The 144,179-nt window shown below is 32.2% G+C and overlaps 6 protein-coding genes and 1 long non-coding RNA gene across 32 annotated transcripts; 1 reads left to right on the top strand and 6 right to left on the bottom strand.

Annotated features, from left to right (window-relative positions):
* Positions 1-5,727: 5,727 nt before the first annotated feature.
* Positions 5,728-13,753, bottom strand: LOC139522725 (transcription intermediary factor 1-alpha-like). The gene is made up of 2 exons (XM_071316225.1): positions 13,643-13,753; positions 5,728-7,564 (listed from the first exon to the last, which is right to left on the bottom strand). Exon 2 carries the CDS (start codon positions 7,552-7,554, stop codon positions 5,881-5,883), a length of 1,674 nt encoding a protein of 557 aa, XP_071172326.1. The 5' UTR covers positions 7,555-7,564; positions 13,643-13,753; the 3' UTR covers positions 5,728-5,880.
* Positions 13,754-32,138: 18,385 nt separating this feature from the next.
* Positions 32,139-33,116, bottom strand: LOC139522632 (uncharacterized). The gene has a single exon (XM_071316097.1). It carries the CDS (start codon positions 33,114-33,116, stop codon positions 32,139-32,141), a length of 978 nt encoding a protein of 325 aa, XP_071172198.1.
* A 235-nt stretch (positions 33,117-33,351) lies between these two features.
* LOC139522630 (protein wech-like) lies at positions 33,352-33,861 on the bottom strand. Its single transcript, XM_071316096.1, has one exon. The coding sequence runs from the start codon at positions 33,859-33,861 to the stop codon at positions 33,352-33,354; it is 510 nt and encodes a 169-aa protein (XP_071172197.1).
* Positions 33,862-40,792: 6,931 nt separating this feature from the next.
* LOC139522724 (E3 ubiquitin-protein ligase TRIM45-like) lies at positions 40,793-49,211 on the bottom strand. Its single transcript, XM_071316224.1, has 2 exons — positions 49,124-49,211; positions 40,793-42,693 (listed from the first exon to the last, which is right to left on the bottom strand). Exon 2 carries the CDS (start codon positions 42,681-42,683, stop codon positions 41,004-41,006), a length of 1,680 nt encoding a protein of 559 aa, XP_071172325.1. The 5' UTR covers positions 42,684-42,693; positions 49,124-49,211; the 3' UTR covers positions 40,793-41,003.
* A 2,704-nt stretch (positions 49,212-51,915) lies between these two features.
* On the bottom strand, positions 51,916-133,221 carry LOC139522719 (kinesin-like protein KIF28). Of its 26 annotated transcripts, none has more exons than XM_071316196.1 (33): positions 133,063-133,221; positions 128,390-128,428; positions 127,905-127,981; positions 126,333-126,349; positions 125,541-125,563; positions 119,382-119,509; positions 100,197-100,275; positions 94,938-95,004; positions 93,943-94,129; positions 91,913-92,068; positions 90,847-90,944; positions 89,781-89,881; positions 89,132-89,282; positions 88,566-88,641; positions 88,080-88,180; positions 87,455-87,651; positions 86,742-86,887; positions 85,206-85,352; positions 84,751-84,910; positions 83,780-83,800; positions 80,972-81,059; positions 78,587-78,880; positions 71,238-71,513; positions 70,669-70,716; positions 70,033-70,047; positions 67,676-67,843; positions 67,103-67,231; positions 66,512-66,562; positions 63,154-63,234; positions 61,615-61,656; positions 59,741-59,914; positions 59,169-59,303; positions 51,916-54,288 (listed from the first exon to the last, which is right to left on the bottom strand). In XM_071316196.1, exons 1-33 carry the CDS (start codon positions 133,074-133,076, stop codon positions 54,196-54,198), a joined length of 3,579 nt encoding a protein of 1,192 aa, XP_071172297.1. In that variant the 5' UTR covers positions 133,077-133,221; the 3' UTR covers positions 51,916-54,195. The 26 variants fall into 26 exon arrangements, with proteins under 26 accessions (XP_071172297.1, XP_071172296.1, XP_071172306.1 ...); XM_071316195.1 differs by lacking the exon at positions 83,780-83,800 and adding an exon at positions 83,574-83,594; XM_071316205.1 differs by lacking the exons at positions 59,169-59,303; positions 83,780-83,800 and adding an exon at positions 83,574-83,594.
* LOC139522718 (uncharacterized) lies at positions 73,574-77,801 on the bottom strand. The gene is made up of 2 exons (XR_011664481.1): positions 76,685-77,801; positions 73,574-74,850 (listed from the first exon to the last, which is right to left on the bottom strand). It is a non-coding gene; the product is annotated as an uncharacterized lncRNA (long non-coding RNA).
* Positions 133,222-134,656: 1,435 nt separating the features above from the next.
* On the top strand, positions 134,657-135,292 carry LOC139522629 (uncharacterized protein alr4393-like). The gene has a single exon (XM_071316095.1). The coding sequence runs from the start codon at positions 134,657-134,659 to the stop codon at positions 135,290-135,292; it is 636 nt and encodes a 211-aa protein (XP_071172196.1).
* The last annotated feature ends 8,887 nt before the right edge of the window (positions 135,293-144,179 follow it).

The following is a 144,179-nucleotide window of genomic DNA, read 5'->3' as shown; positions in this document are numbered from 1 at the left end:
TAACAGAAAGAACATCATCACCATATCTGAATGTGAAATTAAATTACCTGGCGTCTTTGATATTCGTGTTTTTGACAAGTGTCGGAATATGAAAATAGGAAGAGGTCGTCAAGGAGAGTTGAACAGTTTTCTGACGAACCTCATTCACTGCGGACCTACTTTTTGTCAATCAATTCCTTTGTTTTGTTAACGAATCGGTGTAAACATAATGTCAATGTGTTGGGGTTTTTTTTTTCGTTTGAACTGTTTCATATTTGTTTCATTTACACTGGACATCATTTCGATAAAGTTTGGTATGATTTAGTTAAAATGATGAAAGCTTTTATAAGGGAACGAATGATACTTCCAGTAATGTCCCAGTCTGTTGATAAGAATATCAAAGGTACAAGGATTATAATGTAAAATGCCAGACGCGTGCTTCCTCTACATAAAACTCATCATTGACGCTCATATCAAAATATTTATAAAGCCAAACATTCCTATAGGTCCGTGTTGTATACACTGGTGTGGAAACCCAAGTCTGATAAACAATTCCAAAAAAAGTTGTGTGTAAAATTTGATATGTGTCAATTAATTTCGAACTTATGTTTGCAGTTGTTTTCATGTTGTGTTACATCACATGCTCGAGGTTGGGGTTGAATGCTTCTAAATATGCTTATTACGTTATTCTAAATATGCCTGTCCAAAGACAAAACCTTGTTCTTCATTGCTATCTGTCATAGTTGTCTTTCGTTTATTATTATCTCAAACATAATGTGAATGTGTTGGTTTTTTTTCGTTTGAACTGTTTCATATTTGTTTCATTTACACTGGACATCATTCCGATAAAGTTTGGTATGATTTAGTTAAAATGATGAAAGCTTTTATAAGGGAACGAATGATACTTTCAGTAATGCCCCAGTTTGTTGATAGGAATATCAAAGGTACAAGGATTATAATGTAAAATGCCAGACGCGCGCTTCGTCTACATAAAACTCATCAGTGACGCTCATATCAAAATATTTATAAAGCCAAACATTCCCATAGGTCGGTGTTGTATACACTGGTGTGAAAACCCAAGTCTGATAAAAAATTCCAAAAAAGTTGTGCCAAATACTTCTAAGGTAATCTATTCCTGGGATAAGAAAATCCTTAATTTTTGGAAAAATTCAATTCAACATTTGATAGTCTTAACTATAAAAAGATAACAGCAACCAACAAAAAAAACCAGACGACACCAATCATTAACATTATATTTTTCTGAAAAAAATGGACATAAAAACAAAGTAAAATAAAAACTAAATACCATAAACACAGCTACTTTTGCATAGGTACTATTTCTGTACTAAAAAAACTACAGTACTGGAATTTACATTTTAATATTTAGTACCATTTCCTTACTTTAAAACTATTGTAATATTTAGGTAATTGTATTTTACAGTACTTGATTTGTACAAAATATTTTGGTACAGAAATAATACAATATTCCATGTTTGAAAATCATAACTTTAAGAAATTTGAAATAGAAAAACTTTCAAAATGCAAAATGCCGAAAATATAACAGTAGTGACCAAAAATCTGTAGTACCTAAATTTCAAGTACAAATAAAGTACTGTAAAATACAGGTACCAAGAGTAACAAAATAGTACTGAATATTAAAAATAGATTTCCAGTACTACAAATTTTTAGTACAGAAATAGTACCTATGCAAAAGTAGCTGTGTAGTCTCTTCTCAGATGATTTAAGTTTACAATTATCATTTAAATATTTCTTATTGCCTACATTGATAGATTGACACAATTTCCGTATCAAAAAGCCAAATACTAGATTTTACTTTTTCAAAACACACATACATACATAGATCGCCTTCGAAAATTTTTGCACAACTTTGTAAGACTTATCGGGTGACCACACATTATGGTAAAGTTCGTATTTAATTTGGTCTTCAAACTGGTTAGATTCGAACGACATTGATATGATAAATGTAGATGACACGCGCGTTTGATTTATCAAATACAGTTATTCGTGTTGTTAATGACACTTTTAAGTAACAGATAATCTTAAGGTTGACCATAATGCCGATATTGTACCCGATAGTTGTTTTCCAAAGAAGTAAACTGATTATTTTAGTTTTTAAACTCAGTATCAATATTATAAGTATAGTAATAAGAACTCGTTTAGTTCCATCACATTTTAATGGGACTCTTCGAATTTATGTTGTTGTATTTCATAATATCTTTCAGACATCTACTTGAAGAATGTCATAATATTTTTGACACTGGTTAAGTTCAAGAATGTAAATTTTCTATCAATGTTTTATAACAAAAAAGATTATCGTATTGTAATTCATAAATTGCGTATTGTTATGCGTTTACTTTTATGCATTGGCTAGAGGTATAGGGGAGGGTTAAGATAGCATAAACATTTTCAACTCCGCCGCATTTTTGCGCCTGTCCCAAAGTCAGGAGCATCTGGCCTTTGTTAGTCTTGTATTATTTTTAACTTTTAGTTTCTTGTGAACAATTTGGAGTTTAGTATGACGTTCATTATCACTGAACTAGTATATATATTTGTTTAGGGGTCAGCTGAAGGACGGCTCCGGGTGCGAGAATTTTTCGCTGCATTGAAGACCTGTTGGTGACCTTCTGCTGTTGTCTGCTCTGTGGGCGGGTTGATGTCTCTTTGACGCATTACCCATTTCTATTCTCAATTTTATCATTAATGAAGTTTTTGTTGATTATCTATTTTCTCTTCGTCGTAGTGGTATTAACCATATGTGGATTCTTAAAAATTCTAAAGAACTTCTAGACAATTTTAAATCTCGGTCTTTTTCTGAAATTAGTTCTAACAAAACTTTTGATTTTTCAACCCTGTATACCACCATTCCCCATGTGAAATTGAAAAATCGCCTAAAAGAAATAATCCACAATGCCTTTCAACATAAAAATTATAGCATACACTATAAATGTATTACTTTGGAATTTCATAAGGCATATTTCGTTAATAGTGACAAACAAAAAGGTAAAACATGCTACATAGAAGAACAAGTGGTTAGTATGCTGGAGTTTCTTATCAACAACAAATTTGTTGAGTTTGGAGGTAGACTTTTCCAACAAATGGTCGGCATTCATATGGGAACAAACTGTGAACCTCTTCTTGCTGACCTCTTCTTATTTTCATATGAATCGGAGTTCCACCAGACACTTGTCGAAAACAAGAGGACCAAATTATTTAATTTCACTTTCAGATATCTTGATGATGTTCTTTCCATAAACAATCAGAAATTTCCTGATTGGGTTCCGTTAATATATCCACCTAGAAAAAAAAGGAACTACAGACACGGCTTCCTCCGCCTCATTTTTAGACTTATACCTCGAATTTGACCTCCACAGTCATCTCAGTACCAGAATCTAAGACAAACGAGACGATTTTAATTTTGAAATTATAAATTTCCCCCACCTTAGTAGCAATATACCAACTTCACCTGCATATGGGAAATATATTTTCCAACTTATTCGATATTCAAGAGCTTGCAGGTCCTTTTCAGACTTGTAAAACGTCATCAGTGTCTGAGTAGAAAGTTGATGAACCAGTGGTATGTCAAAGAACGTCTCGTCCTTTTTCTAAAAAAAGTTCATCGGAAGGTAATATGCCGTATCAACTTCACAAATAATACATGATGTTCTTGATGTTTAGATTCTGCGTACTGACGTTGTTTATCATCTTAACAACGTGTTTTATTGTTCTTTCATTTGTCTTTGTTCTATTATTAATATTGCTTTTACTGTTGGATTGTTTTATGTGATATCCATTTAACGTGGCTCGGTACTTATACATCCCATAAATGTGTATGATTGTCTTTCATTTTTTGCTGGTGTGTTTTGTATATGCAACTTTTTGTATTTCTTTGGTTCTTATAACGAAACTCTATACTTTAAAAGATCCCGTCAATATAATATTGTTCTATTTTATGTCATTATGATATATTTCTATTATGAATTACAAACTACGTTGAACCACAAACGTCAAAATCATTCAATCGGGTAGTGGAGTTAACTATTTGTGGATTCTTATAAATTCCATATTACTTTTGGACTATTTTAAATCTCGGTCTATTTCTGAAATTTATTCTTAATACTTTTGATTTAACCCTGTAGGCTAACATTGCCTATGTGAAATGTTTTAAATTTTTTGTATGTACATTGAACGACAAATATATGAGACGTATAAAATTTTCTAACACGCAAATCAATGAATGTGTTTGTAGATAGATGTTTTGTGTTGTGTTAAATTGTTCCTTTAAAAATTGTTACACGATGATGACAGCTGTACCCATATTTTGACTATTTTATTTATTGTGTCTGCTTAGTTCACGCATCATTGTAAATATAACGGAATTTTGTGAGACTGTCACTAAAGTGAGAGGGTAAGCGCTATAAAACCAGGTTTAATCCATCATTTTCTACATTTGAAAATGCCTGTACCAAGTCAGGAATATGACAGTTCTTGTCCATTCGATGTTTGATGTGTTTTGTTATTTGATTTTGCCATGTGTTTATGGACTTTCCGAATTGATTTTCCTCTAAGTTCAGTATTTTGTGATTTTACCTTGTTACTTTTGACAATGATCCTTTCTGATTTTCTATGAAATGATTTGTGTGTCAGTGCCGCATATTACCTTTACACTGAATCCACAACTAAACAAGATAAGATTTCAAAGATTTTCCTTGTGAGAAAGTCGTTTATAAAGAATATCAAACTCTACTTTTGTTTTTGTTTGATATTCCAAACTTACGATACAGTTTAGTCGGCCTTATATCTTGACTTACATCTAGAAATTGACAATGAGGGTCGGTTGAAATCAAAACTTTACGACAAAAGAGATGATTTCAGCTTTCCGATTGTGAACTTTCCATTTCTAAGTAGAAACATTCCAGCAGCACCTGCATACGGGGTATTTGTCTCCCATTTGATACGATATTCCCGTGCTTGCATTTTCTATCATGATTTTCTTGATAGAGGGTTGCTGCTCGCAAGGAAGCTATTAAACCAAGAGCTCCAAATGGTGAAGTTGAAATGATCCCTTCGTAAATTTTACGCACGCCATTACGAGGTGGTTGATTGTTATGGAATAACCGTTTCACGAATGATATCGGATATGTTCCTTACGTCGTAACTACAATCCCCTTCCCTTTCATGAATGTGACCTACCGAATTAGACTATTTACCGGATTTTTTATCTCATAAGCAACACGACGGGTGCCACATGTGGAGCAGGATCTGCTTACCCTTTCGGAGCACCTGAGATCACCCCTTGTTTTTGGTGGGGGTTCGTGTTGTTTATTCTTTAGTTTTCTATGTTGTGTCATTTGTACTATTATTGTCTGGTTGTCTTTTTCATTTTAAGCCATGGCGTTGTCAGTTTATTTTAGATTTATGAGTTTGACTGTCCTTTTGGTATTTTTCGTCCCTCTTTTCAGTATTTCACCATTAACAGCTAAATCAAGACCACAACATTTTTATCATACGAAATACTTTTCCCTAATAGTGACGAAAGATTCTGTGCTAGCCATTCCCTATCACACGAAGGCTTTCGTGTGTGCAGCTTCATTATATCAACAACAACAAAATAGGTTTGAGTGTTACACAGTGCTCTGGTAAAAAAAAATGGGATTAGTTTGAAACATATATTTGTATCTGGATTTTTTTTTTATTTCGACATTGATCATATCGTACATTAGGTTAAATCCTATCGACCGTAAACTACATGTAATGTTAAAATATTTCAACATCCATTCCATAAATCCAATATATATAATTCAATATATATTTTTACTTTAAAACGAGAAACAATTTGTAAAGGGCACATTTTAAGTACTTGTATGATTGTTCTGTCTCTGACTATATAACACTATATAGAAAGGCATTTCCTTTTACATTACAAACAAACAGTAATTTCTTGTCTCCATTGTAATGTACGGGAACTGGAACGTCCAGACCGTCAAATTTAGAAAGTAACGTCTTACTGCCTTTTCCATCATGTTGTATTACCATCAGATTGTTAGAATTTACAACAAACACGTTCTTGTCGCTATCAGCTGATATTCCCCTGGGGTTAACAAGAGACTGGTCAGTGAATGTCCAGATATCTTCACCCGTCATACTACAGCAGTGAACTAAGTTATCGATAAAGTTCGTACAATATATTCTTTCGTTTGTAGTAGTGATATGAAAAATTCCACATCGAGCAAATTTCCCACCTATTGTACGTAATCTTTCCCCTGACATATCCATCTCCACAATACCTTCTTTAACTACTAATATGTAAATGCGTCTATTCTGGTATGAAATTCCCCAACAATTCCTATGGAAAGTTACTTTCAAGTGAACTGTTTTGTTGTTAATGTTCAATATTTCCATATATGCTTTTTTATCATATGTAACTGCCATGCGATCACTGTCAATAATCGCCAAATCGTACGGTGTGTCAGAGACTGGTATGTCACGGATGTGTGTTCCATCGTCGCTATACTCCATTATTGCTTTGTTTCCATTGGGATTGGCAATCAATAAATGACTATTTGGTAAAACTCCACATCCACGGACATTCATGATATTGTAATTGTCTTTGATTTTGAACTTCTGTCGCAATTGCAGCCTTGTTCGAGTAAAAGAACGACCAATTGGTGTATGTACTATTTGAGCTTGGTCGACCTTTGCATCTTTAAATGGCAAACTGATAGTGTTTTCTTCAACTTTAACCTTGCCGAAATTATCTACTTTTTCTAGTAACGAAGTTATTCCTTGATGAATCTCTACCCCTATCTTGTAATCCTGTAATGTGCTCGTAACTGATTTGGCGCTTTGTACCTCGTTATGGATTAATTTGTTTACCTGACGAGTTCTAAGAAATACCTGTAAGTCGGATCCGACAACCTTCATTTGGGATGTTTGTCCTTGTAGTAACTTAATTTCTTTTTCTGTTTTATTCAAATACTTCTGGACTTCTCCATATTTTGATTTACAATTTACATACCGTTTAGACAAATCATCTAACATTTTATTTTCAAGTTCATCCAAATGTTTGTTAACATTCGCTCTCATTTCACTGACTGATTTTCTGACGCTTTGTTCTTCTTTTTCAAGATTTTCCATAGCAACGTTGCGATTGTTGATGCAATCTTTCAAGTTTTCTAAAAGAACTTTGATTGAATCTTCTAAGTCGTCAAGGGCTGTTGATCTCTTTGCATTTTGTGCTGCTTTGTCTAGAGAAATAACATCAGAACAATGTTTGTGTAGTGAGGGAAAGCAGGCCACGCAAATAGCTACGTCGTGGGCTTTGCAGTATAGATCAAACTTCTTGCCATGGGTATCACATTTCAAACTGACGGGGACATTTTCAAGTTTACGATAATCGTCGATTGATATCAATGTGTGATCTCTGGTTACCTTCATTGATCTATGAACCTTTTCGCAGTCGGCACAAAAACCTTCCTCGCAATTATTACACCATTTATGTGCATTTTTGTGTGTGTTGACATGACTACAGGGTCCACAGAGAATGTTTGACGACATACTTTACTACCTAAAACAATGTATTTGTTATTAAACTGGTTCATGTTTGAATTTTTCATTAGGACGAAAACTAAAATAAGGATTTTATTAGAACCAAACTATAGAAACAATAAAAGTTGAATAGAAACCGTTGTTAGAATAAAAGTCATAATTTATCAGCCGAAGGGGTCGGTGGCATTTATAGGGGGTCATTACCCAAAATATCACACAGTTGGGGAGTTGCCATTAAAAATTCAATTTACTGGAGGGGGGTCACACAATAAAAGCTTTTATGTCTGTCAAGTATACAAATTGTTGACGATATTGAAGTAAGCGTGCAATCTCTTAGATAGTGTACAGCGCCAAAAGAAACCACAATCTATCAAGGGTAGTGTATCTGATCACTCATGTATGTTATGGTTCATTATCCATAGGATGTGAATATTTACAACCAGACTTATTATCTTAAATTCTCAAGATTAACATCTCTATAAAGCATGAAAGGTTTCTGAACATACATTGGAACATGTGTATTTCAGCTTGCTAAAAATCATTTTGAAAATATTTCTTTGGAAAGATGTAGGACTGTAACAGAGGCCGTATGCATAAAACATCTTAACTTAAGTATTCCGTCAACTTAGATGTAACTAAGAATTTCCTTTGTTAAGAAAAATTATTAAGTGGTATGTATAAACATACATAAGTCTCCACTTAACTAAGGAATACTTAAATCAGAACCTTTCTCTAATTACCGTATGATATATACTAGCTCATCACATGTACTCATCCGTGTAAGTTTGTTATTTAAATTTATTGATCAATGTATGCTTTTATCTTAAAAAGCTGGTGTTAAATTGATATTGGTATGTCAAATAATTCAATTGAACGTAATATAGTATACTGATGAACTATTGGCGCACATAAAACAACGCTTTTAAGGTTGATATTCTGACGGATGAGCATTGGAAAAAAAAATATTTTTCGGTAATCCAAGACTTTCCTCTACTAAATCTTTAATCATCTATTAATGGATGTAATATTTTCTGGATACAACAATATGTTTTAAACTCCAACAAAACATGATCAAGGTTAAGTGGCGCAGCACAAGACTAAGGCCGTGTTCACATTGACCTAAACGTGGTGTTGTGTTAGTGTAACTCACAGGTAAACTAAACACAAGTACGTTCCCATTGATAAAACTCAATGTTTACATGTAGTTTAAATCATGTTTTGTCTACACGCAATCGATAGTCAATGTAGGCTGTGTGTAGGTTAAGTGTACACAAAACTAGGCATTTAGAATATGAATTTTACCATGTACATTAAAGGAAGAAACGATTTTTAAATAAAATTGATATTGATAACAATTATCAATATAGTTCTTTACAGAAATATTTGTCTAAACTTGATATATTTATTTGTTATAAAAAAAATTACGTAGCTTTATTAACACCTTATCAAGACTCAAAGCATCACCATTGCCGAACACATAATTCATTTGAAAAGGTCTTCCCGAATCGACTGGACTTACACAGATATATTTGTCACTGGTCTTTACTCAAACAACGATTAACTCATAAATCTATTAATAAAAACGTGGGAGGTAAATTGTATTGTTTGTCTAGTATCTCAGATCCGTTAAAATACACTTAAAAATACTTTAAAAAAAAAACAACATTACCCCCCTCCCTTTTCAAAATACTTGGAAACAATTTGAAATAAATAGGAAAGATATAAATGTAGTGATCCATTAACTTCAAAAAGGGGTGGTGGGTATGTTATTTTTCTGAGTCAGAATTTTTCCCGCGAACGGTTTTATTCAGTTTTTTTCGATGCTAGCAATCAAATAATTTTACTTCTATAATTAACACTATTATGTATGGTGAAACTCTGCATTCAGAATAAATTGTGTATGACCGGAACATTTTTTTTTTATCAAATTTGGGATCAGAATATTTTTCAGAGAAAAAAAAACTCCACCCTTTTTGAAGTCAAATGGTCGTTCCCTAACTGCTACAAAAGTTGTCCGACAAAAATTGCATTTTGTTCTATGTAATGAACATTTAAATGACATAGTTTATAAATTTGAACAAATCTTATGTACAGGCAATTAAACAAGGTGTATAGATGTGAACACATTTAATGTGAAACCAGTGTACATTACGGTAAACTAATTGTAAACATGTAGCATTGTAAGAAAATCATTTTACAAAACAAATCATTTTACAAAACACTTTTTTGAATAAAATGTTAACTATTAGCTTATTATGCACTGACATCTCCCTTTCCAAATCCCTTGCTTACATTTGCTTATGGTTTGAAAAAAAAAATTATTTTGATGTGAAATTAACATTTTTATCACTTTAATTTTACAACAAAAAAAGGAGGGAGGGGAGAATTTTTTTCCAGGAATCCATATACAAACTAGGGCATTCTTCAAAAGTCTTACAATCTTTACTAAAACAAATTACTACAGTAAATATATTATCAACATCTTAACGTACTTTGCAATATTTTCGAAACCGCAATATATCTCATTGAATATATAAGGAAATATAAAAAAAATAATTTGATACGATGTAGCTATCATCAACACCTTTTATGATCTTATATGAACTTCAAATCCATGGGTGTAGCTGTGAAGACTTCTGAGATCTTATGACTGCCGTAACGGTGATTACGTAAACAATCAACTTATTATTTTAACAAAATGGAGGTCCATGTCCCGTTTACCAAAACTTTGAATTTTTCAAAACACTAAGGATTTTCTTATCCCAGGCATAGATTACCTTAGTCGTATTTGGCACAACTTTTCGGAATTTTGGATCCTCAATGGTCTTCAACTTTGTTTTTGTTTGGCTTTATAATATTTTGATATGAGCGTCACTGGTGAGTCTAACGGATATTGCCATAAATCATATATGCTCGCTATGGTTGCTTTGTGTAATCGACAGTATTTGGTAATTTGTAAATCCGACAAAAAAAATTAGATATTTTCAAGTTACCCAAATTGATCAGTTTATGATAAGGGGATGCAAAGAATTCACTTAAATCCGTAAGAAATTGAAATGTCTTAAGGGCTGTCAATTATACTAAGATTGATATAAGATTGCTTCTTGTTACACAGTCACTCTTAGTCGCTAAGACAGTCTTAAGATGATCGTAAGTGCTAAGAGAGCTTCTTGTTACCGGCCCCTGGTGTGTACATTTTAATATCATTTGTAAATAATTACTAAAATTATTACAAAGATTTCGATGAAGAAAACGAATATTTAATGTTTTAATTAAAGGTCTTTAATTTTGTTAGGCAGCATTGCATTCATACACACAAAACAATACACTCAGGAATTTTTTGAATCATTTCCACATTGAAATGAAATTTAACCTATATATAAATATAGGCTCAAATAAAGCTACATATTTGATGCAGGAAGAACCAGAACGATAAAATCACTGATATTTGCTATGTGTTATTTTTAGTTGCACTTTCTAAAACTGTATGATTAGAAAATTAAAGTCCACGAAACATTTATAAAACTTAAAATTTTACTAAAGTCATTATTTTATTGAGACGTCTCCTTTTTATTATGTTTTGTATTTTCATTCTCAAATAATTATTGGTCAGACAGCAATAAAATGTTCATTCTTTTAAAATATCATAAACAGAAACTAGAGGCTCTAAAGAGCCTGTGTCGCTCACCTTGGTCTATGTGAATATTAAACAATGGACACAGATGGATTCATGACAAAATTGTGTTTTGGTGATGGTGATGTGTTTGTAGATCTTACTTTACTAAACATTCTTGCTGCTTACAATGATCTCTATCTATAACAGTACTTTCTGTGGAAAATGTTATTGAAAATCTTCCAATTTTAAGAAAATTGTTAAAAATTGACTATGAAGGGCAATAACTCCTTAGGGGTTCAATTGACTATTTTGGTCATACTGACTTATTTTTAGTTCTTACTTTGCTGTACATTATTGCTGTTTACAGTTTATCTCTATCTATAATAATATTCAAGATAATAACCAAAAACAGCAAAATTTCCTTAAAATTACCATTTTCAGGGGCAGCAACCAAACAACGGAATGTCCGATTCATCTGAAAATTTCAGGGCAGATAGATCTTGACCTGATGAACAATTTTACCCCCATGTCAGATTTGCTCCAAATGCTTTGGTTTTTGAGTTATAAGCCAAAAACTGCATTTTACCCCTATGTTCTATTTTTAGCCATGGCGGCCATCTTGGTTGGTTGGGCGGGTCACCGGACACATTTCTTGAACTAGATACCCCATTGATGATGATGGCCAAGTTTGGTTAAATTTGGCCCAGTAGTTTCAGAGGAGAAGATTTTTCTAAAAGATTACTAAGATTTACGAAAAATGGTTAAAAATTGACTATAAAGGGCAATAACTCCTAAAGTGGTCAACTGACCATTTTGGTCATGTTGACCTATTTGTAGATCTTACTTTGCTGAACATTATTGCTGTTTACAGTTTATCTCTATCTATAATAATATTCAAGATAATAACCAAAAACAGCAAAATTTCCTTAAAATTACCATTTCAGGGGCAGCAACCCAACAACGAAATGTCCGATTCATCTGAAAATTTCAGGGCAGATAGATCTTGACCTGATGAACAATATTACCCCTGTCAGATTTGCTCTAAATGCTTTGGTTTTTGAGTTATGAGCCAAAAACTGCATTTTACCCCTATGTTCTATTTTTAGCCATGGCGGCCATCTTGGTTAGTTGGCCGGGTCACCGGACACATTTTTTAAACAAGATACCCCAATGATGATTTTTGCCAAGTTTGGTTAAATTTGGCCCAGTAGTTTCAGAGGAGAAGATTTTTTGTAAAAGTTAACGCAGGACGACGACGGACGACGGACGACGACGACGGACGCCGGACGCCAAGTGATGAGAAAAGCTCACTTGGCCTTTCGGCCAGGTGAGCTAACAAATCGACATTGAAATGTTTTAATGAATTTTTCTCGGAGTTCAGTATTTTTTGTGATTTAACTTTTACATAAACTTTAAATTTGTAGAATTATAGGTTGCAGTCAAATGAAATGAAACAAAAAGTTTACTTTCTTTTTTTTTCACTTTTTACGTCATTCCCTTAATTTAAGCACATACTCATCTATATGTTTTATTAAATGCTGATTTTGTTATTATTTTTCTTCTTGCATGTGTCAGATGATCATGTTTCAGAAGAAAAAATCGATGTTACATTTTATTTATTCATGGTTTTCTCAAAACAGAATAAAACTAAAAAGTATTAACCAAAATCAGTTCCATCAGCTTCAAAACAATGAATATGGAAAGTAATGATTACCACCAAGACAATATAATATTTACCTAAAAGTTTATGTGCTTTATCCAATAAAATATTTCAAAATATTAAGAGGATATCACTTATCAATGACTGCTAACCAGATAACGAACTATCTGTATCAAATTAATAAGTCCAAGCTACATATATAAAATAATAGAACTATAACAGATAGTGTCAATATAAAAAAGAAGATGTGGTATGATTGCCAATGAGACAACTCTCCACAAGAGACAAACATGACACACAAATTAACACTAATTACTATAGGTCACCGTACGGCCACATACTTCTCATAGTTATTTGCCTGTCACTATGCAGTCCTCATCTTCTTCCCACTGTTAATCAATGGGGATTTCTTTTGGGTTGGGGGGTCATACTAATGAAACATCATTCTAAGGGGGGTCATTATGTGATTCACGCATTTTTTATTACCCCATTTTTAATAACCCGATAATGTGCATGATTTATGGCTGTGACAGAACTTTCGATTGATAATAAAAGATCAAACTGGTGCAATGTTTTTAATTAAGAGATTGCGGTTACAAATTAGCGAAAAGAAAATTCCTTTCAATTTACCATTTACTTATATTTGTTTTTATTTGTACATTTAGTGATCTTTCTTTTTCAAAACAAGGAAGTACAATGGTAAATAGAAACTGTTGTTAGGGTAAAATTAGTGTGTATGTGTTTGGAATAAGTACATTAGTAATGTAAAATAAAACGAGACATTAAATTCAAATTGACCAATTAAAAAAATCGAAAGATACCTGTAACTTGACAAATATTGTCATAGGTATAATATACCAAGTCACCAGGCTGAATAACTTCTCGTCATACGACATATACACTTCAATCAATACTGTCATGGGATTTCATGCTTTAGTTTTCTCAAGGTAGATAATTTGGCAAACTTCAATGTAAACAATAAAACAAGGAAGAAATTAGCTCCACAACGTTAGAAATGTAAATTTGCTTTGCAAATATTTTGTTCTTCCCTCGCCGGGATTCGAACTTATGCTACTGAGATATGTTGGCACCAAATCGCCTAGGATTTTACCCAATGCGCTAGACCACTCGACCACCTAGAGCCTTTAGATCCTATGTGGTCCACGTTTAATATAATTTTGCTTATAAAAGAGCAAAACTATAACTGAAACAGGTTGCCGAGGTTTACTTTTTGTACTTGCCGAAATTAAAATTTGTCAAGTTGAATAGTTTCTTCTTTTGGCCGCATTGAAGATACATGTAACGTGTTTGAGTTTTGTCGAATAACGTTAACCCACCAATGTTTGCTATTCACCATCACGAATTGGTTGATCTTGGTGGTGTGTTTGTGACTAACGACAATTTTAACCACAGCGTAGGTGGCCTTAAATCTATGTCGTCAGTCCGCTAAGTACCAAATGTACCTATTCCCAAATATGACTGTTTTGTCGAGTGTGAAATTGCGTTGCTGTACGGCAAGTCTCGGTATTTATACATCCAATATTCATGTATTTAGTAGCAGTTCTTTAGAAGGGGGAGGTTGGACATTTTTATACGTGTTATTGTTTGCGTTTCGTTTTTTTTTTTTTAAATATTAAACATATTTTATTAACATTCACCTGTTACATCAACCCTCAGTTGCCCAGGAAAGCAACTAAGGGGGCCTTAATTTTCACAGCCTCATTTGTCGTGGAAAAAGTTGTTTATAAAAATTGTTTGCGGTTTTAATTCTGTATTTTTGGTACATTTTACATATATAAATATAGGAAGATGTGGTATGAGTGCCAATGAGACAAATCTCCATCCAAGTAAGCAGTTAAGGTTATAGAAACTGACAATTTTATAACAAATGCCATATTCTTGACTAGGTACAGGACATTTTATGTATTTCATCCCCATGTCAGATTTGCTCCAAATGCTTTGGTTTTCGAGTTATAAGCCAAAAACTGCATTTTACCCATATGTTCTATTTTTAGCCATGGCGGCCATCTTGGTTGGTTGGGCGGGTCACCGGACACATTTCTTGAACTAAATACCCCAATGATGATGATGGCCAAGTTTGGTTAAATTTGGCCCAGTAGTTTCAGAGGAGAAGATTTTTCTAAAAGTTTACTAAGATTTACGAAAAATGGTTAAAAATTGACTATAAAGGGCAATAACTCCTAAAGTGGTCAACTGACCATTTTGGTCATGTTGACCTATTTGTAGATCTTACTTTGCTGAACATTATTGCTGTTTACAGTTTATCTCTATCTATAATAATATTCAAGATAATAACCAAAAACAGCAAAATTTCCTTAAAATTACCATTTCAGGGGCAGCAACCCAACAACGAAATGTCCGATTCATCTGAAAATTTCAGGGCAGATAGATCTTGACCTGATGAACAATATTACCCCTGTCAGATTTGCTCTTAATGCTTTGGTTTTTGAGTTATGAGCCAAAAACTGCATTTTACCCCTATGTTCTATTTTTAGCCATGGCGGCCATCTTGGTTAGTTGGCCGGGTCACCGGACACATTTTTTAAACTAGATACCCCAATGATGATTGTGACCAAGTTTGGTTAAATTTGGCCCAGTAGTTTCAGAGGAGAAGATTTTTTGTAAAAGTTAACGCAGGACGACGACGGACGACGGACGACGACGACGGACGCCGGACGCCAAGTGATGAGAAAAGCTCACTTGGCCTTTCGGCCAGGTGAGCTAACAAATCGACATTGAAATGTTTTAATGAATTTTTCTCGGAGTTCAGTATTTTTTGTGATTTAACTTTTACATAAACTTTAAATTTGTAGAATTATAGGTTGCAGTCAAATGAAATGAAACAAAAAGTTTACTTTCTTTTTTTTCTCACTTTTTACGTCATTCCCTTAATTTAAGCACATACTCATCTATATGTTTTATTAAATGCTGATTTTGTTATTATTTTTCTTCTTGCATGTGTCAGATGATCATGTTTCAGAAGAAAAAATCGATGTTACATTTTAATAATTCATGGTTTTCTCAAAACAGAATAAAACTAAAAAGTATTAACCAAAATCAGTTCCATCAGCTTCAAAACAATGAATATGGAAAGTAATGATTACCACCAAGACAATATAATATTTACCTAAAAGTTTATGTGCTTTATCCAATAAAATATTTCAAAATATTAAGAGGATATCACTTATCAATGACTGCTAACCAGATAACGAACTATCTGTATCAAATTAATAAGTCCAAGCTACATATATAAAATAATAGAACTATAACAGATAGTGTCAATATAAAAAAGAAGATGTGGTATGATTGCCAATGAGACAACTCTCCACAAGAGACAAAAATGACACACAAATTAACACTAATTACTATAGGTCACCGTACGGCCACATACTTCTCATAGTTATTTGCCTGTCACTATGCAGTCCTCATCTTCTTCCCACTGTTAATCAATGGGGATTTCTTTTGGGTTGGGGGGTCATACTAATGAAACATCATTCTAAGGGGGGTCATTATGTGATTCACGCATTTTTTATTACCCCATTTTTAATAACCCGATAATGTGCATGATTAATGGCTGTGACATAACTTTCGATTGAGAATAAAAGATCAAACTGGTGCAATGTTTTTAATTAAGAGATTGCGGTTACAAATTAGCGAAAAGAAAATTCCTTTCAATTTACCATTTACTTATATTTGTTTTTATTTGTACATTTAGTGATCTTTCTTTTTCAAAACAAGGAAGTACAATGGTAAATAGAAACTGTTGTTAGGGTAAAATTAGTGTGTATGTGTTTGGAATAAGTACATTAGTAATGTAAAATAAAACGAGACATTAAATTCAAATTGACCAATTAAAAAAATCGAAAGATACCTGTAACTTGACAAATATTGTCATAGGTATAATATACCAAGTCACCAGGCTGAATAACTTCTCGTCATACGACATGTACACTTCAATCAATACTGTCATGGGATTTCATGCTTTAGTTTTCTCAAGGTAGATAATTTGGCAAACTTCAATGTAAACAATAAAACAAGGAAGAAATTAGCTCCACAACGTTAGAAATGTAAATTTGCTTTGCAAATATTTTGTTCTTCCCTCGCCGGGATTCGAACTCATGCTACTGAGATATGTTGGCACCAAATCGCCTAGGATTTTACCCAATGCGCTAGACCACTCGACCACCTAGAGCCTTTAGATCCTATGTGGTCCACGTTTAATATAATTTTGCTTATAAAAGAGCAAAACTATAACTGAAACAGGTTGCCGAGGTTTACTTTTTGTACTTGCCGAAATTAAAATTTGTCAAGTTGAATAGTTTCTTCTTTTGGCCGCATTGAAGATACATGTAACGTGTTTGAGTTTTGTCGAATAACGTTAACCCACCAATGTTTGCTATTCACCATCACGAATTGGTTGATCTTGGTGGTGTGTTTGTGACTAACGACAATTTTAACCACAGCGTAGGTGGCCTTAAATCTATGTCGTCAGTCCGCTAAGTACCAAATGTACCTATTCCCAAATATGACTGTTTTGTCGAGTGTGAAATTGCGTTGCTGTACGGCAAGTCTCGGTATTTATACATCCAATATTCATGTATTTAGTAGCAGTTCTTTAGAAGGGGGAGGTTGGACATTTTTATACGTGTTATTGTTTGCGTTTCGTTTTTTTTTTTTTTTAAATATTAAACATATTTTATTAACATTCACCTGTTACATCAACCCTCAGTTGCCCAGGAAAGCAACTAAGGGGGCCTTAATTTTCACAGCCTCATTTGTCGTGGAAAAAGTTGTTTATAAAAATTGTTTGCGGTTTTAATTCTGTATTTTTGGTACATTTTACATATATAAATATAGGAAGATGTGGTATGAGTGCCAATGAGACAACTCTCCATCCAAGTAAGCAGTTAAGGTTATAGAAACTGACTATTTTATAACAAATGCCATATTCTTGACTAGGTACAGGACATTTTATGTATTTCATCCCCATGTCAGATTTGCTCCAAATGCTTTGGTTTTCGAGTTATAAGCCAAAAACTGCATTTTACCCATATGTTCTATTTTTAGCCATGGCGGCCATCTTGGTTGGTTGGGCGGGTCACCGGACACATTTCTTGAACTAAATACCCCAATGATGATGATGGCCAAGTTTGGTTAAATTTGGCCCAGTAGTTTCAGAGGAGAAGATTTTTCTAAAAGTTTACTAAGATTTACGAAAAATGGTTAAAAATTGACTATAAAGGGCAATAACTCCTAAAGTGGTCAACTGACCATTTTGGTCATGTTGACCTATTTGTAGATCTTACTTTGCTGAACATTATTGCTGTTTACAGTTTATCTCTATCTATAATAATATTCAAGATAATAACCAAAAACAGCAAAATTTCCTTAAAATTACCATTTCAGGGGCAGCAACCCAACAACGAAATGTCCGATTCATCTGAAAATTTCAGAGCAGATAGATCTTGACCTGATGAACAATATTACCCCTGTCAGATTTGCTCTAAATGCTTTGGTTTTTGAGTTATGAGCCAAAAACTGCATTTTACCCCTATGTTCTATTTTTAGCCATGGCGGCCATCTTGGTTAGTTGGCCGGGTCACCGGACACATTTTTTAAACTAGATACCCCAATGATGATTGTGACCAAGTTTGGTTAAATTTGGCCCAGTAGTTTCAGAGGAGAAGATTTTTTGTAAAAGTTAACGCAGGACGACGACGGACGACGGACGACGACGACGGACGCCGGACGCCAAGTGATGAGAAAAGCTCACTTGGCCTTTCGGCCAGGTGAGCTAACAAATCGACATTGAAATGTTTTAATGAATTTTTCTCGGAGTTCAGTATTTTTTGTGATTTAACTTTTACATAAACTTTAAATTTGTAGAATTATAGGTTGCAGTCAAATGAAATGAAACAAAAAGTTTACTTTCTTTTTTTTCACTTTTTACGTCATTCCCTTAATTTAAGCACATACTCATCTATATGTTTTATTAAATGCTGATTTTGTTATTATTTTTCTTCTTGCATGTGTCAGATGATCATGTTTCAGAAGAAAAAATCGATGTTACATTTTATTTATTCATGGTTTTCTCAAAACAGAATAAAACTAAAAAGTATTAACCAAAATCAGTTCCATCAGCTTCAAAACAATGAATATGGAAAGTAATGATTACCACCAAGACAATATAATATTTACCTAAAAGTTTATGTGCTTTATCCAATAAAATATTTCAAAATATTAAGAGGATATCACTTATCAATGACTGCTAACCAGATAACGAACTATCTGTATCAAATTAATAAGTCCAAGCTACATATATAAAATAATAGAACTATAACAGATAGTGTCAATATAAAAAAGAAGATGTGGTATGATTGCCAATGAGACAACTCTCCACAAGAGACAAAAATGACACACAAATTAACACTAATTACTATAGGTCACCGTACGGCCACATACTTCTCATAGTTATTTGCCTGTCACTATGCAGTCCTCATCTTCTTCCCACTGTTAATCAATGGGGATTTCTTTTGGGTTGGGGGGTCATACTAATGAAACATCATTCTACAGGGGGTCATTATGTGATTCACGCATTTTTTATTACCCCATTTTTAATAACCCGATAATGTGCATGATTAATGGCTGTGACATAACTTTCGATTGAGAATAAAAGATCAAACTGGTGCAATGTTTTTAATTAAGAGATTGCGGTTACAAATTAGCGAAAAGAAAATTCCTTTCAATTTACCATTTACTTATATTTGTTTTTATTTGTACATTTAGTGATCTTTCTTTTTCAAAACAAGGAAGTACAATGGTAAATAGAAACTGTTGTTAGGGTAAAATTAGTGTGTATGTGTTTGGAATAAGTACATTAGTAATGTAAAATAAAACGAGACATTAAATTCAAATTGACCAATTAAAAAAATCGAAAGATACCTGTAACTTGACAAATATTGTCATAGGTATAATATACCAAGTCACCAGGCTGAATAACTTCTCGTCATACGACATGTACACTTCAATCAATACTGTCATGGGATTTCATGCTTTAGTTTTCTCAAGGTAGATAATTTGGCAAACTTCAATGTAAACAATAAAACAAGGAAGAAATTAGCTCCACAACGTTAGAAATGTAAATTTGCTTTGCAAATATTTTGTTCTTCCCTCGCCGGGATTCGAACTCATGCTACTGAGATATGTTGGCACCAAATCGCCTAGGATTTTACCCAATGCGCTAGACCACTCGACCACCTAGAGCCTTTAGATCCTATGTGGTCCACGTTTAATATAATTTTGCTTATAAAAGAGCAAAACTATAACTGAAACAGGTTGCCGAGGTTTACTTTTTGTACTTGCCGAAATTAAAATTTGTCAAGTTGAATAGTTTCTTCTTTTGGCCGCATTGAAGATACATGTAACGTGTTTGAGTTTTGTCGAATAACGTAAACCCACCAATGTTTGCTATTCACCATCACGAATTAGTTGATCTTGGTGGTGTGTTTGTAACTAACGACAATTTTAACCACAGCGTAGGTGGCCTTAAATCTATGTCGTCAGTCCGCTAAGTACCAAATGTACCTATTCCCAAATATGACTGTTTTGTTGAGTGTGAAATTGCGTTGCTGTACGGCAAGTCTCGGTATTTATACATCCAATATTCATGTATTTAGTAGCAGTTCTTTAGAAGGGGGAGGTTGGACATTTTTATACGTCTTATTGTTTGCGTTTCGTTTTTTTTTTTTTTTTAAATATTAAACATATTTTATTAACAATCACCTGTTACATCAACCCTCAGTTGCCCAGGAAAGCAACTAAGGGGGCCTTAATTTTCACAGCCTCATTTGTCGTGGAAAAAGTTGTTTATAAAAATTGTTTGCGGTTTTAATTCTGTATTTTTGGTACATTTTACATATATAAATATAGGAAGATGTGGTATGAGTGCCAATGAGACAACTCTCCATCCAAGTAAGCAGTTAAGGTTATAGAAACTGACTGTTTTATAACAAATGCCATATTCTTGACTAGGTACAGGACATTTTATGTAAAATGGTCGGTCGAACCATGTAGCCGTTACTGCTTTCATTGTCATCACTGTGGTCTAATCATGCGTGATACCATGACTTGCATTGGATTCAGGGTTTACAGCATATTGTTTAATAAATACATGTAAACAATGAGGATCGGTTGAAAACAAAAAACTTTACGACAAAAGAGGTGCTTGTATTTCCTATCATGATTTTCTTGATAGTGGGTTGCTGCTCACTAATAAGCTATTAAGCCAAGAGTTCCTAATTGTGAGGTTGAAATCACCCTTCGTTAATTTTACGGACACCATCACGAGTTGGTTGACCATTTTGGAATAACCGTTTCACAGATGATATCGGATATGTTCCTTACGTTGTAACTACAATCCCTTTCCCTTCATGAATGTGACCTACCAAATTAGAATATTTACCGGGTTTGATATATTATGAGCAACACGACGGGTGCCACATGTGGAGCAGATTCTGCTTACCCTGCCGGAGAATCTGAGATTCCCCTAGATTTTACTGGGGTTCGTGTTGCTTATTCTTTAGTCAGTTTTTTTTCGACAATTTGTGATATTTTGTTTATAAAAGTTTGCTTTAAGTTTCAAAATGTGGATAGCATATGATTTTTCTTTCTTCAAAAATCTGTTAATATAAGAATTCAATGCTGTAGTTTTTGAGAATTATACAAAAAGTGATAGTCACGTGCTTTTATTTCTTTTTAACCTATACCATACATGTATGGTATTTAAACTTTTTATTATGAGCTTATTAGTCAGTGTTTCAGTACTATTTATAGCATTTTCGTCTATAAAAGAGGGACGAAAGACACCAAAGGGACAGTCAAACTCGTAAATCTAAAACAAACTGACAACGCCATGGCTAAAAATGAAAAAGACAAACAGAAAAACAATAGTACACATGACACAACATAGAAAACTAAAGAATAAACAACACGAACCCCACCAAAAACTAGGGGTGATCTCAGGTGCTCCGGAAGGGTAAGCAGATCCTGCTCCACATGCGGCACCCGTCGTGTTGCTTATGTGATTACAAATCCGGTAAATAGTCTAATTCGGTAGGTCAAATTCATGAAAGGGAAGGGGATTGTAGTTACGACGTAAGGAACATATCCGATATCATTTGTGAAACGGTTATTCCATAACGGTCAACCAACTCGTGATGGCGTCCGTAAAATTTACGAAGGGATGATTTCAACTTGACCATTTGGAACTCTTGGTTTAATAGCTTTGTTATTAAGTTACAGTTAAAGGAGCACTAGCTTTCAAAAAAATGAGGATCGCAAAATACTAGAGGAAAAGTCAAAATCATAAATCGAAAATAAAATGACAACGCCTTGGCTAAAAATAAAGAGTAACAGATAAATAATAGTACACACGAAACAAAATGAAAAAAACTAAAGACTGTGCAACACGAACTCCAACAAAAACTGGTCGTGATCTCAGGTGCTCCGGAAGAATGTCAATTCATGTGAATTCATGTTCACCGATTAGACTCAAATTCTCATATTTGATTGAAAACAGTGTAAAACATTTATTCAAATTATAAAAGTCTAAAATAAACAATACACATGGCATAGGCTCGATAATAAGTAACTTTGTTTCGTGTGTATTTGAGTCTAGACGCCATTTTAATTGAAACTATCGAGTTGGGCTCCAAAGACCAGATTGTCATATCAACAATATAAACACAAATGTAGTTATAAATAGATAATCAGCAACTCACTCAATAGGATTGTTATTATTATCAATTGAAAATATACGTTAATCATCGTATTTACCTGTATACTAACATTTTATGGATCGAATCCATCAATCAAATGATTAACCTTTGTTTCATTTTCAATGTTGACATTCTTTTCTTTTACATTCGTATCTAGCTTAGGCGTTAAATTGAATTCACATGAATACGGATTCAATGAGGTCGGATTGTTCTCTTGCAAGTTAATAATTCATCATCAATGTTTCTGAGCTTATTTTGAAAAAAGATAAACCATATACTGATAATGGCCGCTAAAGACGAATTATCATATCATTATTCCACTTTTAATAATGATTGAACAAAGCAAATAATAGTTTAGACTGTGTATCTATCTCGTATCTATACATAAGTATTTATACATTACTGGTTTCGAAATATTTGTAAAAAGTAAAATCACAAACATACTGAACTAAAAGGAAAATTCAAAACGGAAAGTCCCTTATCAAATGGGATAACAAAAACTCAAACACATCAACCGATGCAACTGTCATAAAAGTGAGAGGTTTAGCTAGCTATAAAACCAGGCTCAATTGCCATTTTTACTACACAAGGAAATGTCTGTACCAAGTCAGGAATATGACAATTATTGTCCATTCGTTTGATGTGTTTGAGATTTTGATTTTGCCATTTGATTAGAGACTTCCCGTTTTGAATTTTCCTCGGAATTTACTATTTTTTGTGATTTTACTTTTAACATGCAGATGAGCCGGCAATTTAACGTTGTGTGTACGGAATTTTGCGAAGCTTAGATATCCAATACAAACAAGGTAAGTCCATCGATTTATTGTTCAATATAGATCAATATAATGTTCATTGAACCCATGAAAGACTTATGATTCACCAAAATCTAATTCTTGTCAAATGATATGTTGTTGCTTGCATGCTAACGTGAGTGTCATTTTTACAAGACACTGGTTGTAGTACGATTAACACACACGACAATATTATTTTAAGCGTTGTCCGCAGGAACAACATTTTTAGCGTCAAAAAAATGATAGACATTTCACAGCTTCTTTTTGTCTGAAAACGATCATAAAGGTATATATGGAGAGAAAACTCTGAGACAAGTGCTAGTGCGTTTAGCCTATGCTGTGGCGTGGTCCTCAATGAAATCCATAGCTATTTAAAAGTGATGGTTCCAATTGATGTTTTGGGGTTTTTGTTGAATTGTGTTACATTTGTCATTTCAAGGTATGGGTTTCTCTCATTGTTACAGGCCGTTTGTGACAACAGATGCTCACTTCTATCAACTATTCAATACCCTGATGAATGAATTTAACTTATGCAGCAATAATGTGATCAGAATTTAGGTTTTCAGCAGTGGTGTATAGTTTAATTTCACTTTGTACTAAGAGTTTTCATATGCCACATAAGCATTTATAGTCAGATCAGCAGGTGTCAATCCTCACACAAACTGATTCAATAATACTGTGAACAATGTGGGGTGGTGTAATTTTATTGTTTATCATGCATAGATTATATTTCACAAAATGATTATGTTGTTGAGCTAGAAATGCTTTAAATTTTCTTTTACATTATTGAACTTCTATAAAGTTTCATATCTATAACATTATAATAGTTATCAAAAGTACCAGGATTATAAAACATATTTCATATAACTGCACTTTTTATCATCATTCTATAAGTTTAAACTCAATTTATGGACAATGGGGGCTTTTAATTCAGTTTGACAGCTTTAAACCAACTAGTTGTTTACCTTTTTTAAATGGATGAAAACAGTACTTCTTTATCTAACAATTCGTACTCAAAATGTTTTTTAAAGGATGTTTATGCATCCCCTACTAAATATGTTGTGCTAAAGATATATAAAAAACACAACATTTTGGCAGGTGCATGAAAAAAATTGCAAGTTATACACTGTCCACACTAGGGACTATATATATTATCACTGAAACAAAAGGACGACTTCTGCAAAGCTTCAAAAACGACACATGTATCTGTATGCTAATGCAAAACAAACAAATTTCCAAAGGTCCAAATCCGAGGGTGTCTGGTAGAAGGAACACAGAAAATGAATATATTGTTTTACTTCAGCAAACCCTCTTGACCCCCTGATTCATTCCTCTTTATGAATTAAGGAGAATCCAGGCTACTCGAGCGGAAGCGAAGCTTCGGTCTGGACAGAAAATAACATAGCCAAAAAGACAACTAAATCGTAGAACTACGTCCTGACTAAAAGTAGACAGTCTAAGTTTAAATGCACATACACGCTAACGTTAAAAGTAAAATCACAAAATACTTAACTCCGAGTAAATATCTGTTTGATTTAGCCAAACTTGAACACGCCTTACAGTTCTTTAATTATAGTCGACTGTCGCCAAAAAATGTTCTGACCATTGTAAAAACGAAATCACTGTTTCAATAAAATCCCATTTGAGCAGCAATTAAAATAAGACGTGGACGTACTTCACACTAAAGGGCACATTTTCAGTTTTCAGATGAATTTTTCTTCTCTAAAACACTATACAGAAACACGTATCTATCTTCTTGGTTACACAATAACAATACTTTCTTTTTCGGGTTGTAATTTAGGGAGACTGGATTGTTCAGACCATCTTATTCAGTAAGTAATTTCTTACTGACTTTCCCATGGTGTCGTATCGTCATCAGATTGTTAGAATCTCTCCCTACAACAAACACGTTTTGATCATTGTCAACTGATATTCCTCTTGAGTAGACTAAAGATTCATCAGTGTATGACAAAAAAGTTTCCCCCTGCATACTGCAACAGTATACTATGCCTTTGTCAGAAGATGCACAATAAACTCTGTCTTTAACAGTTGTTATATAAAGAACATCAGGTTCCTTGTGTTTTTCAAAAATCAAACGTTTGCACTTCGTTAATATATCAAATTCCTGAATTCCTTCAGTGAAGACTACGACATAAATTTTCTTATTGTAATATGAAATTCCTCAACAATTCCATTCAAATGTTTCTTTGGTTAAACTTTCTTAGTTTTTAAGATTCAATATTTCCATACAGTTTCCATACGAAACTGCCATATTATAAGTATCTATAACCGTCAGATCGTATTGTGTGCTAGATACGGGTATGTCACGGATATGCGTTCCACCTTCACTATACTTCATAATAACCGTTCCATTGTAATCCGCAATCATTAAATACTGTTTAGTAAAATTGCGCATCCACTGACATGCATTTTATCAGTTTTGGCTTTTATTTGGAATTTGTAACGGAACTGCAGCTTGATAAGCTCAAAGGTTGAATCATTTGAGCTTGACCGGCTTTTGCATCTTTAAATGGTAAACTGATTGTGTTTTCTTCAACTATAATCTTTCCAAATTTATCAACATCTTTTAATAATGCATTAATACCTGCATGCATCTCAACTCCTATCTTGGAATCCGACATTGCACTCGTCGTCAATTCTAATTTGCGTACCTCTTCGTTGATTAACTTTTTGATTTCACGAGATCTAAGAAAAACTTGTAAATCGGTTCCGAACCGCTTTAACTGTCATGTTTGTCTTTTTAGTGTTGTGATATCTTATTTTGTTTTTTTCAAATGTTTCCTTATCTTTTTATATTTTAATCTGCACTTTTTACATCGTTGTGACAACTCATCGACTAATTTTCCCTCAAGTTCATCTAAATGAGTGTTTAAGTGTGTTCGCATTGCTTTGATTGAATCTTTGACACTTTGTTTCTGAGTTTTGATTTTTTCCTTAGAAATATCGCAAGTTTTCATAAATTTCTTTATGTTACCTAAAGTGCCCTTTATTGAATTCGTCAAGTCATCAAAGGCTGTTGATTTCTTTGCATGATTTGACGCCTCTTCTAGTGAAATAACGACGCCATAACAAAGTTTGTGTTTTGATGGTATGCATTCCATGCAAATAGCTTCATCGTGTGTTTTGCAGTACTTATCAAACTTCTTGTTATGCTTATCATATTTCAAGTTAATAGGTATATTTTCAATTTTAAGATAGTTTTCTATTGAAACTAATTTGTGATCACTAGTACCACTCAAAGATCTGTGACTCTGTTTGCAGTCAGTGCACAACCCTTCCCCGCACTTAATGCACCATTTTTCCGCATTTTTATGTATGTTTCTACGCCTACAGGGTCCACACAGTATGGATGACATATTTCTCTATCTAAAACAAATATATTCAGTATTAATTTTTGTACTTGTTAAAATGGATGGTAAATTTCTAAATACAGATTAAATCAACGACATTGTGGCATATTCCATTCAATCCTTAAAGTTGTTTTTTTACCAAACGCACAATGTTCTCCAAATGACGAAATCTTTTAAATATAACTATTTAAAATTAAGAATTAAATGCTCTAAAACACTTGAAAAAAACTCAAATCTTTTGGATCCAAATTCATGCGATCAAATTCTTAAACTTTTACAGCTTATTCTGTTTTTTGGATCACCATATAAAATGTTTACCATTATTCGTGTTTTGATTACGTGCAAAATGGTTTTTTTTCAATTCGTGAGAAACACTTACCTCTGTCCTTGCATCTTTGATTTTTAGACTTCTCTCAAATTGTACGAGTCTTTAATTTAATACATCGCATTTTAATATTTCGTAATTAATTCGTTCCCACTATATTTCGTAATTAATTCGTTCCCACTATTTTTGAATATTTGTTAACCGACAATCTAAAGATTCAGAATATTGTTGATTTGTATTCATTTAAATGCCATCTACTATAGATAATTGATACGCATAGTTCAAATATCTTTAATTGTCAACAAAACACGCATTGGCTTAATCATGTTTCAGCCTATAGATAGTGCGAATCGAAAATTCAAATCTTTTGTGGAGTAGCGATATTTTCTTTTGGAATCGTATGGAATTTTCAGAAGAATGTTGGCATTTGTTGGAATGAAATAAAATCTATCAGAAGGTTAGTGATAATTGGTCTTAAATCATGCATGTATTTAACATAGCAAACGATTATGCAACTTTTCATGTATTTTAAATGTTTAATTCCAATTATGTTGCATGAATTCAAGTAAATATGCATTTGCATTAAATAAAATGTATCTGCACGATCAATAATTTTGAGGTGTCAAAATGCTGTAACAATGATAAACCAAAGACAGTTGAATGTTAGTTGACCTTGTTCGAATACATTCTCTGCCACAATCATAATAGGATGATACTGTTATTTATTCTTATGTGAATGCACCTTTTTCTAATAGAATAGAGTTATCCTTTATTACTATTAAAACAATCCTAAAGACTTTTTCTAATATAAACATGTTACAAAATTAAAGATGTTAAAATGCGAAAACGATGTATATGTATTCAGCTTGGTGTTTAGGATATAAACACCATTTATACAGTATACATTAAGTAAGGATATCGGATATGTATTTTTTGACGTGTTCATATAGAAACATAATGGATGTAATTGGATGCCACTAATTTCAACGAGAATTTGGGTTTTCAACATGACTTGATTTAATCATTAACATATAAAAAAATGTTTAACAAAAATAACGAACTCCCAAATAGTCAGTCCATAAAAACTTTAAAAAAAATTAAATGCTATCAATGAACGAAACGAGTGAAAAACATCTGCAATATAACTAATATGAATATGTTTGAACAACAATGAAGAATTTCGATTTTTATCTTAAAAGTTCATTTTGACTGCTACCTCATAAGGTCCATTTCACGATTTTTCTTTTAAACGACTGTGATAATAATCGATATACAGTCTATTGATTATTGGCAATATTCACTTAACGTATTTATATGTTTCAATATTTCAAACAAAACTAAACGCAGAAACATAGTGTGTTTGTTTATTCACAATTTCATATCAGAAAAAATCTAAACTCCACATAAAAACAGTTTTCTCGATTCGCACTTCACATAGACTGTGTATGTTACAACTCATTATTGCCCTTTCTTATATAGGTTCGACATAATAATGTTAAGATGTTCAATCGGAATCGATAGTATCAAGTACCATTTGAATTTAAAGTGGTATAAATCATATGAATATCAATGGTGATAAAACTTGAACTGTTTTGCTTCTAATACATCATTGGCTTTCAATTGTTTATTTTTTTCTTGAAAATCCAGAAAAGAACTTCGGACGAATGCAATTTATAACGTTCACAAGAAAAAAGAAACCAATCACTATCAAAAAGTAAAATCACAAAAATACTGAACTCCGATGAAAATTCAAAACGGAAAATACCTAATCAAACGGCTAAATTAAACGCTCAAAAATATATAACAAATAAATAACAACTATCATATTCCTAATTTGGTACAGTCATTTTCTAATGTATAAAATTGTGGATTGAACCTGGTTAAATAGCTAGCTAAACCTCTCACATCTATGACAGTCGCATCAAATTCCATTATATTGACAACAAAACACACATTAATAATAGGTAAACATGTCACAAATAGAGGTACAGCAGACAACATTGTGTTATAATCTTAATCACTAAAAAAAACAAATAAATATGTTACAAAAAACACAGATCAAACTTTTTAATTTTACGTAAATCGCATTGGATTCGTTAATTAGTTATACGATATTCATTCATTGCATAATGGTTTCATATTTTAGTTTTTATTGAAATACGCAAGCGGTCATATCATTGCCACAGTTTTCAACAACTGCGAATATTCTGTATTGCAATTCCTATTAAACGATTAGTAAGAGTGTAAGTGCATTTCTTGTAATTGTCCTTGCATTCTTTGACTTAACAGATCAATAATGTAATAAATGTAATATTGATTCACTCATAAAGTTTTTGCATCAAAAATAAACGCATTTATTCTTAAACAAGTTATTAGCATGGTACGGGTTATGTTCTTCTCTTATGTTTTATGATGGTATGATATAAACCCCAAACAGAATGGATTTTACTTGATTTGCATATGATGAAGACGCAATCTTTCAATCAGTTTAATTGAGTTCTGTGGCTGGCATATCAGTAACTGCGTGTAATGGTGTAGTCCTTAGTTAATTTATGTATCATTATTATTTTGCTTAGTTTCTTTTGTTACTTATTCTGAAATCGTATACGAGCTTCTTTTAAACTGAGTTTGACTGTGCTTATTGCTATGTGTTTTATTATTTTACATTGGCTAGAGGTATTCGAGGAGGGTTGATATCTCACAAATGATGTTGAGCTCCACCTCTGTAAGTCTTGTATGGTTTTTTATTAGTTCATTTATATGTTTTAGAGTTAAGTGTGACGATCATTTCACTGAACTAGTGCACAATTTTATCAAAGGTCCAGCTGAGTACAAAAGAGGGACGAAAGATACCAAAGGGACAGTCGAACTCATAAATCTAAAACAAACTGACAACGCCATGGCTAAAAATGAAAAAAGACAAACGGACAACGCCATGGCTAAAAATGAAAAAGACAAACAAACAACAGCACACATGACACAACATAGAAAACTAAAGAATAAACAGCACGAAACTCACCAAAAAACTAGGGGTGATCTCAGGTGCTCCGGAAGGGTAAGCAGATCCTGCTCCACATGTGGCACCCGTCGTGTTGCTTATGTGTTATAACAAATCCGGAAAATAGTCTAATTCGGAAGGTCACATTCATGAAAGGGAAGGGGATTATAGTTACGACGTAAGGAACATATCCTTCCGGTGGCGGATATACAACCTTCGGGTGGCGGATTTTCTCGCTGCGTTGAAGACCCATTGGTGGCCTTCGGCTGTTGTCTGCTCTTTGTTAGTTGTTGTCTCTTTGACATATTCCCCATTTCCATTCTCAGTTTTATGTGTATTGGAATCTCAAAAAAATGTTTTAGCCCGCTACATGATCAATTATTAAAGACAGGTGACAGGACGTCTGTGTTTGTTGCACATTATGTAGACGAAACGCGCGTCTGGCGTACTAAATTATAATCCTGGTACCTTTTAAAACTAATTATATCGTATTGGTTTAGTATTTCAGATACTTAAATTTTAATTGCAGATTTTCCATTATTTCAGTTAATATATTCATAGCTTCAGCTGAGTTTTGTTTCTGAACTTCAATTGTATAATAAGATTTTAGATAATTTAGCTTTAGCATCACTACTAGTGAAGGTCTTATAATACGCTTATCTTTCCATGACGTGTCAAAATAATACAAAAATAAGATTTATTTACAGACGCGTCATTTTCAAGTAAAAGCTAGTTTTTGGTTCTTAATATACATCTAATAGAAAACTTTACTATCTGTTATATAAGACATTTGTATTGTTGATGCTCTTTCGGCATTGAAACAATTAATTTCAAAGAAGTTGCCTTGTAAAGCATGTTAAAAAAAATACCATTAAACAAGAGATGAAAATGAAACTACACCCCACTGAAACAGAACAATGTTTTTTTAATTGCGTTGTAAAACATTTTTTTATATGTTGTGTGCTTCGTACGAAGCATGTTAAATCCTCATTCATCTAAATGTAAAAGTGCATTAACTTCTAGAAATATCCTAGGGTTTATTTCATGTGTCTCGGAAGAAAAGCAAGATGCATTTTTCTTGCTGTTTCAGGACTTTGTTTTCTTAACATTGCATACAGTATAAGACAAACAGACCAAAACACAAAAATATCCAATATTACCACTGAAACATGACAATGAGATCAAGGTCAGATGACACCTGTCAGTTGGACATGTACACCTTACGATTATTCCATACACCAAATATAGTAGATAAACTCATCATAGATACCAGAACTTAATTTAGTATATACGCCAGACGCGCGTTTCGTCTACAAAAGACTCATCAGTGGTGCTCGAATCCACAAAAGTTAAAAAGGCCAAATAAAGTTCGAAGTTGAAGAGCATTGAGGACCAAAATTCCTAAAAGTTAGACCTCTGTCACCTATTGCTTATAGTATCTGATATATTGACTTTTCCTCAAAAACTTAACCTTGTTCACTGATCCATGAAATGAGATCGAGGTCAAATGAAAACTGTATGACGGGCATGAAGACCTTGCAAGGTACGCACATACTAAATACAGTTATCCGATCAGTCATAATAAGAAAGAAATTAGTATTAAAAAAAATCTCAACTTTTTTTTTTAGTAGTCACATGAAAATGAGATCAAGGACAATAGACATATGATAGACGGAAACTTCATAACATAAGGCATCTATATACAAAGTAAGAAACATTCAGGTCTTCCACTTTCTGAAATATAAAGCTTTTCAAAATAAGTTAACGCCGCCACCGGATCACTATCCCTATGTCGAGTTTTCTGCAATAGAAGTACAAGGAACAACAAAAACATAAAGAGAGAAAGAATTTAGACTCTGTCTCGTACACATTCTTTCACCTCGCATTCTCATGGCAGTGAATATCGAAAATAAACAAGACTGGGACTAAACAAATAAAAGAACCAGAGAAATTTAATAACGCGAAAGCCGAAAAAAGAGAAGAATAACTCGTGTCAGATTTAACTGTTCTCAAATCACCAACAAAAAGGTGAGAACTACGATACATGATTGCATTGCCCGAGACAGAAATGAATAAAACCATTCTGTTTAAAGTCGGCCATGTTACCATTCCACTTAGATACACGATTCCCTGGTAACACTATATAGAAATACTTCTCCAGTATATTATTACAAATCAACAGTAACTTTATATCTGTGTTGTAGTTCACAGAAACTTGATCATCGATACAATCAGTAAGTAACGTCTTACTGACTTTCCCATCATGCTGAATCATAACCAGGCTATTAGTTTTTCTCCCCACAACAAATACATTCTGATCACCGTCAGCTGATATTCCCCTCGCATTAACAAGAGATTGTTCAGTAAATGTCCAGATATCTTCACCTGTCATACTACAGAAGTATACAGCATCTTCCACGAAATCTGTACAATATATTCTGTTTTTTGTTGTAGTTATGTGGAAAATCCAGCCGGCCTCAGCAAACTTCCCTCCAATTGTACGTAATCTGTTCCCTGACACATCCAGCTCCACTATTCCTTCATCGTCGACCTTGATATAAATTTTTCGATTTTGATATGAAATTCCCCAACATGGTGAATCAAAACCAACCTTTGCCTGAACGTTGTTGTCTATTATGTTCATTATTTCCATTAAATCGCCATACGAAACTGCAATTAGATTACTGTCTAGAACTGTCAAATCGTACGGCTTGTTAGAGACTGGTATGTTACGAATATTTACTTTGTCTTCAGAGAATATGGCAACTAGTATATGGCTGTTCGGTAAAATCTCGCAACTGTAGATTTTCATTTCATCCTTTGTCTCTTTTATTTTAAACTTCTTTAGCAATCGTATACCTGTACTATCAAACAATAGACGGGCTGGTATATGAGCTATTTGAGCTTGGCTAACTTTTGCCTCTTTGAAAAATAAACAGGAGTTTTTTTCCTCAACTTTAATTTTTCCAAAGTAATCGATACCCTCAAGCAAAGAAGTGATTACTGGGTGCATTTCTATTTCTATCGTGTAATCCTGTATTACACTCACCACAGATTTGACGGTGTGTACCTTAACATTGATTAATTCGGTGATCTGACGAGTTCCAAGAAATACCTGTACGTCGGAGCCAAGATGTGTCAGTTGTGAAGTTTGCTCTTGTAGCAACTTGATTTCATTCTCTGTTTTATGAAATGTTTTCAGGACTTTTCCATACTTTGCTTTACAGTTCGTGTACAGTTCTGACAGCTCAGTTCTCAATTTTGTCCAAATGTTTGTTTAAATTTGTTCTCATTTCTCCGATTGATTTTTGGATGCTCTGTTCTTGTACTTCAACATTCTGCATAGCTACATTTCGATTCTTAATGAAATGATTCTTGTTATCTAGAGCGACATTGACTGAATCTGTTATATCATCCAGGGCTATCGATCTCTTTGCTGCTTCGATAAGAGAAATAACGGCACCAGAACAATGTTTGTGTTTTGCCGGAAGGCAGGCTACGGAAATGGCTAAGTCATGTGTTTTGCAGTATTGATCAAATGTCTTGCCATGAATATCACAAATCATAATGACAGCACTATTTTCAGTTTTGTGTACTGTATTGGTTGATATCAATGTGTGGTCTGCAGTTACCAACATAGACCTGTGAGTCTGTTCGCAGTCAGCACAGAAACCTTCCCCACAATTAGTGCACAATATCTGTGCAGAATTATTTCTGTTGACACGATTACAGGGTCCACAAATTATACTGGATGACATGATGTAGTACCTTAAAAATTTGTGTTGGTATTAAAATCAGTCAAAATTAAACGTTTTATAAAGGCTGCATGATTGAATTTTCATAAGGGATTTTAAAATTCAATGTGAAATTACATCATTGAATACAAATGAAGTTTTTCAGTATTGTTGTGTAGTATGGCGGTTTATAAGGAACACAGTCACGTTTTTTTTAGACTTCAATGGACGACGACAATGACCCACCCAACAAGATGGTAAAATTATAGTGGAGTGACCAAGCCAACAATTTTTCAACTTTAATGGACCACCCTACCTGCAGGCTAAATTATGACTTTTTTGAAAGAGAAATGGTTATTATTTAATTTTTGCCTGGTCGTAGAATTGAAATATGGGGCATTTTTTTTTTAATGAGGTCAAAGGTAAGTGATTGAAATTTTCACTACTGTCAATTTATTCCACAAGAGGTTATAAAAAGTCTCCAAAAAATATTTGAATTGTTACTTAACAAGAAATTCATAATGAAATAAACTGTTGCACTTCATTTTCAACTTAATTTGAAAATAATGAAACCACCAAATGCACATTTTAAAGGGAATTCAGACAAGTAACAAAATAGCAGATATAACAATCGAATCTCAATTCATTTTGTTACATCGCATGTAATTCTAAAGATATATTTCTAAATTTAACGGCATTTATAAAAAGTCGAAGTCGATTTGGGTTTTGCTTTGATGTATATGTATTGCCAGTCACAAATATTTCACAAGGCAATTAAATCAAATGAGTTTAATGATGGACTAAAGTTTCAGCGAATATTCTAGCTCTATGAACTTTTTAGGTTTTATGTGCCTTTGCCTTGCAAAATCACACATGAACCCCTTAGAAAGAGCGGTTGTATGGGGTATTTTAGCAAACAAAGGGCATGACAACTTTCGAAAACCTGACATCGGTCATCGTTTTCATCGTCGTCTTGTTCCAATATTGCTCGGTAAGTTAAATAATTTCTACAACCATCATAGCCTTTACATGAACAAATATTGGTAGACACAGATTTCTGTTAGTTGCATACACAGTTGTTATTGCAAGCCGTGTCCGTATACGTAAAAACAAGGTCTTCAAGGAAATCTACTGACATAGGTCCCTTAAAGAAAACCGAGAGCAAATTGTTTTTACCCACTTACAAATGTACCAACCAGATTCCTTGGAAAGTATGATCACTGGTTTAGCAATATGAGAGTTTATCCAAACTTGCGTTTGAAACATTGCACTTGGGATGTTCTGTAAAAACGTGTTTTCACATGGGGGGATTTTCACAAGAATTGCATCCTTTATGGCGGCACACTCCACCCTAAGCTTGTTGTGATCATTCAAAGATACGTGAACTTTCCCTTCGGATCATACAATGAGGCGATAAATGCACTTCCAATGTTAACGGCGATTCCTAATCTCCTGTTTGAAAACTTATCGGATTTATCACAACTTTTAGGAATTTTTGTTCTCAATGCTCTTAAACTTTATCATGTTTTTACTTGTTTGGCTTTTCTAACTATTTTGATCTGAGCGTCACTGAGTATTATGTAGACGAAACACGCGTTTGGCGTATCAAATTATAAGCCTGGTACCTTTGATAAATTATTAAAGAACAAACAAAAAACAAATGAACTCTTGTCTGTGTACCGAATCATCTAAGATTTTTTTAATAACCAATCCCCTCCCCACCCCTCCATCTTTCGCTCCTCTTTTAAGAAACGATAAAGATTCTTTTAGTTATTTGTTTAAAACCAAATACATAAAAATATATCTCTGTGCAGAGAATGATGCATTGGTTGTCTAGAAGAATATTTCTATAATTTTACCTAAATGAAAATAAGTTTGAGCCCCCAGTACCGAAAATCCTGGATCCACTACTGGAAGTTGTATGATGAGGTTTCCATTATCGCATCTACTTATTTGTTACATATCTTATTTAAAATAAATCTTCCCATTTTGATAATCCCGTTGAATTCTATTATTCTGACTGTTTCTATGTAAACGTAGTAATTTTGATACTAAATACGAGATTTCGATTACTGGTATTAGTTAGTAGGTAGTAGGTAGTATTACAAAGCATAACGTTTATTTGGGGATGTTTTATTCTGTTTTACGTCCATTTCTTCAATAAAAGAGAGGCAAAAGATACCATAGGAACATTCGAACTCATAAGTCGAATATAAGCCGTCATAAGTCGAATATAAGCCGTCATAAGTCGAATATAAGCCGTCATAAGTCGAATATAAGCCGTCATAAGTCGAATATAAGCCGTCATAAGTCGGATACAAAGACGATATCGACATAGCAAAATACCAAAAAGACCAAAAAGACAAAAAAAAGTATTCAGAACAAAACATAGAAAACGTAGACTTTGACAATACACCTCTGCCACAATCATGACAGAATAGTAGCAACCTTCATGATATAGAACTATGTCATTACTAACGATTTAAAATAAAAGACCTATATGACCATATATTTTATAATGACAACACAAAAAAATGATATTAATTAAAATTATAATATAATCCAGTCAAGGGGAAGAAGTAAACAGTTGTTACTAGAAACAGTTGTTAGGTACACATTTGTATATCTGTAATAAATGGTCATAAATAAGACAATAATTTGGGTAAACAAAAACCTTGAATTTCGTTCGACAATTTGAAACTAAAAATAAATACCTGCTATGTCATATATATATAAATATCTATACACGATACCGCACATGATATATACACAAATAAGACATCAATTGTAAAGCGATAATTCATTAGAGATATTGTCAGGTGATTTAAAAATAGCTAAGTCGATACTTTTAAAAAAGAAAATGTTGAAATAGAAGTGATTTGTTTAACAATTTGTTGCTCCAGATACAAATAATTTTGAACATGAAACCTAAAATTCAGTTGGACAATATGAAACCACGATTAATGCTTGCTATTTGACGGATACTGTTATAGATAAATACGATACAGCACTTTGGAGAATAACCACTCACTTGGCATGCGTCAATTCAGTAGTCATTTCGTCATTTGTCATGTGATTAAAATTATTTTAAAGTATAACAAGGTGGCTACCTTAAAAAAAAATAATAAGGAGAAAATAATGATATGTTGCTCGTTGTCGATACTTCTTCTTAATCTTCGTTATCCAAATACTGCCTGCATTCAACACTGATGAATATTCTGGCAAGTTGCGCATGAATAAAAACTGGTAAAAAAAAAATAGGACAATATAATGGGGAAAAAAATCAAACAGATATTTGCTAACTCCGTGGACATCGATCCGTTGTTAACCTTTACAGGATCTGCTTACCCTTCCGAAACAGTGAATACCGAATAACTTGGGAAATGTCTATCCCATATACAGGTGAAGTTGCTGCTAAGTTGGGAGAAATTGATAATTTCAAAATTAAAATCGTCTAGTTTGTCATAGATTTTAGTATTGAGATGACCGAGTTTGTCAATTTCGAGGTATAAGTCTAAAAATGAGGCGAAGGAAGCCATATCTGTTGTTTCTATAATTTCTAGTTCTGGGAAAATATATTAATAGAACCCAATCAGATAAGTTTGGATCGTTAACGGAAAGAACATCATCAATATATTTGAATGTGAAATTAAATTACCTGGCTTCTTTGATCTTCTTGTTTTGACAAGTGTCTAACTGCCGCTCATATGAAAATAAGAAGAGGTCGTCAAGGAGAGATTCACAGTATGTTCCCATAGGAAGGCCGATAATTTGTTGAAATAGTCTACCTCCAAATTCAATAAAAGAGAGACGAAAGACACCAGAGGGACACTCAAACTCACAAATCAAAAATATCAGGGCCTTTTATATCTGAATATGCGGTATGGGCTTTGCTCATTGTTGAAGGCCTTACAGTGACCTATAGTTGTTAATATCTGTGTCATTTTGGTCTCTTGTGGACAGTTGTCTCATTGGCAATTATACCACATCTTCTTTTTTTATATTGACAATGCCATGGCTAAAAATGAAAAGACAAACAGACAAACAATGGTACACATGACATAACATAAAAAACGAAAGAGTAAGCAACACGAACCCACCAAAAACTACGGGTGATCACAGGTGCTACGGAAGGTAAGAAGATCCTGATTCACATGTGGCACCCGTCGTGTACCAAACAAATCCGGTAAATAATCTAATTCGGTAGGGTATTGTAGTTACAACGTAAGGAACATATCCGATATCATTTGTGAAACGGTTATCCCATAACGATCAATCAACTCGATAAATTTATTGTCAATACTAAACTCTAGCATACTGATCACTTGTTCCTCTGTGTACCATGTTTTACCTTTTTGTTCACTATTAATAATATATGCCGTATGGTATATATATCCCAAAGTAATAAATTTATAGCGAATGTTACCATTTTCATGTTGAAAAGCATAGTGGATTATTATTTTTCAATTTCACAGGGGGGAATGTTGGTATACAGGGTTGAAAAATCAAGAGTTTTGATAGAACTAAATTTAGAAAAAAGATCAACATTTAAAATTATCTAGAAAATCTTCAAAGTTATTTTAGAATCCACATTTAACATATGGTTTATACCATTACACGAGTAAAGAGGTTCACAGTTTCTCCGAAGACCCTCACTCACTGCAAATCTAATGGATAATTCCTTTTTTTTTTGTTAACGCATTGGTGTAAATATAATGGAATTTGATTTTTTTTTTGTACTTGCGTGAATAATAATATAGTATGAATCTAGAAATTCCTTGTGGCAAACGGGAGATAATGCAAATTAGAACCAAATTATAACACATTTACCTTATGGGAACCAAGTAGTTTAACCACCGTTCATCTACATTACATTTAAACAAGATGTTATAACTGCCAGTCCTCCTAGATCAGTACGTATTTTCGATTTATAAGTTTGAATGTCCTCTGGTACCGTTCGCCCCGTTTTTACGTCTTTTGTGTTTAAATTCCTTGATATTCTCATGTTGTGTTACATCACATGCACTGGCTGGGGTAGAATGCTTACAAATAGGTTTATAACGCTATTCTAAATATGCCTGTCCAAAGACATTTTCTTGTTCCTCATTGCTATCTGTCATAGTTGTTTTTCGTTTATTATTTTGTCATACATAATGTCAATGTGGGTTTTTTTTTCGTTTGATTTGTTTCATATTGATTTCATTTACACTGGACATCATTTCGATAAAGTTTGGTATGATTTGGTCAAAATGGTGTAAGCTTCTAAATTGAAACGAATGATACTTTAAGTAGTGCCACAGTCTGTTTCTTGACTATAAAGAGATAACAGCAATCGAAAAAAAGCAAAATACAACAGACGACACCAATCACCTACATTAAATTTTTCTGAAAAACGGACATACGAACTAATTCAAAACAAAAACTAGATACCCTATAGTATCTTCCCAGATGCTTTTAGTTTACAAGTACTAGCGATAATGATAGCAGACGCAAATAAAAGGTAATAGCTTTATGACTCAAATGGATTGGCTTAGCTAAATAAGTAACCCCACGCCAAGCTTTTCTTTTACTGTCATTTAAAAAGCAAACAAATAATAATGGAATTATCATTTAATTTTCTTATTGCCTACATAGATTGACAGAACGACACTATTTCCGTATCAAAAAGCTAATTACTAGATTTTACTTTTGCTCAACACCGTTCCTATCGCCTTCGATGATTTTTGCACAATTTTCTAAGACTTATCGGCTGATACACATTATGGTAAAGTTCGTATTCTAATTTGGTCTTCAAACTGGTTTGATTCGAGCGACATTGATATGCCTTATTGAAGATGACACGCACGTTTGGTTTATCAAATATCAGATTGGTATATTTAATGACACTTTTCAGTAACGGATAATCTTTAGGTTGACCATAATGCTGGTGTTGTTCCCATTAGTTGTTTTCCAAAGAAGTGAATTTATCATTGTAACTTTTAAAATCACTATCAAAATTGTAAGTATAGTGCATAGAACTCGTTGAGTTCCATCATATTTTAATGGGACTCTCCGAATTCAAGTTTTTGTATTTCATAATATCTTGCAGACATCTACTTGAAGAATGTCTTGATATTTTTTACACTGGTTAAATTCAAGAAGGTTAATTATCGATTAATGTTTTAAAACAAAATAGATTATAATTAAAGAAGTTTTTGTTGATTATCTATTTTCTCTTCGTCGTTTTACTTTTGACAAGGATCCTTTCTGATTTTTGATAGATTGATTTGTGTGTCGGTGCCACATATAACCTTAACATTTAATACTGAGACCACAACTAAATAAGAAAAAAATGTCAAAGATTTTCAATGTGAGAAAGTCGTTAATTAATAAAGGCAACAGTAGTATACAGCTGTTCAAAATTCATAAATCGATAGAGAGAAAAAAATCCGGGTTACAAACTAAAACTGAGGGAACCATAATTTATAAGAGAACTACGACACAACAGAGACACAACACCGAAATGTAAAACACTCAGAAACGAACTATAATGTAAAAATTGCCATTTTCCTGACTTGGTACAGGCATTTTCTGAAAAAATGGTTGGTTGAACCTGGTTTTGTGGCATGCCAAAAAGATGGCGTAAATATAGGACAGAGAAACAAACGAAAAATAGCCATCAAAAGGTAACAGGTTAAAAAATATTTGTATACGCCAGACGCTCGCTACGTCTCATATAAATATAATAAAGTATACCAAAACTACATTTGTACTTCTTTGATATTCCAAACTTCAGCATTTCACCTAAACAACTAAATCAAGACCTCTTATCATACAAAATACTTTTTCTAGTAGTGACGAACGATTCTGTGCTAGTCAATCCACTCACATGGTGGCAGTCGTATATGCAGCCTCGTTATGTCAAAAATGTTATTTTTAAGTTTGAATGTACAGTGCTCTGATAAAAAAAGATAAATTGAAAACATATAATTATATTTGGATTTTTTTTCTCGAAATTGATCATATCGTACATTAGGTTAAATCCTATTGAGCGTAATTAAACTAATGTTAAAATATTGCAACAGCCATTCAACAAATCCAATATAAATCTATATATATTTTCTTTAAAACGATATACAATTGTAAAGGGCGCAATTTCAGTCCTTGTATGATTATTATGTCTCTTACTATATAACACTATATAGGAAGGCATCTCCTTTTTCATTACAAACCAACATTAATTTCTTGTCTCTATTGTAATGTACGGAAACTGGCTTGTCAAGACCGTCGGATATAGAAAGTAGCATTTTACTGTCCTTCCCATCATGCTGTATCATCATGAGGTTGTTAGAAATTAACCCTACAACGAAGACGTTCTGATCGCCATCAGCTGATATTTCCCTTGGACTAACAAGAGATTGGTCAGTGAATGTCCAGATATCTTCCCCCGTCATACTACAGCAGTATACTACATCTTTCACGAAGTCGGTACAATATATTCTATCGTTTGTTGTAGTGATATGCAGAATACCACCTCGAGCAAATTTCCCACCTATTGTACGTAATCGTTTTCCTGATATATCCATCTCCACAATACCCTCATTAACTACTACTATATAAATGTTTCCATTCTGATACGAAATTCCATAACAACCCCATTCGAAAGATACTTTCACGAGAACCATTTTGTTGTTAATGTTCAATATTTCCATGTTTTTATTTCCACTATATGAAACTGCCATGCGATCACTGTCTATAATCGCCAAATCGAACGGTTTGTTAGAGACTGGTATGTTACGGATGTGTCTTCCGTCATCACTATACTCCATTATCACTTTATCTCCATTGTAAATGACAATCAATAAATGACTATTTGACAAAATCCCACATCCGCGGACTTTAATATTATTTTCATTGTCCTTGATTTTGAACTTTTGTCGCAGTTGCAGCCTTGTTCGATCAAACGATTGACCGGTTGGTTTATGTACTATTTGAGCTTGGTCGACCTTTGCATCTTTGAATGGTAATTTGATAATGTTTTCTTCAACTTTGACCTTTCCGAAATTATCGACATTTTCTAGTAACGAAGTTATTTCTTGGTGAATCTCAAACCCTATCTTGTGATCCTGCAATGTGCTCGTCATTAATTTGACGCTTTGTACCTCGTTATGGATTACTTTGTTCATCTGACGAGTGCCAAGAAATACCTGTAAGTCTGAACCGACACGCTTCATTTGGGATGTTTGTTCTTGTAGTAACTTGATTTCTTTTTCTGTTTTATTCAAATACTTCTGGACTTCTCCATATTTTGATTTACAGTTTTCATACCGTTGAGACAAATCATCTAACATTTTATTTTCAAGTTCATCCAAATGTTTGTTAACATTTGTTCTCATTTCACTGATTGATTTTCTGACGCTTTGTTCTTCTATTTTAAGATTTTTCATAGCAACGTTGCGATTGTTGATGAAAGCTTTCAAGTTTTCTAAAGCAACTTTGATTGAATCTTCTAAGTCTTCAAGGGCTGTCGATCTCTTGGCATTTTTTGAGGCTTCGTCGAGGGAAATGACATCCGAACAATGTTTGTGAAGTGAGGGAAAGCAGGCCACGCAAATAGCTACGTCGTGGTTTTTACAGTATAGATCAAACTTTTTGCCATGGGTATCACATTTCAAATTGACAGGGACATTTGCAATTATACGATAATCGTCGGTTGATATCAGTGTGTGATCTCTAGTGACCTTCATGGATCTATGAACCTGTTCACAGTCGGTACAAAAACCTTCCTCGCAATTAGTACACCATTTCTGTGCATTTTTATGTGTGTTGACATGGCTACAGGGTCCACAAAGAATGTTTGATGACATACTTTACTACCTAAAACAACGTATTTGTAATTATACATGTTTAAGTTTGAAATTCCATTAGGACAAAAAATTAATCCAAGGATGCATTCAGAACCAAACTATAGTCAGTTTGTTTTAGATTTAAGAGTTTGACTGTCCCTTTGGTATCTTTCGTCCCTCTTTTATAGAAACAATAAAAGTTGAATAGAAACCATTGTTAGAATAACATTAAGTAACAGTCATTAGTTATCAACTGAGGTGTCGGTGCAATTTACCGGGGGGGGGGGGGGGGGGGGTCATTACCAAAGTTAGCACACAGCCTTGGGGGGTTGCCATAACAAAAATATAATTTACTGGGTGGGGAGTCATATAATGAAATTTTTTATGTTTGTCAAGTATACAAATTGCTGACGATATTGAAGTAAGCGTGCAATCTCTAAGATATTTTCTGTCATTTTTTAAATCTTCGATAGTGTACAACACCAGAAGAATTCACAATATCTCAAGGGTAGTGAATCTGATCACTCATCTGTTATGATTAATTATCCATAGGATGTGAAAAATGAAAACCAGACTTATCTTAAATTCTTAAGATTAATATCTGTATTATGTAAGCGTTATTTCATTCCACCTGGTTTTCATTCCGGGTAACTGTTTTTCACTAGAGAATATTGGATGTAAATAGTGTGAAAGCGTTGATCCTAATGTCATTGTTTTGTTTATAATAGACCGGTTTATTGTTTACAGAAATAAATATGTAGAAATTAGAATATATTTTAAGGAACCAGTTTGATTATTAGATATTGACATAGAAGATATGATATAATATCGAAGTCTACCAAAACGCTAATGCACAGAAACATTTCGACAATCCAATATATATGAATATTACAGCTAGTGACAATTTAAAAGCATATGATTTTAAGGATTTGATTCGAAAATAATAATCAATTCGTAAATAAAGCATTATATTGAGTATTCAAGTGTTCAGAGTGAGTACTTACACACTTCACCAATGTATAAATCTTAAATACTAGTGTAATAAATCCAAGTTTAAAGTAACTAGTGCAATCATTACAGGAACAAAACCACTATCATAACTATTCCTGGATCAAAATATTTTCCACCGTGGACATTACATGGATGAATAAACAGCTGCGCCATGAGTGCAAGATACGCCCGTCGTCTTGTGTGAAAGTTTTATGCAACAATCATAAATAGTTTCTGAGAAAATTTTAAGCAATTACCATATATTGTTTTTGAGATACGGCGTGACATATGACCCCCCTCTTTTGTTTTAAAAAAAAAATCTAAATATCACTCACATAAAATTTTGAATCAAAACCAAAAAGTATACAGATCACTAGATTAATATAAAAAAAGTGTGTAAAGTTTTAAGCAACAATCAAAAATAGTTTTTGAGATACGGCGCGACATGTAAATAAAACCTCCCCCTTTTTTACAAAATACTCAATAACTCAAAAATAAAATTTTGAATCATCACCAAAAAGTATACAGATCTTAAGATTAATGTAACAAAGAAGTGTGTAAAGTTTTAAAAGCAATAATCATAAATCGTTTTTGAGATACGGCGCGAAATGTAAAAAACCCAACCCCCTTTTTTACAAAATACTCAATAACTCAAAAACGAAAATTTGAAACATCACCAAAAAGTAAACAGATCTTAAGATTAATATAACTAAGAAGTGTGTTAAGTTTTAAGCAATAATCAAAAATCGTTTTTGATATATGGTGCGACATGTGAAGAAAACACACGTACCTTGTTTTAGTTACAAAGTGCCGTAACTCAAAAATTAAGTTTTAATCTTATTTTCACCAAAAAGTATACAAATCATTTGACCATCATAAGAAAGTTTCATGAAATGTGGATAAGCCGTTCTCAAGTTACGGTGCGACATGTTTACGCCGGACAGACAGACGGACAGACGGATAGACGGACAGACGGAAAGACGGACAGACAGACGGACGGACACCGGACATTTGTATAACATAATACGTCCCGTCAAAATTTTGACGGGTGTATAAAAACATTATAAAAAAGAAGATGTGGTATGATTGCCAATGAGACAACTATCCACAAAAGACCAAAATGACACAGACATTAACAACTGTAGGTCACAATGAGCAAAGCCCATACCGCATAGTCTGCTATAAAAGACCCCGATAAAACAATGTAAAACAATTCAAACGAGAAAACTAACGGCCTTATTTATGTAAAAAAATGAACGAAAAACAAATATGTAACACATAAACAAACGACAACCACTGAATTTACAGGCTCATGGCGCAACTGTTTATTCATCCATGTAATGTCCACGGTAAAAAATATTTCGATCCAGGAATAGTTATGATAGTGGTTTTGTTCCTGTAATGATTGCACTGGTTACTTTAAATTTGGATTTATTACACTAGTATTTAAGATTTATACATTGATGCAGTGTTTTAGTACTCACTTTGACTACTTGAATACTTAATATAATGCTTTTTTTTACGAATTGATTAGTTTAATTTGTCTATATTTTTTTTTACAATAATCAGCTATGCAAGTTTTAGTTTTTTGGATTTTTTTGCTCTTCAAATTTGTACATGTTTGGCTTTATAAATACTTTGATATGAGCGTCACTGGTGAGTCTTTTGTAGACGAAACGCGCGTCTGGCGTACTAAACTATAATCCTGGTATCTTTGATAACTTTTAGTTAATTTAGATACCCCCAAAAACAAAAAGTCCCATTTTTTTTACATATATTTCCCCTTCAAAAAACTCTCTTTCTAATCTTAGCTATAGTGGTGGATGTTTTACACTGGACCCGGATTAAAAACCCTAGGGAATGTTTGTTAGTCGATAAAAAACACTAGGGATTTTCATTCTCTGGATAAAGTACACTGGCGGAATCAAACCACTGTTACATATAAAAAATTAAAAATTTCTGAACATGCAGTGGACCATGCATATTTCAACTGTCTAAAGAGTTAAAATCATTTTGATGATATTTCTTGGGAAAGATATTGGACTGTAACAGGTGTGCACATTCTAAAATCATTTGTAAATAGGTACAATTAATTTATTAAAATATTGAAATATATCGATTAAGAAAAAGAAATTTATGTTTCAATTAAGGGCGGGCAGCTTTGCATTCATACACACAAAACAATACACTCGGGGATTTTGTAAATATTTCCATATTCTAATGAAATTAAATGTTTTTGACTTATACTTATAAAAATATATATATATATATATTTATATAAATAAAGGCTCAAATAAATGCTACATATTCGATGCAGGAAGGACCAGAACCATAAAATCACTAACTTTTATTATGTATTATTTTCAGTTGCACTTCCTAGAACTGTATGATAAGAAAATTAAAATCCACGAAACATTTATAAAACTTTAAAATTTTAGTAAAGGCATTAATAAATTGAGACATTTCCCCTCTTTATACTGATTTCCCTTATGAAACTGAATTGTTTGCCGCAAACTTGCAGCAGACTTGCTGCAAGCTTCGGCAAACAAAAAGTTTGCAGGAACACAGAAAATAGTGTTTGCAGATGTTTGCCGCTAGCTGCAAACTTCCGACAAACTTTGCTGCAAGCTTGCGGCAAGTTTGCAGAAACATCAATGTTTGCCGTAAGATTGCCAGAAAGTTTAAAATAATACAGAATGTTCAAGATTGCAGAAAACTTTGACGATTCAATATGTTTGCCGCAAGATTGCAGAAAACTTTGACCATTCTATATGTTTGCCAGAACATTGCAGGAATTACACAATATTGAATGGGCATGCCTAGTTGGCACTTCCTGGATGCTAACAATTTGAAATTGTGGCTAGGTCATGTTGGTTGTGTTTGGAAATGCATTTCACATAAAAGATATCAAAATGGTTCAATAATATGGGATAATCAGTATGTAATTGTGTAAGTACAAATAATTCATATATGAACTGCATGTTTTAATAAGATAATTAATGTTATCATCATATATAATTAAGTAAGCAACTATATATACATGTATGTGTGATTGAAAAACTGAAGCTATTATAAGTACAGAGGTATATTATGTCATTTGAGAATGACTCCTGTCATCTTTTAAAAACTCAAATGCATGTATGTACTTCCTTAAATCTCACGAGTTTGTAAGAACTCTTTCAAGGACTGTTTGTATAAAGACAGGAATTGACTTTTTAAAAATGTTGCTGTGTAGTTTGAAAGAAATAAATTGAAGGTGTCTACACACATGACATTGGTATATGTGTAGTTCCTGCAAGTTTGCCGCAAGTTTGCCGCAAACAATTGCCGCAAGCTTGCAGCAAACCTAATTTGCATAATTATGTTTGCCGCAAGCTTGCCGCAAACTTCATTTGCATGGTAAAATGGTTGCGGCAAGTTTGCAGCAAACGTTTGCTGCAAGCTTGCGGCAATGTTTGCTGCAAACTTGCGGCAAATGTTTGCCGCAGGGCTTATTTTTCGGTAAGGGTTATTTTCATTCACAAATAATTATCAGTCAGACAACAATTAAATATACATTCATTCATTACATATAGTAAAAATCGACATTGAAATGTTTTACATGAAATTTAAAATTTGTAGAATTATGGGTTGCAGTCAAATGAAATGGAACAAACAGTTTACCTTTTTTACTTTTTACGTCATTCCATTGATTTTAGCACATACTCATCTTTATTTTTTCTTTTAAATGCTTATTTTGTTATTATTATTATTATTCTTGAATGTGTCAGATGCTCATATTGCAGAAAAAAATCAGAAAAAAATCGATGTTACATTTTATTTATTCATGGTTTTCTCAAAGCAGAATAAAGACTAAAAAGTATAAACCAAAATCATTTCCATAAGCTTCAAAACAAAGAACATTGGAGGTCATGATGAACATCGAGGCAATATAATAATTACCTTATAGTTCATGTGCTCTTATTATCCAATAATAATATTATTAGTTACATAGTGTGCTAGTGACCTAATATGGTATATATGGGGTCAGTAAATTCCATATGGGGTGAGAGCGAAGCTCGAATCCCCATATGGAATTTACTGACCCCATATATACCGTATTACGTCATTAGCACACATGTAACGAATTTATCTTGCCGACTATCTGAACGTGTAAAATTAAGACTAGTGATTCTCAAAATGAGCAAGTCTTCAATACTGTTAGCATTAAGAAAATACTTCCATTGATCCTACAAAAACAGATGCCAACAATAACGACTTGTAAGGTTAAAATGTGTTTTATGAATTTATTTCAATCAATTTCTTCCTCTGTTGGAAATTTTGAAATTTTTTCTCAGTACCGTTTTGTTTTTATAAAGGGACATAACACCATTACTAACCGTGTATGAAATAAGCCCCGTCCCCGTCTTATCTAATATGGAATATAAAGGGACGTAACGCCACTACTAACCGTGTATGAGATAAGCCCCGCCTCCCTACTAACCTAATATTAAATATTCACGGTTTGCACGCGGACGCTTTTAACCAATCATATTCCTGGAAATATATAGGAGGCAAGATAAATAAAAATATTTGAATATCACTTATAAATGACTGCTAACCAGACAAACTTAACTATCATTCTCAAATTAATTAGTCCAAGCTACATATATGAAATAATACAACTTTAATGTAGAATGTGTTATAAAACATCAAAGAAAATGACTGTAATCCAGCAAAATCTCTTGCTGCCACACTCTGTGACAGCTAGTGTCAATATTAAAAAAAAGAAGATGTGGTATGATTGTCAATGAGATAACTCTCCGCAAGAGACATAAATGCCACAGAAATTAAGAACTATAGGTCACCGTACGGCCTTCAACAATGAACATACTTCTTGGTTAGGTATTTGCCTGTCACTATGTAGCCCGCAGTCATCATCTTCTTCCCACTGTTAATCAATGGGGATTGGTTTTTTTTGGGGGGAAGGGTGGGGTCATACTAATGAAACATCGTTCTAAGGGGGTCATTATGTTGTTCACAAAAAAAAATTGTAAAAGGGGGGAGGGACATAACCTTTTGAAGTGAAAATTTTAAACCGACCCCCGCAGCTGATAAATAATGACCATTTTCTAATATAATAATGTGTGTATTGAATCGGCATCCTCCTAATTGATGGCTGTGACAGAACTTTCAATTGAGAACAAAAGATCAAACTGGTGCATTATATTTAATTAAGAGATTGCGGATAACAAAAAAGCAGAAAGAAACTGCCTTACAATTTACAATTTCAATATTCACTTTTTTTTATTTGTAGAAAATTTTATATGTAGAAATAATGATCGTTCTTTTTCAAAACAAGGAAGTACAATGGTAAATAGAAACCGTTGTTAGGGTAAAATTATTGTGTATGTGTTTTGAATAAGTACATTTATAATGTAAAATAAAACGAGACATTAAATTCAGATTGACCAATTAAAAAATACAGATACCTGTAACTTGACAAATATTGTCATAGGTATATATACCAAGTCACTCGGCTGAACGACAGGTCGATCAAAACTGTCATGTGATTTCAAGCTTCAATTTTCTCAAGGTAGATAATTTTGTAATTTTCAAGGTAAACCATAGATTAAACAAGGTAGACATTAGCTCCACAATGTTGGATCTGTAAATTTTCTTTGCAAATATTTTGTTCTTCCGTCGCCGGGATTCGAACTCATCTATAATACTAAAATAACGAGGTCCAATTTGTCAGCCGTCATCGGGTAAAAACGACAAATCAAAGAATTCAACTTTATATATAAATATATATATAGGACAATGGTGTAGACTAAAAATTACACCACTCCAGACCCTTTTGTTTTCCACATGATTAATATTGCCAATAATTAACAAGTTCCGGGTCGAGTCCGATACCCATACCAATAGTATATTCACCTGTTACCTATTACCTTATCTGTACGTTCCGCATCAGTCAGGCGCACCACCAAACGGTGTACTAGTATTTAGGATTTTGCTATATACACGGGTCATAATCACAGGGTTGACACTTCTAAATTCAATCATTGTCAAATTGTTCCCTATTGTAGTATTTTAATCAGTAAGACTTTCTAAGATAACAATACGAATACTAAAAATCTGGACTTAAAATAAGGCGTATAGGTACAGTTTTCAATTTGTTAACGGGCATGACGTAAAACAGTGAATACTAGTAAAAGAATTCAACTTTATTTACAATGCTGTTGATTAAAAAATACTCCATTCCAGGCCCTTTGTTTTCCAAATAATTAATATTACTAATAAGTGATAAGTTCCAGGTCAGCGAGTTCAAACAGAAAGATTTTGAAAGCAGAGAAAACTGTGTATCTTATAATCAACATGACTTTATCAGATGACAATACCAATACTAAAATAAGGCTTACGCATAGTTATATACTTTAATTCAGTCAATGACCCGCGTTATCACGGGTGTGTTCTAGTGGTACTGATATATCTCGGCACCAAATCGCTTTGCACTATATCCGAAGTGCTAGACCACTCGACCACCTAGAGCCTATAGAGCCTAGGTGGTCAACGTTCAATATAAATATTAGTCCCCGACTCACAAACTTTGCATCCCTCTGATTTGTATTCACTTTATGGATTTGTAAATTTTGAGTTTGAGCTTTTGAGTTAGCCATTTGATTAGAGATTTTCCGTTTTGAATTTTCCTCGGAGTTTTCTACTTTTTTAATACTTTTAAGGTCGAACATGCAGATGAGCCGGCAATGTACCTTTGTGTGTCCGGAATTTTATGAAGCTTAGGTATCAAATACAACAATGTGATTTTGATTTCAAACATACTAAAATATTAACCAGATTTACAATAACATTAACTGACACGATAAATATTGTCTTAGGATTTGGTAAAATAGTTGCGAAAGGGTTATCAAACATTACTTATCATAGATACCAGGATAAAAACTGTGGACGCCACCCGAGATCATACCCGGTTTTAGGTTGGTTTCTTGATTCTAATCTTTGAGTATGTTTGTTTTGTTCATGCATCGTTGACAATGTAATGGAATTTGATGCGACTGTCATACAAGTGAGAGGTTTAGCTAGCTATAAAACCAGGTTCAATCCACCATTTTCTACATTAGAAAATGCCTGTACCAAGTCAGGAATATGACAGTTGTTATCCATTCGTTTGATGTGTTTGGACTTTTGATTTTGCCTTTTGATTTTGGATTTTCCTTTTTGTATTTTTGTGTTTTTACTTTTTTTTTGTAGACTACTGATTGTATTTTAGTCGGGTTTTTAAGGTTTTTGCCATGGCATTGTCATTTCGTTTACCACTTATCATTCTGAATATCTTTTTTTATTTTCCACCTCTTGTTTAATGGCCATGTAATTTTACCTTGGTTGGATTTATCTGATGAGGCACATTGACGATATATATTTTAATAGTCATGTACATTGGACTGAGTGCATCTGTAAGGACACGTTGACGATGTTTATTTTTTATAGCAATGTCAGTTTGGTTGGGCGTATCTGATAGGGCACGTTGACAATGTATATTTATTTAGCCATGTACATATGGTTGTGTTTGGGTGATGGAGCACGTTGACGATATATATTTTTATAGTCATGTACATTTAGCTGGGATGGGTGTATTTGATGGAGCACGTTGACGATGTTTATTTTTATAGCCATGTACTTTAAGTTGTGTTGGGGTGGTTGGGTGTATCTGATGAAGCACGTTGACAATGTATATTTAATGTTCATTTACATTTAGCTGGGTTGGGTGTACCTGATGGGGCACGTTGACGATGTATATATTTTATAGCCATGTACATTTAGCTGGGTTGGGTGAATCTGATGAAGCACGTTGACGATGTATATTTTTATAGCAATGTATATTTGATTGTGATGAATAATTGAACGCATTGCTTTCTTTTTTTCTTCTTCTTTATGTTTCACATTTTCTTCAACACTTATATAATTTCTTTATTGAACTTTTTAGCAAAATTATGGGCAATTGATCCTGAAATATATATAAATAATATTGAGCATATGTAAATCCCATTCAACACTTCAAAGTCAAAATGGCAATAAGCGGAAGTTATTTCTCTCTGAAACGTTTAAGTTTAAATGTCTGTATGTGACAATTGATTTTCAAAATAGCCTGACCCACGCCGATACTATCCTACAAAGACATATCCAATTCAAACACATTCAACACAGTTACAGATATGTAGTCAACATATTTTCGTTTCTTATTTACATACAAGACTAACCCTAAGAATTGTAACATTTTATTGTATGAAAATAGTATACAAGAAAATAATAGAGTCTGAATAAACATCATTCATAATATATCACAGATCTTTATATCAACAAGTTATGTATGGTTTCATACATTAATACATGGCGTTTCAAATTCTGGGGACGGATCATGTATATAAATTTAACAAACAGTAACAATATACAACTTATGAATACAGTTTGGATGGAATATCTAAGCTTGTTTTTGTGCGAAAATTGTTTCTGTCGTCTTTTCAAGATACAAGAGAGATTTCTTTTATAAAAAGAGTTCCCTTTGTTCATTACTTTTCTCAAGATAACAAGATGGAAAACACATAATACAGTTATTAAAATCTGTAAAAAAAAATATGAAAAAGAGTTTAAATATCATCAAATATCAAATCATAGTTTGGAATTTTCTCTGACGTTTTAATTAAAGGTGTGGTTACAACTATTCCTTTTCATAGTTTTAACATTTTTTACAATTGTTTTGTTTTTTCGCAATGATTTGTATACCCTAACCTTTTAACAATAAAACAAGTTGGTGATTCAAAGTTACAACAAACATTTCAAATGTGAGCATGTATGTGTGTGTGTGTTAATGAGATTTAAGACAAATGTAAACAAATAGGAAACAATAACAATGACAAATTGCAAAAAAGGAGGTAAATATTAGTAAACAATATCTGATTTGAAATAAATGGGCCAAAAAGCACCATCTAGATAAAACAAGGAAAATTGCACACATTATACAATAAAATGGCACATATTTATGCTTTTGTAGTGGATAGGAATTTTATTTTAAACAATTTTTTTTTTATAGTGGATTGGGAAACAAGTTTTGCAACTTATATTAATCCCTTTCCACTTTGCGGGTGTGAGTGCTGCCTTAATTGTAGCGGCATTAGCCTACTCTTTTTCGAAATCTACAAGGGTGTCTTTAACGAATGGCTCTCTCTTAATATGGGTCAGCCATTTATCGTCCCCTTCCGACGGACTATCATTGTTTCCTCAAGACCATACTCGCAGATGGTGTCAAGGGAGAGCCGAAAATTGAGTTCCTGAAATTTTCATCCCAAACAGGAATCAAACCAGGAACCTTTGTGTTAGTAGTCCGATGCACTAACCACTACACCACGGCAAAATAGGAACTTTAACACTAGGCTATCGAAATTGTGCTTATTCAGTTTCCTTTGTAGTACTTCATCCAGGTTTTGTCCTAGCTTAATATCTGCTTCATTTTATAAACAAAAACTAATTAACTAAAAGACAAATAGATTCTTTTTCACTTCTTTTTTAAATGGCTAAAATAATATTTTCTTCTCAAAATATATTTTGAATATAATTATGTCATACACAAAATTTGGCATTCATACAGAGATCTTCATGTTAGATACTATTCAAAAGTGGCATATTTACATAGTAAACAGGATTTTGTGGAAATTATACTTCAATTATTCTTTTAAATTTAAAGAGTTATTTCCAATCGATTTTGAAACAAGACTACAAAAGCATGAACAAGCCTTAAGAGTATATTTTTGATTACAAAATAAGTATATTGCAAACTGAATATAATGCTTGGTTTGTTGTACACATAAACTTATATTCTATCACATTTGTAATATTAGGAAATTCTGAAAACTCGGTAATTTTCAAGACAAAAATATTAATTTTCATATACAAGTTTTATTTTTGAAATCAAGTCCAGTTTTATCAAACAGATTTTTTTTATGGTTATATTGATACATAAATTGACCATTCAAGATGTATTATGAATAAAGAAAAATTTAAATATAGTCTCAAATCAAAAGATCATCAGTTAAGATTATTATCGAATTTATAATATAGTTTAGTTTCAAGGAAAACTAGAACAATAAAATTACAAATAGACAATTGGTATTTTACATTACAGAATCACATATTTAATTAACATTGTTGTCTGTATTTGAAGACTGTATAATGTACAACCTCATCTCTTTCTATTAGAATCAGTATGTGGTGAAATTGTGTATTAATTTTCATATTTTGTAAGGATTAATATAACTGAAATTACAGTTTTTAAACCTCCCTCTACCATAAACAATAAATACATGCATGAAAGTCATAAATAAAAAATATATAAAACATATTAATTCATATGAATTGTAATCATGTATGCAGCTATTTATAACTCCGTATTATATTCATATAAGTCTTTTTCAGCAAATAATTTATCTGTAATCAGAAAATGAAAATTATTTTCTTGATCTATATTTGCCATAGTAAAGATAAACTGTTATTGTAAAGTACAAGCAGAACTTCCATCCTTTGGTTTGCCGTCAGCAGAATTGATCCTTCTTTTCTGTTTATCTTTATTTCCATTGGTACTCTATAAAGAATAATAGGAAAACTTTTTAAAAATAAATACCTACATTAGTTGGTACCATTTTATACTTTGAATAAAATTTCATTTAAAAGCATAATTTCAATTAAGAAATCTTTAAAACTGTTTAAAAAAGATTGATTAGTATTGATAATCTTTTAAATCTGGTGTATTGTTTAAGAGAATGAAATTACTCCAGTTTATTTGATCTAATGAAAAAGTCATTTAATATTACCATTGAAGTTCGTAATAACTAGATAAAAATGTTAAATTTAAGTTCATACTTTTACTAATAGAACAAAACAAATTGAATCCTTATATTAAAGCTCCTAATGCATTCTACTACTGTAAATAATTGAATTATAATTAATGGTTGTTTCTCACCTGGACATAAAATACATGCAAATACAGAAAAATACACTAAAGCATGCATCAGTAAACTAGGAATAATAAAATGTGCAGAAATTGTATAATAAAGACAATTGTAAATAGATCAGTATTGTCATACAAATAACTTCTTCATGTACATGTACCTGTCAATAACATTTGTTTCTCTTTTTAAAACAAAAGTTGCAATGCAAAGTATACAATCCACTACTATATAACTGGACCTACCTTGAAAATGCTGTAGTATTTCATTTTAAGATTATTTCATTAATCATATGCATTTTCATTATAATAAATTTCATTACGAATTCACAAACTTAACAAACTACTACAAAACATGAAGCATTAACATTCCAATTTTCCACTTGAATTGGTTGGTTTCTGTTCTTTTTCCTGATTATTGCATGTAAAACTGAGAACCTTGTAATTCCACCAGTATGTTAAAGTTACGCTTACCAGGCTAAAGAGTTGAAACGAATGTGAAAGTATTCAAGACAAGTAGTGTGTCTTCTGACATCTCAAAAATAAAATATACAGAAATTGCAAAGACATGGTTACAGAAAATCAATAGGATCGAACAATGAAGCAGCAGGTGAACAGTTGCATTTTCCCCTTAGACATGTTTATGCTTTTATAGTCTTCTATTGAAACAAATAACTAGAGGCTCTAAAGAGCCTGTGTCGCTCACCTTGGTATATGTGAATATTAAACAAAGGAAGCAGATGGATTCATGACAAAATTGTGTTTAGGTGATGGTGATGTGTTTGTACATCTTACTTTACTGAACATTCTTGCTCCTTACAATTATCTCTATCTATAATGATCTTGGCCCAGTAGTTTCAGTGGAAAATGTACAAATTTTATGAAAATTGTTAAAAATTGACTATAAAGGACAATAACTCCTTAGGGGGTCAACTGACCATTTTTGTCATGTTTGACTTATCTTTAGGTCTTACTTTGCTGTACATTATTGCTGTTTACAGTTTATCTCTATCTATAATAATATTCAAGATAATAACAAAAAACGTCAAAATTTTCTTAAAATTACCAATTATGGGGCAGCAACCCAACAACCGGTTGTCGGATCCATCTGAAAATTTCAGGGCAGATAGATCTTGACATGATAAACAATTTCACTCCGTCAGATTTGCTCTAAATGCTTTGATTTTTGAGTTATAAGCCAAAAACTGCATTTTACCCCTATGTCCTATATTTAGCCGTGGCAGCCATCTTGGTTGGATGGCCGGGTCACCAGACACATTTTTTAAACTACATACCCCAAAGATGACTGTGGCCAAGTTTGGATTAATTTAGCCCAGTAGTTTTAGAGGAGAAGATTTTTGTAAAAGATCACTAAGATTTACGAAATGGTTAAAAATTGACTATAAAGGGCAATAACTCCTTAAGGGGTCAACTGACCATTTCGGTCATGTTGACTTATTTGTAGATCTTACTTTGCTGAACATTATTGCTGTTTACAGTTTATCTCTATCTATAATAATATTCAAGATAATAACCAAAAACAGCAAAATTTCCATAAAATTACCAATTCAGGGGCAGCAACCCATCAACGGGTTGTCCGATTCATCTGAAAATTTCTGGGCAGATAGATCTTGACCTGATAAACAATTTTACCCCATGTCAGATTTGCTCTAAATGCTTTGATTTTTGAGTTATAAGCCAAAAACTGCATTTTACCCCTATGTCCTATATTTAGCCGTGGCAGCCATCTTGGTTGGATGGCCGGGTCACCGGACACATTTTTTAAACTACATACCCCAACGATGATTGTGGCCAGGTTTGGATTAATTTAGCCCAGTAGTTTCAGAGGAGAAGATTTTTGTAAAAGATTACTAAGATTTACAAAAAATGGTTAAAAATTGACTATAAAGGGCAATAACTCCTTAAGGGGTCAACTGACCATTTCGGTCATGTTGACTTATTTGTAAATCTTACTTTGCTGAACATTATTGCTGTTTACAGTTTATCTCTATCTATAATAATATTCAAGATAATAACCAAAAACAGCAAAATTTCCATAAAATTACCAATTCAGGGGCAGCAACCCATCAACTGGTTGTCCGATTCATCTGAAAATTTCTGGGCAGATAGATCTTGACCTGATAAACAATTTTACCCCTGTCAGATTTGCTCTAAATGCTTTGGTTTTTGAGTTATAAGCCAAAAACTGCATTTTACCCCTATGTTCTATTTTTAGCCATGGCGGCCATCTTGGTTGGTTGGCGGGGTCACCGGACACATTTTTTAAACTAGATACCCCAATGATGATTGTGGCCAAGTTTGATTAAATTTGGCTTAGTAGTTTCAGAGGAGAAGATTTTTGTAAAAGTTAACGACGACGGACGCAGGACGACGACGGACGATGACGGACGCAGGACGCCGGACGCCGGACGCAAAGTGATGGGAAAAGCTCACTTGGCCCTTCGGGCCAGGTGAGCTAAAAATTCTATTTTTCACTCAAATTTTTTCCAAATATTTTAACTTTCTGTGCACTGTTATCATTTCTTTGGAATAGTAACTTGGAGTTCGGTATTTTTGTTGTTTTTAGTCCAAGATCTTTGTGTCGAACTACTTTTCTTATACTGTATTTGAAAAAAAAAAAAAAAAAAATTAAAAAGTCTTTTGTAAGATTGGTGGAATCCTTTACATCATTGTACATATTTAGAAAATAATGTAAGCAGAAATGCATGGAAAAACGTCCATAGACAAAGGTATAAACCAATTCACTCCCCCCTCCTTAGATTCATTTGGACCAGCTACCACACATGCTAACACCATCTTATATTTACAAGCATTGTTTAGTTTAAGGTTGTTCAATTTCTTTATAAATACTTTATAGATGTTGTAAGCTATAGATACATTACTCATCTGCCCTTGTCACACTTGACATAATGCCTTGTTTCCTTTGTAATATATAAAGTATGACACTTGACATGATGACTTAAGCTTGCAGAAATATGTTTTGACATAACCAAAACAGGAAACTCACTGAATGAATGTAAATTGAAATATTGGACAGTTTAATTATTAATTTATAATTGTTCTAAGACATTTATGTATTGTTCAGAATGCTTAGAATTTATTTTTCAATTGCAAGGTGGGATCAGAAAAAAACCCTTAGCAGAGAAATGAGATAATGATTATATCATTAGATACAAACTTGACAAAACTGACATATTTCATTGATAATAACTTCAATCAATTCTATAAACAGTCTGTGATTTTCTATGATATCACCAAAAATATAATTTTACATGTAACTGTGTACCACATTGTTACATGAATACTGCTGGAGAGTATTTAATGTTGTTTAATTTTATAAGTTAAAGACACCAAGGCAGTAAAATTACAATAGAAACCCTTGTAATGAATATCAAAGCTGGGATGTTGCAGTTGACAATCACAACAATGCATGTCATTTGTGGTTATTTAGAATTTAATTTTATTGAAGGGATACAAAATAATGACAAATTATATTAGCACAGTTTGTTTAACCCAAAAATACATTTGCATCGACTATGGACGCTCAAGATATGTTATAAAAAGTTAATTAAAGTGACTGATAATAAAAAAAAACGTTGATATGGGCTTAAATTTGTATTCATATTATATAACCATGCCTCTAACACCTTACCTTAAGATTCCTATACATGTTTTACATTCTTTAAAATTTCAGACCCATAACTGCTTTCAGACCTTTCCTTTAAATGCATAAAACTATGTGTCTTCATAATCTGTTTTTGTCATCTGATTTATTTTAGTATGTATTCTTTAGAATACCTGTTATAATTGGTCCTATTAACTGGCTGGACATAATCTATAGGTTGACCATTCCCCTGTCACTCTTTGGTGAATTTTTTGTTGTTGTTCAAATTGTCTAGTCAATAAAACATGTTAAACAGATCAATTTAGAGGAGTTTATCTCACAAAATCCGACACAATTGTATCTATAAGTCATTAAAATTTGGACCAAAAAAAATAATCTAATGTAAAGGTCAGTGCAATTGAGGCAATTTTCTACAGTGTCAGCAAAATAATACTATAGTGTCAGCAAAATAATACTATAGTGTCAGTAAAATAATACTATAGTGTCAGCAACATAATACTATAGTGTCAGCTAAATAATACTAAACAAATTCATCCTCTAACTTAATATCAAACATTAAAGGGCTTGTGAAAAAGCAAAATGTACCATGTTGCCTGTCTACGCAAATGAAACAACAATCTGTATCGAAATAAAATGGATGGAAAACAAAACTGGAAATACAAATAACTTATTTAACAAAATGTTTTGCAAGAAATAAATACAATTTTCAAAATGATGGCATGTGCAGACAAAGGGTGTTACCATTCATAATGTCACAATAGCGGGACACTGAACTATATGTCTACTTAATTAAAAAGTGTGGAAAACAAAATCTCACATAAGGGAGTGCAGACAAAATGAATAGCTACCATTTTTGAAAGTAAGAACTCACAACACTCTCTGAGGATTTGTATCGTCTGTGATTATCATTTCTTCCTTTGTTAAGAGCAGATTTATTTAACCCCATGAAGGGTGCAAGGTCAACAGAGGCCAAGGAATCAGCATCACCGTACTGATCAAAATCCGGCTGCATTCAAAAATAAAATGTATCACTTATCATTGTACAACTCATCACGGAAAGGGGAAAATAAGTAAATGCAATTTGTTATCTATGCATTCTTAGTTTCTTTTCAAAATTCATGTACCATGAACATACAAGACAAATGAAACAAAACAAAAATGAAAAAAAGAAAAGAAAAAAGAAACAAACATGTATTACAGTGACTTATGTGTCTAATTTTTATGTGCCTTTGTAGGCAACCATTTATTTCTTTCCATTTTACAAAATTACAACAAAACTACATGTGACATTATGCATCACATTGTTTTATAAACTTTCATGCAACTTCACAACATGTGGCCAAACAAACATTCAAAAGAATCAGATGAGGAAGAAACGTAAGTTTAAAACAACCAATCAAAATCAAGATAACAAACAAAGCAGACACAACCTAGTTGCCTTACTTGATTCTGATGTCCATTAGAAAGGGGTAAATCTTTGTAGTGGTGATTAGCAACCATATGATAAGAAACAACACCATTATTTTTATCAGCCTCAGCTGCTAAAACTGGCTCATCCTCACCAAATATATACAAGCTGACTAGATCATCTTCATTGTGAGAGTTATGTTTCTTTCCCTGGAATAAAATGATTTGTAGGATGATGGTTTTAGTGGGTCACATGCTTTATTAGTTCACATGATGTGATATCAGATCATATGATGTTATATAAGGTCACATGCTATATGTCATTGTTATGTGTTGGGGTATACAGGTTCTAATAATATGGTTAAGAGTATATATGATTTTTTTTTATATTTGAAATGATGGAAAGTACATATATCAAACTACCAGTTTGAACATAAAACCATTTATAATCTCCAAAAATCTTTAAAGTCTAATGAAGAGCAATCTGTTTCTCAGATTTTTAAACCATATTTTACATATTAAAATGTCATCAAAACTTAGCAGCTCAATTATTTGATAGGAATAAAAGCATACTGTCTTCACTCAAAAAAACAACATTTAATATGTAAGACTATAAAATTGCCAAAAGTATATATAGAAACATGTTTTCAAAATTTCTTTCAAACAAGTTTTTAGTTTTAAACTTATTAATTTACTCATTCCAATGTAAACCTTATAAATTTATTCATTCAAATGCAAACCTTATTAATTGTTAGCAGATAAAAACATCAAACTACTTTCATCTACACACAAAACATTCTAAAGAAACAACAATTCTGTTATTTTTTTCTATTGAATTAAAAAGTTGACGAAGAAGTAAGAAATTTAAAAGACACTTTCAGTTTGAGAATGACTAAATAAATACTTGTCTATAAGATAGCATGTATAATAAACATTTTAAATGACTACAAAAAATTAATGTATATTTTTCAATTTCAGCTCTTTTTTTAAAATATTTTATTTGGACAATTTTAATTGTGAAAAGAGACTTTTCTGTTTCCACATAATTTTAATGTTAATATGCACTTTCAATCATAACAAAATTAATGACATGACATTAACCAGCCTTATCTAGTGTCTCTTGTCACTTTTTCTACCCAAATATTCCTCCATATTTATCTTTATTTCCTCCTTTCCTATCCCAAGAATTCACCAAGATATCCTATCAGTTCTTCCACTTCCCCCCCCCCCCCCCCCCCAAGAATTCACCAAGATATCCTATCAGTTCTTCCACTTTTCCCCACCCCCAAGAATTCACCAAGATATCCTATCAGTTCTTCCACTTTTCCCCACCCCCAAGAATTCACCAAGATATCCTATCAGTTCTTCCACTCCCCCCCCCCCCCCAAGAATCCACCAGACTAGTCATACTACTTCTGGTCACATATTTTTTCATGAGCATCTTTTTTGGTAAATTGAGAAAATCTTACATACAACAAATTAGTATGAATTTGTAGTATTTTATTTTCTAATCTCATAGTAAACTTTAAACATACGAAATTAATTACAGTGATCATGGAAACATTAAGCTAATATATACCAAGGGATGCATCATTCAAATTGATTGTTTTTTGTAAATGACAGAAAAAGGGCACAATAGATTTAATTATAGATTTTACAACACTGGGATAATAAATCAGAGAGAGAGTTGTCAGTTCTTAACAAAATATTCAAATAATAAAAAAAAATCAAAGGGGTATGAAAGTCTAACATGAACTAACGTGCAACAGTCATACAAAAGTTATCAAATATGAACAGATAAAACAAATAACTGATTAGACTGATTAAACAAACAACTGATAAGACTGATTAATGCAAGGCTTAGAAAAGATGAAATATGTTATAAAGGCATTAGTAATATTGGTTCTTACTCCATTTTGAACATCTCGCACAAATTTTTGACCCTGCAAAACCTGAAAATTGGAAAGTTAGATTGAGAGATTAATAGAAAGACAAAAAATGTGATATCTAATATAATAAAGCATATATATGATTAAAACCACTTCTGTTGAGAAAGTGCACTCACTATTATATCAAAAGTATTTTGTTTTATTGAAAAAGTAAAGAATATTTGCTATACTGATAAAAATACATCACACTGAGTAAAAAATGTTCCAGATAAATTGAGAAATGTTTAAATGACCCTTTCTTAGAATTAAGCATATCCAAAATCTGTAAAAGCATTAGCTACATTTACTTATACAAATGTTATAGCAAACACTCTTTTATATGTTATGTTCTCTGACTAAAATAGAGATATTAAAGGGAAATTGCAACTCATTAGTCAAAAATAATCTAGCAATGTCACGGTAAAAAATGAAAGGACCAACAGACAAATATAATAGTATACACAACATAACATAGAAAACTAAAAACTGTGCAACAAGAACCCAACTGGTCACTAAAAACCTGGGGTAATCTCAGGTGATCCTGAACAGTATTAGGCCTTCAAACTCATTATTGTTTTGATTTACAAGTATGCCCATGTTTGCATTTTTTACATACTAAATTATAGCCTGGTATCTATGATGAGTGTTTTTTAAAACAGAATATTTTAGTGCATACTCATTTCATTTAACATTAAAAAATAATTTCATATAAACAAAAAGAGATGTGTTGTATCATGTTCATGACAACTATCAATTAACACAAGTATTCACAAAAGGAATTAGCTAAATTAAATAATAGTGACCCTGTTACTTCACCCAATCATTCAACAATAACATGAAATCAAGTATAAAGGTACCTTAAACACACAATAAACTCAAAACTGTGTTTACTGAAACATCACAACAAAACAAACGAAACATTGTGTGGACCCAGTTTACCAAGTGTGATGACAGGAATTCATTTCACAACATCAAAATAACAACATTAGTGTTAAACATTATAATCTGTTCTTCTGTATATCTGGCAAAATGGGTTTTTCTTTTCTAATTTCTAATTTAAATGTTAACGTACAACTTTCTCAAACAGAGGCTAATATAAAACTGTGTAAAAGTCGTCTGTATATATCATTACCCAATCACAGCAACTCCAAACACACTGTTAATATAGTTATTATCACAAACCATTGGAAAATAAGCTGTTTACCTCAAATATTAAGATAGAAATTAAATCTGTGGTATTAACTAAACCAGGACATATAAATCAGTCTGTGAACCAGAATTAAAACATCCAATCTGTGTCCATACTGAATGAGGATTCGTAGGATTTTAATAACTTATATATATACCTTTATCAAAGGGAGATAATTATTGAAAATTATAAATCTAGTTTCTATCAATATCTAAAAGCATTCCTAGGAGCTCAGGGGTGAAGCAAGCAAAAGAAAACAATGGTTTGTGATATTGATTTAGCTGCCGTTAGTATGCACAGGAGAACAGTGGTATACACACACTAAGACATACTAAATGTGATAAATCAGTAGTCTGTCTCGATAATTTCTCTGCTTGTCTCAGCTGGGGACTAGTTTTTGATACATGCAACATCTAAAAATCAAATAATAATAGAAATGTATACTGCACAAATTACTGTGTATTCATCATCATTCTTAGGGTTCTAACTTTCATGGATTTTGTTTGGAAACTAAACAGCCACATTTAAATTTCATATAATAAAAATTCAAATTTTACATATTTTCATATATTTATTTTCAAATATCCATGTTAAATTGGTACCCTTGAAAAAATAAATGATTTCACGTTATCATATGAAGACTAGATAAATTTTTCCTGAAAAAAAAATTCAACAAAATATTTATTTAGAATTGAAAGTCTCATTTAACATTTAAGGAAACACACAATATAACTACACCATTAACAATATCTTACAACTATAACACCATTATTTACAAAATTATACTACATAAGTTTAAGGATATCATTGTTGAAATATTACTTGAACAGTCTAAAAAAATATTTTAAAATCTCATTTAAAACACAAAAAAGTTAGAAAAATGATTGCTGTAGGATTGGCTAGGAAGGGTTAAATAAAGTATCAAAAAAGTAAATTGGTTAACAGTATCAGATATGGTGCAAAAATTATAAACTTAAGGACTTTCCATTTTGAATTTCCGTTAGAAATTGGTATTTTTGTTATTTTAATTTGTCATGAACATACAAATTGGTTATTATATATTATAAATGGATCAAAACAGGACTTTTGAAATCATAGTGACAAATATCAAGATGACTGTTCTTTATAAATTGCAAAGAATCTAATTGGATATGACAATGATAATCCACGAGATATACACACAAATTTCACAATATTTTTAAAATATTTTTACAATTTTCATTTTCTGATTATCAATCTTATCTAGAATAGCGATTATCTTTCATTTCATTACAATGTAATTAGAATGTAACTGGTAAGGAAAAATCATTGAGGGAAACAAGAAAAGATGACAAGCTCATGAATCAAATGGATCAAATCATTGTTCACCAAGACATCTGTGTTCATGGAATGTATCAAATTAAAACATTAACACTGTGTGCTTCTTTATATCTACCCATAATCAAGGACACTATATGTATTTTCTAACTACTTCATGCATTTATTATAAGTATGTAGGAATAAATACTTTGTGAAAGTCCATTTTATTTTAGGATACCAGTATTTAGTTGTGCATGTCTATTATCTTATAATAAGTCAGCAACGTTAGATTACACACAAAACCTTATTAATGATCACAAAGATATTGAGGGTCTATCAGGGATAGTTCTGAATAAAAATACTTCAAAACAATGTTTTGTCAGAAATCAACAAAGATGGGAAAACTATAATTTGCAGTAAAAGGTTGATGGAATGCTTGGGGAAAGTATGCTCAATCATAAGGCAGAACTATAGTATATAGAACAAAATACAAGAAAAACCAGTATTCTTTATTATGTATTCTATGCACTATTCACTGACACATTATTTATGGGGGAAAGGTCATTATATGTATGGGGAAATCTGTGCTTTTCCTAGGTAGCATTGAAATACATGGAATAATCTAGTTGCTCTGTTTGCTAGTAGCATTTATTATACCTCATTGGGAAACTATACTTTTTTACATGAGCTTAACCAGATGCTCCGCAGGGTGCAGCTTTATACGACCGCAGAGGTTGAACCCTGAACGGTTGGGGCAAGTATGGACACAACATTCAAGCTGGATTCAGCTCTAAATTTCTAATGGAGTTTGCAACAATAACTACTCATCTAAATACATCATAAAATATTAAAATGTAACAAAAGGTGCTTGTTATCACTGAATGGTAAAGATTGTTTTAATTTTTCAGTTGGTAGTAAAAGTGAATATACATTGTATAGTGTATAAAACAATGATTTAAGTTAATTCAACTACTATTCTGGACAAAGAAAGATAACTCCAATCAATTGAAAATTTCTTGCTATTGCACAATATTGTGCAATTAGATATTTCTTGCTATTGCGCAATACTGTGCAATTGAAAATATTTGCTATTGCACAATACTGTGCAATTGAAGATTTCTTGCTATTGCGCAATACTGAGCAATTGAAAATTTCTTGCTATTGCACAATACTGTGCAATTGAAGATTTCTTGCTATTGCTGAATACTGTGCAATTGAAAAATTTCTTGCTATTGCACAATACTTAATATAGTAATTTTGGATCCTAATTTGAACCAACTTGAAAACTGGGCCCATAATCAAAAATCTAAGTACATGTTTAGATTCAGCATATCAAAAAAGCCCAAGAATTCAATTTTTGTTAAATCAAACTTAGTTTAATTTTGGACCCTTTGGACTTTAATGTAGACCAATTTGAAAACGGGACTAAAAATTAAGAATCTACATACACAGTTAGATTTGGCATATCAAAGAACCCCAATTATTCAATTTTTGATGAAATCAAACAAAGTTTAATTTTGGACCCTGATTTGGACCATTTGAAAACTGGGCCAATAATCAAAAATCTAAGTACATTTTTAGATTCAGCATATCAAAGAACCCCAAGGATTCAATTTTTGTTAAAATCAAACTAAGTTTAATTTTGGACCCTTTGGACCTTAATGTAGACCAATTTGAAAACGGGACCAAAAATTAAGAATCTACATACACAGTTAGATTTGGCATATCAAAGAACCCCAAATATTCAATTTTTGATGAAATCAAACAAAGTTCAATTTTGGACCCATTGGGCCCCTTATTTCTAAACTGTTGGGACCAAAACTCCCAAAATCAAACCCAACCTTCCTTTAGTGGTCATGAACCTTGTGTTTAAATTTCATAGATTTCTATTTACTTATACTAAAGTTATGGTGCGAAAACCAAGAATAATGCTTACTTTGGCCCCTTTTTGGCCCCTAATTCCTAAACTGTTCAGACCTCAACTCCCAAATTCAATCCCAACCTTCCTTTTGTGGTCATACACCTTGTGTTAAAATTTCATAGATTTCTATTCACTTTTACTAAAGTTAGTGCGAAAACTAAAAGTATTCGGACGACGACGACGACGCAGAAGACGACCCCAACGTGATACCAATATACGACCAAAAATTTTTAATTTTTGCGGTCGTATAAAAACTATCATAATCAAACTATGAAATGAAAAAATAATTATAAACAACATCACAATACTGTCGTCTTTTCCTCACTTTTTCAAAAATAAAAAATATTATAAAAATAAAATCAAATTGAACAAATAAATATATCAACAAATATTATATGGGTATTTGATAGATTCCCTGACAAACCCTCTTCATGTTAAACTGATGCCATTAAACCTCAAACCAATCTTACATTTGGATGATTAGATGTTTTGTCTTTAGATGATTGTTGTAAGCGTAGAACCTGTAAAACAACTTATGTCTACATGGAACATTTCAAACATTACATATTGTTTTCATGTCATCTATTTGTTATTTTATCATTTGGAAATATAGTATTTTCAAGCATGTAACTTCTATACAATATGTTGGAAATGGCATACAGTGATATTTTTATTTTTTTCTCTCCTATAAATGATTGATATCTAAGGTCCAAAAGAGAAAATTTCTAGATAATATACTACCGCTGAATAAAAAAAGATTTATTTCATATCAATTTGTATTTATTTCTGTTTACATAATAATTGTTTAAGAATATTTAACAAATGGGAGATAACTATTACAAAATAAGACCCAATATACAGGATAGATGGATGTTAAACATCCAGCGCTACATTGTCAGGATGAAACAGAAGTATGAACCATACCTCCTTTATCTAAGCCATGTTTTGATCACAAGAGTTCAAAAATTATAAACATTTATATTTTTATGAAGAAAAGCGAGGTAAATGTTCTCATAAAAAATTTTGTACTGTCTGATCTGCAGATAAAGTTTTATAATTACCGAGTTGAGAAGCTGTACTCTGGTCCTTAGTCTGGTACCAGTACTATAGGCTACTGCTGATACAGTTCGGTAAAAAGGCTCAAATTGTTTCTCTTCCTCTGGCTTGTTTTTCCAGTCTTCACATATTTGCTAAGAACACACAATAAACATGATGAATGCTGTTTATAATTTTGTCCAAACATTCACACAATTCATGATGATTTATTTATACACTAATTATCTTTATGATTATTTAAACTTAAAATTTCATATTTTCAAATTTTATCCGAAAGAAAATCTTCAATCTTATTAAACACTGTTTCCCATTGAAAACCTTTGAAGTAAACACATCTTCATTAAGAAATATTTTAAATGATTTGTGGTCAAGATATATTTCTGTAATTATACTTATTCATTTTCCATAAGCTTTGTTATAAATATGCATGACATCATAATCTAAAATAAACTTGAATGATATATACCCACAATTCTTTTTATTTTATAGATTGTAGAAGCTTATAAATGTGTAAAAAACTGTTTTGTACCGAAACAAAGACATTTAGGATAATTTCACAACTTTTTGTTTATTAATACCTGCATTCTTCTTTCCTTCTGTTGAAGTCGTTCATATTTGCGTTGTAGAAGTACAACTTCTGTTTTCAGATGAGACTGATCGGACATTGTCTCTGCACTAAATATAGTATTCCTCCGTACAGAATTCTGAGGATTACCGTGCTCCATAGAGTCCATCTGTCGTAATTCCTGAAGACAAAAATAATTCTCATTACTAGGTTCTCCAGTGAATTTACAAACTTTCAGATTTCAGATATATGCTTTGCTAAGTCAAAACCCTGTATTGATTTTGTTTGTGTAATGTGTGTACAAAATACATTTTTTGAAAAGAAAATAAAGCAAACTTGATTCATTCATGTTGCTGCTAGATTCAAATTTTTTTTTATGTAAAAAAAAATCAATAATTCTCATTATTAAACTGTTTACATTGTGAGCAATGACTTTTTCAAAGTTCCTACATGGTATGCATTTTTTTTTCAAAGCCGTACATTGTGTGCAATACTTTTTCAAAGTTTCTACATTGTGTGCAATTATAAACATTGTGTGTAATAATCATGAACATTCATTAAATCTCACTTCATTTAGTGTATAAAGATTCTACTTTTTTTTAACAGATGGTTAACATGCAATAAAACTGACTGTTAAATCAGCATTACAAGTTTACATTGTAAGTAATCTATGTATTTCATTCATCTTCAATGAGTACTAAACCCACAATCTCAAAACACACCAAGGATTATTTATTTTACAAATCCACTCATTAATTGCAGCAGTTTTGGTAAGTTATTGGTAATTGCTGTTAGTTAACCACAACTGGTAACGACCAAGGCGGATTTAAAGGTTAACATGAAGTGAAGACATCTTTCTTTGATGCTGGGTTACTGTCTAATTGACATACATGAACATTTATAATAAATCTACTTTCATAATCGTATAAGTAAATTATTCCATAAGTCGAATCCAAAGGAGCCTCTTTTACCAGTATAATGTTGAAATTCAGATATTTGGGAAATTTTGGAAAATATGAAAATATGAAATTTGGAAATTTGGGAAAATATGAAAATATGAAATTAGGGAAATTTTGGGAAAATATTAAAATATGAAATTCAGAAATTTCAAATTTTTATATTTTCCCAAATACATTTTTGTGTAATGTCATTACAGAAATTATTCAATCAGAAATTTAACATAAAATTGTATTGTACAGGAATAAAACATGTTGGAGATAAAACACAAAAGGAGTTATCTAACAGTAAAATTACATACACTAGTGATGCAATATAATGTCTGTGAAGTAAGAAAAAAGAAATTAAAGTGCAAAAATCGAAACACAATAGAATGACCAAGCTAACTTTTATATAATAATAAAAAATAGAAAGGACAGTTGGTGTCACAGATAAAACAGTAAAACCGATATCAATAATTCATCCATTTAAAATGTTACAGAGAACTCTCCCTTTACCACTTATCTGGTATGATTATCAATGAGACAACTCTCCACCTGAGTTCAATTGATATGTATGTAAGCAACAATAGGGCACTATACATCATTCAACAATGAGAAAAAAACACATCATATAGTCAAGTCTATATTTGGGGAAAAAAGGGAAATAATGAAGTCCTGTGTCATTTAGATTCCACAACTGTCACATTAGTGTGCTGTGATATTTCTCCTATCACGACAGCTAAATTTTAATAGTGCGAGGCGCTTGCTGAGCTTTTTAGATAATTAAAATTTAACTGTTGAAAGTGCAGAAATAGCATAGTAGACATGTAAATAGTAGTGGAATCTGTTTCTCTAATGATTTTGTCCTGCCTTTTCAAAGATTTGCAGAAAGTTTCATTCTTTTTCATAACACACAATAGGAAATTTCAGAAGAAACTACGAAAATTTGACGTCATAATTAAATTTCGACCAATAATTTGCTGAGAACAGTTATGTCACTAGTGAGGAGAAATATTTGTTTCTTAAACAGATCAAGCAATGTGAAAATAGCACAAAAATTAATGAAAGGTATTTCGAAAACAACAGAGTTCCCGAAAAGTGGTTGGTTGAAGGTCAAGGCTTCCAAATTTTGCAAAGGGCAGACAGAATTTAGGAAAAGTCTGAAATAAGCAAGACTGATATTATAAAAATCCTTTTTTTAAATCTGGGTAGCAAATGTTTCAGAGATGTAGTATTATTTCTACTTTTTTATGAAAAGGGAGGAAACAACGGCAGAGCAAAATATTTGTGTCATTTAACGCAGGCAGACATTTATATCGAAGTCCTTCCTGATCAATTAGCTGTAAACCTTGGTTGAAGCATTCAGTGAAGCAGTATATAAATAAATGTTTAATGCACGACAGTGTGTACACACAAACTAAAAAAAGCTTGCCAATTGTCTCATCTCCTGAAAACATACACAAGTGCAAAATTTATTTTATTACTCATTCACTATTCAAAAGACCTACATTATCACAATGCCGTTTGCTTTGATAGTTATTTTTATTTTCATATCATCCATGTACATTTACTGTTTGTATACTCTTTTCATAAAATTTCCTTTATTTAAACAGAAGATTTTTCATTTCAATTAAGTTTTTTTTCGAAATCTAAAATCCTAATTTTTTCAATGACTTTTTTTATGTCATTATTTATCAAATTTTGTTTCAAACGACCACTTAATTATTATATAACTCAAAACACACACTAAATCAACCAGCAGTTGATGATTTACAATTCTTAAGAAATCCCATTTCATTTAAACTTATAAAACAGAAATCTAAATTATTTATTTTTCCACATTTAAAATTAGTATTTATATTTCACCACTCCATTGCTATATAAACACACACACAGTGATTTACAATTTTAAAGAAATCACATATAATTCATTTATGAAACAGAAATTCAAATTAAAATTTGTTCCCCTATTTTATATATAGATATGCCAGCACTCCATTGTTATATAACCACACACTGTAACCCTCAGCACCCAGTGACTATTATCACTCAGTGACCAATCATTTACCTCGTATTTTAACTGGGAAGGATTTTCCTTATGTATATGATTCAGATCCTGTAAATTCATGTTAAAACTTCTTATAAATTATCTCCCTTTGATTTCTATATCAGGTGGTATGTAGGTTCATGTCTCTAATTTTCAAAATTCAATCTATTATTTCTGTCATTTTCCTTGACAAATATCTAATTCTATTTGTCTTCTCCTGTTATTTCAATGGGTTTTAGGGGAAGTACAAATAAAGGATTTATGTCACACACCGACAATGGAATTTGTTTCCATCAGATGCATTTGGCCATAATCATAATATCAAATTTAGAGAATAAGACCTCTCTGTTCAATTGACCACTTGATGGCTTCCCACCTGTCCCTAATTTCTATTTAGGTAAACAAAAAAACAACATTAATTAGATTGTAGTGGCTGTATATTTACTATATTATACATTAATATCATATTTTATGTTTAAAAAAAAACTGTTGCTTTGTTTATGGTATATGTATAAGTTTACAATGTTTAATTCTATCTAGTAAAATTAAATATTTTGATTACAAAATAAACCTATAATACATGCACTTACCCTGGTGGTGAGCTTGAGAAGTTTGGGGTCAGGAACTGTGTCTTCTTGTGTCCCATAAACATGAAAACAAATTGATTTAGTCTCAAAAAATTCTAAATGTTTCTTCTTTAACTTAGTAATTTGAATGACTTTAAAATGTTTGAACTCTGGAGTTAATGTATTTTTCATTGTAGGTGTTTCTACACTGTCTCCCTTACTTTCCACTTTAACAGAATATTTGACATTGATTCCTTTAGAAAAACGAACTTTGTTGATCTCTGCCTTGTTAACTGTCACCTACAACATAACAAAATGTACATTTACACATTGTAATCTTAATATGATAAGGTACACATTGTAAACTTAATATGATAATGTACACATTGTAAACTTATTAAGATAATGTACACATTGTAAAATAAATTATCATAATGTACACATTGTTAACTTTGTACACATTGTTAACTTAATATGATAATGTACACATTGTAAACTTAATAAGATAATGTACACATTGTAAACTAAATTATCATAATGTACACATTCTAAACTTAATCATCTTGTTTAGCATCAGAGATGAAGATTATCACATATGAAGTAACTACAACTGGGTCAGCACAATTCCTAGTGGCCTGTTAGTTCCTGAAAGTTTTATAACTTTGGTGCTGTGGTAAAAGCTTTCAATACAATAGATTTGATGCAACTATCATACAAAAAGTAAAATCACAAAAATACTGAACTCTGAGGAAAATTCATTTGGAAAGTCCCTAATCAAGTGAGAGGTTTAGCTAGCTATAAAACCAGGTTTAATATTTTACTTTCTACATATGAAAGTGCCATTTGATATGTTTGAGCTTTTGATTGTGTCATTTGATTAGGGACTTTCAGTTTTAACTTTTCCTCAGAGTCCGGTGATTTTGTAATTTTACTATTTTCTTCATTTCTATTTAAATGTGTTCACTACTTTTATAGACAGGATGATTTAGACCTGGAGATATTGTATAGACAGTCTATTATAGAAAACTGTATGTTTTTCTCTGAAAGTCTTTAAGTCAATTTTTTAAATTGGGTTGCTGTCTCATTGATGGATATTCTAAATCTCCTGTCATTTATAATTACCTTTTATACACAACACAATTTAAGATATATGTTTTATTATTAAAATATCAAAACATACTAAAACGATAACTAAATATTAAAATAAACTGTATCATAACAGTACATATCTTTCTACATTGTATGACAAACTATATAATACATTATTGGCTTTCTGGGGGCTACTCATTCCCTTAAGAGAATTGAAATAAACATTTCAAACTATTCAAAATATGAGAAAATAAATTCAAAACTTATCAAAATATGAGAAAAATAAAAAATAAGCGATTAGTAAAAAATGTTCCTGGGGCGATCCCCAGGAATGAACCTATGTGTTTCCTGGGGCGATCCCCAGGAATGAGCCTATGTGTTTCCTGGGGCGTTCCCCAGGAATGAACCTATGTGTTTCCTGGGGCGACCCCCAGGAATGAGCCTATGTGTTTCCTGGGGCGATCCCCAGGAATGAACCTACATTACTCGACAGGAATGAACCTAATTGCTCCTGGGCGATCCCAGCGTAGTAAAAATACTACTTAAAATACAATTTGTTCCTCGACAGGAATTAACCTATCTGATGTATTATTGAATTGGGGGAGTATGATTCCCCTGGAATTAAAAAGAAAAGGCACATATCATTTCCATATGAGTAGCCCCTAAACAAGAGATGAATAAATATTAATATATATAAACTAACAAACAAGATATATGAAGAAAATATAACATGTCATATAGCAATTTCAAATCACTCTTTCTATAACTTCAATTTTATAGATGATATATTTTTACTTCGCAGGAACGCATAGCATGAAAACACTTTAGCTTGAATGAAAATATAACAAACTAAACAACTGTATGAATATTCTTAAACAGAAATAGCAAGAACTTGCAGTCAGAATTACACAATATTGGTCTGACTGTAACTTAGAGTAACACCTTTAAAATTTTACATATTTTAATACATGTACATCCATATCATACCTATCACGTAAGCTAAATACCCAGTTAATGCACAGGTGAAGTTGGGGCTGGTGGGTGGGATAACTGATTGTAATGCATCAAATACAACGATGCTTCCTCTCAATTCATCAACAACACTCTAACCCCCCTCTAGGGCACTATTCCTACTAAGCTAAAAATAGATGTTATGTAATTGCCTAAGAATAGACTAGATACCTGCCTGCTGAAATCATTGATAACAGATACATTGTATTGTGTATAAACTATAATTTAATAAATCAAATTTCCTTTTATACACAACACAATTTAAGATATATGTTTTATTATTAAAATATCAAAACATACTAAAACGATAACTAAATATTAAAATAAACTGTATCATAACAGTACATATCTTTCTACATTGTATGACAAACTATATAATACATTATTGGCTTTCTGGGGGCTACTCATTCCCTTAAGAGAATTGAAATAAACATTTCAAACTATTCAAAATATGAGAAAATAAATTCAAAACTTATCAAAATATGAGAAAAATAAAAAATAAGCGATTAGTAAAAAATGTTCCTGGGGCGATCCCCAGGAATGAACCTATGTGTTTCCTGGGGCGATCCCCAGGAATGAGCCTATGTGTTTCCTGGGGCGATCCCCAGGAATGAACCTATGTGTTTCCTGGGGCGATCCCCAGGAATGAACCTATGTGTTTCCTGGGGCGATCCCCAGGAATGAGCCTATGTGTTTCCTGGGGCGTTCCCCAGGAATGAACCTATGTGTTTCCTGGGGCGACCCCCAGGAATGAGCCTATGTGTTTCCTGGGGCGATCCCCAGGAATGAACCTACATTCCTCGACAGGAATGAACCTAATTGCTCCTGGGCGATCCCAGCGTAGTAAAAATACTACTTAAAATACAATTTGTTCCTCGACAGGAATTAACCTATCTGATGTATTATTGAATTGGGGGAGTATGATTCCCCTGGAATTAAAAGCCAAATGAAATGAGTTCATAAAATGAAAGAATGAAAGCCCCCAAGAAATAATAATGCTAGCAAATACAAATGTAAGAAAAAAAAAAAAAATTAAAAAAAATTACATTAACAATACAATAATTTCAAAAACAACACCTTTCTGTTGTGCTTTAGAACAAACCCTCTAATAGTTCTGAAAGAGTGATCACAGTAATCACTTCTCTCTAACCCAGACGGAAAAAATAAATCTGTCTTACATACATGTAGTTAAAATTCTTGCGTTTAATGTTTAAAGAAGTGTGACTGTAGTTCTGACACATTGACTATGAATGCATGAATCAAGGTATCGTCCTCCTTATATATTCCGGTGCTATATAGTTCTGAAGTCTGCATCAAGATATTGCTATCCTCATATCTAGTGCTTAATAGTTCTGAATTCTGCATCCGAAAACGATAGGTTAAAATAAACAAAAGTTGAACTGTTGTCTAACACATTATACTATATATGAAGGCAGGCATCAGGTATTGTTTTCTCATATATAACGGTGCTATAAAGTTCTGAAGTCTTCATCCGAAAAACGAAGGTTTTAATATCTGTATCTGTATCTTTATTTTCCTGTAAAATAAAAGAAAAGAAACAACCTGGGAAGTCTTAGTAATCCTTAAACAAGAGGGTCTAAGTGGAAATACTGGCTGAGTTAAATATAACACATTAATACATAATAAAAGATAATATGACCTGTGGCAATCCAGCAGGCGTAGTACAATACACATAAATAAATTAACCTGTGGCGATCCAGCAGGCGTAGTACAGTATACATAAAGATAATGAATGATCTGTGGCGATGCAGCAGGTACAATACGACCTGTGGCGATCCAGCAGGTGTAGTACAATATACATAAAGAGAATGAATGACCTGGAGCGATCCAGCAAGTACGACTTGAAATATAATATATATAACTGTACTGTATGAAATGTACACCTGGAGCGATCCCTGCATGTGTGGAGCAATCTAGACTAAAGATATAAACATGATAAATACTGTGTGCTACATGTACTATGTGCTGAAATATAATACATATAAAATAAATACATACATGTATGCATTACTATACTGAGAAATAAAGAGAATGAATGACCTGTGGCAATCTAGCAGGGGTAGTACGACCTGTGGCGATCCAGCATGCGTAGTACAATACACATAAATAAAATAACCTGTGGCGATCCAGCAGGCGTAGTACAATACACATAAATAAAATAACCTGTGGCTATCCAGCAGGCGTAGTACAATATACATAAATAAAATAACCTGTGGAGATCCAGGAGATGTAGTACAATATACATAATAAGAAAGAATGACCTGTGGCAATCTAGCAGGCGTAGTACAATACCCATAAATAGATAGAATGACCTGTGGCGATCCAGCAGGTGTAGTACAGTATACATAAATAGAATGACCTGTGGCGATCCAGCAGGTGTAGTACAGTATACATAAAGAGAATGAATGACCTGTGGCGATCCAGCAGGGGTAGTACGACCTGTGGGGATCCAGCAGGCGTAGTACAATACATACAATATACATAAAGAGAATGAATGACCTGGAGCGATCCAGCAGGTACGACCTGAAATATAATATATGTAACTGTACTGTATGAAATGTACACCTGAGGAGATCCCTGCATGTGTGGAGCAATCTAGACTAAAGATATAAACATGATAAATACTGTGTGCTACATGTACTATGTGCTGAAATATAATACATATAAAATAAGTACATACATGTATGCATAACTATACTGAGAAATGTCCATCTTGGGAGATCCTGGAATGTGTAAAATAATCTAGTATAGAGATAGCAAATGGAATAGTGATATGAACATGATAAAAAACTGTGTGCTTCATGTACTATGTGCTGAAATATATATACATTTAAATCATATAATTCCTAATATACCGTACGAAATATACACCTGAAAGATCCAGGCCGGTTGTGGAACACTCAGGAATAAATATAAATATGATAAAAACTGTGCTAAGTGATGAAATATCATACATATAAAATAAATACATATGACTGAGAAATTTCCTGGAAGGTGTAGAATAATCTAGAATAGAGATACATGTACATGTAGCAATCTATAATAGCAATATGAACATGATAAATACTGTTGCTTCTGTACTACATGTATGTGCTGAAATATAATACATACAATGTACATATACATGTAAATATAAATTCATACTATATTGTACGAAATGTTAACCTGAAGAGATCTCTGTCGGTGTGGAACAATCTAGAATAGAGATAGAGATACCGTTTGATACTACAAAAATGTATGTGCTAAAATATGAGACATTAATACATAGTATTACTTATTTATATACATGTATGTATCTGCTGTTATTACAAATGTATGTTTTGCTTATCACTAAAAATAAAAAATATTACTTATACTTAACAAAGGCAAAGTTTCCACCAATACAATACATTCAGTTGTGTATCCTTAAGAAGTTCAGACATATACGTGCTTGAGTATACGTGTCGTCGAATCTCCATGCTGCTCTTCACACCCTACTCTGCGGTAGTATATGATAATACTGTATACTAGTATCTGGTAAACCCGAAGTGTTCTGTATGATCTAAGCGTTCCCTCAGTGTCCTTAGGCTAGTGGTGAAGAACTGCGGAATTAATACATTGTAAGGACTAATCTGGAACTATATATTCTACGTTGAAGCAAAGTATCCACCAGAGGCAGTGGTTCTGCATAATAACCATAACAAATCGTATATGTATCATGTATACGATCACTGACTCCTGATCCTGGGCGGTAGAAACATGCTTATCGGCTGCTTATCAAAGAAATTAAGCATTAAGGCAAATGGAATGTGTATACATAGCTAGTGTGTATACTGATATAGCATGAGTTCAAACGTAGTGTTTATGGAATATTGAATGCCGTCGACATAGCGATAAAACTGGCGGGCATAAAGTACGGGAAACTTGTAATGATACTGACATTTTGGAAAATGCTGACAAACAATTATGTAATTAATCAAGATGTGTATTAAAATATTGAACGAACATTTACACACTTAGTCTACTCAATCGTGGTTCTATTCCAATTATTGTTATTGTTTACATATATGCGTTGCATTGTGGGATCGCGCACTTGAAAATGCTGTCATGGCCGAATGTCTCGATATCGAAATAAAGTCAATCAGTCATCTCATAGCGTGAGCTGGACATCTATGTTCTTGTTCTCAACTCTACAAGAAGAGTTAATCCAGTTTCGAAATATTAAAGATCATAATACGATTATCTGTGTTTACCTGGGCGCGTACCCATAGCACGCACTTGGAAAGTGATATTGAAGTGATAATAATTACTCAATCAAATGAACAATATCCAATCACTATTCCAAAGAAACGTATATCCATGTCAATATCCGTTAACATAAAAAAAAAAAAAACACAATTTCGAATATGGTTCGAAAACAGTAAATAATAACTGATTGTAATGCATCAAATACAACGATGCTTCCTCTCAATTCATCAACAACACTCTAACCCCCCTCTAGGGCACTATTCCTACTAAGCTAAAAATAGATGTTATGTAATTGCCTAAGAATAGACTAGATACCTGCCTGCTGAAATCATTGATAACAGATACATTGTATTGTGTATACACATTGTTAACTTAATATGATAATGTACACATTGTAAACTTAATAAGATAATGTACACATTGTAAACTAAATTATCATAATGTACACATTCTAAACTTAATCATCTTGTTTAGCATCAGAGATGAAGATTATCACATATGAAGTAACTACAACTGGGTCAGCACAATTCCTAGTGGACTGTTAGTTCCTGAAAGTTTTATAACTTTGGTGCTGTGGTAAAAGCTTTCAATACAATAGATTTGATGCAACTATCATACAAAAAGTAAAATCACAAAAATACTGAACTCTGAGGAAAATTCATTTGGAAAGTCCCTAATCAAGTGAGAGGTTTAGCTAGCTATAAAACCAGGTTTAATATTTTACTTTCTACATATGAAAGTGCCATTTGATATGTTTGAGCTTTTGATTGTGTCATTTGATTAGGGACTTTCAGTTTTAACTTTTCCTCAGAGTCCGGTGATTTTGTAATTTTACTATTTTCTTCATTTCTATTTAAATGTGTTCACTACTTTTATAGACAGGATGATTTAGACCTGGAGATATTGTATAGACAGTCTATTATAGAAAACTGTATGTTTTTCTCTGAAAGTCTTTAAGTCAATTTTTTAAATTGGGTTGCTGTCTCATTGATGGATATTCTAAATCTCCTGTCATTTATAATTACCTTAAAATTATACGGTTTACTCAACAGATCTTTAGGATCTTCTACAAATGATTCTTCATCTAATGGCTTCCCATTGGCTGCACAGGGGGTCACATGAACATATAAATAACCTTCTTCTTGACCTTTATAGTCTGTTATCAACACTTTGTCGTCAAAATCTAAAGCATAACAAAGTGATTGTAAGAACACATTAGCGGTCCCTATTAGTACGTCTTCTGTTGGCTCCCAGAATGGATCCTCTTCTTTTGGTACTTTAGATACATCTTCTCCGTCCAAGAAGCGCTGATATAATTCCTGTAAATGTTAAAAAATACAAATAAGTAAGTTTGACGTAAGAGGTGACCCTCTGCTGTTGTTTTTTATTTGGGCGGGTTGTTGTCTCTTTGACACATTCCCCATTTCCATTCTCAATTTTATTACATTTGTCTTGGAAGTTACGACTGTACCTGTAGTAAATATAAACAGAATATGACAACCTAATATTTATGGTGATGTTGTTTTTAAGATCCAGTATATTTAGATACCATCCATGTAAGCTTATAATATCCATCATTTGTGTAAACTTATTTTTAAAGGTTAAAATTGAGATTAGGTATTTGAATATTGTTTTATCTGTAACAACATTGAATTTGTAATCAATCAATAAAAACTTAACATGTATTGCAATACCATAATTCAGGCTTACGACATATTGGTAAACAAGAATGTGTCCAAAGTACACGGATGCCCCACTCGCATTATCATTTTCCATGTTCAATGGACCGTGAAATTGGGTAAAAAAATCTAATTTGGCCTTAAAAGTAAATTGATCAACCAAAAGGGAACATGTGTACTAAGTTTCAAGTTGATTGGACTTTAACTTCATTGAAAAGTAAAATCACAAAAATACTGAACTCGGAGGAAAATCAATTCGGAAAGTCCATAATTACATGGCAAAATCAAATAACAAAACGCATCAAAAATGAATGGACAAGAACTGTCATATTCCTGACTTGGTACAGGCATTTTCAAATGTAGAAAATGGTGGATTGAACCTGGTTTTATAGCTAGCTAAACCTCTCACTTGTATGACAGTCGCATCAAATTCCATTATATTGTCACCGATGCGTGAACAAAACAAACAGACATAATAGGTAAAAATGTCAAAAATAGGGGTACAGCAGTCAACATTGTGTTATCATCTTAATCACTATAAAAACAACAAATGTAACGAAGAAGCACAAAAAGGCATACATCAAATTAACATCCTCATTTTGATTACATTATACGATTTTATTTGTCTATGTAAAATGCACCCATCAAGGAAGGAGGGTTTAGAGTACTGGTGAAAATTGCGCGTTTGAAATTCGCACAGGTAGACATGAAAACTACCTTGACCAAAAACTTTAACCTGAAACTCACACTTTTAATTTCTATGTTCAGTGGACCATGAAAATGGGGTCAAAAGATTTATTTTGTTTTAAAATAAGAAAGATCATATCATAAGGAACATGTGTACTAAGTTTCAAGTTGACCAAAAACTTTAACCTGAAATGGGACGGACGGACGAACAGACGGACGGACAGACGGAAGGACGCACAGACGGAAGGACGCACAGACCAGGAAACATAATGCCCCTCTACTATCGTAGGTGAGGCATAAAAAGAAAAACATAGCCTACTGATCTTTTATAGTTTGTTATCATATTTTATTCCACTGCATGTTGATTTTGATAGTGAAATCAACATTTGATTGGTTGAAACGTTCACAAGTGACGTCAAACAAAACTTCATAATCACCTCTGAGTATCATATTCCCCACTGACTTGTCGGGACTAAATCGTGTAATGTTACGCACAGTTTATGTACATAGCATCTTGAACTTCCTATTTTCTAAATAGCTTTAGCAAATATCATTATGGTGTTCAAATTTATTCCAGAAGTTAAAACAAAAGGACTAATTAAATATTAAATGTTTGTCCGTACTGTTTATCAATATGTATATCGGGCAAAAGCGCTAAATGTGAAATATGAATATTCTTGGGTGAACAAATCTTCATATCTCCCTCAGGCACTTGAAATAAATGTATAGTGTTGTTACACTACTGTCCAAGGTTATATGAGTGCCAATGAGACAACTCTCCATCCAAGTAACAATTTATAAAAGTAAACCATTATACATCGAGGTAAGGCCTTAAACACAGAGCTTTGGCTTACACCGAACAGCAAGCTATAAAGGGCCCCAAAAATTACTAGTGTAACACAATTCAAGCATGAAAACCAACAGTCTAACCTATATATAAATGAAAAATGAGAAACACTCAAGCATGTTAGTCCCCCTCACATTCAAGAATATTAAACCCCTCCATATTCTAGCATGTAAAACCCCTCAAAACATGGCACATACCTGTATCAAATATCTCCTGTTCATAAATTTACCACGTTCCCATAGCCATGTGTTACCATTCAGTAAATTCTTCATTTTTACCATCACTCTGAATAACAAAATAACAATGAACATAAATCACTACATTGTATAAAATTCTGAATATAAAGACGTATACTATATGGAATCTGGACATATATGAAAAAAAAACTTTATTTCAAATGTTTGAAGACGACAAAAAGACTTAACAGTTTGTAACAGCAAGGATCAAGGATTTTGTTTATAACTGGGTAATCAATCTATATTATCATATTGTATTATCATCTGATTATCTGTAAAAGCCTGTACGATCTCTTTAGATGTCTTTATGTATTTTTAGTTCCATGTTTTATTCACCATTCTCTATATAAATATTGCAGTACTACAATCACACAAAAACAGTGTCCATCTTTTTGTCATCAGTGTTATTGTTTTTTTTCAATGGAAATTAATTTCTACACAATGTACATTGTGAAACATGCTACATATGTTAAATTTCAAGCTTTTTCATGAAACTGTGTCTTCCATCCTCTCTATATACTAAATAATATTGAACTGAACAAAAATTATTGATAAAGCATGATGCATTTCTTTGTTTGCTAAGGATATATATATATAATATGTATGTAAAATTATATATTCAATATAAATATAATTTCAAACAATAAGAATGATAAATTTCATTTTTAAACCTATATTTTAACTCAAATTATTCATAATGCATATATATATGAAACTGTATGTGTATAATAACAATCAAGATTCAAATAAACCAGTGAACTAAATAAGGAAAGCATGCAACTACATAAACAGATTCACATATTGCACAACCATTTATATATAAAGGTCATGTTTTCATTCAAAGTTTATTTCATTCCTTTTTTTACCTCCACAAAATGTTGTAGGAACTGAAACTATATCACAGTATATCTGTAATTATTAGGTAGAACTGAAACTATATCACGATATATCTGTAATTATTAGGTAGAACTGAAACTATATCACGATATATCTGTAATTATTAGGTAAACTGAAACTATATCACGATATATCTGTAATTATTAGGTAAACAGACTCTTTTATATCAGTAAACATGCAAGGCCGTTAGTTTTCTCATTTGAATTGTTTTACATTGTCATATTGAGGTCTTTTATAGCTGACTATGTGGTATGGGCTTTGCTCATTGTTGAAGGCTGTACAGTGACCTATAGTTCTTAATTTCTGTATCATTTGGTCTCTTGTGGACAGTTGTCTCATTGGCAATCATACCACATCTTCTTTTTATATATATATAGTGACCATTCTTGTATATTTCTCAAGAATTAAGAGAATCAAATTTTGAACCATAACAAAGATTCCGAATTATCTTAAATATGACTATAAGAAGATGTGGTATGACTGTCAATGAGACAATTCTCCATTAGAGACCATAAAAGTACAAAAGAAGATATGGTATGACTGTCAATGAGACAATTCTCCATTAGAGACCATAAAAGTACAAAAGAAGATGTGGTATGACTGTCAATGAGACAATTCTCCATTAGAGACCATAAAAGTACAAAAGAAGATATGGTATGACTGTCAATGAGACAATTCTCCATTAAAGACCATAAAAGTACAAAAGAAGATGTGGTATGACTGTCAATGAGACAATTCTCCATTAGAGACCATAAAAGTACAAAAGAAGATGTGGTATGACTGTCAATGAGACAATTCTCCATTAGAGACCATAAAAGTACAAAAGAAGATGTGGTATGACTGTCAATGAGACAATTCTCCATTAGAGACCATAAAAGTACAAAAGAAGATGTGGTATGACTGTCAATGAGACAATTCTCTATTAGAGACCATAAAAGTACAAAAGGCCTTTTGGCATTGTTATAGTTTTTTAAGGAATGAACATATATTAATATCCCTCATTGTGACATAATGTTAAATTCTTATCTGCCAGATTTAGAAAAGGAACGAGTACACACCTTCAAGGCTGGTTGTGCTCTTTCCTTTTACAAAAATAATATTGGTGCTACTTTAAGAAAAAACAATGATTACAACACAAAAACACACAACAGATATAACGAAATCAAGTATATATTAAATACTAATTCTAAATGTATACGACAGATTTATTCCAAATAAAAGGGTTAAACACTTCCTCTAAATACTAAAGAATACACATGAAAACACACAAACAAGTATTTTACAGCATGTGACACTTAGAAGATGGTCTCTCCAATGAGATTATTGTTTACCACTTTATACAAGAAACAAGTTAATATAATGTTAAAAGGCACTAGCCCATCGAGTTCAGCTTTTTTGTTTTGTTTGATCAGGGAAGCAGGAAGGGGTCTGTACTGCCTAATGACATGTTAACTAATACTTTAACCCTATAAAAGCAATCACTTCTATAATACGAAAAAAACACATTGTCTAAACTGAAAATATATTTTTATTATAAAGTAAACACATCTTATAAATAAACACTGAATCCTGTTTGCCAAAATATGAAATAATATTGTATAAGATGTATTTAATGTATAATAAATTATTGTTCACACAAAAATATTTTCTAAACAGAGTTATATACCTGACATTTTGATCTGCATTCCTTTTGTTTTAATAATATATATAAAAAAATTAGTAAATAATCAATATTGATATATAAAAGTGATATGAGAAAAATAATAAATGGGGAATGAGTCCATTGGACACAAAGGATGCCATGGACTGCATTTAACATTGTAAAGGGACATAACTCAAGAACTGTAAAAGTGACACTGCCAAAATTTGTACCTGAGATCTGTGTTCTGTGTTCTGTGTTAATAAACATTGTTAATTGTTAATAAGTTTCATAGCATTTAGTCGAGGCAAACTTTAGTTAGAAGGAAAACGAAAAATTCAGCAATTTTTCAATTTGTAAAAGGACATAACTCTAGAACTGTAAAAAGATGTGTCATCAAAATTAGAAAATGATCTGTGTTATGTGGTAATTAGGATTGTGTTTATGTTTCATAACATTTAGGTCGAGCAAACTAAAGTTAGAGAACAGAAACAAATATCTCAGCATTTTTTTCAAAAGGGGTAAAACTCTGGAACAGTAAAAGTGACGCCACAAAATTTCAATTTTGATCTGTGTTTTTTTGGTAATAATTGTGCATAAGTTTTATAACATTTGGTTGATGCAAACTCAGTTAGAGAACAAATGAAAATTATAACAATTTTTCCATTTGTTAAGGAGCATAACTCTAGAACTGTAAAAGTGACACCACCAAAATTCAAACTTGATCTGTGTTTTGTAGTAGTAAGCATTGTGGATAAGTTTCATAACATTTGGTTGAGGCAAACTAAAGTTAGAGAATAGAAATCTTTTTTGGGACATACATACATACATACAAATGGACAAGGGTAAAATAATATAAATGCCCCCACTGCTACAACTGGGGCATAAAAAAGCATATTAACTATTTATTTTGTTTTTTTTTAACCAAGGGATATGACTTTTGAGTTAATGATTTTTCAGTTCACATCCAAATAAATACTTCAATGATCAGAAGTTTATGTTGCCCTAGCTTACAAATTTTTTTTTTGTATACTATATAAAGTGAGAAAATTTCAATACAACAATTTGTGAGTTCATACAGTGAAGTTATGAAATAAATAATACTTAAAAGAAAAATCTAATTTGGTTGATGGATCAAAGATGAGATTAAATGATTTGTTCAGTAGAAAAGTTTCATTTCATGACTGTCTGTCGTAGTACTTACTTTGTGCCTTGGTTGTTAGATAGATCTGATCCATCTGTAGCTGCCGTGGCGATCAACACCACCTCAAATGATTTATGTTTATCTAATTCCTCTGACACAGCATTCACTTCTGATACCATTGGTAGAATTTCTAATACTTGTTCTTGGGCAATTTGCTGATCTGAAGAAAAATCAAAGCACTCTTAGTGCTAAAAGACACTTGATACCAAACTCAACAGTTATGAAGCATTTAACACCAGTTTCCTTATTAGTGCAGACAATAAAACATTATAAGACAGTTAAACACACTTGTTGTCAATTAAAAGAAACCTCTTGACCTTCAAAATACTTTTCTGAGCATATTCCATTATAACTTGTATGTAAACTAAGGACAGTACTGCTGACAAGCACAAAGCTTTTAACCTCATGAGCATTTTCTAGTTCTGAGCAAATTCCTAAATAATATATAAACCAACCTTTGGACAGTCCAGCTGATCCAGTAGCAAATCCTTTAACCTGAGCAATTTCCTTCTGAGCAAACTCCCAAGTGATTTCTGCTGGCAGATCGTCTCCAGCTTCACTCTTCTTCATTGGATTGATGAACACATACATATGATTAGAACCTGTGGTAAAACATTGGATTGATGAACACGTATATATGAATAGAACCTGTGGTAAAACATTGGATTGATGAACACATACATATGATTAGAACCTGTGGTAAAACATTGGGATGATGAACACATACATATGATTAGAACCTGTGGTAAAACATAGGGATAATGAACACATACATATGATTAGAACCTGTGGTAAAACATTGGATTGATGAACACGTATATATGAATAGAACCTGTGGTAAAACATTGGATTGATGAACACATACATATGATTAGAACCTGTGGTAAAACATTGGGATGATGAACACATACATATGATTAGAACCTGTGGTAAAACATAGGGATAATGAACACATACATATGATTAGAACCTGTGGTAAAACATTGGATTGATGAACACGTATATATGAATAGAACCTGTGGTAAAACATTGGATTGATGAACACATACATATGATTAGAACCTGTGGTAAAACATTGGATTGATGAACACATACATATGATTAGAACCTGTGGTAAAACATTGGATTGATGAACACATACATATGATTAGAACCTGTGGTAAAACATTGGATTGATGAACACGTATATATGAATAGAACCTGTGGTAAAACATTGGATTGATGAACACATACATATGATTAGAACCTGTGGTAAAACATTGGATTGATGAACACATACATATGATTAGAACCTGAAGAAAAATATCAATTTCTTATCATTATTACACTGTAAATGCAGAATTTTTGTGTGATGTTTTTGCTTAAATAGAAACACAGGATATTCCTAAAATCCTGTATATTTTTGTTATACACTATTTTCAGTTTTTATTTTCATGTCACCAGATTTTGTTATCCCAACCAGACCTTGTTTATTAAAATGCAAACAGTTATCTCCCCTGAAACTATAAACTCCTTGGCATCTTTAGCACCTATGATATAGAAGATCCCATATTGATGTAATGTGTATGTATCCTGCTTTTTACAAGACCAACAGGTACAGTTAAATGTTTCATATCAGCAAACCTCATAAGAAATTAGTCAACTAGATTTGGCATATTCTTACTCTGAGTCAAAAAACAAACTCCTACTCATAGATTCATGTTTAATAGAGAATCAGCAATACAAGTTAAGTCAAGGATCAAACACATTTAATGCTTACATGAATCAGGTAATTTGCGATGGAATATGTAGTTTACATACTATATAAAAGAGGGACGAAAGATACCAAAGGGACAGTTTGTTTTATAAACTATAAGCTTTATAGCAAAAAAAAAAATTATGTTGGAAATCATATCAGTACCAAAGCACTAGCAACAAGATACATGTCTTCACAACATAGATTTCTCTTGCCTCTTTGTGGTTTATCTCATTTTTAGACCCTGCATACTTACCAAACAGAACTCTGTCTTTATGACATAAAACTTTTTTGCCCTGTAGTGGTATACCATTGACCTTAGTTTTTGAGCCTGTACCAGCCACTGATTCTACTTCCACAGTTCCGTTACTGTTATATATCACAGAATGCTGCTTTTGAATACTGGAATAAAAATCAAATACTTTGAGGGTAACAGTATCAATTGATTAGTTATTAAACTCATAGATGCGATAACCTTGCCTAGAGAGAAATTTGTGAAATAAGTTTCATTAATTGTTAGAATATGTACTATGTTTTATTTGTAAACAAAATAATCATTATAAAGTCATTGTAAAAAAAAGTTGTAAAATGGGTTAAACAATTTAACACTGTTATTTATTTTTTTTTATAATTTTCATGATTTATGACAATCCTGAATATATATGGATGAAATATTTGCCACTGGACATCAAGCAAACAAAAAAAGAAAATACACAAAAATAATAATCTTGGCTTTTAATTGTTATGTCTGTGATAAACTCTTACTTAAATGCCCAGCAAATAATAGATAATAAGAGTTACACAACACACATGATACAACTTCAGAAGCTGCTTTGAAATAACACAGAAAATAACTCAATAGTGGGACAAAACAAAAACTATAACCTTTGACACTTACATTAATTCACTAGGACATTAATGGGTACAGGCTTAATAAAGGGGAAATAACCTATGACCTTTGACACTAACCTTAAACCACTAAGACATATACTAGGTACAGGTTTAGCATCTTTTCGTCCTATTGTAGTCTCTTTCTGAGACAGGAAATGACATATGACCCCAGATAACATAGGATCCTCATTTAGATTGATCAGATGTGGTTCTTTAGCCTTCCTAGCAGCTGAATTGTCTGTGATGTTCTCTGTCTCCGTTCTTGCTGCTGCTAGCTGGAATCATAACAATAATAATTTGTAATAGTTTTAATTCATTTTTGATTTCATAAGGAATATAATTGTGAAACATTAGAAAATACCAGATTAGGACTTTGACAACCAATTGCTAACATGCTTTCTTCCCATGAGGAAGGTGTACATATTTTCCAAAAGTAAGGCTGTATATAATAACAAAAATATAGTGAATGTGACTTTTTATTGAATTTACCTGAGCAATACCACAGTTGCCACATGTGAAGAAACTGACCACTATACTACTTTTATATGGTTTGTTTTGCTCAATTCCTAGTTTTGTGTGTAGTATTTTGTGATTTGTTTTCATTAATTGATTTCTTTTTTGTTTTTTCATAAACCTGGGTTTTTCATTATTCACTTGGAATTTTCGCCCACCCTCCTCCCTAGTGAACATGTGTTGTACTAACCTGTTCCTCCCAGCTCTGAGTATTTTGTGCTATCATTTCCTGGTTAGCAAATAACTGTGCTCGGATTTCTTCTTCCATTTGTTTTCTCATTTTTTCAACTTCTTTAAAATAAAGATTCTAATATGAATGTAGACATGCGTGAAGTTAATTACAAAGTGCAATGCTAGTTGTACATAAAACCTGCTGGAAATCAAAATATCTTTTTTTTCTGGAAGTTGTTTTCAATTAAAAATCTCCAAAAAGAAATATATACGTATTTGTAAACCCTAAATGTCACACATTAGGAAGTTAAATAAATAGTTCCATTAAATTAAATTGCTACCTTTTCCAAACATCTGGAATGCGTAAATACTTCATTAAGACAGTAGCATTAGAACATAAAGAATTAAATTAAGATTGATCGATTGTTGGTTGCTTAAAGTCCAGTGGCAAATCTTTCATGCATATTCAGGACGATGAAAATCAAGGTCACATTGTTATTCTTACCCTCAGGTGTCATCCCCATATCATGTCCAATAAGACCACCTCCTTCCATGGACTTCTTCAATCTCTCATTCTCTTCCTGAAAATAATTTGTTCATTCATTTATTGTATGTTGACAATCACCTTTGTTTTACTATAAAATGGTGCTACATGATACATTGAGAATGGATATGGGGAAAATGTCAAAGAGACAACCAGACCAAAGAACAGATTACAACCATAGGCCAAAAATGGGTCACCAATGCAGCGAGAAAATCCCACATCCAGAGGTAGGCCTCAGCTGGCCCCTAAATAAAACAATAGATTATTCTAAAAACAAATCAAGAATTACCACATTGCCAGCTTTCTTTATGTAGGCAATAAGTTATGAACCCCATTTTCTATTTTGGAAATAGAATGAACAGTTACACATTCAATTTCTTCAATAAAATTACTAACAATTTTCCTATTAAAGACCCTAGGTAACATAATTAAGACTTTGCCAGAGAAAGTATATTATTTCTTCTAATATCAATACCACACCATTAATCATCAGCTCTGTACTCAAACTAAAGCAATATTAACTTTACCTTAAGTTCCCTGATGAGTTTATCCATAGGATTTTCATTTATAACAGCTTTGTTTTTAATCTTTTTCGCTCGGTCAGCATATCGTAACGTAGAAAGTGTTTCATCATAATTAATATCAGCAGGTGATAACGCAGCTATCATTATTGTTTTACTGAAATATAAAATTAACAGTTTAATACATTAAACTAAACCTACATTGCTATCAACAAGAAAAATAACAAAAATACCTAACTCTACAGTGGAAAAATCAAAACAGAAAGTTCGTAGTCAAATGGCAATATCAAATGCTCAAACATCAAACATATAGATAACAACTAGCTGTCATATTTCTGACTTGGTACAGGCATTTTCTTATGTAGAAAATGGTGGATTAAACCTAGTTTTATAGTATTACTATGCTTAACCTTTGAATGACAGTCACATAAAATTTCAATTTATCAGCCCTTACAGTCCTTCATATTAATAATACTTATATTTTGACATTAAAAAATGTCATATATTCTGTAACTGCTTGATAGGAAAACCAACTGATACATTAGTCTGGGAAACATTGTCTATCAAATGGTGAACATTTTATATATTTTGTTAGTTAAAATGAAATTATCTCCCTTTTACTAAGAAATTAGGATTTTAGATTATCTTCCCTTACCTATTACCACCTAAGGCATTCTGTAAAAGTTTGGTTAATACTGAATCTCTATAAGGAACTACTATTTTCTTCTTTGTCCCCATTGATAAGTCTGCTAAAGCCTAAAATAAAGTCATCAAATAATTAATAATAGATACAATAGATACATCATAACTGACTAAAATATACAAAACATATCTAGATATTGTATTTAAGAAATAATTCTTTAATGTCATGCTCTATGCTCATTTTAACATAGATTGGCATTAAATTTGTCAATATTTTACACTGAGCGTTAGCTTAACGCCTGCCCATGTTAAAATGAGCATAGAACATTACAGAATTATTTCTATTCAAATATGACACATACATATTTTTATAGTTCGAAGCATACAAAAATACCGTAGAAATATTTGGCTGTTCCTGTTTCCTCCTCCTCATGAATTATGTACATTTAATTTTAATATTTAAAATAAGTTCAAAAACTGGTATCAAGGAAAATATATGATGTTTTGAAAACAATATTTTATTTACTGCGGAAAAAGGAAAACAACAAGAATATAAACAGTTAGTTTGTGTGTGTGTGTCAAACATATTTTGAGCTGATTAGGACACAGATTTGTTTTCACAGCGAAATAAGGACTTCATATCAGAATTTGGTTTTGAATTTTCCTGTCTTGAGTTAAGTATTTTAGTGATTTTACTTTTCACTCAATTGGGAACAGTTTATGAAGTTTTGTGAACAAAATGTATTAATATAATTTTATACAACATTGAGTTTACAGAGTGTTTTAACAAGTAACCGTCAAAAGATTCTATCACAATTATTTCTTTTTGAAGTTTGTAGTCTTTCTTTGACATAATTTAACTTGACTATTTTCAACCCCTAGCTACATATTCTATACCATGACTCTAAAATTGAGAATGGAAATGGGGAATGTGCCAAAGAGACAACAACCCGACCATAGAGCAGACAACAGCAGAAGCTATCCCTTTATAACATTTTGGAATTATATGTGTAGCATTAGTTTGTGTGTTGTCTCTATTACTTAGTCATTTTTGAATGATATTGGAATTTATTACATACAGAGATAACATTTCCTAACGCTGAAAGTGATTTGTTGATATTAGCCCCCTCCTTCAGTCTGTCCCCCACTGCACCAGTACTATCAGCTCTCTCAGATCCTAAAATATAATTAAATGAATGTTTAATGTTTCTGTTATAAATAATTTGTAAATTACTGTTTTTATATAAGCAAAACAATGTAGTTTCACTGTCAACGATGTTTTCTCATCTTAGGCAGCAACCATTTGATTTTCTGGGGGGGGGGGGGGCTATGGGTTTTTTTGGAAAAAAAAGTTTGTTTCCAGTTTTTGGAGAAAAAAATAATTTGTTTTTGATTCTGAGAAAAAAAATTGTTTGTTTCACCCTCAGCTGCCACTTTATGTAATACTAAAATTGAAAGAAAAAAATTGTTTCCGACTTGTCGCGAAAAAAAAAAATGATTTTCACCGCAGGCGAAAAAAAAAATTTGTCCAGAAAAAAAAAACATAGCCCCCCCCCAGAAAATCAAATGGTTGCGGCCTTATCACAACCAACAAGTTTCATTGCACCATTAGTTATTGGAAGATTTAGTTTTATTGTTATCAAAACAGGAAAACAAATTAAGATCCTTCAATATCAGCCAACAATAACAAGATATAATGTTTCTTTATATTTTTAGTAATGTGAAGGTTCTGAGAGCATAACTACAAATATGTTTTTCTTGTAAAAATCTGTAATCAGTCTTATGTTAGATTTATCAATGTCTTATAAACATGATGACCTTGATGATGTGCTACATCAAAAAATGTCAGCAGAAGTCTTGTTATCTACTCTTTGGTTGGGTTGTTGTCTCTTTGACACATTCCTCATTTACATTCTCAATTTTATTTCATTTTTTATGCAATGATTTGATTTTTGGTGTTTAACGCCACTTTTAAGCACCTAATTTAGGCTATTTTATGGCGGTCAGTTTTCATTGGTGGAGGAAGCCTAAGTGCCTGGAGAAAAAATTGGTGTAAGTAGAAGATAAGTGTGGCTCTTTGAGGTTTTTGTATTGTATAGTTGCTTGTATCCTGATTTTTACCCAATATTTTTTATTAGGTTGTACCTGCTAAATCAACAAGGTTCATCACACTACTTTTCTTTGTTTCTGATCCTGAATCTGAATCTTTGATGATCTGGTCAAAGGTTATAGTTACAACAGTGTGGGCTCTACTGCTGGTGGCATTCATATTGGTAGATGCCACAGTTCTACTGGCAGTACCTAGAATACAATATATTTATAAATAATGTTACTTAGAAGTAGTTATAACTGCTGGTGGCATTCATATTGGTAGATGCCACAGTTCTACTGGCAGTACCTAGAATACAATATATATATAAATAATGTTACTTAGAAGTAGTTATAACTGCTGGTGGCATTTATATTAGTAGATGCCACAGTTCTACTGGCAGTACCTAGAATACAATATATTTATAAATAATGTTACTTAGAAGTAGTTATAACTGCTGGTGGCATTTATATTAGTAGATGCCACAGTTCTACTGGCAGTACCTAGAATACAATATATATATAAATAATGTTACTTAGAAGTAGTTATAACTGCTGGTGGCATTTATATTAGTAGATGCCACAGTTCTACTGGCAGTACCTAGAATACAATATATTTATAAATAATGTTACATAGAAGTAGTTATAACTGCTGGTGGCATTTATATTAGTAGATGCCACAATTCTACTGGCAGTATCTAGAGTAGAAAACAATGTTATCAAGTTACTTCATTGCAGTCATTTGATTTTGATTTTTGGTGTTTTAACACAACTTTAAAGCACTGCTATTGAGCTATTTTGTGGCGCCCTTTTTATTGGTGGAGGAAGTTGGAGTGCTCTGAGAAAAACCACAACCTTTGATAGGAAAACTGACAATCCTAGTCAATTAAGATTGGAGCAGAGTGCACCAGCACAAGAGTGGTTTGAACTCACAACCTCAGTGTTGACTGGCTAGTGATTACAGTGGTAACTACTTAGAACACTCGGCCACAAAAGCCCTGCCCTACTCATGAAATTCATAATTGTTGACATAAAATTTTTTGTGGCAGATTTTCTTAAAAAATAGTCTCTAATCTTTCAGTGTGGGTTATTAATAAAGTTGTCAAATAACTAGATTACAATTTTCACATTTATTGATCCCTAAGTACTAGTCCTATAAGAGGACTATAAAATTAACTTTAAATGTTAAAGATTTCTCATTTTCATGCATTTCTGTATTACTGATGAGTTTTATTAGTTTTTTACCATTTCAATTGTGTGGTTTAAGAGTATGGACTATACAATTGTGTGGTTTAAGAGTATGGACTATACAATTGTGTGGTTTAAGAGTATGGACTATACACTTCAGGTTTTGGTCATATTGAAGGCTGAACAGTGACCTATAAATGCTTTAATCCAAATCAATTTGGCACAATGTTTTATAGTTGACTCATTGGCAAACATACCACAATCCCTTATTTTGCATTCATAATAAATGAAGTATATGTTAATATTATTAATTTCGTATATTTTAACAAATTTGATTCGTTCGTTTAGGGATAGTCACATGTTAAACTATATTTTCGAAGGTAGAGAGAAAACAGCGGATAGCAAAAAGCATATTGACCGGCAAAAAGCATATTGCACGGTTATTTTTAGAATATCTAAAATCCGATATACTTTGTGACGTCATGTAATGAATTTCAGGATATTGTTTAACGTTTTGAAACAAATGATTTCTGTGATCGCCATGATTATTTGACGAAAAAAAATCTTCAAATACATAAGATGATAAAAAAGAGTAAATGAAATAACAACTGATATGTTGTCATTGTCAAGGAGACAATGTAATATCTATGAAGTTCCAAAAAAACTAAATGACGATTTTGATACAAACATGGTCGGAAGTTAATAATATAACAAATATAACCTTTGTATGAGGTCAATACAGGATATATCGACCTCGGACTTCGTCCTCAGTCAATATACTTCTTTCAGGTCAATATATCCTTGTATCGACCTCATACAAAGGCTATATTTGTATAATATAATCAAAGTAACCATAACAGTTTCAACTTGACTCAACCTGCAATTTTTTACCAAATTACCTTGTTCCATTCTTTTTTCAATTTCCTTGTAACTCCCCACAGGGACCTTTTTTAAATTTTCTACATAAAAGTATCCCAGTTTAGGATTCTGTCTGACTTGGAGGCCACCTTTGGGGTTATCTTTAGACAGGAGATCTCTAACTTGTTCATTGTATATTTCCAACATGGAAAATGTTACTTCAAATCTCTGAAAAAGAAAATACATTTAAGATTAGTTGACATGCCCAATTCCGTAGATGTTAAAATCATAATCAAAATCTCATTCATGAACACATTATTCTTTCTCAGGTCTGACGTCTTTGCTCTAAGATTACTTAATGTTACATTCAGAGTTTTTATTCCCTACTTTTCTTAGCTTTGGGACAAGAGCTAGAAAATTGTACAGAATCCTGTCTTTTGAAGGTGTATCCGGTATATGTTTATCTCTGAAGATCGTTCTGATTTTGACTTGTGTATGTTGTTGTTGGGTAATGCATTATAGACATATGCCCACATCTCCATTTGTTTCTATTGTGTAGTTTATATTGAATAACTACTTCCAGAAAGACAATTTTTCTTTATTTACCAATTCTGGTTATGTATATTTAGAAAAAAACATATTACAGTGTAACTGAAATGTCAATGAATACAAATGAATTGCTAATAACAATACATGTTTATAAGGTCTTATCTTTTTTTATTTTCTACAATTTCTTGTGAAAGGTCTACTATTGTTGTACACCTTCTACTGATAGTCAAAAGATGCAGCACTACAACAAAAGCACTGTAAAAACTGATAAACTAATAATATTTCCCAGTAATGAGCATTTTCATTTGTTTTTTATTGTCTCCTGCAAATTTCTGTTTATTCCCATCTTCTCCAATGGAATGTTTATTTTGACAACTATTGTCTCTTGACAAATGTAGATCTATATCTATTTCCTTATATAAACATATTTCAAAGAATATTGATTTTGGTGAGATTTTTATTTCTTCAGAATATAAATTATACAAACCCTATTAGCATCACTATTGTTTTCTACGGTTTGGAATAATTCATCACAAGTTATTGGTACAATTCCCCTGAAATATAAAATGTTAATGAAGGCAGACAGAATATTTTATTATAGAGTCACATACCAAATATATAAAACAATATCATACATCATAATACAAGTAACAAGAATGTGTCCATAGTACATGGATGCCCCTTGCACTATCACTTTCTATGTTCAATGGACCATGAAACTGGGATAAAATTTATCTTATTTAGCATTAAAATTATAAAGATCATATCATAGGGAACATGTGTACAAAGTTTAAAGTTGATTAGACTTCAACTTCATCAAAAACTACCTTGACCAAAAAATTTAACATGAGGTGGGACTGGCGGATGAACGAAAGGATGGACAAACAGACGAACAAACGGATGCACAGACCAGAAAACATAATGCCCCTCTACTATCGTAGGTGGGGCAAAAAAATAAATAAACAGCTGCGCCATGAGCGCATGATACGCCCGACGTCTTGTGTGGAAGTTTTATGCAATAATCATAAATAGTTTCTGAGAACGTTTTAAGCAATTACCATTTATTGCTTTTGAGACAAGGCTGGACATGTGAAACCCCCCCACCCTGTTTTTTTTTTACAAATATCACTAAAATAAAATTTTGAATCAAACCAAAAAGTATACAGATCTTTAGATTAATATAAAAAAGAAGTATGTACAGTTTCAAGCAATAATCATAAATTGTTTTTGAGATACGGCGCGACATGTAAAAAAAACCCTCCCCTTTTTTACAAAATACTCAATAACTCAAAAATAAAATTTTGAGTCATCACCAAAAAGTATACAGATCTTTAGATTAATATAAAAAAGAAGTTTGTAAAGTTTTAAGCAATAATCATAAATCGTTTTTGAGATACGGCACGACATGTAAAAACCCCCTCCCCCTTTTTTACAAAATACTCAATAACTCAAAAATGAAATTTTGAATCATCACCAAAAAGTATACAGATCTTTAGATTAATATAACAAAGAAGTGTGTAAAGTTTTAAGCAATAATCATAAATCGTTTTTGAGATACGGCGCCACATGTAAAAAACCCTCCCCCTTTTTTACAAAATACTCATTAACTCAAAAATGAAATTTTAAATCATCACCAAAAAGTATAGAGATATTAAGATTAATATGACTAAGAAGTGTGTAAAGTTTTAAGCAATAATCAAGAATCGTTTTTGAGATACAGTGCGACATGTGAAAAAAAAACACACCCCTGTTTTAGTTACAAAGTGCCGTAACTCAAAAAGTTTAAATCTTATTTTCACCAAAAAGTATACAGATCATTTGACCATCATAAAAAACAACTATATTAAGTTTCATGAAATTTAGATAAGTCGTTCTCAAGTTACGGTGCGACATGTTTACGCCGGACAGACAGACGGACGGACGGACGGACACCGGACATTTGTATACCATAATACGTTCCGTCAAAATTTTGACGGGCGTATAAAAAGTGATTTAAATTGAAGCTGAAATATCAGTATCCAATCACAACTGACTGATAAGACACTTTCAATTAAAGATTTATTTTAATCATTCGTTAAGAATGAATACATAATGAAGAGTAATTGTTATACTTAAGGCATCATGATTATGTTGCAGCAATCAATTAGTACATCAAACAGAATATTGAATGGATTTTAAATGATAAGATTTACTATTTAAGGATGTTTCTATTTTTGTAAGCCTTGTTTTAATCTAATCAAACATCTTAGTGACTACAAGGATTGGATAACCCACTTGTCCTGTAAATAGAACGATAACAATAATGGAAAAGAAGGTGCCAATAAAACATATAAATCTAAGTTATTTTGCTACAGCTCATCAAAGTAAATGTTTGCATCAGTTTTAGAGAATCATTCTTTGAACCAAGTTATTTAACCTCTCTGGTAATGGGCAAAGTTTTGTTTACTGTGTGACTAAGTTGAATATTTGCCTATTGTAGCTATGATTTTTATTCTTGTAAAATATCTGTATAATAACTGGAATTGCGATATGTGTTTCAAAACTTAACTGATTCATGTTTCAGAGAGAATATACAAAAAGCTTCTTTAGTTAGGTAGTTGGAAAAGTAAACAGATTTAATATAAATTCAATATAAGACAATATAAATATTTAATTAAACATTAGATTTATTTAATTTCACTTATTCAAAAATTAAATTATGTGATCTAATTCAAACAAAATGGACTTTTGCTAGAAATAAAACACAGCATATGTTTGTTCATGGTTTAAGTGCTTCATACTGTTTATTGACTTGCAATGACAATTTCATTAAAATTCCAAATATCATCTTTATCAAATTTATAACATGTTTTCATTTTTTCAATCATATGTCTAAATGCTAACACAATAAAGTGTACTAGATCAATCAAATTTCCAATTACATGTCCCCATTCAAATGCATTGATCTTCCAAAAAAAAGGGGGGGTTCCAACCCCCGGAACCCCCCCTCTGGATCCGCGCCTGGATAAGTCCATTTCATCCTCTCTGTGTTTTAAAAGTCAACACACATGTGGCATAGAATTAGGCTTAGCAAATCATTTCTAGAGCTGTCCTGATTTCATCACTAATTTTGGTAGAGTTTACAATGTAATACTTTGATCATGTAGTGTTTTGTTCACTTGGTTGCCTTTTCTTCTTTTATAACTTTTTTCTCTTCTTTAGTGTATTCCATAGCTTTCTATTTCAGATACAGATTTTGAGTCATTTCAAGCAATCCATTAATGTAACCTTGTCGTATTGAACATTATACTTTTAAATGACATCAAAATTTGATGGGAGTTTTTTTTTATATTCTCTAATTGTAGACATGATGTAATATATATCTATCATAGTTTACTCAGATCTTACTAGATGACACTGGTAAAGATAAAAGATGTTTTAATCAACATGATATCAACATCAATGTAATTATTGATAAATGTACACAAGTATTACGTCAGCATTTTAAACCATTATTTTTCCTAATGTAAGATCATAAGTTACTATTGACTAGAGTAAACATGATGTAACATCGTCTCTATAGACAATTATAGTCCCAAGTTGGTTTTACATTAATTATTCAGTCAATGTTTAACATGAACAATAGCTATATTTATATATATATATATAGCTAAAATTACAAAGAGTTTGCAGTAGAAGCATTTTAATAGATTTTATAATCTATAGTATATCTCTTCAGGCAACTTTTTCTTGACATTTTCCCAATTTATATAAATCTCTACAAAATGGTTTTATGAATTGGCTGATGTAAACTTAATAAAAATATTGACCTTTATATACTTTTTCAGTTGGGTTTGTGTTGCTTCTACCACTGTCTTTGGTTTTCTATTTATAGTGTCTTGTAGACTGATATGTTTAAGTCTTATTGTTGTTTATTTTTTGACAAGTTTTGCAGGTCTGTTTCAACTTATGATTGTCCTTTTAGTATCCATTATATAACTGGGCTAACAAGATTGCAATGGTGTAGCAAAATATCTCAATCACTGTATAAATGTTGAATAAAATTGTTTGTCAATATGTCCAAATCAAAACTAATGAATTGATATAGCAGGAAAATTTGAAGACACATACTACCATTAAATACTTTAGATCATTTTTCTTACGAGTATTACTTATGCTTACATTGTAAATTGTAATATCAAAGAACTTTTTATCGGCAAAAAAAAATAGAGCTAAGTTTTGTTAAAATTCATGCTTTTTTATATAATTTTATTCATCTTATTAATAATTTAACCTAGGAGCAGTGCCATATCAATGATGTGCAAGATGATACATAAGATATAAACTTTCAATTAACCAAAAAACCTGAACAAATAATAAAAAAATTTAATTACGTATTTTAATGGTCAATGGGGATATAATTGACACATTATATAAATATGGCGGATTGCTGAACCAACGCCTCTGAAGTTTCGTGAAGGTAGAGATTCCTTAAGTGGATACCGACGGTATGCAGGGTTGTCAAAAGAAAGAAAAAATCTAATAGCCACTAGATTGACAACAACACTTAAGTTATCTGCAATTTTTATTAAGTCGACATGTTTCACCGATTAGATCGTCGTCATCAGGAATATGTTTTTACATGTGTTACTTTATGGCAAGCCGTTTTACTGTTTATTCGAATTTCAAAATATCTCCTATAATATATAAGATATATCTCCTTTAATATATAAGATATATTATATCATTTCATTTTTATAAGATATCTCATATATTATATAAGATATCTTTAATGTTATACATTTATGAGATATCTTTAATGTTATATAAGATATCTTCTAAAGTTTATAAGATATCTAATAAAGTATATGAGATATCTTATAAACAATTTTTATATAAGATATCTAATAAAGTTTATGAGATTTCTTGAAGTAAGAATAAATTGCAAAACGGCTTGCCATACTACTTCAATATTTTTGACAAACAAAGGTACATACCTTGGGTATTAAAAGTTAATTGTCTTAATTGCAATATAAAATTCATAAGATATTTATATCTTCATAATTGTTTAAAATAACTAAAGTTAGAAAGCACATGTTAAATTATTCATAGAATTCAAAATGTATACAAATTGTTAAGGAATAAAATGTCAATGAATAATTAAGTAGGCTCCATTATGTTGATCATCAAGTTAAAAAAAAATGGAACTGAATTCCCTTAATGGTCTATACTATTGAATTTTCCTATAGTTATAACAAAATATTGTGTAAACTAAATTGAAACATATGGAAAGATAAATTCCTTAAAATACTGTTTACAAAATAAATCACACTTTTCAACACTACATGTCTAACTTGGTTATACTAAACTTGTTATATGGAAGATATGATCAATCATAGTGAATTCTATTTTGATTATTTTGTTTTATATTGTACATCATCAACTATTTGCATATACAAAATTTGTTATCAGCATTAGTAATCCATATTAATATAGTTTTAAAGAAATCAGAAATTGCATGATTACTGATAAGTTCAGATTATATTGTAAAATGTAATTGATAACAGCTAATTACCATTACTGATTACCATTACCTCATGCCTGTTCATGAATAACATTTTATTTTGTATGAAAAGCCATGTACTATGAAAATTAGAAGGGATTAAAACACTGATTTTCCATTGGACAAGAAGTGATGAGTATGTTCTAATATAGAAATGTTAAAGGTCTTTTAAGCTTTTATGTTGAAATTCAATGTCAAATTTACCTGTTAGGTCCATACCCCACCATGGAATAAGACTTCCCTGACCCAGTCTGTCCATAGGCAAACAATGAACAGTTGTAACCTACAAAACAAAAAATAAATCTTTAACTTAGGTATTAAATGAATAAACAAACAAGAATATATGTCCATAGTACGGAGATGCCCCACTCGCACTATCATTTTCTATGTTCAGTGAACCGTGAAATTGGGGTCAAAACTTTAATTTGGAATCAAAATTAGAAAGATCATATCATAGGGAACATGAGTACTAAGTTTCAGTTGATGTAACTTTAACTTCATTCAAAAACTACCTTGACCAAAAACTTTAACCTGAACTTCGCACTATCATTTTCTATGTTCAGTGGACTATGAAATTGGGGTCAAAACTATAATTTGGCATTAAAATTAGAAAGATCATATCATGGGGAACATGTGTACTAAGTTTCAAGTTGATTGGACTTCAACTTCATCAAAATCTACCTTGACCAAAAACTTTAACCTGAAGCGAACGGACGCACGGACGGACGAACGGATGCACAGACGGACGGACGGAGACACAGACCAGAAAACATAATGCCCCTCTACTATCGTAGGTGGGGCATAAGTACTTTAAGACCTCATTTCTAGTACCCAGGGCCATGGGAGAGCATATTGAATTAAAAAAAATTGAAAACAACATGTTTAATAATTTTATGCGTCCAAAGTGCTTTTCTGGATTTACCTTTATCAGGAAGGCTCAAAGCCAAACATTTGAAATCCGAGGATGTATTGTAACAACTAATTTGATCCCCCCTGTAAAATGATCCGGGGGATAAAATTTCCTTGAATATTTTATCCTCTAAGATAGATACAGTATAAGTACTTAGAAACTGTTGAAGAGCTATATGTCAAAAATACCCAAAATAAATAGCAAAATTCATCTAAAGTCAACTTTGCCTGAGGGAGTTGAAACCTTAGTTTTTTAATAATTTCAAAATTGAACTAACATACTATGTCATAGTTTTGATCATGTAAATAAAATGTAGGTCAAAGTGACCACCTTTAGTTTGGAGTCTGTGGTTCTTCTTCATATGATTTATTACTACAAATTAAAATTGAGAATGAAATTTTATGTTTTTGATTTTTCATAATGTACTTATCTAAACTCTGACAAGCATCTTAAACTAAATAATTGTATAATGCAGACACTGTAGGTCTTCCTGATCTTTTTGCATGAGGGGAGAATTTGTTGAATTCTCCAGATTAAATTCATGTTATAAAGTAACCCAAAGTTACATGACAGCATATTTATAAGATTCAAGAAACTGAACCTAATGAATTATCTGTCATTGCCTATCAAGTCTTGGCAAACAGATGTATTTAACAAAACAAAATACCTATTATGTCTGTTTGCTTAGTTCATACATTGTTGTGACAATATAATAGATTTGTATGTGACTGTCATACAAGTGAGAGGTTTAGCTAGCTATAAAACCAGGTTTAATCCACCAATCTTTTACATATGAAAATGCATGTACCAAGTCAGGAATATGACAGTTGTTGTCCTTTCGTTTGATGTGTTTGAGCTTTTGATTTTGCCATTTGATAAGGTACTTTCAGTTTTGAATTTCCTCAGAGGTTTTTTTTTTTGTGATTTTTGCAGCCTCTCATTCTACAGACATATATTTATGACTCTGACCAGTTGAGAGATACTATCAATAATTGGAGACTAAAATTGTCTCAATTGTTTAATTATTACAATGGAAAGGTTATTCCTATGTTTCTTTTTGCTTTATTCTTTCTCTCAAATAACTTCAGTTTCATATGACAATAATTATACTAGAAACTTTAGGTGGAAAATATTGCTTCTGTTGATAGCATCCAAACTTGCATATTTGTTTTTATATTCCTATGAAGCAGAATCTATCCAAGGGCTTGTACAGAAAGGAGAAAAGAAATTAGCCCAGTCTTTTAATTTCACCTTTCAGTATATTGATGATGTACTGTCTCTTAATTAATAATAATAGATTCAGTGATCACTTACATTTAATATATCCAAGTGAACTTGAAAAAGATACTACCCACACAGATAAATCTGCTTCATATTTAGACCTTTTTCTCAAAATGACTACTGATGGTAGGTTGAATACCAAAATTTATGCCAAACACGATGATTTTAATTTCCTATAGTCAACTTTCCATTTCTGTGTAGCAACATCCAGGCGTTACCAGCATATGGAGTATATGTGTCTCAATTGATACCTTTATACTCTAGAGCTACCTCAAAGTACGTTGATTTTGTTGAACAAGGAATACTGCTGTCTCAAAAGTTGCTAAGACAGGGCTATGAATCAATCAAATTGAGGTCATCACTCAAGAAATTTTACGATCGCCATCATGAGCTGATTTGCCAATATGACAAAAGTGTGTCAGAAATCATTTCTGATATTCTTCCTCAGTCATAACAACCTTCCATCATTTATACCAAACTGAACAAAGAAATAATACAACGGGTGCCGTATACAGTGCAGGAAATGCTTTCCCTTCAGGAGCACCTGATTTCACGTCCGGTTTTTAGTGGAAGCATTTTTACTCTAAGTGATTTATTTTTGGTCATACAAAAGATTTTAAACTGACAAGCAAAGGAAAATGAAATGTTCATAATTAAAGTCAACAAAGGCATTACAGCAGTAAACACCTGTTCAATAGTCATAAATCGACTAACAGAAAACTAATACAGGTCACACACCAAAACTGAGGTAAACACATTTACTACATGTATAAGAGGAAAACAACAGAACAGAAACATTGAACTGTAACAAAAACAAACGCATAGAAATGGACTAGTTCATGACGTAACATTATAAATGAAAGACCATGTGGGCACATTAAGATGTCTACTAGCATTAATTGTATGCTGAAGAACCACTTCTTAGGGGGAGCAGCAGAGAGTGTCATCTCCATTTCACCAAAAATCAAACTTTCCCAGATCTTGAAACATTGATCACTTATTTCCCTAAAAAAACATTTCCCACAGAAAAAAAGATCTAATCTTGATGTCCTAAACAAGGTACTCCTACCTTTCATTTCTATTGTTTAAAGAACAAATAGATAATTGAGACAAAAGTACATGAGATGATCTCCAGACGCTAGGTTGCAGGATTTGACATTGAAATTTAACCGACTTTTTTTATCAATCTTTTTACATATAAATAAATGATGATAACCAATATTATCAAATTGGGTTATCACAACCTATATATGAGTAAGTGGTCAAGGCAGTATGATCTTATGATCATAATATATATATTTATTTCATAATGTCTTAATTTCCATGTAATCTTTAGCATTTGTCAAGTTTTATCCTAGACAAGGTTAATGAATACCCCTTAAAGATAATGGAATGCTATCATGATTTGCATTAACCATAAAATCATGGCACCAATTAATTATATACCATTGGGCTATTGCCTTCACATGTACATCTTATTCATATCGTCAAACCTTAATCTAATAATTTTTTCATCAACTTTTTATTTTTTGGTATTTTTAATTTTATGTAAATGATGTTCCAATAAAATTTACAAAATACATAATTTGACTATTATGTCATAAAATGAGAGAAATGAAGTTATGTCAAATAAGTCAATAGCTGCAATCCTAACCCTAAATCAAAGCACTGTAAGCCCTTTAAGCAGTTAATCAAAAACATGATGAAAACTGTGGTAGTGTTGTTTAAATTGTTTTTCACAGCTTGTTATATCTCATGTTTCAGATTTTTGTTGTTATGTGCTGTACTGATTTCCACTATCTTACACACTTTTTCTCTAACAATATACCATTTGTTTTCAAACATTTATAATTCATTTTTAAATTACTTTAAAATACGTATGCTTTTGATGATTGAATGTCTGAGAAGATGTTTGTACACTGTCCCAGGTAAGGGGAAGGTTTGGCAACAGTAAACATGTTTAATCCTGCCATATTACATGTGTGTCTGTAACTCAGTATCAAATAACAAGGGTAGTATAGCAAGTTGGTACAGGTTATTCTTCATGTAATAATTCATTCTAAATGAAGTATGTACGTGATACATCCTCTGAAGCATTTTTACTCTAAGTGATATATTTTTGGTCATACGAAAGATTTTAAAATGAACTCCAACAAGCAAAGGAAAATGAAATGTTTATAATTAAAGTCAGCAAAGGCAACAGCAGTAAACATCTGTTCAATAGTCATAAATAAACTAACAGAAAACAAATACAGGTCACAAACCAAAACTGGGGTAAACACATCAACTATAAGAGGAAAACAACAGAACAGAAACATTGAACTGCTACATAAACAAACGCATAGAAATGGACTAGTTGATGACATAACATTATAAATGACAGACGATGTCGGCACAAGTAGATAATTTTGACAAAAGTACATCAGGTGATCTCCAGACCCTAAGTTGTAGGATTTAACATTGAAATTTACCGAAATAATTTTTATCATTCTTTTTAAATATAAATAAATGATGATAACCAATATTATCAAATTGGATTATCACAACCTATATACCTTTAATCAATATATATGTATGTGCTCAAGGCAGTATGATCTTATTATCATAATATATATTTATTTCATAATGTCTATACATGTAATCTTTGGCATTTTGTCAAGTTTTATCCTAAATAAGGTTCATAAATACCCCTCAAGGATAATTGAATGCTGCAAAGATTTGCATTAACCATAAAATCATGGTATCAATTAGAAATACACAGTTGGGCTATTGCCTTCACATGTACATCTTATTCATATAGTCATACATTAATTTAATAAATTTTTCATGAACTTTTTATTTTTTGGTATTTTCAATTCTGTATGTAAATGTAATTTTCCAATAAAATTTTACAAAACACAATATTTCACTATATGTCATAAAATGAGAGAAAAGTAGTTATGTCCAATCACACAGCAATCCTAAATCAGTAACTGCGAGTACTCTCAAATCGTATTTTCTTGTTAATTCGACCTGTTGATACTGTTTATAATGCTTTTTTGTCATTTTTTATTTATACGGATCTTGTCTGTACACCAGCTTTGATTATTTGTAATATCTTCACTTATTCTTACAACATTTGTATAAACTTCAAGATTATAAAAAAACCGGTTTTTTTCTAAAGTGAACATTGATTGGTTAAATATTTCTCAGTCATGTCCTGTTTTTGAATTTGTTTGTTAGCTTTTTGGTCATGAATGTTTGTCTCTAATATTTAATTAACTGTGCATTTGTATTCAGATATCGCAGATCAAATTTATTCGTTCATTGTTTAATCATACGTTTTTTGATTGAGTTAAGTCTGCCAATTGATATTTTATCGTATGTTTTTCTTTGTTGTGATGTTATGCTATTGTTTCAGAAAAAGGGAGAAGGTTTGGATCCATTAAAACGTTTAATCCCGCTGCAAATGTTTGCACCTGTCCTAAGTCAGGAATCTGATGTGCAGTAGTTGTCGTTTGTTTATGTAATATATACGTGTTTCTCGTTTCTCGTTTTGTTTATATAGATTAGACCGTTGGTTTTCCCGTTTGAATGGTTTTACACTAGTAATTTTGGGGCCCTTTATAGCTTGTTGTTCGGTGTGAGCTAAGGCTCCGTGTTGAAGGCCGTACTTTAACCTATAATGGTTTACTTTTTAAATTGTTATTTGTATGGAGAGTTGTCTCATTGGCACTCACACCACATCTTCCTATATCTACTAAAACAACAGGGCAATATGCCTGAATGGCGTAACTGGCACAGATATATCATTTCAATATAAGTTTTAACATTATTGCAATCCATTATCTAAGCATGTTTAAAGATTCTATTTTAGCTGAATAATTTGCTGAGACTACCATTTACAGAATTCAGAATTCAGGAAAATAAAGTGGATTAACATTTTGTGATTTCTGACTTTTTTAAAGGTTTTTTCTTGCTGATAATTTTCACTGTCTAAATGGTAAATTTAAGTTTCTAACTATTTAGATTTTAATTTGAAGATAATTTATGTTGATTACAGTTTCTCTTTAACTATAACAGTTTTCAAGATATTTGCTAAATATATATAACAGGTCAGCAAAACAAGAGTGCAAACCCTAAGATTTAAACTGTTTTACTTATTGGGATTAAATCTTAATGTTCATAGTCTTTAGGATCAAGGTTTTACTAAATATTATTGCGTAAAACTTAACATTATCAAGAAAGTATCTTTGGACTTTGTTACATCATATCAGTTCACTATCAGTTTACTTGGGATCATTCTTAACACATTAGCCATGTACTTTAGGCTATATTCTATCTTCAGATTTTTTTGTTGTTGCCACAAACAATATTTACATTATTTTTGATATTTTGCTTTTTAATATATTCGGTAGATGCTTGTTTTCAAAATGTGCTATGAGATAAGGTTTTAACATTTTTAGTAAATTTAGAAGAATTTTTAAACAATAAATGGTATAAGTAAAAACACATAAAAATATCAAACTATAATGACCTTTAGCTATATTTAAAGCTATCTCGATGATGTGATTAATCAAACAACAAATCTGACTATAAATGCATCAAATATGTATCTTTTAAGTCATTTGTGAAAATTTCACATCATGGACAGCTTCTCTAATTCCATGCAAAAAGCACAGATTTTAACTGTTTGTCAGTATTGTGCAGACTCTTCTATTAAATTGAAGTGCATTAACTGTGATTTTTTTATGTGTCAATCTTGTTTCTCAAATGTTCATTCAAACATTCCACTATTTAAAAAAACACACAAAGTTGTAAATCTGTCAGACTATGACAGTGAAGAAACCACAGAAGTCATCCGGAAACAGAACGTAACCAAAATTGGCTGTTCAGTGCATAATGGTGAGGTGTGTACAAAGTATTGTAAAGACTGTAGTGAGCTAGTGTGTTCAGACTGTTTGATTGAACATGGTAAAGATAATAAGAAACATGATTTTTGTAAACTGGAACAATGTTATAACGAGAAATTGAAAGATATAAAGGAAATGAAAACCAAAATTAAATCAGACATTTCTCACTTTACGGAGAAGGAGAACACTTTGCAAAAGATGATGACTGAAGGAAATAAACAATATTCTGAAAATAGACAGAAAATTATAGAAACCAAAGATAAAACTTTAGAAATCAAAGATAACATTGTAAAATATGCTGAAACCCTTTTATCAGAACAAGATAAACAGTGGAAACCAACAGAGGACCAACTTAAGAAGGAAATAACCTCAGTAAGACAAAGAAAAGATGGATTAGAGAAGAGGATAAATCAGCTGGACCAAAAACTGCGTTCCCAATCTGCTTTCGAAATTTTTGTAACCGGTAACTTTCTGGACAAATCAATGCCAGATAAAACTGTTAAACATATAGAAATAAAGGAAAGGAAATTCATACCAGGAAAACTTTCAAACAAACCTATCAGTGTTCTCTTTGGATCAGTTTATGAAGTTCCTGAGTTTCAACTCGTACAAAGTTACCAAACAAATTTGGATGACTGCAGCAAATTCATAAAGTGTAATGACAAGTCAGCCTACATAGGAAGTTTTGGAAATAAACTCTTACAGAAAGTTACACTAGAGAAGGACAGAATTAAATTTGAAAGAGAAGTGAAACTGCCGGTTTATGACATGACATTGATGACCGATGGAGATTTGCTCATATCTTCAATGCAACAGGATTTGAAACTACATACTAAAGATGGTAAAATAAAAATATGTAAGACATTTGCTCCATTATATACATTAGGTGTTCATGTAAACAAACAAAATGAAATATTTGTGGAATTAAGTGATTCAGTAGATTTATTGAAGCCTACAGAAGACAGTGTGAGAAAAGTTGAACAGATAAACAAGAAGGGAGTCATATTACATACATATGAGTATGGTACAGACAATCAAAAACTATTTACATGGCCAGCCAGAATATATACTAACAATGAACATATATATGTTATAGATTTATTTTATGATGGACTAGGTAGAGTGGTGGTAATAGATAAAGGGGGGCAACTCCAATGGTCATATAATGGGGGTTTTGATGAGTTTAAACCAAATGACATAGCAGTAACCTCTTCTATGGTTATAATCACAAACTGTACAAATCATTCCCTACACTTGTTAAGCCTTACAGGGGAAGTGATTGTGTGCAAGGTAGTCACTGAGTTAGGTAACATTGTGTCTCCTAAAAGTGTCTCTACAGATGAAGAAGACAACTTATGGATTGGGACTTGGCAAGGTCCATCAAAGATACATTCATTGAAGCTAAAATAGTGTTGATTATGTTAACTTGTAAAAATAAAAATGTATAATAAAAATATATACTGCTGTCTTTGCATTAAAATATATACTGCTGTCTTTGCTTTAAAATATATACTGCTGTCTTTGCATTAAAATATATACTGCTGTCTTTGCATTAAAATATATACTGCTGTCTTTGCATTAAAATATATACTGCTGTCTTTGAATTATTTACATTTCATAAACCTAGCTCCCAAATATATGTTTTTCTCAAACATTTCTTTTCTAGTCATTTAGTGTTCTTAATAACTGGCAAAGAATCAAATTAATGAATTGAAATTTTGAGAACAGAAACAGGGAATGGGTGAAAGGGACAGCAACCCGACCAAAGAGCAGAAAACTGCTAAGACCATCAATGAGTCTTCAAAACTGTGAAAAGAATCCTGTACCTGGAGGTGGGCCTCCGCTGGCACAAAAACCATAATGTATACTCATTCAGCAACAATGAACACCCCACTAAACTCTGAAACATACAAGGATAACAAAGACCTGAGTTACCTGACTTAGGACAGGTGCAAAAATGTGATGGGGTAATAAACACTTTGGGGAGATCTGAAACCTCTTCTTATACTTCTAGAATATGTGGAACAAACAAACTCACAGAAGTATGCACAGTAATACTTAGTTTTAAAGAAGTCTGATTTCAATTCTAGAATAGGAACCTAAAGAAACTTAGCAAAATGACCATGATCAACATAAATTAACAAAGGGCTACAAGCAGTAACTGCCATGCCAGGACCAGACCTCAATTAAAATTATAGAAATATTGTGTTTTTATTATATGAAAATCAAGCATGCATCACTACCCCTCCCCATTAGGGGTTTAGTACAATGCCATCATATAATATAGGAGAGGAACACACCCATATCTTGCCAACAACTGACCTGAATACTGTAATTCTGTCCCTCCTCGTAATCTACCTCTCGTACCTGCTAGGGCCTGAACTTTTTATCAGAGCCCTGTAGAAGAGGTGACCAATCAGCAATCAGCTCAATTTTACCAAGATAGGAAATTCCAGAACTAATTTCAAATGATTGAATGAAGAATTTTTCATTGTCTATGCATTTAAGCTTTAACCAAGTAATCGTCATGATTGTAGATCAGCGGAATTTTTTAATTATTTGGGTTAGCTAACAACTGGTTTTAGAACAAATGTGTTAATTTCCAATGCAAAAAAAGCATGAGTGAATCAATGTTAATTTGAAACAAGAGTGCACACGCTAAAATGTCGCACCTTCTTTACTAATTATTGATATTTGTTGATAGTTCTAAATATAAACTTTATTACAATTGTCACATAAACTTAACTTTAACCAAGAAAACTAACCATTGACCAACAAACTATGAAAATGAGTTCATGGTCAAATGAACCATGCCGGACAGGCATGTACAGCTAACAATTTTTTCATACAACAAATATAGTTGACCTTTTGCTTGCAGTGTAAGAAAAACAGACCAAAACATAAAAACTTAACACTGAGCAATGAACCATGAAATTGAAGTCAAGGTCAAATAAAACCTGCCAGACTGACAAATTGATCATAAAATATTTCCTTACACCAATTATAGCTGACCTATTGCATAAAGTATTAGAAAAAAAAGACCAAAACTCAAAAACTTAACTTTGACTACTGAACCATGAAAAAAAGGTCAAGGTCAGATGACACCTGCCGGCTAGACATGTACACCTTACATCTCTAGTTTTTGGTGGAATTCGCGTTGCTTATTCTTTAGTTTTCTATGTTGTGTCATGTGTACTTGTGTTTGTCTGTTTGTCTTTTTCGTTTTAAGCCATGGCGTTGTCAGTTTATCTTTGTTTTATGAGCTTGACAGTCCCTCTGGTATCTTTCGTCCTTCTTTAAAAATCATTCCATACACCAAATATAGTTGACCTTTTGCATACAGTATAAGAAAAACTGACCAAAACACAAAAACTTAACTATAACCACTGAACCATGAAAATGAGGTCAATGTCAGATGACACCTGCCAGTTGGACATGTACACCTTACAGTCCTTCCATACACTGAATATACTAGACCTATTGCTTAAAGTATCTGAGATATGGACTTGACCACCAAAACCTTGTTCACTGATCCATGAAATGAGGTCAAGGTCAAGTGAAAACTGTCTGACGGGCATAAGGACCTTGCAAGGTATGCACATAACAAATATAAGTATCCTTTTACTTATAATAAGAGAGAATTTAACATTACAAAACATCTTAACTTTTTTTTCAAGTAGTCACTGAACATTGAAAATGAAGTCAAGGACATTGGACATGTGACTGACAGAAACTTCGTAACATGAGGCATCTACATACAAAGTATGAAGCATTCAGGTCTCCCACCTTCTAACATATAAAGCTCTTAAAAAGTTAGCTAACGCCGCCACCGCAGGTAGATCACTATCCCTATGTGGAGCTTTCTGCAACAAAAGTCGCTGGCCTGTCAAAAATCCAATCTTTAATTAGTTGACAACAGTATCATAACTATATCCTTTCTGAAAAAGTCTTTTTAAAGATTTCTTTACTTTTTTCTGGTGAATGGTGACATTTTTGTGCTTCGTGTAGAAAAGATTGGATGTGAAATACCTGAAGGTTTAAGATATCTTTATGTTGATCAATATTTACAAATGATGTTGATGTACAATTGATAAATTTAATAGTGTTTTGACAAGTTTGTGATAATGATGACCCTGGTGTTGACTTGTTATTTGCAGATAAGGGTGTTTGATGCAAATGTTGATTGCTAATGGCTATTCCTTTTGGTCATGATGCTTAAAAAAGGATTAATATAAATAGGGATATGAGACAACAATAACCAAGGACCAAGATGAAAATGATGGAAACAGCCAAAGGGCTCTGTCAAATAATAGGTGAATTAAGGTGGTAGTAGTTTACCATTTATTAGCTACAAAAGACCTTTCAAAGACAAAACATGTAACAAAATTCACAAGAAAACCAACTTGTTTTTTTGTTTAAAACTGTTAATAAAGAAAAAATACAAATATGGTACATAATTTGACAGCAACTAACAGTGGTGTACCAATACATAAAAACAAACTGTTAAGACATTCATATATAAAAACAATGGATACTTATGCTCTCAAATATTGACATGAATTAGTTCAGGATGTGTTCTTGTTGAATATAAAATATAAAAGCTAAGCCCTACTTATTTTGTAGATCATGTGGGCAAACAACAAATTTTGAAACGGGGAACTTATTTGGAAAAGATATGCATAAAGCTGGGTTAAACAAAATTTATAGAATTGTCTTTGGACTTTGTTACATCATATGAGTTCACAAATCTAATTAGGCCATACCAATATAATTCTTAAGTTATTAAATTTTGTGATACAAATTAAAACATGTATAACATGATAAAAGAAGTTTCAGATAGAATTTCCACATTTCATACCACAATTACACTATTATAAAGGGTACAAAACTGAATTGGACCTGAGAAAAAATAAAATAATCATATAACATGGCCTTAAAATTATCTATATCTTAATCAAAATGTCATAATCAAAATATGTCATTTAGATTATCAATGTATACAATTAACATAAACTAAGCCACATTGAATAGACCATGGCAAGTTTTTCTGATTCCATACAAAAAGCACAGACTCTTTCAGTTTGTCAATTTTGTGAGGAATCTTCTATTGAATGGAAATGTATTAACTGTCATTTATTTCTGTGTCAACTTTGTAATTCAAGGATTCATTCAAAATTAACAATAGCCAATGAACATTATGTTATTAATCTTGAAGACTGTGGCAGTGTAGATGCTGTAGAAACCAGTCGTAGAGTGGACTTAGAACAATTGACCTGTACAATACATAGTGGTGAGAAATGTGTACTGTATTGTAAAAACTGTGAAAGGTCAGTGTGTTCTGATTGTTTGATCAAAGATCATAAAAATCATGATTTTCATAAACTGGACAAAGTTTACAATGAGAAACTGAAAGATATAAAAGACATGATGCACAAATTTGAATCACATATATCTCATTTCAAAAAGAAAGAAAAAGATTTGCAGAAGATGCTGTATAAAGGAAATAAACAATATTCAGAAAATAGACAGGAAATCATAGAAATCAAAGATAGCATTGTAGAGTATGCTGATGACCTTTTATCAGATCTAGATAAACAGTGGAAACCAACAGGGGACATTATTAAGCAACAATTGGACTCTGTAAAATGGAGAAAAGATGAACTGGAGAAGAGGAAAAGACAGCTGGACCAAACACTAAGTTCTTCCTCTGCTTCTGGTATTTTTGTTTCCAGTAATTGTCTAGACAAATCCATGCCAGATAAAACAGTTAGACATGTAGAATTAAAGGAAAGGAAATTCATACCAAGAAAACTTTCAAATCAGCAGATCAGTGATTTCGTTGGATGTGTATATAATGTTCCAGATATTCAACTTGTTCAATCATACCTAACAGAGGTGTATCGTCTAAGTAAATTGATAAAGAGCAGTAACAATTCAGCTTTCATAGGAAGTTCTTCGAGTACACTCTTACATAAAATATCCTTGGAGCAAGAAGGAATAAAGTATGAAGGAGAAATAAAACTGGCAAATGGCATGTATGACATGGCAATGATGAACAATGGAGATTTACTGGTATCGACAAAAGAACAGGAATTAAAACTTTATACTACAGATGCAAAAATAGAGAAAGGGATTTCATTTTTTCCTCTATATACACTATGTGTTCATGTAAATAAAAAAAATGAAATATATGTTGGACTCAGTGAATCAGCAGATTTATCTAGTCCAACCAAAGATAGTGTAAGAAGAATTGTACACATGAACCAGAAAGGACAAATAATCCATTCATATGAGTATGATACAGACAGCAAAACACTGTTTTCATGGCCACACAGAATCTGTACTAACAATCACAATATATATGTTGTAAATCTCATAGATAATATTCCATCTGGACAAGGAACAGTGGAAGGGATAGAAAAAGGGGGGCAACCAAAATGGATTTATAAAAGTTGTTTTGATACATTTTATCCCAGAGATATAGCAGTAACCTCTACCCAAATGGTTATAGTTACTGACTGTTACTATGAAGCCCTTCATGTATTAAGTGCTACTGGGGAGATTATCCTACATAAGGTAGTCAAACATCTATTTATCAAATTACCTTACAGTCTTAGTATTGATAAAGATGACAATCTCTGGGTCGGAACTATGGAAGATCCATCAAACATTTATGCTATAAAGCTTGGTAACATAACATAGTTTATATAGATATTCTAACTGCTTTTACCAATAAAGATGTGCAATTTAATACTTTTGTTTTGTTAATACCTTAAAAAAAACATCAGCTCTGAAAAATCAAACAATAAAAATTGTATATATATACTAAAAAAATACAATCTCAACAACAATCACACTATCTTTTTTGTTTCCAAAAGAAAATTTAATATAAAATCCTATGTCGAGTACAGCCTGATGTGACAGCAGAGGTTGAACCCTGTCAATTTGGTACATGTTTGGACACAATATTCACGCTTGATTGTAACTGTCTGAATTTGGATTGTGATCAAATTTTTTACATCATATAGGATTCTGACAAAATAAATGTGGTGAAATTTCTTAAATATCTGAAATCGGTTAAAACATTTCTATAAATTTACAATTGAAGATTCCTTGCCACAACATTTATTTCTCAATACTTTGATATCATGCAAAACTGTGCTATTGTGCAATATGGAAAAATTGAATCCATCTCAGTTGCTGTGAAGTTTTTTTACAAATGCAACTTACTGTAAATTCTAAAGTTAATTACAGTAGGGAAAATATCAAATCAATTTCTTGTATACATGTAATTTAATATTCAGTGTAAATGATGGGATCAAATGTTCACATGTGAAGTTCACAGCAGTTATTTCAATCACAACAGGTCCGAGTACACAGTTATTTCGTAGTGCATTTCTTTTAGACAATAAATGTAAATAAAAAAAATCCCACCTGCGCTTTCTCAATAACATTTTTACAGTGTGTTGTACTACTTTTGGGACAAATTATATCAAAATTATAGAAAACTTCATCAGCTCTAACTCAAAATATGGACAATTTTGTGTTAAGGGGGTCTTGAAATCTTTTGACAGCTTCCAAAGTGCTAATTTTTGACCTTTTTCAGCTGGACCTAATCACTACTTTACCTAAATATTTATGACCCAAATTTTTTTACAGTGTCATTTCACCCCCCAACTTGCTATATGAGGCATAAAACATGGAGAATTAAATTTGGAAGGGGTATAACAAAAATTGGCAAGTAACACACTGTCCACATTAAGGACTATATTCGTGAACAACGAAAATCAAAGGACGATAACTGTGTACTCGGACCTAATAGGATAGAAAAAGTTGGCCAATCTTTATAAAACTTGGTATGACACAAGCCTAATATATTATAAGACTGCTTACAAAGTTTCATAGCAATAGGATATATATTATAGACACTATGATTAATTCTATATTCAACTTTACGTGTTAAATTTGGACGTTAAAATTGAGAAATTTCAACTATCAACATTTGGGGCTTTTAAAATTAAAATATTGCAAAAAAATACTTTTACAATGCCTTAATATATAATACATCATGTATTTAAAGCAATAGAGTACTCATTTTATATATCAGACTTAGCATAATTTTTCAAAAGTCAAATTTATATGAGCCTGTGCCTAAAAATGGAGGTTTTCCAATGAAGGGGAGCCTTACATGAAGATGTAATATTTTCCAGCAATTTTAAATTTGTGAAGCTTTTTGATTATAAATGATCCTTACATATGTACTTAATGTACTTTAAATGGAAAGAAAACTTACAAATAACATATCATATTAGTTTAAAAGGGTCTTAGGCCAAGTATGACTAAAAATAATTTAGGGTCAATTTAGGCCGTAGCACATATTTACATTTAAAAATGCATATTGAAGCTATAGGGAATAAAAAATTGTGTCTTTTCTATCATTTCTATACTCAAGTGACATGATACAATGAATCTGAGCACAAAAAGCCTCTTACATTCAACTTTTTGAGCAGACAGTATGGTCTGATACAAAGATTTTTCACTTTTTAGTGAAATACTTGCATGCAATTTTAGTCTCAACAGGCTTATATTTGAACCACATGGTATCCTACAGAGGTAAAGAAAGATGTTATGTGAAATGAAACAGGTACAAAAGACATTGTTAAGTGCTTTTTATACAAATTTAGTGAGGTCTTTATTATGGACTTCAACTTTTATGTACCATGCTCCTCACATTTAACTTGATCCAAACAGGGCGTTAGATGAGGGTCATTTATACAACACACTTTGCTCATATTGTCTGAGATAATCTTCTTTTCTGTAAATTCAGAGTTCACAAATGAGTAATACAACTGGATTAAATCATAGAAACACCAAAATTGACACATGAAAACATGTCAGATAGAAAGTCAAAATGCCACTTATGCATCAAAATTGAAAAAGCTATGAAATGCTTATTTTGACCATATAATGCCAAAATTGGTCATTTTTGCAGAAATTCTATCAAATAAAAGTTTAAATCCTTTAGTTTTATGCTATTTGACAAATTGACACCATCAAATCATTCAGGGAAGTTGCCAAAGTACAGATTCTATATTTCCTGATTTCACCTCTTAGGTCCGAGTACACAGTTATTTCGTAGTGCATTTCTTTTAGACAATAAATGTAAATAAAAAAAATCCCACCTGCGCTTTCTCAATAACATTTTTACAGTGTGTTGTACTACTTTTGGGACAAATTATATCAAAATTATAGAAAACTTCATCAGCTCTAACTCAAAATATGGACAATTTTGTGTTAAGGGGGTCTTGAAATCTTTTGACAGCTTCCGAAGTGCTAATTTTTGACCTTTTTCAGCTGGACCTAATCACTACTTTACCTAAATATTTATGACCCAAATTTTTTTACAGTGTCATTTCACCCCCCAACTTGCTATATGAGGCATAAAACATGGAGAATTAAATTTGGAAGGGGTATAACAAAAATTGGCAAGTAACACACTGTCCACATTAAGGACTATATTCGTGAACAACGAAAATCAAAGGACGATAACTGTGTACTCGGACCAACATGCCAACTTTTAAAACAACAAATATTCAATGAAGAAGATCTGTAAACAGAATGTCAGAAACATATTATCACAAAAATATGTCAACAGGTCTACAGCAGAGTGATGTTTACAAACAACAGTTCACATATAAAGTGGTAAAAAGTAAAATCAAAAAACTCTGAGACCAATTGAAAGAGAAAGTCCTTAATCAAATTGCAAAATAAGAAGCTCAAAAATCAAAAATATCAAAAGAATGAACATCAACTGTCAAATACTGAATTGGTACAGGTATTTTCTGATGACAAAAATGGTGGATTATACCTAGTTTTCTAGCTAGATAAACCTCTCACTTGTATGACAGTTGCATAAAATTCATTTGAAAATATCCTACTACATGTTAGTAATTATATGTATACCAGATGTTTGCCAGAAATGGTGGATTATATCTAGTTTTCTAGCTAGATAAACCTCTCACTTGTATGACAGTTGCATAAAATTCATTTGCAAATATCCTACTACATGTTAGTATTTATATGTATACCAGAATTGGCATGGTTTTGTTCTTTTCATTTAAATTATGATGGTATATTACTAACTCCTAATGGCAGGGATTGTGATTGATATTTATATGACGAAGACATAGTTTGTAGAAAATAAGCGCACAACAATATGCATAGTAAAACTCAGTTTAATTGAGGTCTGGAGCTGACATCAGACTTAGGCATCTCTTAAACTGAGTTTTACTATGTGTATGGTTGTGTGTTTGTTTTTTCTACATTGGCTAGAGGGGGAGGGTTGAGATCTCTAAAAACATGTTTAACCCAGCCGCATTTTTGCGCCTGTCATAAGTCAGAAGCCTCTGGTCTTTTTTAGTCTTGTATGATTTTTTATTTTAGTTTCTTGTATATAATTCGTAGTCTAGTATGAGGGCCATTATCACTGAACTAGTAATATATTTGTTTCGGGGCCAGCTGAGGACTCCTCTGGGTGCAGGAGTTTCTCGCTGTATTGAAGACCCGTTGGTGGCATTCAGCATTTGTTTGCTCTATGGTCGGGTTTGTTGTCTCTTTGACACATTCCCTATTTCCATTCTCAATTTTATTGAGTACTCCAGTCCAGATAGAAGTTTCTCACTAAAGAATAGCCATGTAAATTACATCAAAAAGTAATTAAAAAAACCTTGCTTGTAAATATATCTTGTAGATAATTAATGTGTAGCAAATACCAGTTCCAATATAAACTTATTTAGTTTATGAAACAAAAGTCACATTACTGATCTAACTTGCTACCAGTATATCATCTATACCATTTCTAAATAAAATCAAGAAATGTGAAAAGATTTGATTGAAAACAGAATTTCCTTGTTTTTTATATCCTTACAGGTTTCAAATTCGATATTTAATACTACTGACATTTCAACAGTGAGATACAACTACCATCGTAACAACAACAATAAACAGCTCTGCTGGAAAAGATATTGAAAGAGTTTTCGCTAACAAACTCTCTATTGTCTAACTAAAGCTGTTCAGTTTAAAAATCAATGCTGTTTCAAACAACAAAAAATATATTTTAATGAAATCAATGAGGAATGAATTCCATGATAATTTAAAGCTAATATTTAAATGTGAAAAACCTGTCGATCTGAAATATCAGCTGAGGTCGCAGTTATAGATTTTAATGAAGGATTAAGATATTGATTGGTATTTCACACCAGTAAATGAGAATAAATTAATTATTAACAATGTTTATTAGTATTACTAAGGAAGATATAATTCTTAAGAATCAAAAACACTATAAAGTGCTTCCATAAAACACTGTCTTACAATGACAATAAAGCCAGGAAATATAAACCTGAAGGAAATATCAACTGGAGCAGAAAGTTTGAAAGTAGTCAACAAATCTATAAACACATTGTATGTCAAAGTAAAAACACTGCCTTACAATGACAATAAAGAAAGTGGAGTGTAAACTTGAAGGAAATAACAACAACGGTAAAAAGGTTGGAAAAAAGGATAATATGAAAAGGCTGTATCAAAGTATTTTTAAAGGACTGATATCCTTATGGTGACAATGAAAAAAATTGAAAACAACACATTTAATTATTTCTTGATTCTGAAAAGCTTTTCTAAATTAACCTTCATCAGGAACGCTCAAAGCCAAACATTTGAAGTCAGAAGATGTATAAGTACTGAAAATCATTGAAGAGCTATATGTCAATAATACTTAAAATAAATAGCCAAATTCATCTAAAGCCAACTTTGCCTGAGGGAGTTGAAACATTAGTTTCATAATAATTTAAAAATGTGTGGAGTAAACCTGAACTATGGTTATAAGAAAAGCTTGCAAATTATATTATAAGATTATTTAGACTGTGAATTGCTCAGTCTAAAATTATTGAGAAGAATTGGCATAGAAAAAATATATATCCATATTCAACTTTAGAATATAAAAAATAATGATAAGAGAATAAGACACAAACCCAAACACATAAAGATAGATGACATACAAACCAATCATTAAAAATATTGCAATTTCCATCACTCATAGGAAACAAAGCTAATCATGCTAATGAACTTTTTCACTGCCTTGTCAAATGAACAACTGCTTTAGTAAAAATTTGCTGTATATATTTTTGTATTATCTAGGAATTTATAGTAATCAGTCATTTTATATATATATTGCAATACTTCATGCTAAGTGTAAATTAATTAGAGCTTTACTTTTTTTAGGTTGTGCTAACATCGATCATTAATTCTTACCTTCAAAGGCATTGTCTAATACTCCTTGTCCGAGATCTTCAAACACACGACGTTGACTAGCATACTTAGAACCTGCTTTATCAACCAGTAAATTACCAGCAGAATCTTCCGTAAAGCCATCATGAGACCTACAATTTATAACAAAATAACTCTTAGAATCTGGTTTATTAACCAGTATAATTGCAGAATAATCTGTAAAGCCATCGTGAGATCTACAATTTATAACAGAATAAAATGTGTGAAGAGGATATCAAATAAAATGGTAACCAACAAATAAAGATTAATGGCCAAGAAGAAAACTACTAAAGTCATTTGTAAAGCAAGTTTACTTTAAGAAGGAGAATATTTCATAAAGATGAATTACAAACGAAAGTGAACCAACGCCTGGTAAGTCTGTAGTACGGTAGAGTCCATAAAGTGGATACCTCGCCGGGTATGCAGGGTCGTTATGATAAAAAAAAAACATAAAATGTAGAGAGTCTTATAACAACAACACTAAATTTTAACAACCCGATTTTGTTCTTCAGCATGATTTTATGTATTGTTTTTATCCTGATGACGGTGCCCTATAGGCACCGAAACATGTCGATCAATAAATTTTCTGCATCAGTCCCTAAAGTGTTGTTGTTATAAGACTCTCTACAAATATAAAGATGGTTCGACATAAATGTCTAATGTCTAACAAACAAAAAATAAACAATTTTTCATAAATGACATATTATTTAGTTTTGGATTTTAAGGAATCAAACATACTTATTACATTGGTCAAAACACTGATTTGGTATTTAGTGATAAATACAATTATTTTACTTATGAATTCAAATTACTTTTAAAATAGTTTATAGAGATTGTATAAAAGCCTTAAATAGTGAAACACAACATAACAAAATATTGCTTTGGCCTTAGACAGTGATATAAAATTGGTCCACATAATATTATGCAAATCTTTATATCTATTTCCTTCAGTCTTTAAGATAGATAAACATTTACTTAAGACTTGGGGATGTTTTAACAATACATAGTTCATATGTTAATAATTTCAGGAAAATTTAAAACAAAATATGATTTTTAATGTTAACCCAATATATAATTGCCTTTGCCTTTTTTTAAGACTAAGTGAAGCAAACTATGTAACATAACAAATAGAAACAGACATCAACAGACCAAAACAGTCAGTGGTTACAATGATAATTTATAACATTGATTTCTCTGTCATAGTGCACTTCAAACTTCAGCTATAATGCAAATTATAGATACAATTATTTTATTTCTTTATATCTCAATACGTCAATACTATATTGAGAGAATGAAATAGAAAAGGTTCAATCATGAGACAAAATCACAACAGGCACATAAAAATACAAAAGCAAATAAACCAGACTTTTACTTCAGCCATCCATGAATAGAGAATGAGGTACAAAATTTTATGACTTCATGTTCATGATGGTTAAAATATCTTTTTTTTTTTTAAAAGAATGTATGATTTATATCTATAGGTTATCAGATATATACCAGATGAAAAAAATAAATACATTTAGTATGAACCATCCAAGAAGTTAGCTTCATTATGGTACTTCAGGAAGAGTAAAGGAGAATTAATATATAGCAACTTTATCTTTTTTTGTGGACTTATTGGCAATGATATATCTTATTCTTCACAAGATCATAATATTGAAAGGTGCCTTAGTTATTAGACCTTTTCCCTCTCATTGAAATTATCCAGTATCTAATCCATTTGTTAATAAATGGTCTAAATTAAAACAATATGGACATGTAGGTGGCCTTGTGCTGTTTTCTGCTCTTTGTCGGGTTGTTGTATCTTTGACACATTCCTCATTTCCATTGTCAACTGTATGTACCTTATCTCACCTCTTTAAATAGGTTAAAACTTTATAAAGTGAGAAAAGAAATTTCAAAATGAGATAATGATCTCACCTCAACCCTAGGTAAAAACTTTATAAGGTGTATAAAAGAGAAATTTCAAAATGAAGAGATAATGATCTAAGACATGTAAGAGAAAGTTTTATATGACTTTAACATGTGTAACCTGACTTAACAATACTTAGATGACATCAATAATGATCTAAGAGAAAGTTTTATATGACTTTAACATGTGTAACCTGACTTAACAATACTTATATGACATCAATAAATAAATAAAGCATCATGCCTTGTATAAATGTCTTGGATCAATAAAGTGTGTTTGATAATGTGGCCTGTTTAACATTAAGTAAATATCTTACATGGATTATATTGAACCAAATTAAACAAAATTACTTACAACTATAAAAGGAGAACTTGTAAAGCCCTTAAGTATGTTAAGTTTTAAAGTAAACACTCAAAAGTCATTTAAAACTCCAAACAAATGAAAATCTTTTTAAAAATTTATTAAAGTTTTTATAAAGAGTCATTATAATCCAACTCTAATAGAGAATCTACAAAAAAATGTCCGACACAATCATTTAATTTATTCTCAATTATTTTAATTGCCCTCTGGTGAAAAAATTTCCAAAACGAACAATAATAAAATTAATAAAATTCATAATCGTTTGTTAAAGATTTATAGTTTTCAATATCATGGTATCAAATTGCAATATTCTCAAAATATGCCAATTACATATAGATAGCCCAATTTCCAGCATTAATTATAAGTTTTGGTTAAGTATACTTGTACCATATAGATAAACATGCCACCTCCTATAGCAAACTACCTAAAAGTCTTGTAAATGGTTGTATCATAACTTAAGACTCTTACATGGACATCAACTTCAATTTAAATAAATTACCAAAATATTTCAGCCTTTTAAACAAATACTGAAAATCTCATATACAAAAGAGCTAACTTCACTTGCAAATCCTATAAGTGTTAAGATTTATGATAGTAATAAGAAAGATAGCAGGGATATAGATATGGACACAATTACAAGGTCATCAGTGGTCAAAATTGTATGGATCATTTCAAAATAGACAATTCACCAAAATATATTGATATTTGATGAACACTATGCATGGGTAGCTGTCAAAACTGTAAAGATAATTGACACAGTAGAGTGCAGTGACAAACTGGAATGTCACGCCTGCTATACTTATTACTGAATGTGTGTTAAAAGTCTGTAAAACCAAAGATTTCCTCTATTAAAGTACCATATACACAATGATGTAGACCGTGCAATCATTCAATACTCCCAAAATGTTGATCCTATTGCTTGCAGTAGCGACAGTCCTTAGAAATTGATCCAAGTACAAAATCTTAACATTGACCATGAACCATTACAATGAGGTCCAGTTCATATGAATCCAGCAAGACAAACATGTAAACGTTACAATCATTCCATACACATACAAGAGTAAAACTTAATGCCCCATCCGCTACTGCAGGGGCATAAATATAGTTAAAACTTAACTATGAAAATTTAGCATTGACCAATGAACCATGAAAATGAGGTCAAGGTCATAATAAACAAGCCAGACAAGATATTTACACTTTTTAATCAATCAATACACCAAATACAATTGATCTATTGACAATACACAACAGATGAACTGAATAAATAAAATGCTTAACATGAAAGGTATGAAGGACAATTAAGTTATGGACATAAGAACAACAAAAACTAAAAATACTAAAAATTATAATGCAGGACCAGTAACTCAATTTTAAAAAGGCCATATGAATGAACAGAGGAACAGACAGCCAGACAGGGATAAAACAATATGCACCCTAACTTTCAGTTGCAGGGGAAATGAAAAGAAAATGTGCTGTATGATTACCAACAGAATTGAATGAAATAGATGTAAACAACTATATTAGGGCGCAGGAACAATTAAACCTAAAGCTGTTAAATATTATACAACAATAGTTCCGTTATTTTAACTAAAACAAGTAGTATTTAGTTGCATAATCTAACAATAAACAGTAACATTATCCTTCTGCACATAATTTGACAACCTAATCACAATATTCAATCTTATTTTACAATATTGACTGGTATTTCACAATGAAATTTAACATTGTGAGTATAGCTATCAATATACAAACAATCAAACGATATAATCTCTGGCGACAATAAAGTCTGTTTTCTCCTGGACAATCTCTTTACTTTAATCTTTATTGTTTACATAAAATTCTAATTATACCTGTAAACTTCCGTAATATTATAGATTTGCATAACTTATTGTTTGTTTACAGAGAATTATAGTCACGTAAGCCTGTCCTGACTGAATTTCATTATGTTTAGGCCAATAGTTACAAGTGTTTTATCTTGGAAAATTGATATGGAAAACTAACTAACAAACTTTTATTTAAATATTAATTTACATTTAAAAACCAATTAAAATTGTAACATTTTAATATGTTCATAAATAATATTGAAATAATTGAATAAATAATCAAATGGATTTGTAATAATTATTTTTTATATGTACAAAACTTTAATTCATATCTCACAATTTAACTTATTTAGCTATTATCAACAGCATAGTGCCTTAAGCTGTTGAAATACGGAAAAATCTGTGATGCCTATCTCACAAACTTTCTGAAGTGTGAAGTATTTGAATCACAAATAAATAACTTCAATTTTAGACCTCAATACAAATATCTCAAAGCTGCTGAATCATGGATCAGTATAGTTCTGAGGACATCTCTTAAAAATAATTTTCACATTCATTTTTACTGACTTGTTCAACACTTTGATGTTTTAAAGGTTTTGAGTGAATAGAAGCTGTGCTTTCAATCCTAGAAAGGCTCAAGACTTTTTAAGATTGGTATTCTTGCTACTAGGAAGAACTTAAAAACCTAACCAGCTTGGAGTCAGAAGAATTTGTTTGAGAAAGGAGATTTGTCTTCTTGTTGCGTATTACCTAACCAGGTACCATATAACAAATCTTACTCAGAGGGTCCATAATATGCATGTAATATTTGTCCCTGGACGTTAAAATGCCACCAGTTAATCAATTATTTACAATCATGTCAACAGATAGATCAACATGAATATGAGATGATCTCCCCCAAGATAATAAGTTTGTAAGCACACTCTATGTGGTGTATGTAGGCTACAAATATTGACTCACCATTAACAGAGATATTGTTCAATCAAACAGTAAAGGGTATAAAGGCCTCCAAGTCAATTATAACTACAAACACTTTAGGTAATTGATCAGTTTTATAATAAAATTAAACTTCAAAAGAAGAGAGAAAGTATAGATAGTGCCGTTTATGTTTTTATAATCCAAATTATTTTTATAACCAAAATGTAACTTCAAAGTGTTGTGCAATTATTTCGTAACTTTTAGGTTTTAAAGTGAGAAACCACATTTATTGAACAATTCTCCAAAGACCTAATACATGTTCATGCTTCACACTTACACAATTCTTTCAAAAAAAAATGATGTAATAAATAAAATAAAATACATGATATTTCTCTTCAAATGCTAAATAGTTGATACAATCCCCAATGAAGTTAATGGATTCAAACTAATCTACAACAATATGAACTTGATGAATATAACAATGAAGGATATATATATAGGAATATTTCTTTTGAAATTTTAGATTATCAATTTCTTTACACAGCATGACATTTCTTTCCCTGATCTTGACACTAAGTCTTAAATCCATGTGATGTAAAAGAGGGATTATATTGTTAAAGAAGAAGTTTCTGAAAGAGTAAAGCCAGGAATTGAGCTTTTAAAACACTCAAAATAGCCTTTATATGTGAAATGAGATAATATTCATTATGGCCAAAAGGACAATAGTCCGATCCAGGGGGGTCCCTTTCGTGGGAAAATTTTGGTTGATTATATAGGGAATCACTGAAGCATGATTGGAGTGGGCCCCCTCCTTGAGTCAGTAAGCGGGAACCCCCTAAATTAAGAAAAGTTCTGGATCCACCACTGAGGACCAAGGTTTTACACTGACTCTTCTGACATTGAGCAAGCAGGTTTAATTAGTTTAAACAATTTAAGACCATGACTTGCTGGTCACTATGATTATAACATATCATGTATATGATGTGGAAGTTGTTTTTCTAATCTAATGCTGTGTTTAAACTTTGGATTTTGCCAACTTTCCTTTTAGAATTTTCCTTGGCGTTTGGTATTTTTTCCTATATATCTATGTTAAACTTTAAACTGGTTTAAAAAAAAAAGGTCTGTACTTACCAATATGAGTAATCAAAGGAAAACTGAAATAGACAAAATAAAATAGTCATTAAAAAGTACAATGTCAGTAGATTAAATAGGATAAATTTCCCCATTGTGAAATAGTAAATTTAAATTTTATTCCATAAATTCTAAAATAGTATTGTACATATGACAAGCAAATTTCTGAGACAAGTGCCTGTGTATATCATGTATATTTCTGAGACAAGTGCCTGTGTATATCATGTATATTTCTGAGACAAGTGCCTGTGTATATCATGTATATTTCTGAGACAAGTGCCTGTGTATATCATGTATATTTCTGAGACAAGTGCCTGTGTATATCATGTATATTTCTGAGACAAGTGCCTGTGTATATCATGTATATTTCTGAGACAAGTGCCTGTGTATATCATGTATATTTCTGAGACAAGTGCCTGTGTATATCATGTATATTTCTGAGACAAGTGCCTGTGTATATCATGTATATTTCTGAGACAAGTGCCTGTGTATATCATGTATATTTCTGAGACAAGTGCCTGTGTATATCACATGTATATTTCTGAGACAAGTGCCCGTGTATATCATTCTATAACAGCTTCCATCACAATGAACATGCTTATCAAGTTTCACATTGATGTGACCAAATATTCCCAGGAAAATAACATTAACCTCCCATTTTATACAGCCAAAATCTAGTGAGTTGACACACAGGATAAAATAAAACTTTATACATTTGTTGTTTCTGGTGTGTTTTTATGATAAGTGTTTAAATAGTAAAATAACTGGTCATCAATTAAAATGAGATCCTACCTTTTTTGGTTCTTCATCTGAAAAATAAATAAAATAATTTTAAGACGTGTTAATGTTTATTTTTCAATAAATTTTATTCAACAATCCTACACATTTGTTCCCCAAATAGTTTATGGCACCTTAGTCAATCTAAGCTCTGATGTTTAAAGGTTTTTTTCTAAGGTACAGCATAGGCAACCCTAGACCTAAGACTCCCAAGAGCCTATATTGCTCACCTGGTTAAAATTTTGTCATTTTAAATGTGTCTTTCCATGTACTGCAATCACTGATCTTTGTTTAATTGTAAATCTCATTTAACCAGTATTGACATTTTCATAGATTGTATTGATAATAAAATTGAGAATGAAATAGAGACAACAACCTGACATGATATTCATTTAACTGCTTACACTGTATATATATATATAAAACTCGTCTAAACATCAACCCAACAATGTTAGATCTGTAAATTTGCTTTGGCAAATTTTTGGTTCTTCCCTCGCCGGGATTTGAACCCATGGCCATGCTACTGTGATATTGTGACACCAAATCGCCTGCACTGCAGCCGTCCCGTTAGACCACACAACCACCTGGGCTCTCAAAAAAAAGAGCTTTCGCTGGCCGTGTGTTACCTTTTCTCGTCAGTTTTAATCTAGCGGCGTACTACAGTACATGATATATAAGGCATGAAGATGTTATTGTTACAGATCAGCTAAATTATCTATAGTAAAGGATCCTACAAATTAATGTAATATACAGTCACAGAAAATGATTATATTTATAAGTACGTCTGAGTCAGTGACAACTCTACAAAAGATGTATCCATCGGATCGCCATCAATGATGGTGATACATGGCTGTGTACATAATGTATATACAACCTCGTCTAAACATCAACCCAACAATGTTAGATCTGTAAATTTGCTTTCGCAAATTTTTGGTTCTTCCCTCGCTGGGATTCGAACCCATGCTACTGTGATATCGTGACTCCAAATCGCCTGCACTGCAGCCGTCCCGCTAGACCACACGACCACCTGGGCTCTCAAAAAAAAGAGCTTTCACTATATATATATATTTCCAAAGTTTTTGAAATTATTTGTAAAATTAAAGGAATGTATAAATAAACAAGAATGTGTCCTTAGTACACAGATGCCCCATCCACACTATCATTTTCTGTGTTCAGAGAACCGTGAAAATGGGGTTAAAAATCTAATTTGGCATTAAAATAAGAAAGATTAGATCATACGGAACATGTGTAATTAGTTTCAAGTTGATTGGACTAAAACTTCATAAAAAATTACCTTGACCAAAAACTTTAACCTGAAGCATGACAGACAGATGAACGTACGGGTCAATGAAGGAACAAACATATGAACGGTCACACAGACCAGAAAACATAATGCTCATAAATGGAGCATAAAAATATATTGTGAACTTCAAAGTCATCTAAATTGCTAACTGGCAGTGCTGCCAGAGGATGTGTTGGAGAATGGACTACTGGAATTTAATTGATCAACTTCTGGGCTTCAATTTGAAAAGTACTCCAGGGAAAACTATAAATACATCAAATAGATCTGATTATATTACAACTTACTTGGAGTTTCAGGATTGGCTATTGTTGTCATTTGGTCCTGCATCTTAATGATGAGCTTTGACGTCCGGTCCTTCTCCCTGAAAGACAATTTACAAGGTCATTAATTATAATCATACATTGATACATTTTGATATCATACATTGTATGTTTTGTTGTTTTAAGACATTGTATGTTGTGTTATTGTAGGAACAGGGTGTCCATCTTTGATTTGTGGTCCAAAATCTTGTCTTTGTCCATTTTGACTGGGTGTTGATTGTGGGTGATGCATGCTTAGCAGTAGATGTCTAACGGTGTCACTAATCCTGATGAGTCAACCAATCTGGCTAGACCTTAGATTTTTTTGCTTTTGTTTGTTACCTTAATTTAATGATACATGTATATGATTTTTTAACATCAGTAAACTTCTGTTGCCTATAATATACTTATTTAAAAACAAATTGACAATTGTTCTTTGAATACAATATTCTTTTTGCTAGTGAACTTACCTTTGATTAAAGGGACGGACCCTGACAGCCACTTTGACACTGAAAAATAAAACACAAAATATTACATTATGGTTAACCTATATTATGACATGTACATAATGAAAATGACAGTGTTTTACATGACCTGTAATAAGAAATTTGCAGCATTCCAATATTTGCAATCCATCAAGTCTATAAAATGTCTAGAAACTGAAATTTCAGTTTTTATACTTATTATTTAATTGACAGGTTACAGTGTTCTCCTCGGTATTTTCAAATTGTCCAATTGGATTTTCAAAAACACAAACATTTATAACATTACAAACTTTTCTTTCCAATTCCAATAAGATTCTTCTCTAAACATCTTAATGATCCAAAAAACTAAACAATTCTAAATTATGAAAATATTTTTGACTAGTAGGGGAGCTAACTTATATTTTTTTGTTACATGGGGTCTGACAAGGATCACATATATACATTGTAACAGCATATTCAGCATCCAGAGAATATTGTCATCTTTCAGAACCTTTAAAGTTATTGTTAGTTTAGAAATAAATTATGAAATTTGTCCCTCAAACATTTTTTTTGTCCTTTAACATGTTTACTATGAAACCAAATATGATTAGTAACTTAAATTCCTGCCCTAAACACTGGCCCTCTTCATCATTTTCCATTTTCAAATGACAGACCAATCAGAGATGTTTTAAATTTTGTTGTCATAGAAATGAAACTGTTTACATATAAATGCTATTAGTTACCAATCCCAAAAGATATTTTTTGTTAAATATTAACCAAACAATTTGATAAAATCTGCTTTTGGCAATAAGTTATCCATCATCTCTGCTAACCATGACATTTAGTCTAGCAGCTAGTATCATTCAATCTAAGGAGAGAGTAAAATACACCACCTGGTATAAGCATGTAGCTCTTAGTCTTAGATTCCACTGTGGTTATCATGTGTTAATTTTTGATACTATTTTAAAAGTTTTTATTTACAGAATCATAATTATGATTATGGTCAGCTAAGAACTTATTGGACCTGACTTTATAGGCTAATCTCCATGATGAAGATAGATGGACAATTTCATAATATACTTCACTGAGAAAAAAAATCACCCGCATGGTCTGGCAAACATGGACTTTAACAGCTCTGACTTGCAATAAATGCATTTTGTTCATTATGCATGATTAAAATAACAGAATTGATATGAAATGTGTTATATATCTACTGTTTTTAAGATTTGTAAGTACATGTGTAGTGTAAAATTTCTTCAAAGAGACATCAGAGTTGGAGAAGGCATGGTCTTCAATGATGGAATATTGCCATCATCATGCAACAAATTCAATGAATCTTACAAAATAAAGCCAGGAGCTAAGACAAATAAGAAGATGTGTGAGAAACTTCTGTGTATACAAAAAGAAGGGGTTTCTGACTTTGAACAGTAAGTTTTTAGTCTTTTTTTAATGACTTTTTATTTTCGATTTTTCATGAAAATGAGGTCGTACCAGACAGACATGTTCACCTTACAATTATTCCATACACCAAATATGATTGTCTAATTGCTTGTTGTACCTGAATCATGAAAATGAGGTCAAGGACAATGGACAGACTGAAACGAATCATAACATTATAAGGTATCTGCAAACAAGGTTCTTCCTTCTAAAATACAAGGCTTTATACAAATTCAGTTTATGCCGTCACAATTGTCGCTGTATTGTTATCCCTTAGGCCAAATAAAAATATATGTGTGGTTCCAGTAACCCTACCGTCCCTACTTGTTCGGCTTAAAAATAGCTTACCCTAAAGATTTTATTGTCATTTTTCATTCAGCACTGTTAAAGTCAGAATGTTGCTCCCATAGACTCAATGTAAAAAAAAACATAAAATAAAAAAAATCCCTACCTACCTACCCTAACTTTTTTTCAGATGTAACTGGAACCACACATACTTTTTTATTTGGCCTTATAATGTCTTGCAATCTTCAACTTTCTTTGCAGGCGTGGCAATAAAAACGATGACCATCAAAAGTTACAAAAGGCATAAAAAATTGTCATCTTTAGATCCTACATTAACTTTTTACTGTTATTTAGATACAAAGAGAGAAATATAAGAGACAAAAAATTATAAAACCTCTACTACACATTACACAAAGATTTCACAGCTCAATCTCACAAAATATCTGCAGATCTAGTCAGGTGGATATTGGTTCAAATATTGAAATAGATTTTCCATCAAATTGTAAAGTTTCCTGACTTTTATGGCACAATCTATCAGTGTCTCACTATTGTGTAACTGAAGTTGGGAATTAAGGGGGCTCGCAGGTCTAAATGATTTTTTTATTTAATATAGGATTTCTCTATATTTTTCTATAAATGAACTTTATCTTATACTTATTATAATAGAAAAATGAAATAAAAAAAATGGGGTCACCGTTCATTTACGCTTACAATCTGCTTTCGAAAGAAGCATACATTTTTGTTAATGTCCTTTTTTTCTGTTGAACTAATAGGAGAAAAAGCGGTAATATCGAAATAATAAAAGAACTAAATTACAGAAATCGCTAAAATTTTACAATTATTTAGTTAATGTACAGCTTATTCGAAAACAACAATAAAAAATATAGGTCACCGATGAGTTAAAAAAGATATTTTAATTTTATTGCCAAAAAATGGCATTTTTGCACCAAAGGGAGATAATTTGGAGCTTTTTAAGTGATATCTACATTTTAAAAGTCCGCTGGGGACAACATGAATTGATTTTTGTACCACATGATAAAGTAACAACTACTTAAGGTAATAAATAAAATCTGTAATAAAAAATTAATGTTTAATTTTTTTCTAAAAATCTTATACCCGCGAACCTCCTTAAACTATAAGATCATGAATATCCCTTCATATGACTAGTGACTGTACTAGTTTATCCCCTCTTTAAAAGGCCTAAATGTTATTTTTGTAAATCCATGTACATGTCATGCATGTATTAGGTCAATGCATGTTTGACTTTTCAATAAAAAAAAAAATATCATATTCTTGCAATTTGTTCCAAAATATTATCAATTTTAACATGACTATCAAATCTAAAATATTTTAAAATGAGTCGATTTCTTTCCTCAATAAAATGTCCTACACATACTTTCTGTGGACATACATGATAGTGGGTCTCATTGGGGTCTAAGCGTGACACGGGATTGCCGATTTTTTGTAAGCGTGATACTTGAAAGTCGAATTATTGTGCCGTGAAAACGGGAAATGGAGTCTAGCGGGACCCGGGAAATCACAAAAAAATGAGAATTGCTTAAGTAACACACTCACTGTGTAAGCGGGATACGGGAATCTGTCAAAACGTAAGTGGAATCCGGGATCAGAATTAACCCCCCAATGAGACCCCCATGATATAGTGAACATTAAGGATACAACTATATCATAATGAAGTTTTTAACATAAAACCAAATTATTGAAGCTGAAAGATGACCCAACACTGCAAAGAAAATTTAAGCAAAAACTTGAGCAGTTAAATGCAACTTAAACACAATAGCGCACCATAATACCAATTACTTTTATCATTTATCATTAAAATGTTTACCAGAATACAGTGTGTTTCTTCACCTATATGGTATATATAATTATATTAAAGCTTAAGAAAATGAACTGTGAAGTTGATGATGATCTAATTGTAGCATGATTCTTGAATCAATCTGGACTTTTGTCAAAGATACTGTAATAATAAAAACTCATTCATATAAATGACAGTATTGTCAGAGTTGTGATTTTATTATATCTAGTCACCTGTATTACAATGTCTTCTGACATTTCAGTGGCGGATCCAGAACTTCTCATTAAGGGGGCCCACTGACTGACCTAAGGGGGCCACTCCAGTCATGCTTCAGTGATTCTCTATGTAATCTTCCAAATTTGTCCCACAAAAGGGGGACCCGGACCCCTCATGGAACCGCCTATGCATTTTGTACCATCAAATTGCTGTCTCATTGCACCCACCTGCATCAACAGGTACAAGAAAACATCTGTTTTGAATGTATGTATAAAGTATAATCAGTATATTCAGTAAATATATTTAAATGTTCCTTTAATATGGAAAAATATTGTCTTGTTCTTGTACCCAGAGGAGGATTTAGGGGGGGGGGGCCGGCCCCCCCCCTTTTTGGGAAAAAATTTGGTTGCTTATATAGGGAATCACTGAAGCGTGACTGGAGCGGGCCCCCTCTTAGGTCAGTCAGTGGGCCCACACTTATGAAAATTTCTGGATCCGCCACTGGTACCTGCATCCCCCCTTTTTTATAATCTTTTGAAATTATACAATGGGTGAAAATAAATGACAATGAAACTAAGTTTTAAAGCTTTCAAGATTAGTAAAAATGTGTATCAGTCCTAGTCCAACCATACTTATTACAGGTGCCATCTCTGCTATGTCAAAGAGAGATAACTTGTGTTAATCCAATTCATCATTGGAAAGCAAATTATTTTACGGGAACCAAAGCTGCTTATTAACAGAGTTATTCAACTTTGTATTCTTGAAGTCTCCAGTGATGTAATTTCCATTTGCAATACAAAATATCATCATCACTTTTGCACAAACACAAACACATCAGAAACAAATCAACTATCAAATAATAGAGACCCATAATAGAGTACACCAAAATATAAGGTATCTGGAAGATCACCAAAACTATACTCACGCTTCATCTGGCATTCTGTACTCCTTTTTAATGCTAAATATTTATTTCCATTTAGAATTGAGGAATTTAATTCATTTTTTAAAACACATGTAAATCCACTACCAGTTAAATGTTTACGGGACTTCTAACTGGATATTGAATTCCCACACACAGGTAAAATGTTATAGTTCGTTTCTAAGTTCCCAAGAATCCGATTAATTCTGATCATTGGACCGAAAACAATCAGCATTGTTAAAGATTGATTGAAAGTGTCAGTGATGATGTTATTGTTAAATTTGTTGATTGCAATTTTAAGATTATTATTGATAAGTGATTTATTCAATTGGAAATGAAAATCAATAGTTTTTTTTCTGCCAGTTTGAAGACTCTTTAGAACCCCCTAAAAAAATCTGAAAATTCAACTATGACTTACGGTGTTGGAATCTTAGTTTCTTCTGGGACTATTATATTAATACTCATAGTCCCAGATTTCTTACTAAACGGGCTTAATATCGAACTAAGAAGACACATTTTAATTGTTTACTGAGGCCCCTCATGGGGGGGTCCTAGTAATCACATAATCACCATTTTTTTGCCAATATAATCACATAATCATTAAATATTTGCTTATCTTTAGTAATCAAATAATCATAAACTAAAAATACAGTCCTAGGTAATCAAATAATCATGAAATATTTGGCTTAATAATCAAATAATCATTAAAAAAACGGCTAAGTAATCACATAATCAAAAACCCCATGAGGGCCCTCTTTACTGTTGTAAGGTGCATTCTTTCAGTAAATTTTAACCTGTTTATTGTTAATTATGGCTATCTTTTATATTTCAGAGAAACGTTTTAACATGCTGACTGTATGGAAATCTGACACATGTGCTTTAAAAATAAAAACAACACTTTAGAAATTTCACGCGTTCGAGGGGCGTTTCTGGATTCACCATCACCAGGAACGCCCAAAGACGAATATCTGAAAGCCATGCAAGAACGTGGAACGACCATAGCCGAATATTTGAAAGCCATGCAAGGACGTGGAACGACCATAGCTGAAAGCCATGCAAGGACGTGGAACGACCATAGCCGGAATATTTGAAAGCCATGCAAGGACGTGGAACGACCATAGCCGAATATTTGAAAGCCATGCAAGAACGTGGAACGACCATAGCCGAATATTTGAAAGCCATGCAAGAACGTGGAACGACCATAGCCGAATATTTGAAAGCCATGCAAGGACGTGGAACGACCATAGCCGAATATTTGAAAGCCATGCAAGGACGTGGAACGACCATAGCCGAATATTTGAAAGCCGTGTAAGGACGTGGAACGACCATAGCCGAATATTTGAAAGCCATGCAAGAACGTGGAACGACCATAGCCGAATATTTGAAAGCCATGCAAGAACGTGGAACGACCATAGCCGAATATTTGAAAGCCATGCAAGAACGTGGAACGACCATAGCCGAATATTTGAAAGCCATGCAAGAACGTGGAACGATCATAGCCGAATATTTGAAATCCGTGCAAGGACATGGAACGACTAAAGCCGAATATTTGAAAGCCGTGTAAGGACGTGGAACGACCATAGCCGAATATTTGAAAGCCATGCAAGGACGTGGAACAACCATAGCCGAATATTTGAAAGCCATGCAAGGACGTGGAACGACCATAGCCGAATATTTGAAAGCCGTGCAAGGACGCGGAACGATCATAGCCGAATATTTGAAAGCCATGCAAGGACGTGGAACGTCTATAGCCGAATATTTGAAAGCCATGCAAGGACGTGGAACGACCAAAGCCGAATATTTGAAAGCCATGCAAGAACGTGGAACGACCATAGCCGAATATTTGAAAGCCATGCAAGAACGTGAAACGACCATAGCCGAATATTTGAAAGCCATGCAAGAACGTGGAACGACCATAGCCGAATATTTGAAAGCCATGCAAGAACGTGGAACGACCATAGCCGAATATTTGAAAGCCATGCAAGGACGTGGAACGACCATAGCCGAATATTTGAAAGCCATGAAAGGACGTGGAACGACCATAGCCGAATATTTGAAAGCCATGCAAGAACGTGGAACGACCATAGCCGAATATTTGAAAGCCATGCAAGAACGTGGAACGACCATAGCCGAATATTTGAAAGCCATGCAAGGACGTGGAACGACCATAGCCGAATATTTGAAAGCCATGCAAGGACGTGGAACGACCATAGCCGAATATTTGAAAGCCGTGTAAGGACGTGGAACGACCATAGCCGAATATTTGAAAGCCATGCAAGAACGTGGAACGACCATAGCCGAATATTTGAAAGCCATGCAAGAACGTGGAACGACCATAGCCGAATATTTGAAAGCCATGCAAGAACGTGGAACGACCATAGCCGAATATTTGAAAGCCATGCAAGAACGTGGAACGATCATAGCCGAATATTTGAAATCCGTGCAAGTACATGGAACGACCATAGCCGAATATTTGAAAGCCGTGTAAGGACGTGGAACGACCATAGCCGAATATTTGAAAGCCATGCAAGGACGTGGAACAACCATAGCCGAATATTTGAAAGCCATGCAAGGACGTGGAACGACCATAGCCGAATATTTGAAAGCCGTGCAAGGACGCGGAACGATCATAGCCGAATATTTGAAAGCCATGCAAGAACGTGGAACGTCTATAACCGAATATTTGAAAGCCATGCAAGATTTGAAAGCCATCGAGGACGTGGAACGATTATATTTTCTTTTTATAAACTGGTAATTTAAGAAAGGTTTGCTATAATTCATATTTATACCACACCTAATTACCGTGACCACTGAGCTGAAGCAAGGATGTGTATATAATATAAAAAAAAAGAAGATGTGGTATGATTGGCAATGAGACAACTCTCCACAAGAAACAGAATGACACAGCAATTTAATACAACAATAGGTCACCGTACGGCCTTCAACAACGGGCAACTTGAAGTCCATACCGCATAGTAAGCTATTTTGAAAAGGCCCCGAAATGACAAATGTAAAACGTTTCAAACGACTCGAGAAAACTAACGGCCTAATTAAATACAAAAAATAAACGAAAAACAAAGGCATTACAGTTAATTATACCGTCTTAATGAGATGCATATTCAAATGTACCAACTGTCATATTATTGAATCGAATAGAAGAAAACAGACAGTAAGACATGGACAGACGGCTTAATTGCAGTCATTAAATCGGACGGTATAGTACAGACAGACATATCAATTCGTATAAAAAGTATTAAGTCGGACAATACCAAAGTTTAAATATCGACCCAAACAGTGTACTTAATGATTGTATTCAAATTCAAATGAATTATTGACCACTTCTGTTTCGTTGCCAATACATTTAATAATTTGTTTATATCGCCTTTTAATAGTCAATGTTTTATAGTCTGTTTCATTTTTTGTAATTCTTTTCACTTAATTGATCTACTTGTAATTATATACACACGGAAGCATATTAGGGACATGGAAAATAAACTCTTTAATTATTCATAGTCAAATATTTTTACTTATTGTAATGGATGGTGACACTTTAATAAAAATAAATCTTATCTTATTATATAATATTTAAACGAAACTTTAAAATCTTTAAAATTTGGACTTTTAACTGGCATTTTTTACTTTTATCAGAGACATATAATACAATTAAAAACCAATTGTTCAGAGAACAATTGAAAGTCTTTCCACACCAAAGAAATTTGGATAAGAAGATAGTTTCTTCATACTGATGCGATTAATAATGGTTTAATTATATTTTTGAGTGATATAAGGGAGATAATATGCTACTTCCGGTGAAATTAATGTCACTTCCAGTCTCATATGATAGCTTCTTTCATTCTCATTCCAAAAATATATAGTTTATATATACTTTTGTATGTAGAATAGGAGATAATTGGTCACTTCCGGTTTGTTGGAAGTCCGTTTTAGTCGTCAGTAATCAGTTTATGCATCTATATGACAAAATATATGGATTCTGAGTACTTTTAAATGCAAAAATTGCAAAAAAGGCTACTTCCGGTTTTCTCAAGGTCACTTCCGGTAGTCATTTTTCAAGGTCATTTGTCACCTAACCTTTTGTAAAAGGTCAAATGCCTTTATAATGAATTTGGTTGAAGTTATAATCAAATAACCTCATATCATGACATTTCAGGGGCACAAACTACTATAAGATGCCATTAAATTGTATAAGACTAAATGTAGCATATCTTCATTACAATAAAGCTGACATTTTGCACTTGTTCTTTAATATGTATCTTTCAAAGTGTCAGAAAAAATGCAAAAACAAGCAAAAGTCACAATTGAGAACTTGACCTTGACCTTTGACCTTGACCTCATTTTCAAAAATTTCAGAATGTGGCGGAAAAAAAAAAATAATAATAATCAGAAGAAAAACAATAAGTCTTTCCACAGAAAAGTGGAAAGACTTAATAATAATAATTATATGTCTGCTTTTATTAAACTCTCTGACAGTGAAATTTCGACTTTTCATAAGCCGGAATTTCAACGGGTTAATTCTTAAAAGTTTGTCATTTTTACGGGTTTTTTACTCGTGATAAGTCAATATTTTAAATTATAGTAACGTTTCGAGATTTGAAACTTTTTTTTTTAATTTAAACAGAAAATACAATATATATAAGTTGTTAATTTCTGTGTCATTTTGGTATCTTGTGGAGAGTTGTCTCATTTGCAATATTACCACATCTTATTTTTCATATATACATATAACTGCCCAGAATCGGAACAGTGTACCAGAGTAAGGCGATATAGTATCATGGTTAGTAAGTTAAAATCCAACTCGGTGTTTCTATCTAGTACAGAGTATAGGGTATATTCATTTATCATTTACCGTGATGTAATGTTTGCCACTGGGTATTAAGATTAAGCCTCAAACTAATAGTTTTCTAAGAAAACAAAGTATTGTCATTTTAAATTTACAATTTTGTTCTTGAGTCACCAGCTATATACCACTTGTACAGAGGTCCTGGAACTCGTTTCTACCAAAAGAGGTGGTAACTGTTGCTTTGTATAACTAAGCCCTATACCATGAAGCCATGAAAAGACATTAATTTTGGGCTGACTAACAAAATTGTTTGAAGGTACATGTTTTACATCTAATATTGCCTGTATAAATAATTTTAAGCCATGGAAACACAATCATAAACGCACGTCATACTTAATGAAATGAATAAAATGTTAAAGACAAATAAAACTCTCATATTATTTGTCATAACAGTTTATTCATTTCATTCATTATGACGTTTGACCCCATATACTCAAGATTAAAAAAAATTAGTAAAATAAAAAGAAATGTTACCTACCTTAATAAAAAAAAAAGAATATTTGGTATGATTGCAAATGATACAAACTTCCACGACAGACCAAAGGATCACGCGGTAAAACTTATTATTGCTAAGTCCTTAGTTTTTCTACGATATTTTTGGTATATTGTTGTGTAATTTTTTCTTCGTTTTTCATTTATTTCCTATTTTATTGTCAGTTTGATTTCGACACCTGAATTTAATTGTCCCGTTGGTGTCTCTTGACTCTTTTTCAGTAGCATTGGTTCATATTAAGGCCTTCAACAACGAAGAAATGAACAAAAACCACCCATATAGTAAACACCAGCAGCTTAAAAAGTAGCAGACAATATAGCTCGTGTATTTTTTTTTATTCTTCATCTTAATAAAATTAACAAGAAAAAAATCAAAATACAAAATTCCGGATTTGGTCTTTTGGGTTTTGATATAACCTATATTTGTAAGCGTCTAAACTACAGTCTCCACAGTATAACTAGATAGAGGCGGATTTAGGGGTAGAGGGGCTAGCCCCCCTTTTTCTGGGAAACATTTGGTTGATTATAAATGGAATCACCGAAGGATGACCGGAACGGGCCCCCTCTAAGGCAGTCGGTGGGCCCCCACTTATAAAACTTTCTGGATCTGCCACTGCTAGGGTAAAATGCATACTAAGAACAGTAACATTAATGTATAGAGATAACTATCAAACGTTTTTATTTACAGGTTATGACCTTTGGAGCGATATTCTGGACATGTCAGATGATAATAAGAATTATCTAATCTCTTCCCTCAGTAAGTACAATCTGGACTGGTTACCTAAACATTTTAAGGATGTACGTGTAATATATTTACCACTTAGTGACACGTTTAATTGTATCTATACTGAGACGACTTACTAAGAAAAACATTTTGAGAAGCAGCGAGCAAAATGAGTGACATGAAACGAAGTGGTTCCCTGCCCACGGCAACAGATGGACATGACACGTTTAATTTTGACGGTGTTTTCCGTGACGTCAATAACAAGCTGATCAGAGAACGTCTGTACGCAGCACAGAAATTAGTTTCTGAAGGAAAATGGCAAAATGCAAAGGATGCGCTAAAAGTTTTAATATCAGAAGTGACGGACAAACATGATAATAGAAATTTACGAATGATTCTGAAAGAAATTGATTTGTATCAAGAAAGACATATAGATGATTCCGTTGAACGTCACGAAGCTGTAAATTGGAATACCGTAAGTGAGCGCAGGCCTACGAGGTATTCCGAACGATGGGATGAACTACCTCAAAGTATATTTCTTTTGAAATCTTGGAAAATGGAAGATGGATCTCTACGTGTTATAGTGGGAAGACGAATTCTTTCACATCAATGGATTACAAACAAGATCCGTGAATTACACTGTAGTCATATTCGTGCTAGCATGCTTCTTGGAGTTTTTGTAGATCTTAGGATACAAGACGATGGTGTTGTTGTATTATATCGACAATTAACAGGATCTGAGAAGAAAACTATCATGCACGACATAGTTCACAACTATTTACAGGAAATGGAGTTAGTTTTTCCTTTCCCTGCCTTGCAGACGGAATATAAAACTGAAATCCATTGTCCCGATGAAGGATGGGAAATAGATGAAACATTAGCTCTTCAGCTTGGGGAAGGTGAAGTTTTTCTTAGAGATTTTTCAATTAAATTTTTAAAAACTTTGGGAAAAGAAGACTTGTTCTTGTATGATCCTGCCTGTTCAACTGGTCAGTTTTTGGCTACCATGAAAGAGGCATTCCCAAATAGTTACACAGCTGGACAAGACCTCAGCTACCAGATGACACTGTTTGCAGGAAAACGATTAGACGAAGTTCACCATGGTAACGCCGCCGAACCGAAAATTACAGACGATATCGCTGATGTTGTATTTGTAAGATTTATTAATTCCGAAGTGATGAAAGCCTCCGATGCACGTGTAATGGTTCACCCTCTTGTCCGTGTGTTGAAGAAAGGTGGCCATCTTATAATTTTTGGACATACTCCTGTTTTAGTGTCGTCTGCCGACTTATTGATGGACGAAGGACTTGAAGTGCTGCAGTGTATTGGAGGAGACGCTAAATGGGACGGTGTTTTCCAATACTATGTCTGTAAAAAGCTTTAACACTTGATTGTACAAAATGTTTTACAGGTTTTAAATGTGCACTTTTTGTTAGATCTAGCTTGTAATGGTCAAAGTTGTGACTTAGTGCCAAAAGTTGAAGGTAGAAAGATAGATGGTCTCAGGACTAATATAATACACTTATACTATTGCAAAATGAAGAATAAATATCATACATGCACGTATTTCTTTTCTTGGTAAGACATTTCATATAAAAAGGATTTACTTGTACTAGTATGAAACAATTGTATCAACAGCAGTAATACTAATAAATGAATTTGCTCAGTTTGGATACAAGTGTATAATTTTATGATAATTTCAATGAAGTTTGGTAGGCAGTTGTGTTGTATTGGCAAATATCGTTTATATGGAGATCTCAATTGATAGTTGTCCCATTGATATTCATAAACAAATAATCTATATAATTCAGAAGCCTTTAGTGCCTGTAGCTGGACCACGTCTTGTCCTTGTTTTATACGTTTAGTATCATGAAGTAGTGGGTTGTTAATCAAAATGTACTAATCGTCTTGTTAATCGTTAACAGTAAAAATACCTTTTTATTTGTGCCTTGACATTTATCTATGAAAAGATAGAAATAAATAGATAATTGTTATCTCCTAGACTTTTATCCCATTTCATTTGTTCGTATTGTTACGATTTGTTAACCTATAGATTGTGTTAAATATCCAATTGCTTTACATATATATGTGTAGAAGTGTCAGGTTAGCTTCAGTGTTAAACATACAATCAAAGACGAAAAAGGTCAGTTATATAAGGACATTTTTTTGTTCAAAAATGTTACAACGGATTTATAAATCAGTATCCAAGCTGTTTAATAAATTACATGTTGCAGTCATCTTAGTTGGTAAACTAGCGTCTTATTAGAGGTTGGAATCAAGCAAGGGACTAATGACCCGCAGGGCTTTATATTTTTTATTCGAGTCAGCGATCGGACCAGTTTAAGTTATACTTTCATAATCGGAACTGATTTAACTGATTTAACAAAAACCAAAACTAGAGAGGTGATCTGATGATCACATATTTCCCCCGCCTGCCACAACTGAGAGATCAGGAGTTTGTTCCTGTAGCATCATACTCTGTCAAAGTTCAAAGGCAGTGTATATGGATAAAAAAAATTATGAATACCATCGAATAGACATTGCTGCCATCCAGTGCAATTCATTAAAATATTACCAACAAGAGTGTGTCTATAGTACACGGATGCCCCACTCGCACTATCATTTTCTATTATCAGTGGACCGTGAAATTGGGGACAAAACTCTAATTTGGCATTAAAATTAGAAAGTTCATATCATAGGGAACATGTACGGTGACCCATCGTTGTTAATATCTGTGTCATTTTGTTCCTGTGTGGACAGTTGTCTAATTGGCAATCATACCACATCTTCTTTACTATATGTGTATTTAAAAGTGTCAAGATGATTGGACTTCAATTTCATCAAAAACTACCTTTCAAGAGCAAAAATATTAACCTGGATGAAGCCGGACAGACGAACGGACGGACGCAGTGACCGAAAAAAAATAATCGCCATAAATGGGGCATACACATAAAATGGAATAAAAATTATTATAGAGACCTTACCTGAATGTTGTATCTTATTTATTCGAATTCGAGTGAGGTGCTCACCTGAATGGTGATGTTCATACAAAAAAGAAGAAAAACAAATTGCAAGTGTTCATTTCATATTAGGAATACAAGTAAATTTATATTAGAGGGGTATAACTCTGGTCAAATGTTGAAAAACAGTTTTTTTTAGTGGAAAATGCTTCTGTTTATTAGTGGTACAAATCTTCCCGTTATCATAAATACAAAAAGAGGTTTTTCCTCCAGTAACGACAACATTTTGAATTTTTCAAACATCAAAGAAATATAACTGCAGGAAAGCAAAAGTGCATGTAAACGCCGAAAAATTGAACCCGACTAACCGGTGTTTATGGTCCAAAACGTTCGATTTATTTTCATTTGCTATCAATCTAAAGTGGCTCTGGTCCTCTATTTGTTATTTGAAAACCACAGATTTGATGTTTTACAACAACCAAGAACCATATCTCGAGAAAGGTCAAAGTCAAAAGAACGAAAGTCAAACTCATCTTGATTTTATGGTAAAATATATATTATTCCATCAAAATGTTATACTTTTTTTAAACGGGCGGTTCTTTTTTCTGATTACTATGGTTATATGTATGAGATATACTGGTTTTATGGGTTACATGCATGGGACAATTGGATGTTTAAAACTGTTACGTATGCACGAGATCGGACTCAGGATTACAAGTTCCATGGTTACCTATGACATGCATAGGGAATCGGGGTTAAAGAATCCAAGTATAACGATGTCTATATGCAATAAAGAATATTGGTTACTATGATATCATGTATGGAATATAATGGTAACAGTATGTATATGCATTCCTGATTTCTATGGTTACATGCATGTGGGGAATAAGGTTTACAATGGTTGTATGCACGAAACACCCCGGTTACCATGATTCCATGCAAGGGCAAGTGGAACAAAACAAGATAACTTAAATTAATTTGGTGCAGATTTTGTTACATGTCTCGGTCGGAAACCCGGTTGAAATAGAACAAAAGAATCAAAGCTCTTTGTTAGAGAAGGAGATAATTGCTTACTGTAATGTTTACTTCGGTGACAAAAAAAATAAAAGTTAATTGAAACAAACAAAATTACAATTTTCTTCTAAAAAACGAAATGTTTTATTTCAAAAACACCATTTGCATAAGTTTTCAATTTATCTAGTGCATAGTTAAGCAGAACAATTAGATATCAAGTCAACGACATGGGTATCTTTCAAGTTGAGTGTAGAAAATGCATAACCTCCGATTTGATTTTTTTTTTACCAAAACTAGAAGACGGAAAACATATCAATCTATTAGTTTAGTAATTTTTGTGCCTGCCCTTCCATTATATGACTCAAGAAAAAAAATTCCAAAAAACTGGGTATAAACAATTCTGTCGAAAAGAGAAAACGAGTGCACCTTTTTATGTTAGGGCATGTTTGAGTTGAATATTTTGTCTTGATATCGTACAAAGCAGTAATATTTCATACATCGTCTCGCTTCAGATTCTATCATTTTTATATATAAAAGCTACAGGTTGGCTTTATAACATAAAAACAATCACAGTACTAAAAGATGAAATATATGGGTCAAGTGAATACCTATCTGATGAATCACAAAAACAGAGTTGGTGTGTTCGAATAGCTGTTTTTTAACTGAAAGTACTTGAATACAGTCTTTCAAGTTGGATGATGAAAATGCCATAGGCGGATTTAGGGGGGGGGGGGGGGCTTTTGGGGGGAAAAATTGGTTGCTTATATAGGGAATCACTGAAGCGTGACTGGAGCGGGCCCCCTCTTAGGTCAGTCAGTGGGCCCCCACTTATGAAAATTTCTGGATCCGCCACTGAATGCATATCTTCGTAAATTATATTTTTTTGTGCGTGAAAAACAGGGTTTATAGTCTTCAACCAATGAACACATCTAGTCTGCCCTTCCACGAAATATTTAATTAGAATTTTTTTTTAAATGTTAATGATTTTTTGAAAATTCCACCTGACAACCGATCATACAATAGTTTTAAGTTGAATCAATGCAGACAAAATCATTAACTGATGCTCATTAGCTAG

The sequence above is a fragment of the Mytilus edulis genome, chromosome 5 (assembly GCF_963676685.1).
Source record: "Mytilus edulis chromosome 5, xbMytEdul2.2, whole genome shotgun sequence".
Lineage (NCBI taxonomy): Eukaryota > Metazoa > Mollusca > Bivalvia > Mytilida > Mytilidae > Mytilus > Mytilus edulis.
Note: the sequence above shows the minus strand (reverse complement) of the source record. Positions and strands in the feature narration are given on the sequence as shown.

Excerpts from the sequence above, each read along its gene's own strand:
- LOC139522725 (XM_071316225.1), bottom strand. The coding sequence starts at position 7,554 with ATGTCGTCAAACATTCTCTGTGGACCCTGTAGTCATGTCAACACACAC.
- LOC139522632 (XM_071316097.1), bottom strand. The coding sequence starts at position 33,116 with ATGCACCCAGTAATCACTTCTTTGCTTGAGGGTATCGATTACTTTGGA.
- LOC139522630 (XM_071316096.1), bottom strand. The coding sequence starts at position 33,861 with ATGTCATCCAGTATAATTTGTGGACCCTGTAATCGTGTCAACAGAAAT.
- LOC139522724 (XM_071316224.1), bottom strand. The coding sequence starts at position 42,683 with ATGTCATCAAACATTCTTTGTGGACCCTGTAGCCATGTCAACACACAT.
- LOC139522719 (XM_071316196.1), bottom strand. Across the intron at positions 89,283-89,780 it reads AATGCCTTAGGTGGTAATAG|TAAAACAATAATGATAGCTG; the intron begins GTAAGGGAAGAT and ends TTTATATTTCAG. Across the intron at positions 84,911-85,205 it reads ATCAGCTGGACTGTCCAAAG|ATCAGCAAATTGCCCAAGAA; the intron begins GTTGGTTTATAT and ends ATTTTTCTTCAG.
- LOC139522629 (XM_071316095.1), top strand. The coding sequence starts at position 134,657 with ATGCAAGGACGTGGAACAACCATAGCCGAATATTTGAAAGCCATGCAA.